Genomic DNA, 144,179 nt, shown 5'->3' on the forward strand with positions numbered 1-144,179 from the left:
GGAATTCTGAAGAGACAAGTTGAGCATCACTCTCCATCCAGCATCCAGTCACTAAAAGAGGTCGTTGTTGAAGAATGGAAAAAGATTGATGTTGCAAAATGTCGCCAACTTGTTCATTCCATGCCTAGAAGACTTGGTGCTGTCATTAAAAATCATGGAGGCCATACAAAGTACTAGATGTAGTAGTTTTTGCTGTGGGGTGTACTCATTTTTGCACCACCCTAATTTGAGTAAAACTAAAAAATGTGTAATCTAAGTTTATATTATTAACCTTACTTTCATGTTATAAGTTAAACAGATGTTATATTAAACTTTGTCTTTTCAACATTTTGGAAATTGTTTGTGTTCATTGAGATATTGTTTAAAATGTTATTTTTCAAAGGGGGTGTACTCATTTACGCTGAGCACTGTCCATCTGGAAGAATAAAAATCCTACTATAGTTGGAACATCAGAGCCAAAACATCCCTGTCTGTCAGGTTTCTATGTCAAACTGCAAAATGTGTATAGATTTTTCATGCACACTGACGTTAATCAGGCTGATATGCTCTGTTTCTCTTTAAAACGTTCTGCTGTTGTATTGATAGTCCTTTCTGCTGTGCCATGAGCTGCAACTCAAAATCAAAAGCTCTGACATTACATTAAAAATATTTGCTAATCTAGAAAATCCATAAGACTGGTACACAAAACAGACATTTCAATATGTTTGAAGGCTATATCAGAGGTTTTTAAAACTCAAACACTCCCCAGAAGACTGGTTAGTGTTGAATTGATACAGTAATACAGTGTGTGAGGATAGTGGAAAAAGGAAAATAACAATATACTGTACACTCGTCATTTAAATGTAGTGCAACTGAGTAACTCTTATTAGCATTTCAAAATACACAATCTGGTTTCATAGTTTGAGTCATATTTCAAATATTGTAAAACAAATTAATAATAATAATAATAATAATAATAATAATAAAAGGTCAAGTCAAGTTTATTTGTATAGCGCTTTTAACAACAGACACTGTCGCAAATCAGCTTTACAGAAAATTAAAGACTTTAAACATGAGCTAATTTTATCCCTAATTTATTCCCAATGAGCAAGCCTGTGGTGACAGTGGCAAGGAAAAAACTCCCTCAGACGACATGAGGAAGAAACCTTGAGAGGACCCAGACTCAAAAGGGAACCCATCCTCATTTGGGTGATAACAGACAACATGATTATAAATAATTCGCTTCTATAAATGTGTCCTATATAGTCACAAAGTATAACTGTGTAACCAGGAAATTCATTATAGTTTTAACATGAAGTCTGTTTTATTAAAGTTATAAACTGTTCATTGACTGTCCTCAGCCATAAATGCATTACTGTAAGTGTCCAGAGCCATCTTCCAAGTGCAACTTTTGACTGTCCATATGGGGTCATCCTCCACAGAAGCAATGAGATAAGACTCCAGCAAGACATAGGGCATCAGGATGGATCGGGCCGGTCTGAGGAACAGAAGAGGTCAGCACCACTGGTGTCTCAAGATTGACATGTAACTCAACAGAGAGGGACAGACAGGGAAGAAATGGGGGAACACAGGTTGTTAGGTATGCCCAATGTCACCTAAAGAGTAAGAACAGGATATGTTTTGCACTGAGTGCAAGCAGGGACTCCGGCAAAACTAACTATGACAGCATAACTTAAAGGGGAGAGCCATAAAGTAACACAGACATGAAGGAGCCCTGGGACATAAAGCAGCCAGCCACTACACCATCAACAAACCCAAGTGAGTGAGTGAGAGTGAGGGAGCGACAGCATCCATACATCCCAGTTTACCAGAACATTCTATGTCTGAGGATCCTCCAGAGCTACTCCTTTACCTAATAAAACTATTAACAAAAGGCTTGACTAAAAATATATGTTTCAGACTCGACTTAAACACTGACTATGTGTCTGAGTCTGAAAAGTGAGTTTCTCTCGCAATTGAATTTGTAAATCAAGCAACTCCACATGGAGTCACAACCCTGAGTTCAACAATCCCTGCTTTGCTATGAACAAATATTCACATCTTGCAGGAAGGTAAGTAAGTAACCTATGCAAACAAGAGAACACTGCATGGTGGCAACAATTAGGGAAAAAAATACTATCTCCAGAATACAAACTCAAAGTACTCAAAACATTCCAAAATACTCCTTTTCAATTTTTTTTTATTTGTTTATCTATTTGCTGTTATTGTTATTATTTAACCAGTATGTCCCCCCACTTCCCTCATCTTTGCAGTATCTCAGCTCCTGTGTGAATCCTTCATTTCTTTGTCCTGTGCTGAACGTGTGCATTGCTGCTGATACGTTTACCCGTGAGGCTTTAATAACATCACCAAGTCATTCACCTCCTATTACAGACACTCCACTGAGTCGTGTCTCTTTCATTCACATCCTTTCTGATCCTCTCTGTATCTCTGTTTTCAGTGTTTGTTTTCTTCTCTGTGTTCATTCTTTTGCTTATTCAAATCCAGTGTCTCACTATTTTTTCTTTTTCTGCTTCTCTATATCTATGATAGCGCCTTCTTATTCATGCCCCTGTCATTCTTCTTGCGTTTCTTTTCTATTTGTCTGTCACTCTCTTTGCATTGACATTTTTCTGGTCTTTATGTCTCTCTCTCTCCTTCACACCAATCTTTTTTCTTCATATGTTTTTCTTTGTCTTTGTGTCTTTCTCTTTCTCTGTCTTTCAGACATTGAGTCTGTCTAGATTTTGGCTTCTGACTCTCCTTTTCCTTAAATTCCTTCTCGCATTTTGGCTCTTTCTTTTCATATCTTCCATTACCTTACTCTCTCATTTACATTGCTTACATTTTCTCTCTTTGTTTCATTCTTTTGTTAATAGCTTCCTTTTCTTTACATTCTCTCTCTCTCTCTCTCTCTCTCTCTCTGGCCAACATATCAGTGATGACAGCTCATGAGGGAGTTCATGGGAGACTCTACATTTCATATCACACACACACACACACACACACACACACACACACACACACACACACACACACACACACACACACAGAAATAGGACATGACCTTGAGAAGCCAGCATTCATCTCTCTCTGTTTGTCCGGATTCAGCAGCAGAGATGTGACTTGGGGAAGTAAATAAGTGTGTGTGTGTGTGTGTGTGTGTGTGTGTGTGTGTGTGTGTGTGTGTGTGCATGCCTATGCATTGTCTGGGTGCTCATAAATCTAGTTCACTGTCTGTTCTAATTGCATACAGTACTCTGATCTCACATGTTTGTGTGCACCTGAAAATATAAGGGCAGAAAAGTGTCCATCAGACCGAAAAAAAAAAAACCCAGAGAGACCATAAAATGACGGCACCCACCTAGACACACACTGTTAGCCTGTATTTCTAGGCTTCAGGGTCAGTCGGTTTCCATGAAAGGATGTATTTTCGAGGGTCTGTCTGTAGCCTGCAGTACACAAAGTGCACAGTACACAAAGTTTCCATGAAAAAGTGGATGTTTCAGAAAAAAGTCCTCAATCAACTGAGCAAGCAAATGCTTCTGAGACTGTAGTCAGTGAAACCAGTCGATTCAAAATGGTTCATCATATCATCAAAATACCCATTCCTTGGGGTTCAAAAATTCAGAAATTGTAGATCAGCTTTTTATCCTTCTGTTTCTTCACATCTAAACTAAACCTGGGATTGCACTGTATGACAAGAGAAGTCTTGCTATCTGATTGTTGCTCACACTGAATTGCTCTCGACATGGCCGTGAAAATCACACCAGAAAGGAGCTCACATTGCATGATGCCTCAAAAAGCAAAAGTTAACTGGCACTCATCATTTCAGTTGAACATTGCTGGAAAAAAATGCAGTGCTCACTTTGACTAGTTTTATTCCCTGAAACTTCAAAAGGAATGGAGAGCTCAATGGATGAAGACAAGGAGGACTTTGTTAGATTTGTGCTGCTTCTATAACCTCGGTGTATTTTTTTTTTCTCACTGACCAATTTGACATGTTGGAGACAGACTTATGAAACAAGCCAGTCTCTTGCCCCGTGTAGTCTTCAGCACATAAAAATGGTTACTAAACAACCACACCACACTGATAATAGCACAAACTTTAACTGACCGTGCTATATTTCAGATACGTATGGTGGATTGCAACTGCTCACACTACATGACATCCAATTAGCTTTTCTGACATATCAGAAATTCAGTCACCTCCAACAGCTTGGTGAAACATATCATATACCCTGTCACACTGTCAGACTTTCACATTATTTACTATCTGATTAAAACATGATTTAGCCTGCAGAAGAGGGCTGATTGCACTTTCCTCCAAGTGTCCAAGTGTCTGGACTGTGACACAGCATGAGCAGCAAAGATGAGGTTGGCAGGCTGGACATGTCCTGGAGGCAGCATGTGATTCCTTCATGGTCCCTGGTTGGCAGCTGTCTTAAGATAGGGGAGAGCTGACTGGTGGGTGAGAGTTGGCAAAGACCAAATTAGGGAGAAATTCTTGGTGTGAAAAAATGTGATTTAGCCACAATTCATCAAATTGTCATAGACAGCAAAATCGTGTTTAAACTGTTCCAAGATCTTTGTACACCTGGCCTAAAAATGCAAATGTAACACCCCCCACCACCACCAATTTTTGTCAACTTTCAATTCCCACCCACTAGCCAGCTGTCTACAATCTATCTGCCTTCTTCCACGTAACAGAACTCACAGATGCCATGATTGGCTGGTGTGGCTGTGATTGACACAACAAGGAGCATATGCCATCTCTCCCACCAAGAGGGTGTGGACAATTGCTCCCTCATGTCCTGGCCATGGATGGCTGTGGCATCATTGGGATTTGAACTGGTGATCTCGTGATGATTGGTTAAAGCATATACGCAGAACCATGGCCTCACTTTCATTTATAAATGCCTTGAGACCTCAAGAATGGCACAGGAATTGTTTTAAGCATTAACAATAAATCTAATATAGTATTTTTTACAATTAAAGTGATTTATATAGGAAGTGATCTGAGTGAATGATCTTGACATCCGTAACGTCACAGAGGAAGTCTATCGGTCTCATCACCATTTCTGCTATACTAAAACACAGAGCTAACTGCAACTCCGATCTTCTATTTTGAGCTAATTTATCGCCATGCCACGTAGATGTGCCAGCAACACGACAGAAGGTGGATTTATGTTGCATTCATGGCCCAAGAATGTTCAAACTGCAAAGATTTGGACGCATTTTGTGAGAAGTTCACGGACACATTGGGCACCTACGAAGTGGTCTCTCCTCTGCTCTGCACATTTTACTGAAGACTTGTACGAGACCTCTGATCTGTTGAGAAGCGTTGGCGATAAGCCCGTATTGAAAGAAAGAGGGTGCAGTACCAACAATTAAATAAAACTACAAGAAAAGGAACACATTTATTTTATTTATTTTTTAAAAGGAAAGTAAGTTCAGTTGCACCAGTTCTCTCGGAGTGTGAGCTGAGGGTTGTTGGTAAAACCGGGGATGGAACGGGATGAGACATATCACTCAGGCAGTGACCTCCACGTGGTTGTTGCTAAAACCGGTGACATTTGGTTCCGTCCCGGGTTTTAGTAATTGCCTGAGCTGAGCAGTAATGGCAGAGTATTCAGTATGGAGAAAATGGAAAATGAGTAGAGTAGCTGTCTGATTTCTCCACTGGATATTGCTGCCATCTCGCCCTTATGTGGAAGAAGCGAATGAACAGAGAACTGAATGAACAACTGAAAGTCATATTGTTTCAAAACAATCGGCCACAAGGTTGGCCTTCAAGAAGCGAGAACACAGATGGGTAAGCTCCGACTCTCATTTGGATATAAAACAACAAAAACAACATGTTGTTTACCTGCATTTAGATTAATACATGTAACTTGTATTGTGTGTTTAAGTTACTGGTATAAGATTATTTAATTTGCTTCAGAGTGTGATTGTCTCAGTTCACCTGATTATTTAATTAGCCTTTTACGTTTTATCAGTGAAAATGCATGCATGTACATGTATGTTGCATATGTTATAACACCTATCCTGTTTTAATGAGAGTCAACCCACAATCAATGAAGTCAAATCAGTCTTAGTTGAGCAAGTCGGTAACGGTATTTCTTACTTTTACCATAAATTTTTTATTTATATGACTTTGGTCTATAGCTCAGGGATGAGAATGAAAAATATTTAAAAAGTCTGAAAAAAGCCGGGGGTTTGGGGGCCGTAGGCACCCAGTGGGGCCCAGGGGCAGAGCCCCAGTGGGGGCCCAGGGGGCAGGAGCTAATGATTTTTGGGTATTTTTTTTTTTTACCCCAAAACCATTAATTTTATCAGCAAAAAGTTGCAATTTATTTGGAAATAAATTCCCCTTCTTGGTGGACTACCAGGTGAAAATGATTAATATGGTACAAGAGACTTGTTTTTAATCAATTCACATTTGATGATTTCAAAAAATCAGTGCACCTTTTAATATAAATGAGCTCTACAGTATTATATTTTTGCATTTTTGCTATTCATGTCTTTGAATACTCTAATCCTTTAAAATGAAGTGCAAACCAGAAAAAAGTTCTATCATATAATTCTCTTAAGCTTTCTTCTGATGTTATCATGGTAGCAGGGGTCTTGCATATTAAGCAGGCAACATCACTTATCACTTCCCTTTCAACTGTTGTGTGTCCTAACTAGGTTTTATCTGGACAGGATGTTGTGTAATGTAATACATATACCATAAGGTCAATTTGAAGATCAAGATGGTGATTTTGTATTAAAGAACAGGCATGTACAATTGGCATTACATATTGGAAATTTTTTTTTAAATCAAAAACTATAAGTTCATCTCGGCCTAAAAAATTTGGGCAGACGCTCCTGCGCGGCACATGCCAGCAATCCCCCCGTCCCCCTATGAAATGAGCAATAAGTAGGAGAGTTATACACAGTATCATTTCTAACATTTTAACAGAAATATAGATATGATACTATGATTCTCCCCAACATGCTACATTAGATAAGCTAACCCCATTTATAAAAGATACACACTTGTATTTGATATTGATTTATTTTTATATATCATGGCATTGATTCGTGCGATATACATTATAAATATAATGAATCATTGAACAGGCAAAATCATTTTCGACCTACCTTTGTGTTTTTTGGTGTATATGTGAAGTTCGATAGTCCTTGCTCCTCTACTAGCATAATTTATCATGTCAGAACACAATGAGCAAAGTACTTTTCCTGGGACATCTATTTTCCGTATGTGATCACCGAGCTTCGTTGTGACAGTCTGCTTGTCGATCTCGACATTCAGTGTTCTTTCTAACCAAGCCCATCGAAAACAGTTCTTTATTCCTGCACCTTTATCAATCTCCCTCGCTCGATCCTCTTCTTTCTTATCTAGGACGTTTGCCATTGTCGATATGCTAAAATATCCCGCCTGAATACGTCTTTCCAATGTTACCAGTGCATATCGTCAAACAGTGTGTACGGTCAGTGAACGGCGATTGCAAGCCACGCGTGGAGAGCATGCACACTTGTGTTTATACACTGCACGTGATGGGATTTCCCGAAAATTCTACCGGAAATAAGTCGAACATTGTTACAAAAGTGAATGTTAATTACGACATGTCAAAAGACTTGAGTGTGTTAACCCAGAGCCCACCAAGAATCAAGACGTTATAAGGTGACCATAGATCGTTAACCATACCCCCCCCCCCGAAAATTTCTCAACAGATTTACATCGATCTCAAAAACAATCATTTTGGTCTGAAAAAGTCGGAAATCCGCTGGTCGGCGGAAAATTCTCATCCCTGATAGCTGTCAAAGGCCTCAGCCTTAAAACTGGTTCCAGCTGTGATGTCACGCACTCAGGGCTGGCTGGCTCAGCAGGGCAGCTTGAATGCCAACTTTGCGGTCAATTTTAACTCTCAAAAATATATTTTTAAAATTCCTATTTATGCAGCATACAAGAGTCAAGGATGGAGATACTATCCACTCAGAAATTTATTTAAAAATAAAGGTTCTGCATATCTCCTTTAAATACTTTTCTCTTGCACCACTTGAGTTACAGCTGCCCATGGTCACCACAAAAAACACCAAGGGAACATGGCCAATTATGTTTGGATTTCAGGACATGGATGTCCACCTTGTTTACGGATTTCAAACTCTTTCGCTTGAGGAAACTGGAATGTCTAATATTTTTACATTTTTACTTACAGACCATAGAATCTCTCCCAAATGCAAAAATTAGATGTTCCACCAATCAGATGACTTATATTAGAAAGAAGGGAAAATATTTGGCTTTTAAAAGCCTAATAACACCTTACTGAAGGAACACCTGCGTGCATTTTCTCCATAAAAGGGTGATTTTTAAATTGTCAAAAGAACTGAAAAAACAAACAAACTGATGGACATGCAAGCTTGCATTCCCTTGCTGCTGAAAGAGAAAAATATGAGTTCCTGATGGATTGCCCTGTGAAAGGGAATATTTTAAAGAGGCATGTCTGCTTGGCAACCTGATATGCTTTGCTAATTCCCCCCTCATTTGAACTGTATACAAAAGTGATTCCAGGATAAATAAATGGATAAAAGAATTCTGTCTGGCCAAGCATCAAAAGCACGAGGTCAACATCAAAACGTCCAACACAGCGGAACGTGATATGGACCCCAGCAGAGTTCAGCTCTCAGTGTGTATAAATCACACGCATATTCATCAGTCTGCAAAGCCCGTGAAGACCTCATGTGGATGTGTGAAAGCAGCTGGGGAAAATATGGAAAATACCTGCATCTGGAAGTTTGTTTTACTGTGATTGGGTTACCACTTGAAGATGACATCAGCACATCTGTATGCATGTCCTGATTTTGAATGACATGCGTCCATGCAGTCAAAGAGGTCAGAGCTTACTTTAGATTTTTTAATTTGTTTGGACAATTTAAAAAATAATTGTGCAACATCCTGAGTAGAGCTTATTTTCACTTCTTTGGCTTGACATACCAACTGGCAGGAAATAACCATCTTAATAATGCAATAAAATAACTTAAGCTGAGCTAGATTGCTAGCAAAGGTTTAACCTACACAAATATAACACAGAGTCTAATGTTAGCTACCTTGGCAGCCATTGTGGCTGCTGCTTTTAATTGTATAAGAGTTAGGTTAATGTTACCCAGCTTGGAAGTAAATTGGCTAGATGCATTATATACATTATATACTCCATCTATCAATAAATAGGGACTGTCCTCAGACCACTGCTAATAAAATGGCCAATGAGTGTATCTACAAGAAAGGAATGTCTAATAAACTGGCCACTTGGTGTCATTTATAAACATTGTGATGCCACATGGGGCGGCACGGTGGTGTAGTGGTTAGCGCTGTCACCTCACAGCAAGAAGGTCCTGGGTTCGAGCCCCGTGGCCGGTGAGGGCCTTTCTGTGCGGAGTTTGCATGTTCTCCCCGTGTCCGCGTGGGTTTCCTCCGGGTGCTCCGGTTTCCCCCACAGTCCAAAGACATGCAGGTTAGGTTAACTGGTGACTCTAAATTGACCGTAGGTGTGAATGTGAGTGTGAATGGTTGTCTGTGTCTATGTGTCAGCCCTGTGATGACCTGGCGACTTGTCCAGGGTGTACCCCGCCTTTCGCCCGTAGTCAGCTGGGATAGGCTCCAGCTCGCCTGCGACCCTGTAGAACAGGATAAAGCGGCTAGAGATAATGAGATGAGATGAGATGAGATGCCACATGCAGGACCAGTCAAAAGTTTGGACACTCTTACTCATTTATAGATTTTTTTTCTTTGTATTTTGGCTATTTTCTACAAAACAATCCCGAAGACATCAAAACTATAAAATAACACATGGAACATATATGGAATTATGAGGTAAACAAAAGTGTTAAACAAAACATTTCATGATTTAGATTCTTCAAAGTAGCCACCATTTACCATGATGATGCTTTGCACACTATTGGCATTATCTTAACCAGCTTCATGAGGTAGTCACCTGGAATGCTTTTCATTTAACAGGTGTGCCTCATCAAAATGTAATGAGTAGAATTTTTTTGCCTTCTTAAGGGTAGACTGCCTTTCAGATTTTTCAAGTTGAGGTCATAAAAAGAATTTTCCCCTACACCCAATTATTTTTGTTTAGTGGACTGAAAACTACTGAATTTGAATCACAGACTTCCAATTTTATTAGTTTATTTTTTTAAATAGAACAAATAATGAATTTAGGGCCACATGGTCCTAAATTCTCCGCTATTTTTTCCTGCTTCACCATGATCCAATTCAAGATACTATGTCATGCATCACATGGTGGGCTTTCCCCGTTCGCACAAGGCATTGTGGGATACAAATTTGAAACAGGAGAGAAAATTGGAGGACGTGAGTGTGCGAATGAAATGTGAAAGACTGACGACAGTAATGGAAAGTGAGAAGAAAAGATGTTAGTTTGCGAAGGAAAGGAAATGTAGGGCCAAACTAATAAATGTTGGCAGTCAGCGAGCACCTCTGTGTGATCAGCTGTTTGTTTAGCAACAGAATGATGTAACTGTCAGTGCACGGTCAAGGTAAACCTGTAGATGGCAGTAATGCAACACTGTGGATGCCAGCTGCCGTAAAACCCAAAAGAAGAAGAAGAAGAGGAAGAAGAAGGTTAACCTGCGCATGAGTACATGGACATCCTCTGTCTGCTTGACTGTGCAAAGCGAGCAATTTCATGCATATTATTTGCTCAGGAATCCCTCAAATTAAATAACTTCCCAGCCACAGAATGGCCTGAAATTTTGTGAGATATTACAGAAATAAACATATATCACAATGAACAAATTTCAGAGGGAACTAAATTTCACCAATTTTATGAAATCGAAAGGCTGTCTAGCTTTAAGGCATTTGAGATCAAACAGTGAATAGTAAATAATAAAAATACAGTAAAAATACGGTAAAATTCCACAACTGTAGTAATCCATATTATGTCAAGAACTGCTCAACTAAGTAAAGAGAAATGACATCCATCATTACTTTAAGACATGAAGTGTCTTTTAATTAATACAAATAAAGAAAAAACATTGAATTAAAGGTGTGTCCAAACTTTGACTGGTACTCTATCAAGCACAATTTATGCCATGTATAATTCTGAACATTCCAAATTTATTCAAAACCTACTCCCCAAAAGCTCCTGTTCAAATATTTATTTACTGCCTTTTTTATTCTCTGCAAAAAGAGATTTCTTATCTGAACTATTTAAACACCTTTTTAATTCATATTTTCAACATTATTGGATGATTAGTAGAAACCCAAAACATACGAGCTAGAGTGTATATATACGTATGTATGTGTGCATGTGTGTGTATATATATACATATATATATACACACACACACACACACACACACACACACACACACAGTGGTGCTTGAAAGTTTGTGAACCCTTTAGAATTCTCTATATTTCTGCATAAATATGACCTAAAACATCATCAGATTTTCACACAAGTACTAAAAGTAGATAAAGAGAACCCAGTTAAACAAATGAGACAAAAATATTATACTTGTTCATTTATTTATGGGGGCGGCACGGTGGTGTGGTGGTGAGCGCTGTCGCCTCACAGCAAGAAGGTCCGGGTTTGAGCCCCGTGGCCGGCGAGGGCCTTTCTGTGCGTAGTTTGCATGTTCTCCCCGTGTCCGCGTGGGTTTCCTCTGGGTGCTCCGGTTTCCCCCACAGTCCAAAGACATGCAGGTTAGGTTAACTGGTGATTCTAAATTGACCGTAGGTGTGAATGTGAGTGTGAATGGTTGTCTGTGTCTATATGTCAGCCCTGTGATGACCTGGCGACTTGTCCAGGGTGTACCCCGCCTTTCGCCCGTAGTCAGCTGGGATAGGCTCCAGCTTGCCTGCGACCCTGTAGAAGGATAAAGCGGCTAGAGATAATGAGATGAGATTTATTTATTGAGGAAAATGAGCCAATATTACATATCTGTGAGTGGCAAAAGTATGTGAACCTCTAGGATTAGCAGTTCATTTGAAGGAGAAATTAGAGTCAGGTGTTTTCAATCAATGGGATGACAATCAGGTGTGAGTGGGCCCCCTGTTTTATTTAAAGAACAGGGATCTATCAAAGTCTGATCCTCACAACACATGTTTGTGGAAGTGTATCATGGCATGAGCAAAGGAGATTTCTGAGGACCTCAGACCAAGCGTTGTTGATGCTCATCAGGCTGGAAAAGGTTACAAAACCATCTCTAAAGAGTTTGGACTCCACCAATCCACAGTCAGACAGATTGTGTACAAATGGAGGAAATTCAAGACCATTGTCAACCTCCCCAGGAGTGGTCGACCAACAAAGATCACTCCAAGAGCAAGGCGTGTAATAGTCGGTGAGGTCACAAAGGACCCCAGGGTAACTTCTAAGCAACTGAAGGCCTCTCTCACATTGGCTAATGTTCATGAGTGCACCATCAGGAGAACACTGAACAACAATGGTGTGCATGGCAGGGTTGCAAGGAGAAAGCCACTGCTCTCCAAAAAGAACATTAGCAAACTGCAGACAAGGAGCAAAGATCATGTGGACAAGCCAGAAAGCTATTGGAAAAATGTTTTGTGGGCGGATGAGACCAAAATAGAACTTTTTGGTTTAAATGAGAAGCGTTATCTTTGGAGAAAGAAAAACACTGCATTCCAGCATAAGAACCTTGTCCCATCTGTGAAATATGGTGGTGGTTGTATAATGGTTTGTGACGGTTTTGCTGTATCTGAGCCAGGACGGCTTGCCATCATTGATGGAACAATGAATTCTGAATTATACCAGCAAATTCTAAAGGAAAATGTCAGGACATCTGTCCATGAACTGAATCTCAAGAGAAGGTGGGTCATGCAGCAAGACAACGACCCTAAGCACACAAGTTGTTCTACCAAAGAATGGTTAATGAAGAATAAAGTTAATGCTTTGGAATGGCCAAGTCAAAGTCCTGACCTTAATCCAATCGAAATGTTGTGGAAGGACCTGAAGTGAGCAGTTCATGTGAGGAAACCCACCAACATCCCAGAGTTGAAGCTGTTCTGTATGGAGGAATGGGCTAAAATTCCTCCAAGCTGGTGTGCAGGACTGATTACCAGTTACCAGAAATGTTTAGTTGCAATTATTGCTGCACAAGGGAGTCACACCAGATACTGAAAGCAAAGGTTCACATACTTTTATCACTCAGAGATATGTAATATTGGATCATTTTCCTCAATAAATAAATGACCAAGTATAATAGTTTGGTCTCATGTGTTTAACTGGGTTCTCTTTATCTACGTTTAGGACTTGTGTGAAAATCTGATGATGTTTTAGGTCATATTTATGCAGAAATATAGAAAATTCTAAATGGTTCACAAACTATCAAGCACCACTGTGCGTGTATATATATATATATATATATATATATCATCTCATTATCTCTAGCCGCTTTATCCTGTTCTACAGGGTCGCAGGCAAGCTGGAGCCTATCCCAGCTGACTACGGGCGAAAGGCGGGGTACACCCTGGACAAGTCGCCAGGTCATCACAGGGCTGACACATAGACACAGACAACCATTCACATTCACACCTACGGTCAATTTAGAGTCACCAGTTAACCTAACCTGCATGTCTTTGGACTGTGGGAGAAACCAGAGCACCAGGAGGAAACCCACGTGGACACGGGGAGAACATGCAAACTCTGCACAGAAAGGCCCTTGCCGGCCATGGGGCTCGAACCCGGACCTTCTTGCTGTGAGGCGACAGCGCTAACCACTACACCTATATATATATATATATATATATATATATATATATATATATATATATATATATATATTAGGGCTGTTGAAGTTAACGCGATAATAACACGTTAACGCGTCTCAATTTATCGCGATTTTAAAAAATAGTGCCGTTAACGCAAATTCTAATTTGGCCCTGCGAGTCACCCGTAGTTCCTGTTGAGGCTTGTCGCGCGCTGCTTCAATAAGAGTAAGTGTGAGTGATGGAGAAAGGTCTGTTAAACGGGAAGTTTCATTTCAAAAGTAGAGTGTGATTGAGCATAGACATATAAACATAGACGCCGCCCTCTGCGTAGAATCACACGTCATCCTTGCCACCATATTGGATGTGGCAAAGTGGAGATTCTTCACCCGTCTCTGGTATAGCGTCTAGACAGTAGCCGAGAATAAAGATGCCTCATTCATGTGCTGCGTTTAACTGTACCAACAGGTTTACCATCCAAACGAGATCACATGGGATTACCTTTCACAGGTGAGACTGGAAAAATACTTTTCATTGTATTTGGTCATTATAACGTAATTTTACGAACAGATTTTCCTGACTTTGTGGCCAATATGAAGTCTCGCGCATAATAGCCGCTCGGTGAAACCTGTCTCCAAACAACGAAGTATTTCCTTCGTAACTACGCTGATAACACTTTGTGTTTTTGTCAAACATTGGAGCTTTGTATTCATTCTGAAGGTTTATTGTTATTAATATTGAATAAAAAGTAACTGGGATATATCATTGTTAATTATCATTCAAATTTTAGGTAAATTATTTTAATTTGCATCTTATACGGATTTTATAAGGGAAATACGGATTTTGGAGGTTGGTTATACAGGTTTGATTGGCCAAAGGTTGACATGTATGTTTATAACCATCACATTAAAAGTTATATGTGTTGTTTTGATGCCTGTTTGTTTCCCAAATATATACGTGTGTGTGTTAATGGGTGAATTAAAGGCATCGAGTTAAATATTATTGTAGAAAGGGGCTTTATGAAGTTCAGTCCATTTACTTGCATTGGTTTACGGGGAAGATTTGCCACATCCAATATGGCGGACACTCTGACGTATCCCAGCAACGGGCCACCAGCTCAATGCGGCGTCTATGTTTATAATGTCTATGGTGATTGAGTTGGTTTTGGTATGCACTTATACTTTTGCAAAGTGAGATTTCAGTATGCTGTAGCACTGTGATATGACACTAAATGTCTTTATTGAAGTCCAACTGCAATTTATTTTTGTTTGCACAGCACTGTGAAGTCCTATAGGCTGTGACTGAATACAACTCCAGCACAATTTAAGTTTTATTTCATTTTTATTTTCTTTTGTCACACGTCTGAACTGAGACACAGTAGTATGTGACTACATGTTTTATATTTGAGACTACAGCTCCCTAACCCATCACAAAATCCAATTTTGTGTTTTGTATGTTCAGTACTGCCTAGTATGTGAGTGAATAAACTCCCTTACCATTTTCTCTTGTCCCAGCAGTTTTTAACAAGTACTTTTAGCATAAAATGTGTTCACCATTTTAATTGTAACATTTCACTTTAAAAGCCTTATTCATTTACATAGATTTAAAAAAATGCGATTAATCGCGATTAACTATATGAAATTCTGAGATTAATCGCGATTAATTTTTTTAATCGTTTGACAGCCCTAATATATATATATATATATATATATATATATCATCTCATTATCTCTAGCCGCTTTATCCTTCTACAGGGTCGCAGGCAAGCTGGAGCCTATCTCAGCTGACTATGGGCGAAAGGCGGGGTACACCCTGGACAAGTCACCAGGTCATCACAGGGCTGACACATAGACACAGACAACCATTCACACTCACATTCACACCTACGGTCAATTTAGAGTCACCAGTTAACCTAACCTGCATGTCTTTGGACTGTGGGGGAAACCGGAGCACCCGGAGGAAACCCACGCGGACACGGGAAGAACATGCAAACTCCGCACAGAGGGGCCCTCGCCAGCCACGGGGCTCGAACCCAGGACCTTCTTGCTGTGAGGCGACAGCGCTAACCACTACACCATCGTGCCGCCATATATATATATATATATATATATATATATATATATATATATGTATATATATTACATTAGCACCCGCCCACCCGCCAAATGCGGGTAAAATTCGGCTTTGGCGGATGACTTTAGTCCCACTAGCCACTTTGGCGGGTGGTTTATTCTGTGGTATGACAATATATTTTAATTGTAGTTTTCTCTGAAGGCATCTGATTTAATAAACGCATTGCAATGTAATATTACGCGCCTACAACTCCCATGAGCACCTGCATAAACATTCTGACAACATGTTAGAATTGTTTAGAACGTTCGTTAATGGCTCAGATAAAATCAGTGATACGGTAACCTGCAGTTAATGAACGAAGCAACAAAGTTGCTGACGACTGACAAGCGCACTATGTAGCAGCATATAGCTGGAGTTTCAAACCCTGCTGCTCAGGGGAAAAGGGGCAGAGATGAACAGGGCCGGAGCGGCATTTTAAAATCACCGAGGTCCGTGATGCGCAAAGCGCGCGCCGAAAATGTTCACCATATTTAGAGTAGAGTGGGGGAAAAAGCCCCCCTTAAGGAAAATTCAGTTTTTCTGCAAGTTGAAATGAACCATGTGTTTAGTTTTAATCATAGTTTTTGACAACAGTGACATGAACAATAATGCCATCAAAAGTTTGCCTAAAGTTAATACTTAATTTTTTTTTTAACAAAAACAAACATTGTGCCAAGGGGGCCTTTTACCCCCCCAGTGGGGTAAAAGGCCCCCTGAGGTGGAGCAATAGGCCCCCTCACTCAAAAAAAGCTGTTTGGATAGCAAAAGTGTTTACTTAAGCCTATAATGTGAAAGAAACAAGAAAATATCCCTGAATTAATGAATAGATGCATTATTTTATTATATTTCACATTTTAATTTCAATTTTTTTAATTTCAATTATTTTTAATATTAAGTTCAAATTACTTGCTTTACTCAACCAGGTAAGCGAGATGTTATGAAAAACTATGTATCTGCTATTCAGAAATGTATGAAATACAGTAATTATGATAAAAGGAAACGATGCCCCCTGGGGGCCATTTACCCCACCATTAAGGGGGCATTTTACCCCACAGACTACACTTTTACAAAAAAGGGTCTTACTTTCAAAATGTGATTCAACTTTTTATACCTAATGTATTTTTTTTAACGTACTGACTTGTCTACTCATACCACATACACAGCTGTGATATCTGACGAAATAGCAGCTATCTAAATACAGTTTTACTGATATCTGAAAATTATATCACTTACCATGAAATTTGATTTCTCTCCGCTGCATTGCTGATATGCGATCCACAGTGGATATTTGTATATCCCCGTTGTCAAGCCAGTCCATCGCAACAATAGAAATGTAACTTTGTGCCATCTGGTGGTTATTTTGGGTAAAACAGGCCGGGGGCATATTACCCCACGGGGGCATATTACCCCACTCTACTCTACATGAGAGGGGTGAATTACACCTCACACAAGAGATCTATTCTTGAAATTACTTTTAATGGTGTTTGAACTGAATATCATCAGTTTTGAAAAAAAGAATCATGTATGTGGCAAGAGTGAGAACAGTTTAAGCTTGTTTAATGGTTTGATCTGGCCCAAGCAATGAGGACAAAAGATGCCCTCACCATGTAGCCTATGGAACTGAAATACATTAACAATCTGGCATCTGTTACACCTACACAGAAAAAAAAAAATTCTGGGAAAAAAATCAGTATACACCACCATGTTTTAGGCAAAGTTATCCAAGGCAAACATAAGTTGAAACTTTCCACTATATTGCTTTGGCTTATCGAATGATTTATTTTTAAAATCACAAACAAGGTAGACTACAACTGGGCTGCTGCACATGTAGTATGGAGTAAACCTGAAAAGTAAACCCGATCTGCTCAGAGAGTCATATGAGCTCCTCTTTAGCCTCTTTCAAGATATTGAATATAGGGTTTTGATGGTGCATCCTATATGGAAAGCCACTAGAGGCAAAACATGGCCACGATCCCATTACACCACAGGTTCCTGAATGTTAGTGCCTATGTTTAGTATAACCGAACTGGGACGTTACCCCTTTTCGACCCACAGAGAATGGATTCTGTTCTTGTTCAAAGAATCCTGAATGGAATTGGTTCAAGAACCTGTTCCCTGTTGGTCGAAAAGGCGTACTATAAGCTCTCTGAGGTGTGGGTGGAGCACAGAGGACGGCAGGACAACGCTTCAGGTACGAGAGAGGCTTTTATTGCCAGACTTTTCAGTGTAACAAAAAACCTTTATTCTCATATAAACACACACACGCTGTGTTCTTGTCCCGGGAAGAGCTCTCCTCTGCTCTCCCTCTGCCTCCTTAAATAGGGCGCGGTTACTGGGAAGACACACAAACACAGGTTAATTACCGTCAGGTGTAGTGATTCTGCCACTCACCTTCCCTGGCTCCGCCCTCCCGTCACAAACCGGTGCTTGACCACGCCCCCGCTGCCACATACCCCCACCGCCCGACTCAGGCCGGGCGCCCGTCTGGCCCGCAGCCGACTCCCCCCCCCCCTTGACGGGAGAGGAAGTCCACCATGACCATCTGCGCCCCCGGCCTGTGGACCACCTTGAAATTGAAGGGTTGGAGTGCCAGATACCAACGGGTGATCCGCGCGTTGGCATCTTTCATGCGGTGGAGCCACTGGAGGGGCGCGTGATCCGAACAGAGGGTGAAAGGGCGCCCCAGCAGGTAGTATCGGAGGGCGAGGACCGCCCACTTGATCACCAGGCATTCTTTCTCAATAGTGCTGTAGCGCCCCTCATGCACTGACAGCTTCCTGCTAATGTACAGGATGGGGCGGTCCTCCCCCTCCACCTCCTGGGACAACACCGCCCCCAGCCCTCTGTCCGACGCGTCGGTCTGCAACACAAAAGGGAGAGAGAAGTCAGGGGAGTGTAATAGTGGCCCCCCACACAGTGCAGCCTTTACCTCAGAGAAAGCCCGCTGGCACTGCTCCGTCCACTGGACTGGATCTGGCGCCCCCTTTTTAGTGAGGTCAGTCAGCGGGCTGGTGACGTCCGAATAATTAGGTATAAACCTACGATAGTAGCCAGCCAGCCCCAGGAACTGTCTCACCCCCTTTTTGGTCTTGGGCCTCGGGCAGGCCGCAATCGCTGCTGTCTTATTAATTTGGGGACGCACCTGCCCGTTGCCCAAGTGGAAGCCCAGATACCGTACTTCCACCCGCTCAATTGCACACTTCTTTGGGTTGGCAGTGAGACCCGCCCGCCTCAGCGACCTAAGGACGGCCCTCAGGTGTTGCAGGTGCCGCTGCCAGTCATTACTATAAATAATAATGTCATCAAGATATGCAGCCGCATAGGTGGCGTGGGGCCGGAGGACCCTGTCCATCAGCCGCTGAAACGTAGCGGGCGCCCCAAACAGCCCAAAAGGAAGTGTGACAAATTGGTGTAAGCTGAACGGTGTGGAAAAGGCCATTTTTTCCCGGGATAATGGAGTCAAGGGGATCTGCCAATATCCCTTCGTCAAATCCAGTGTCGAGTAAAAGCGAGCCGTGCCTAGTCGATCGAGCAGCTCGTCAATATGAGGCATTGGGTACGCATCGAATTTAGACACCGTGTTGACTTTTCTATAGTCCACACAGAACCGGACCGACCCATCGGCCTTGGGTACCAAGACCATCGGGCTGCTCCAGTCACTGTGGGACTCCTCGACGATGCCCATTTCGAGCATGGCCTGAAGTTCTTCCTGAACCACCTTTTTTTTGTGTTCGGGTAGCCTGTAAGGGCGGCTCCGCACTACCACCCCCGGGGGCGTCTCTATGTGGTGTTCTATGAGGTTAGTGCGACCGGGCAGGGGCGAGAACACATCCGAAAACTCGGCCTGCAACTGGGCGACCTCCGTGAGTTGGGTCGGGGAGAGGTGGTCTCCACAGGGGACCGGAGAGGTACGTGATGCCAATGACCCTTTTTGAACCTCCAGCCCCAGCTCCGCCTTCTCCGGAACTACCGACACCAATGCCACGGGGACCTCCTCGTTCCAGAGTTTAAGCAGATTGAGGTGGTAGATCTGTAGCACCCCCTCCCTGTCCATTCGCCTTACCTCATAGTCGACATCCCCGACTCACCGTGTGACCTCAAAGGGTCCTTGCCACTTGGCGATTAATTTGGCGCTCGACGTGGGCAACAGTACGAGTACCTTCTCTCCCGGAGTGAACTCTCTAAGGCGCGTGCCCTTGTTGTACAGGCGGGCTTGCCGTTCCTGGGCCTGCCGCAAATTCTCCTGAGTTAGGTGTGTGAGCGTGTGGAGTTTTGCGCACAGGTCCATAACGTACTGAATTTCGTTTTTACTTTGTGAAGGTCCCTCCTCCCAATTTTCACGCAGCACATCTAAAATGCCACGCGGCTTACGCCCGTATAACAATTAAAACGGGGAGAACCCCGTGGAGGCTTGGGGGACCTCTCGCACTGCAAACAACAAGGGTTTGAGCCATTTATCCCAGTTACGTGCGTCCTCACTTACGAATTTTTAAATTATATTCTTGAGGGTGCGATTGAGCCGTTTGACTAAACCGTCCGTTTGTGGGTGATACACGCTGGTGTGGATCGGCTTAATACCTTATAGCCCATACAGTTCGCTCAGTGTTCGTGACATAAACGAGGTGCCTTGGTCAGTCAGAATCTCTTTCAGGATTCCAACCCGGGAGATGATGTGGAAGAGGGCCTCCGTAATGCTGCGTGCTGAGATATTGCGAAGAGGCACCGCTTCCAGGTATCGTGTTGCATAGTCCACCAGAACCAATATAAAGCGGTACCCTCCTGTTGACCGATCTAATGGCCTGACGAGATCCATCCCAATTCTTTCGAACGGGGTCTCGATTAATGGTAGGGGGCGCAAAGGCGCTTTTGGAATGGCCGCTGGATTTACTAACTGGCATTCGCGGCACGCCGTACACCACTTACGGACATCGCCGCGAATCCCCGGCCAATAGAATAGGGCCATTATCCGGGCTAGTGTCTTATCCTGCCCTAGGTGTCCAGCCAGGGGATTAAAGTGAGCCGCCTGAAATACCAATTTCTGGCGGCTCTTTGGAATTAACAGTTGTGTGACTCGCTCTTTCGTCTGAGTGTCCTGCGTCACTCGGTATAATCTATCCTTCATAATAGAAAAATAGGGGAAGGACGGGGTGGCGTTCGGCTGGAGCGTTTGACCATCGATTACTCTCACTTGGTCAAACGCATGTCACAGAGTCTCGTCTCATGACTGTTCTAATGGGAAATCCGCGAGGGATTCCCCAACAGAAAGAGGAGGAGCCGGCGGCTCCTCACTCTGTCGCGGAGATGACGTAGACGGCTCTGTGACAGCAGCTCCAGCCAAAGCGACACCGGGACCTCCCCCTGTCAAATGGCAGGACCCACTCTTTACTAGGCGCGTCATTAAACCCCGAAATCCCGGCCAATCAGTCCCCAAAATTAAAGAGTGGGTAAGGCGAGGATTAACCGCTGCCTTCACTATAGATTTTTCCCCTCTGAAATATATGTGGACCGACACCAAAGGGTATCTGTGAACATCCCCGTGCACACACAACACCTTCACCCCCTGTGCTCCCCCCAATGCCTCGTCTTGCACCAGGCTTTGGCGGATCGAGGACTGATTGCAACCAGAATCCACCAACGCCTGATATGTAGCCCCTTGGACACTCACCGGTATGCGATACGCTCCGGCCCGATCGAGGGCAGCCTCTGGCGCGTCAGGGATCCGTACCACTGCGCCCACCTCCATTGCTGCGCACTGTTGTTGCAGGTGGCCCGGCTCCCCGCAGCGCCAGCAAACCGGCCCGGGCTTTCCCTCTGCACCTGTGCTCTGGGGCTCACTCACCTGAGGGGGGGGAGAGACAGACACAGAAGGGAGAAACGGGAGGGCACCACGGGTGCGGCGGGCCGGCTGGGGTGGAGCCGGCCCCCGCCTCCGTGGTGGGGGAATGGGGCGAGGACGGGACACAGAAGGGAGGGGAGAAAGAGAGAGAGAAGAGGAGAGAAGAGAAGACGTCGTCAGTTGTCCTGCCGCCGGGACAGCCGCCAAATGATCCTCCGCCAGTCCTACTGCCTGATCCAGCGACGCCGGGCGGTGGCACTGGACCCACTCCGCGGTTCCGGCTGGTAAGCATGCGATGAACTGCTCCAGCACCACCCGATCGATGATTCCCTCGGCGTCGCGATCGTTGGCCCTCAGCCACCGCCAGCAGGCGTCCCGGAGCTGCTGGCCGAACACGAACGGCTGGCCGGCTTCCTCCAACCGCAGCGCGCGGAAGCACTGGCACTGTTGTTCTGGTGTGCGCCCCACGTGCTGGAGGACGGCCCGGCGAAGGTCCGCGTAGGCCAGCCGGCGGTCGGCAGGGACCTGTAGCGCAGCCAGTTGCGCCTCTCCCGTCAGGAGGGGGAGGAGGCACGCCGCGCGCTGCTCCATCGGCCACCCCGAGGCTTCGGCGACCTGTTCGAATAATGTGAGGAACGCCTCAGGGTCATCCTGCGGGCCCATGTTGGTCACGGTGTGGGGAGATGGGCCCGTGGCTAGGGCGCTGGTGGACCCCGCCGACGCGAGGAGATGCTGGAACGCTTCGCAATCTTCCTGCTGGGCCAGCACCAGGGCTTCGAAGCGCCGCTCTTGCTCCTTTCGGAGCGTGACGAGTGCCTGGTGCTGGCTTTGCTGAGCCGTGGCGAGGGCGTGGACCAGGTCCGTGAACGGGGAGGATTCCATGGGGCTGCGGGGTTGGTGCTCCACCTTTTTTCCCGGGTTCCGGCACCACTGTAAGCTCTCTGAGGTGTGGGTGGAGCACAGAGGACGGCAGGACAACGCTTCAGGTACGAGAGAGGCTTTTATTGCCAGACTTTTCAGTGTAACAAAAAACCTTTATTCTCATATAAACACACACACGCTGTGTTCTTGTCCTGGGAAGAGCTCTCCTCTGCTCTCCCTCTGCCTCCTTAAATAGGGTGCGGTTACTGGGAAGACACACAAACACAGGTTAATTACCGTCAGGTGTAGTGATTCTGCCACTCACCTTCCCTGGCTCCACCATCCCGTCACAAACCGGCGCTTGACCACGCCCCCGCTGCCACACGTACCTACTCATTTGTAAGGTTTTTTTTTTGTAGGCTGTAGTCACAATGTCATCATGTTGTCAGAATCAGTGTAACACATCTCTCATAACCCAGGACGGAACAGTACCGTCGTGTGTGTGTGTGTGTGTGTGTGTGTGTGTGTGTGTGTGTGTGTGTGTGTGTATTATTTACCAGCTGGGGGGGGGGTATAGTGAAATACCGTGACCGAGGTCTTGAAAGTACTGACCGAGGCCTCTGGGCCGAGGTCACGATATTTCACAATACGGACCGACCTTAAGCTGGGAAATAATATATTTATTTTTTCATCTCATCTCATCTCATTATCTCTAGCCACTTTATCCTGTTCTACAGGGTCGCAGGCAAGCTGGAGCCTATCCCAGCTGACTACGAAGTTCGAAAATGTAAATTTAACAGCTTCATGAAAGTGCGCTGATGGTTACCATGGAAACCCCATTTCTCCTGCACTGCATTCCTCCCCCGAGTCGCACGTGCGCTCATTCGCTTTTGTGTTCTTAGTCTCAGAGCCGCGCGCACCAGAGACAGAATCAACGTTTGACATCATTAACAATGCACTTTTTACGGAGACATTTTAATGTTATTCTTTATTTTTTTATTCAGTTGAATATTTAGCGTACAAATGTATTTTCAGCTCTTAAAAATGACCGAGGTCTGGACCACGGGGGCCTCAGAGCTGGCTGCGGCCATGCAGATGAACAAGACACTAATAGGAAGATAAGACAGTTCAATGACAAATGGAAGTTCGGGTGAGATTGGCTAGTTCATAGCAAAACTGAAAATACCATGTACTGCGAAGACTGTAGAAAGTCTGGCAAAGACAGGCACCAGTAATTTTAAACTCGAAACTATAAAGGACCACGAAAAGTCAAATGCACACATCGGTACTATAACATCAAAACAGGCGAAGACGGCTGGTCACTACAGGACAGCATTGCTTTCAGTCCCTGGCTGTCATGAAGTCGGCTGAGTTGGAGAGGATGGAGCTGCTGTTTAGAAACGTTCACGCGATTGGAAAGAAGTTGATCCCGCCCCAGCTATCAACTGATGGCATGCTGGAAGCCTCAGGTCACAAACACCATTTTTCATGGATCATTCAGACTCATCTGATGATGAATGTAATGAGGACATTTAATGTCTCTCTCTACACATGTTCACGCACGCACGCATGCACACACACACACACACACACACAATAGATAATACATAATATACATAATAATACTTGATAATACACAATACTTGCATATCAAAACATCAAATGTTTTTCAATGATAAATGTTTTGAATTGGACTTTTAATATTAGAATCAGTTCAGTTGTACTGAATGTTATTTTTCATATTATATGATATTTCATATTGTAAGGGGCTTGAATTTGAGTTCAATAAACAGAATACTCCGTTTATATTTTTGTCTGAATTGGTTGCATGTTTTCATATAGGGAGCTACCTTAACAGCACTGAATACTTGAGTGCTACTGTAGAGATACATTATACGTACACTGCCATTCATAATTAAATCTAGATCTTCCAAACTTTAACGTATCATGGTGAATAAAAAACTTCGATTTCCTGGCAACAAAATTGTGGCTAGTGAAAAGGCTGAATGGCTAGTGACTCGGGAAAACCACTAGCCACAGTGGCTGGTGAGCAAAAAAGTTAATGTAAAGCCCTGATATATATATATATATATATATATATATATATATATATATATATATATATATATATATATATATATATAAAGACAGATTAACTTAAGGAAATTTAACCAAGTCTGCAACTCATTTTGCTCTTTTACTACTCACTACTGATTTCCATGAATTCGCCTACATCTCACTTATAATCTTTTAGCCTGCACTCCTCTATTTTGTCTTTTTTATCACTTCTTCTCAAGGCTGATGTCTGTATAATTTCCCAGTTAATTATCATTAATACTCTTTCAAATACTCCCTGTGCTTGGACTCTCCATTCTAGTTGTACTTGGTTCACAAGCTCGCTAGCTTCTATAACCTAGCTATTATATTATTTCAGCATGAAATTTGTGCAATGCTAAATTGGAGGCTATGCACTTATCTTAATTATCAGCTACCTCAACAAACTTTGAAAGAAACTTTCTTTTCAAAGAAACTCTAGCCTTCAGATCTTGCTTTCAGTTGTGAAAGTTGTACCTTTTAAACACCTCCCTGAATGACCAATTTCAACATAGCCACTTCCTCAGCAGGTGTGCTGTTTTCCAATTGTATCTTGCTGGATTGACTTCTAGAACTCCTGATGTGTCCAAGGTCACATGGTATCCTGGTGTGGGCATCTGAAAATTGGAAATAAAATATTGATAATGGTGGTATCACATAACAGCATTAATCAAAAAGGGATGAAAAAGGAAAATGTCGGGTTTACAAGATGGGTGAATTTTGTTATTTATTTATTTATTTATTTAAACGGGATCTTCATAGTGCCTATATGATGTAATTAATTTAGGTTTCCAAAAATTCATGCATCCATCTGTGAGCAGTGAAGTGCAGGATAGGTGTTGTAGTCCATGGTGGTGACATATGAAGGCCTCTGTGAATGCTGGGAAGTGGAGTCTAGAGTGTTAGCAGGTGCAGACATGACACCATCCATGAATCCATCCATCCAATAAGATGGCATGTTTGCAATAGTCAATTAATACTGTCATGCTCCACCCCGGACATCCACCCCAGAGATTACGGATCTCTCATGCCAGCGCCGATCCGGATCCAGGACAGGAATTCCTTCTCCCATGAACTTACTTCCTGGTTTTCACTGCTGCTTATTTAAAGGCCATTCTCAAACTCTGTTTTTGCCAGAATGTTTCATTTGCTACTGTAGCTGTTTCTGTGCTGCTCTTGCTTCTCATGGGGTTCCCCCCCCCCCCAGTTACTTATCTTGTTCATGGTTTTTGCACTAGTGTTTTTTCTGGTTCATGGTTTTTGCACTAAGGGTTTTTTCTGGTTCATGGTTTTTGCACTAAGGGTTTTTTCTTGTTCATGTTTTTTTACACTAGTGTTTTTGTCTTTGTCTGTCTCGTGTTTTTGTCAAGTTGTTTGTCTCTTTTTGCCCTGACTATTTTTGCCATTTGTTTATTGTCCTGTTTGTTTTGTCCTTTTTGCCATGCCCTTTCTTCTCTGGATTAAATCATCTTATTTATTGGATTACTGTCTGTGTTCTGCTTTTGGATCCTAATTCCACCACACCTCCACCGATCCAAACAGTACGTTCTGGCCAACATGGATCCAGCGGAACTCGCCCATTTGAGAACGGCCATCCAGTAGTAAGGAACTCTCCTCGGGACCCACCAACAAGACCTACAACAAATTACCCAGAACCTCACCACCCTGTCCAACGCACTCAACCTTCTCACCACGCAGATGCAGCGCTGTCAAGCTGTGCCTACCCCTGCTCAGCCGTCTCCTACTTCAGCTCCTGCCACCGCCTTTCTCCACGAACCGAGACTTCCAGCACCTCAGCCCTACAATTGAGAACCAGGTACTTGCAGATCGTTTTTGTCTCAATGTTCGTTGATTCTAGAACTGCAACCTCTGGCCTTCCCCACAGAACGCTCCCGGGTAGCATATACAATAACGGTCCTCACCGGCAAGGCCAGAGAGTGGGGAACTGCAGTCTGGGATGCCAATGCACCCTTTTGTTCCAGTTTCAAGGATTTCTCCAAGGAGATGAGGCAAACTTTCGACCGCTCTCTGTCCGGTCGGGAGGTGGCCAGAGAGCTCATGGAGCTGTGGCAGGGGTCCTGGTCTACCTTGGATTATGCCATCGAGTTCCAAACATTGGCGGCTTCGTGCGGTTGGAACGAGAATGCCCAGGTCGACGCGTTCCTGCACGGCTTGTCCGACGCCTTCAAAGACGAGTTGGTATCGCGAGCACTGCCATCAGACCTCTCCAGCCTCACGGACTTCACCAACCACATCGACACTCGGATCCAGCAACAGAGGAGAGAGAAGAACCGCCTCACATTCACCTCCTCACCACCTCCCGCTGCATCCGTCGAACCCATGCAGGTAGACTGGGTTCGGGTGTCAGCGGAGGAACAACATCACTGGTGGAGCACAGGGGCCTGCTTCTACTGTGGTCAGCTGGGACACATCTGCTGATCCTGCCCGCTAAAAGGACGAGCCCACCAGTGAATCAAGGGACCCTCGTGGGCAACTCTCGGAACCAGTCCCTCGCTAATCATCCATTACTTCCTGTCATCATTATCTGTGACAACCAGCATCACCACCTCCAGGCCCTCATTGACTCAGAGGTGGACAGGAACCTGATCTGCTCCCCCACCGCCAAGCGTCTGGGAATCCTGCTACTTGCTCTTGACATCCCTCTCACTGTCCTGACACTCAATGGCACCGGCTTGACAAGCATCACCCACCTTACTGCCCCCCTCACCTTAAGGATTTCCAGTAACCACTCAGAAACCATCCAGCTTCACGTCATGAACAACCCCCATGTACCCATCGTTCTAGGATTACCATGGTTAATGCAGCACAACCCCCACCTTAACTGGGCTGACAACACCATCCTAGGCTGGAGCCAGTCCTGCCTAGCTTCCTGTCTGAACTCCACTCTGCCTCCTGCCAAACCACCGCAGCCTTCAGCCAGCAAGTTCCCCGACCTCTCTCACATGCGTTTGGAATATCTGGATCTCAAACTTGTTTTCAGCAAGACCCGAGCAGTGTCCCTCCCTCCTCACAGACCCTATGACTGTGGTATCGACCTCCTACCCAGGACAGCGCCCCCAAAGGACGACTCTATTCTCTCTCTCCTGTCAAAAGACAAGCCATGGAGAAGTACATCTCCAAATCTTTGGCAGCTGAGCTCATCCGTCCTTCCTCTTCCCCAGCAGGGTGGGATTCTTCTTCATGGAAAAGAACTTGTCGCTCTGCCCCTGCATTGACTATTGGGGTCTCAACACCATCACGGTCAAGAACCGCTACCCACTACCACTCATGACCACAGCCTTTGAACTACTCCAGGGAGCCAAGTTATTCACCAAGCTAGATCTACACAATGCATACCATCTTGTCAGGATCAGGGAGGGGGATGAGTGGAAGATGGCCTTTAACAACACCACTGGTCACTACAAGTACCTTGTGGTCCCTTTCGGCCTGACCAACGCACCTGCGGTTTTCCAGGCACTCGTTAACGATGTCTTAAGGGACTTCCTAAACATCTTCATTTTCGTGTACCTGGATGACATCCTGATCTTCTCCCGCTCCCTGGAGGAACATCGAGGTCACGTCCGCCAGGTCCTCCAGCGCCTGCTAGAGAACAAGTTGTTCATCAAGGTGGAAAAGAGCGAATTTCACCAGAGCTCTGTCTCATTTCTGGGATTCATCTCCCCAGCAAGGATCCAGATGGACCCCCTCAAGCTCAAGGCAGTTGCCAATTGGCCCACCCCATCTTCAAGATGAGAGCTCCAGCGCTTCCTAGGACTTGCCAACTTCTACAGGCGCTTCATTTGCAACTTCAGCATGGTAGCCAGACCTCAACCAAGACCCAATTCAAGTGGGGGGAGGAAGCAGAGGAAAGCCTTTTCCATGCTCAAGCACAGGTTTACCACAGCACCCATTCTCACCATACCCGATCCTACCAAGCAGTTTATTGTCAAGGTCGACACTTCCGAGTCAGGGGTCGGAGCTATACTATCCCAGAGGGCCAGTGACGACAAGGTCCACCCATGCTCCTTCTCCCACCAGCTATCCCCAGCTGAACAGAATTACGACATCGGCGACCAAGAACTACTGGCTGTTAAACTAGCTTTGGAGGAGTGGAGGCACTGGCTCGAGGGGTCGGAGCTCCCCTTCCTAGTCTGGACTGACCATAAGAATCTAGAATACCTCAAGTCCACCGAATTCCCGTCAAGCCCGTTGGTCTCTCTTCTTCTCCTGCTTCAACTTCACGTTTTCCTACTGCCCAGGCTCCAAGAATGGCAAACCTGATGCCCTGTCCAGGATGTCCTCTTCCCACTAAGAGGAATCCAAGCCACCTGAGACCATCCTTCCTCCATGCTGCCTGGTGGGAGCCACCATTCTAGAGGTTGAGATGCTCGTGCAGAAAGCCCTGGAGCAGGACCCCGGTGAAGGTAATCCCAACAACACTCTTCCTAACCATCTGTTTGTTCCCTGTCCTGTGCGAACCCAGGTGCTGCAGTGGGGTCATGGCTCCAAGCTGGCCTGTCATCCGGGAGCCACCCAAACCCTGGCACTCATCCAGCAGCACTTTTGGTGGCCATCCATCAAAGAGGATGTCCAGGAATTCATGGCAGCTTGCGGCACATGCTCCTGGAACAAGACAGCCAATCGACCCCCCGCTGGCTTGCTAAGACCCCTCCCAACTCCACATCGACCATGGTCCCACATCAACCATGGTCTTACATCACCCTGGACTTCTTCACTGAACTCCCCAATTCAGGTGGCAACACATGCATCCTCACTGTCATTGACCGTTTCTCCAAGACTGTCCATTTCATTCCTCTGCCCAAGCTCCCCTCAGCCAAAGAAACCACAGAATTACTCATCCACCATGTCTTCCGCCTACATGGACTACCCACCGACATTGTTTCTGACCAGGGCCCTCAGTTCACTGCACAGTTCTGGAGGGCTTTCTGCAAACTCATCGGGGCCACCTGTAGTCTCACCTTAGGCTTCCACCCACAGACCAATGGCCAGGCAGAACGGGCGAACCAGGCTTTGGAGGTTGCACTCAGGTGCATGGCGTCCAGGGATGCCAGTTCTTGGAGTAAGTACCTACCTTGGATCGAGTACACTAATAACACTCTGCCTTCTTCTGCCACAGGTTTTTCACTCTTCCAGTGCTCCCTAGGTTACCAACCACCACTCTTCCCCAACCAAGAGGAGAAGGTCGCCGTATCCTCAGCCCAAACCTTCATACACTGCTGCAGGAGGATGTGGACATTGGCCCAGAGAAAACTCATTCACTCCGCCCAAGCATCCAAGAGGCAGGCCAACAAATGCCCCTCTAAGGCACTCACTTACCGGGTGGGGCAATGAGTCATGCTCTCCACACGCCATCTGCCACTCAGAACTGTCTCCTGCAAGCTGGCTCCCAGGTACCTAGGACCCTTCCTCATCAAAAAGGTAATCAACCCATGTTCCGTCAGACTGGCACTATCACTCACCATGCGACGCATCCACCCCATGTTCCATGTGTCACAGCTTAAACCTCTGGTCTCTATTATATTAAACATTTAGACAGTAATGTAAATGTAATTCACCTACCCATAACCTATAATTGAATGTTGGAGTTGCCAAAACAGATTAAAATCAAAGTGTGCTGTTGCTTTTCTGCTACCAGTGGCTCATATTAAAGTTCAGCTGAAACTTGCCCACTGTGAATGGACTGTGAATGTCACAGCTTAAACCTCTGGTCTCTAGTTCTTTGCTCCCACCTTCCAAACCCCCTCCTCCTCCCAGGCTCATCGATGGCAGCGAGGCCTACACAGTCAAGAAACTGCTGAAGGTGCGGCGGCAAGGTAGAGGACTCCAGTACCTGGTGGACTGGGAAGGTTACGGTCCTGAGGAGAGAAGTTGCATCCCTGCCAGGTTCATCTTGGACCCAACCCTCATCTCTGACTTCCACTGGCAACACCCTGACGCTCTTCCTAAAGCGCCTGGAGGCGCTCATTGAGGGGGGGGTACTGTCATGCGCCGCCCCGGACATCCACTCCGGAGATTACAGATCTCTCACACCAGCCCCGATCTGGATCCGGGACAGGAATTCCTTCTCCCCTGAACTTACTTCCTGGTTTTCACTGCTGCTTATTTAAAGGCCATTCTCAGACTCTGTTTTTGCCAGAACGTTTTGTTTGTTACTCTAGCCATTTCTGTGCCACTCTTGCTTCTCGTGGGTTTTTTTCTCTAGTTACTTATCTTGTTCATGGTTTTTGCACTAAGGGTTTTCTTGTTCATGGTTTTTTACACTAGCATTTTTGTCTTTGCCTGTCTCGTGTTTTTTGTCAAGTTGTTTCTCTCTTTTTGCCCTGACTATTTTTGCCATTTGTTTATAGTCCTGTTTGTTTACCTTTTTGCCACACCCTTTCTTCTCTGGATTAAATCATCTTATTTATTGGATTACTGTCTGTGTTCTGCTTTTGGATCCTAATTCCACCACACCTCCACCGATCCTAACAAATACAGTCATTAGTTGCCACTGTGGGGATGTTGACTCCCCAGGAAATGTAAAAAAACAGTGAGGCAGATGGTAAAGAATGCATGTTCAATGCACTCTGTTAGTCCAGACATATTTCAGCCATTTTTACAGTCACATCATTCAAGACTACATTGGAAAAGGTCTTTTTTTTTTTTAAGAATTTTTATTTGAATTCTGACCAATCCCTCTCATTCCCACAGTTATTTGTTAAACTCATCTGCTGAAAACAAAACACTGTCTCGTGTGTGGATTAAATGCTAAATTAATCTGCAATGACCCTGACCATGAAAAAATAGTTGTGAATGACAATTTACATCAGATGCATCCACTATGCTCACATGTTAATCATTGTTATCTTTCTTTGTCCTGTGAGCTTCATTTCTGTCCATCTGCATTTCATGAGAGTAAAAAGTCGGCAGCATGGTGGTGTAGTGGTTAGCACTGTCACCTCACCGTAAGAAGGTTCTGGATTCGAGCCCAGTGGCCGACAGGGGCCTTTCTGTGTAGAGTTTGTATGTTCTCCCCATATCTATGTGGGTTTCCTTTGGGTGCTCCGGTTTTCCCCACAGTCTAAAGCAGGGGTGTCCAAACTGATCCATAAAGGGCCGTGTGGCTGCAGGTTTTCATTCCAGCCATGCAGCAGCACACCTGATTTGGCTTATTCAATCAACTGACACACCCATCCTTTAATCAAGGGTGGGTGTGGCTGCAAGTATTTGACTGTGTGAAGACAGTTCAGTTGATTGAATGAGCCAAGTCAGGTGTGCTGCTGCATGGCTGGAATGAAAACCTGCAGCCACATGGCCCTTTATGGATCAGTTTGAACACCCCTGGTCTAAAGACACACAGTTAGGTTAACATGGGGCAGCCATAGCCTAAGGTTGGGCTGAAGTGCCCTTGAGCAAGTCACCTAACTCCAAACTGCTCCCTTGGTACTGTAGCATGGCTGCCCACTGCTCTGGGTAGGAGTGTGTGCTCATTGCTCGTGTGTGTGCATGTGTGTTCACATCCCCCAGATGGGCTAAATGCAGAGATAAAATTTTACTGTGTGCTTAAGTCTGTTAAGACGTCTGACAAATAAAGGCTTCTTGGCTTGGTTTCTTCTTCTTCTAAAAAAAACACCTGCTCCTGTGACTTTTTTGTTGGATCCTGCAAGATACCAGTTCTGATCCCAGTCGTTTCTAGTAAAGTGTTCCATATTTAAGTGTTTATTGGTTTTGAAATACTGTAATAGAATATTCAGATTTAGCATTTTACACATTTATTATATTGATTTATTTAAGTTTTTAACAGTGGCGCTTAAAGAAGCAAAGAGTTTCTTGATGTTTATCAGCATTTAGCTGAAGTCATAAAATAACCACATCTTGTTGCTTCAACTTTGGAAAAGAAAACTTTTTTTTTTAATTAATGGTTCACTGAAAATGATTAGCTGTGCTCATTTTAGTATTCAGCAAACCCACAACTATTTAAATCAGAAAGTAACCATTTTAAATTGAAGGAGAATTGGTGGGAATTCTAATCAGCAGTCACATTTCATTTTATTAATAAATTTTATACATGCTTCAGTGGAAAGTATGACTATTTAAGCCCATTGTTTTCATGGTTTGGTCTGAGGAACCCTGGGAGTGTGGGAAGGATAACCAGGGAATCTGTGATTATTTGTTTTTGTTCCAGTGGTGGACATCATAACTCATCATTATTAAAGTTATTACTTTTTTTAATTACCTGAGTTTTATCGTTATTAACTTATCTGGCCTGAGTTTCACAAAAGCATCACAGCACAAAGATCATCATTAAATAGTAGCGTGAGCAGCACAATGAACACTCTCTCTCCTACTTAAGATGCTCTTAGCGTTAACAGGCTTTTGGGAAACCCACCCCGACTTTTGTGAATTGAATTGTTTTAATCCATACCTTAGTATATCAAAACAAGTAACTTAAATCGAATTACCAATTTTTAATAATATATACTGTGAATGGAAAGTTCAGGAATAAAAAGCCTTATGGCTCCATAAGTAATAAAAAAAATACTTTCACTGTACATATTTAAATAAGCTTAATACTTGAATATGCTTGCAAAAATAAATCTGTAATGAGGGAGTATGCGGACTAAAAAAATAAATAAAAAAAATATTTGTTAGATTTTGAATGATTAATCCCTCTGCAGGATGTGTGTATATGTGTGTGTGAGGATGAAGCTTAGATCTGATCCCCTTACATCAGATTAATTATCAGTGGTATTTTTACCTGTTACATGTTTTGGATCAAAAGCAAAGGAAATACTTATTAAAATATGTTGTAACTGCCTTTGTGACTGCCTTGCTAGATGAGCAGATAAATCAATTAATTGAGGAATATCTTGTTTCTTCTTTGAAAGAAATGGGGCATAAAGAAAAATTCATGACTGGATGATTGATTTATTTGAATCCCATAGCACTGCTGCTTCAATGAAGGTTTAGTCAGAACTTTGCTTGACAGTTCAGAAGAGAGAACCAGACAGTCTCTGTAAAGTGATGAAATGGTGACGTTGATTGACAAATGAAGATAGAAAAGCACAATCTGTAGCCCATCTGTTTTGAAGTTTAATATATTATTCATTCTGAGATGCTTTTCTGCTCACCACAGGTGTAAATGGGGTTTATTTGAGTTATAGTAGCATTCTTGTCAGCTCAAACTAGTCTGATCATTCTCCACTCATCTCTTTTATCAACAATGTATTTGCGTCCACAGAACTGCTCCTCACTGGATGGGTATTTTTGCACCATTCTATGTAAATTCCAGACTGCTGTGCATGAAAATCCCAGGAGATTAGCAATACCCGTCAGGCACCCATCATGACGTGGTCAAAATCACTAAGGTCATATTTTTCCCAGTTCTGATGTTTGATGTGAACATTAACTTAGGCTACGTTTACATTACGTCGAATCAGCGGATCATCAGATTAATGTTCTTAAAACGATTCGCGTTTACACTAAAACCGTTAGCCGTGCACACAGCAACGCCAATACGCGGATATGCTCGGCTCCGCAGGCATCCTGCGCTCCAAATCACTCCGCCCTGAACAGTGAGTGCCCTCTGGAGGGTGCGCACTCCGGCCCTGCGCAGCTTACACAGCGCGCGAGTGAAGTGCACAAGCCATGATTCGGGACTGAGCCGCTGTGTGTGTGATCCCAGCGCACATCACTTACTACTTGCAAGTGGAAGGATGGCAAGCCTAAAGACAATCATAACTACACAATGGGCAGTATTTGCATCAGTATTTGCAGTATTTTCATACTTTTATACTCTTTAATGAAAGGTGATACAAGGCGGAAGTCCGCGCCGTTTTTCAGCAGTCGCGTCACATGACCAACGCCAGCGAATCAGGAAGGTGGATGTCACAGTGACGTTGTCCAATGAGACGCCAGCTAGAGCTCAGCACAGCGTATCCGCGTATTTTGAATGTTTACACAGCACCGGATCAGACACGATCTGGATTGAATACGTGGACGCTGGCGGATTCCCGTTTCCAGGCACTTCCAGGCGGTTTAATGTAAACGGACAGTGCATCCGCGAAGAAAACGAGACAGATACGGTCTAGTGTAAACGTAGCCTTAAGCTCTTGATCCTTTTTCAAGTTCTGTAACATTTGGTTGAAATTTAGTTTAACTCCATGTGTATTACATGATAATATAGCGGTAACAGCATAATTGATTGTGTTTATCCTATCCCTCCTTTACACCCTAATAACCATTTGACTGTATTTTAAAATGGTGGCAGGGTGGTCACCTCACGGCAAGAAGGTCCTGGGTTCAAGCCTCATGGCTGACCGGGGCCTTTCTGTGTGGAGTTTGCATGTTCTCCCTGTGTCTGTGTGGGTTTCCTCTGGGTGCTTCAGTTTCCTCCCACAGTCCAAAGATATGCAGATTAGGTCAACTGCCTACTCTAAATTGCCCATCCATCAGTGTTGAAAGAGTTGCAACCTCTACGCTCAGGTGCCACTGGCACTAGCATAGTAACTCCCAAATATGGATCCTGACATTGGGCTTGGCTAAGGCTGACCAAGTAAGTAAGGAAGTAAAAAAGTAATCTCCAAAAATCACCCTTCAACAGAATGGGTAAAAATAAAAGATGGTCATTACGCATAATTATTCAGATCTTTCACTCAGCAGTTGGAGAAACTAATTACCTATCCTCTCACAAAAATACAGTAATTGAGAAGCTTTTTTAAAATAATGTGCACTACTTTTAAATGCTAGCATTTTCCCTCCAATACATGTGAAAAATTATTGATAGCCTTAAAGAATGTTTAAATTAAAGGTCAACTAAGTTAAAAAAAATTAACTTTCATAATATGTTTATTCTTACCTAAAAACACAAAACCCGACTTGGAAGTAAAGCAAGAAAGTTGTTCTCAAAATCGTATATTTTTAGTGAAGTTACAAAATATCCCTTTCTGATTGGACAACAGGTGATGACGTATGTTTCAGAATACAATGCAGAAAGTACCTGAAGAAGTCCCTGCAGTTTTTGTGGAAATGATCGATAAGGATTGAAATAAAAGGGACACATTGTGTTGTGCATTGTTTTCCATTGTGTCACGAAAGGTGTTATTTCAACGCCCTGATTTGTAGGTTGACTATTTTCATTCCGTGACACAGGTGCACATGCTCTGCCTGTGCGTCAATGCCGACTGCCGTCGAATCAGTGTGCTGCAGAGAGATCCCCGAAGTGGTTGCAAAAATACAAGCCTACAATGAGCAACAGAATGCACAACTAGAGTGCATCACGTCTCACCCAGGCTTTCAAACAGTCTGCCTGGATAGATGGGTACTGGAGACAGCACACTACCAGTATGTGCAGCAGTATGGTGGGCAGTGTTCGAACTATGCCGATATTTTCGGGGGGGTCCCTTTTTTTCCCTTGGGGGTGTGTGTGTGCTTGCGCTTGTCTCAGAGCACGGATCTCCAAACACATGAGAAGCCTATCTTACGCACATATCACGCGGACTCCACACACGCATCGCGTCTGAAGTCATAACTCATCAGGGGAAATCGTGTCCGCATTGGCATGTTCAAAAAACAACCTCGCGTCAACAATGATACCACACACAAGAAAAAAAAAACAGTCAGGCTACTCAACACATCTGATCCACAGCAGCACCAAAGCATCACTGGAAATCATGTCAACAACCAATCTTCCACAACACTTCAGATATGCAAATGCTTCCCATTACACACGATTGCTATGTCAATAAACATCATTTTGCCAATATTTTAGAGACCCCCCAACATTTCCCAAATCATGTTTTCAAGGGATCTCATGTCTTTTTCAGGGGATCTCGGATCCCCCGAGTATCCCCGTAGTTCGAACGGTAATGGTGGGCATGCAAGGTAGGATCCATCTGAAAATGAGTGAGTTGTCCCCCTAGAATTCTGATTGGTAACAAAAGTGCTGAGATTTCATGTATTGCTGCAGCTAAAGTCATCACTACTATAGTAAAATAATAATAATAAAACCACACACAAAGTAAATTCACAAAGTACATTGAATTTACAGGAAATTCAGACATACTGCATATCGGCAGCTGGCTAGATGGTGCTGGAAGTACCTAGGCCGTCATGTTCGCAGTCCACTGCCATCCTGTGCAGTCACAAAGATCCGGGAGACATTCCCATCCACTGAATATACAGGTTTCCAGGATGTGGTGTAATGTGGCAAATAAAGACGTTTGAATGTATACTTGAATCAGATTTATTTGTTCTAATGCATTTGTTAACCCTATAACAAAGACAAACCAGCGGTCCAAAGACCTGGGAAAAGGATTCACACAGCAATCCTTCCCAATCCAGTGTGGATACATTATATGTCCATAATCAACACTAACACTTGCCTGAAATAACCTCAGCAATGATAACAAAAAAAAAAAGAATAATAATACTAATAAATATGTATGGTGTTGAAACAGAACTGAAAAAGTTTTCAAAGACCCAAAAAGGCACAAGATCATACATGACACACATTTGCCCATCAAAAGTTTCTCTGATGTGTACTGTACATACAGCACAATACAATCATTTTTTGGAAAATCGGCGATGGCATCGGATTATCTCCTCTTTGGGGGGGTACACATGGCCGCTGCTCAAAGGTGGTGGTGATGGCTGCCTCTCTGGTGGTGAAGTGTCAAAGTCTTGCTCTGATACATCAGCCATGAGTTCCTCAACATAGGCTACACACATTTAAAAAACGTGTCAAACATTCAAAAGAAGATTACTGCTTTTAGTTTTGGTGGGCTGTCTGTTTTGTAAGACTAGGTAAAGCGTTTTACAAATCAGTGCAAAGCCAATATGTGACAAATGTATGGGGGAAATCACAACTTACATAACGTGACATTTTCCACCTTTGACTTACAGTAGTTGCATGGTTCTTTGACTGGCTTAGCTGAAGCACTTCCTGGCTTGTACTTTGGTTTTCGAATACTATAGCGTAGGTCCCCTTTACTTGTCCTTGCCTGCTTTCTGTCACTGTTTGCGTTGTAGTGTAGTGCTGCCAAATGAATCCTGAGATAGAAATGATAGGAAAGAAACAATGATTTTGTTGATGCTGTTAATATTGATACTGAATGTGATGTTATCTATTATCAGCATGAAAACAGCAACATTCTGAGTTATCAAGATTAGCGAGAGGTATGAACTTACCTGCTGAGGATGCCATGATATCTGTACGACTTCATTTTTGGCGCAAATTTTTTGATGGTCTCATCTTTGGGGAAGCGATGAAAGCTTACCCCGTCTTTATATGTATTGCCACAACCTGCGATTATACACTGAGTAGGCATGGCTGGGGACTGTAGGCGAAAACTCTGGACTCAGTCTTTGTAAGTACAACCCCGATTCCAAAAAAGTTGGGACAAAGTACAAATTGTAAATAAAAATGGAGTGCAATGATGTGGAAGTTTCAAAATTCCATATTTTATTCAGAATAGAACATAGATGACATATCAAATGTTTAAACTGAGAAAATGTATCATTTAAAGAGAAAAATTAGGTGATTTTAAATTTCATGACAACACATCTCAAAAAAGTTGGGACAAGGCCATGTTTACCACTGTGAGACATCCCCTTTTCTCTTTACAACAGTCTGTAAACATCTGGGGACTGAGGAGACAAGTTGCTCAAGTTTAGGGATAGGAATGTTAACCCATTCTTGTCTAATGTAGGATTCTAGTTGCTCAACTGTCTTAGGTCTTTTTTGTTGTATCTTCCGTTTTATGATGCGCCAAATGTTTTCTATGGGGGAAGATCTGGACTGCAGGCTGGCCAGTTCAGTACCCGGACCCTTCTTCTACGCAGCCATGATGCTGTAATTGATGCAGTATGTGGTTTGGCATTGTCATGTTGGAAAATGCAAGGTCTTCCCTGAAAGAGACGTCGTCTGGATGGGAGCATATGTTGCTTTAGAACCTGGATATACCTTTCAGCATTGATGGTGTCTTTCCAGATGTGTAAGCTGCCCATGCCACATGCACTAATGCAACCCCATACCATCAGAGATGCAGGCTTCTGAACTGAGCGCTGATAACAACTTGGGTCGTCCTTCTCCTCTTTAGTCCGAATGACACGGCGTCCCTGATTTCCATAAAGAACTTCAAATTTTGATTCATCTGACCACAGAACAGTTTTCCACTTTGCCATAGTCCATTTTAAATGAGCCTTGGCCCTGAGAAGACGTCTGCGCTTCTGGATCATGTTTAGATACGGCTTCTTCTTTGAACTATAGAGTTTTAGCTGGCAACGGTGGATGGCACGGTGAATTGTGTTCACAGATAATGTTCTCTGGAAATATTCCTGAGCCCATTTTGTGATTTCCAATACAGAAGCATGCCTGTATGTGATGCAGTGCTGTCTAAGGGCCCGAAGATCACGGGCACCCAGTATGGTTTTCCGGCCTTGACCCTTACGCACAGAGATTCTTCCAGATTCTCTGAATCTTTTGATGATATTATGCACTGTAGATGATGATATGTTCAAACTCTTTGCAATTTTACACTGTCGAACTCCTTTCTGATATTGCTCCACTATTTGTCGGCGCAGAATTAGGGGGATTGGTGATCCTCTTCCCATCTTTACTTCTGAGAGCCGCTGACACTCCAAGATGCTCTTTTTATACCCAGTCAGGTTAATGACCTATTGCCAATTGACCTAATGAGTTGCAATTTGGTCCTCCAGCTGTTCCTTTTGTGTACCTTTAACTTTTCCAGCCTCTTATTGCCCCTGTCCCAACTTTTTTGAGATGTGTTGCTGTCATGAAATTTCAAATGAGCCAATATTTGGCATGAAATTTCAAAATGTCTCACTTTCAACATTTGATATGTTGTCTATGTTCTCATCTCATCTCATTATCTCTAGCCGCTTTATCCTTCTACAGGGTTGCAGGCAAGCTGGAGCCTATCCCAGCTGACTACGGGCGAAAGGCGGGGTACACCCTGGACAAGTCACCAGGTCATCACAGGGCTGACACATAGACAACCATTCACACTCACATTCACACCTACAGTCAATTTAGAGTCACCAGTTAACCTAACCTGCATGTCTTTGGACTGTGGGGGAAACCGGAGCACCCGGAGGAAACCCACGCGGACATGGGGAGAACATGCAAACTCCACACAGAAAGGCCCTCGCCGGCCCCGGGGCTCGAACCCAGGACCTTCTTGCTGTGAGGCGACAGCGCTAACCACTACACCACCGTGCCGCCTTGTCTATGTTCTATTGTGAATATAATATTAGTTTTTGAGATTTGTAAATTATTGCATTCCGTTTTTATTTACAATTTGTACTTTGTCCCACCTTTTTTGGAATCGGGGTTGTAACTAAATCAACTCAAATTACTTTCCGCACTTCAGTCCAGGTGCAACGACTATGCCACCGTGTTATTCTGAAACATACATCACGAGGTCGCGTGACCTATCTCGTGCTCGTAAGTTTATTTTTTGAAGGGTGGAGCTTTGGGTCCTGAAAAACAGATGAAATACCGCTTTCCAGCAATTAGTGCACATTCACAAAATCACACTCAGAAATGTAAGGTATCTCTCTGGATACATGAAAACACATTTGGATCACTGTGGAATTTTGTTTTTTTTAACTTAGTTGACCTTTAAATGCTTACATCCATTTATTCCGATTGCACTTATTGTTTTATCCTGATCAGAATTTCTGTGGAGCTTTTCCAAGAAAAACTGGGCACAAGGTGGGAACACACACACACACCTATTCACACCTTGAGGTAATTTAGAGAAGCCAGTTCACCAAGCAGTATGTTTTTAAGAGGTGGGAGGAAGCACAAAAAATGACTTTGTGGAGTTTCATGTATTCTCCCCGTGTCTATGTAGGCTTAGCTTCAGCTTCCACCCACAAACATGCCAGTAAATGGACTGGCTACTCTGAATTACCTTCAAGTGTGAATGAGCATGTGACTGTGTGTGATGCTACGCAATAGGCTGGTGTCCCATCCAAACTGTATTCCTGCATTGTTGTTGCCCAGTGTTCTCTGGATAGGCTCCAGATCCACCCCAACCCTTACCTGGATAAAGAAGTCACTGAAGATAAATGAAAGAGTTTAGATTTTCCATGGATGTAAATAAAATGCTTTGGAAATTCCCTTCAACTTAACATGAAATATTATGACAATCCAAAAAAAAAATTGTAAACCCAGATTTACCCATTTATTTCATTTGGATGGTTATCATATCTACTCCCCCCCACCCCCTGGTCTAATAAACCCTACTTCCTGTTCAAGGTGAGTGTGATCCTGTCAGATTGCATTATGAGGTATTTACAGGCACACGGTAGCAGCGAGGGTCAGAAATGGCTGAGCAGATCAGAGAGAGTGGCAGGTGGCTGAGCAGGTGGGGTAATCAGGAGGAAGTGAATCAAGGTGATGTCGGAGGACGCCTTTTCACATTAGCACCCATCAGAGACTCGATCTGCCTCATGCACTCTCACACTTACAAAAAGGGCATATCAAACCCGAAGAAAGACAGAGAGTGAGATTAATGTTGTGTAAAGGGGTAACAGGTTCATGTTGTTTGGAGAGTACATGAAAACAAGATACTGAGGATCCCTAGATGTCTTCTGGGATATCACTAAAATCATACACACACACACACACACACACACACACACACACACACACACACATCTGCTGATGTTGTGTTCTCCATGCTGTTCACGCATTGTCTGAGATATCAGACCTCCTACAGCCGTTCTCTTACACCCACAGAGTGCCACATATGTGAAGAAAAGAAATTAACTACATATCTTACATGTCTTTATATGAACTACATCCAGGACATTGAGTAACATATTTTCCAATATCCTCACAAGTGGCTCAATGATTCATATGGGGCACAAAGGTTAGTCCATATGTTCCAATCCCACAGAAGAGCAACTGTAGCACAAACTGCTTAAACAGTTAATGCTGACACCTGTCTGTTTTAGCCAGCATTAACTTTTTCAGCAGTTTGTGCTACAGTAGCTCTTCTGTGGGATTGGACCATATGGGCTAGACTTCGTGCCCCATGTGAATCAGTGAGCCTTCGACACCTATGACCCTGTTGCCGGTTCACCAGTTGTCCTTCCTTGGACCACTTTTGGTAGGTACTAACCACTGCATACCAGGAACACCCCACAAGGTGTGCCATTTTGGAGATGCTCAGACCCAGTCATTTAGCCATCACAATTTGGCCCTTGTCAAAGTCACCCAGATCTTTACTTTTGCCCATTTTTCCTGCTTCCAACAGATCAGCAGATCAAGAACTGACTGTTCTCTTGTTGCCTAATAAAACCCACCCCTTACCAGTTGCCATTGCAATGAGATGTTATTCACTCTTCAATGTTATTCAATATACACTATTATACACTATTCAACATTATTCACTTCACCTGTCAGTGGCCATAATGTTATATTATATATAAAAAACAATCCATCCCATCAGTCCTCCCTTGTATCTCTTTCTTCTAACCTGTCATTCCTCATCCATTCTTTCATACTTCTTTTCATCCTTCTCATTTTCATTGCCATTTCCTTACTTTCACTCTTCCTTGTATCACTTCTCTCTATATATAATTTCAGTCAAATCCTTCTATCCCTCCAACTGTCCTTGCCTCTAACCCTTCATCCCTCCCTTGAAATCTCTCACCATCCTTCCCTCTCTCCATCTGTCCCACCTTCTCTCCCCATGGACCCTCCCTCCATCGCTCCTTTCCTAGCTTCATTCATCATTTCCTGTCTCTCCCTTAATCCCAAATTTCTTATCTATGTTTTTTCATTAGTTCATGCCTCTTTCTCCTATCTTCCTTGCCTCTAATCCTCTATACCGTCATCCCTCACATCAACTCTCCTACCATCCTTTCCTCTCTCCGCCTCTCCCCTGAACCTTCCACCTCTCCCTCCATCCCTATCTTAATCTTTCCCCCATGCACCATGCACAACACTCTATCCATCCATCTTTGCTAAGCTTCCTACATCCTTCCTTCACTCTTCCTTTATGCCACCTTCCATCCTTAAAGCCCTTCTTCCCTTTCTTCCAACATCCCACAATTCCTCTCTTCAGCATTTTCCTCTCCCATCCCTATATTAATTCCTTCCTTGAACCACATCTTCATTTTCCATCCCTTCATTTCCTCCCTCCAACCACTGTTTCCTTTATCTATCCTCCCCCCCATTCTCTTTCCAGCATGCACTGCTTCGGTGTCTCTTCAATGCCATCACCCCATTTGGTGTTGGTTTTGGCTCCTGCATTTCCTCTGGTTTTTCTGCTACTCTGAAACCTGGAGCTTGGCCACCCTTCACACCTCCCCTATCTCCCCATCCCTCCCTCATGCTCTCTTTCCTTCTTAGCTCCATCTGCTCTGGTGCAGCCACCAGCCTGCCTGCTATTCCCAGAGCTCAAGGCTAAATATGCAAGACACACATTGACTTGTGAAGCCCTCTCATTCTCCACCAAACACTCTGAATTTGGATGCTTCCGTGAGGAAGTGTGTGATTGATGATGTCAATGAAGGTGTAATATGAGATGAGTGAGAGATGTTTTGGAGAGATGCAGATCATCCATGTTTGAAAAAAAATGTGGTGTACAAGCATAGCTGTAGTGATGCTATATCAGTCAACAGGGCCCTTTTTCATACTTATTCACAGTCTTCCTGTTTTTCTACAGATCCAGCCATCCTTCCATATATGGTATAGGATATGGTATATAATCAAACAATTTCTCTGCCAGCATGTCTCCAGGCTTACAGCAGAGCACCTGTGACCACACATGGATTGGCCTGTGTGTGTGTGTGTGTGTGTGTGTGTGTCCTACTTCCTTTTAAAATGGGTCAGCACCAACCAGCTTTAGCTATAATCTGTATGTCCTTTGCAAACTAATTATAAAACACTCATTACATTTCTATATTGAACCCCTCTGGCAGAGATCCTACATATCATCTAAACTCTATGTACTGTATGTGGTATCTCTAGCTATGATTAATTCATGTGGTTGTCTTCTATGTCACACCATGGTTCTAGAAAGATTATACTGTTTTGTACTTGACTCAACTTGATTTGTCCAATCTATACAACAACAACATGCGGAACTATAGTGAAATGAGCAAAGAAGGAAAGGATCAAAATGTAACACATTTGTAAGCTGTGTGTACCAGGTAAGACATACAGGTCTGCAGTATTAATGCAATAAAATGAAGCATGTCTGATTTGATGCAGCTTGTGATTAGCATCATAGAGTAACTGTCTCTAGTGGATATAAAGGTGCATATGGTTTTGTCAATTCATATTTCGAGGACTTTTGAAAAAGCCAGACAGGATCCCATTATCAGTTAATTAATTATGATTAACTGTGTTCATGAGGAGAACCAGACAATCTGTTACTGCAGGTCTCCAAGATGGACGTTGTGTTATTGGAAGAATTCTGGCAGCACATTGCTCCAAAAATATAGCAGTACTTGTGCCCCTTGACACAGGCAGCAGACAATAATGTAAAACTTGGAAAAAAAAAGCAGCCTTTCAGTTCACCTGTTGCATCTTCTGCTTTACCTTGGCTTCAGTGAAAGAAAGAAAGAGGGAAAGAAGGCAGGTTTCCATTAACCTGTGTAATGCGCAATTCGAAATTGCAAAATACAAAATGAGTAATGGAAACGTGAATTAAAAAAAAGCCTCTCAAATATTGCAAGAAAAGCTTATTCGATCACATGAGGTGGTTTTTCAGATGATTCAACAAAGTAATATTTCACAAAATTGAAATGGAACCACTTTTTTTTCCATTTAAGTCACATGGCATGACAAGAAGCTGAACAAAACCAATGAAAATCACCGTGCCAACACTTATAAGGTCTTGGAGAGCCATCACTATGTATAATTGGAATCACTAGCACAAGAGAAGAAAACACAGCTTTGATCACATCCCATCACTCAATGCACAACCATTTGTGAATGTGTTTTGTCATGTTTTTAAAAAACAGCTTCTACTTTATGCAAAACTGCAATGGAAACCCACCGAGCGAGAGAGAGAGAGAGAGAGAGAGAGAACATTAACATATTTGGAAACATATAATTTGATAGTTATTCAGTTGTGTCAATTTGTCATAATGATAGTTAGTCATCCCCAATCTCCTCCCTTGCAGTGCAGACTATTGGTGTAAGACTAATGTTGATAAAACCTCGTTATAACTTTTCAATAAAAATTCCTGTCATAGCATGTCTCATGTAAATGCGTATACATGTATGCTTTTCTCCAAAAGAAGAGCACCTGAGATATATCATCTCATATCAATCCTTTCATGACTCCCTCCCTCCCTCCCTCCCTTTGTTCTTCCAGTTGAACACGCTTCCCTCAATTCGTGGGTTTCAAGTGATGTCATATCTACCTCATTAGTTATTCAAAACTTTAGCTGGTGGTCAACCAAAGCTCAGTTGACAAAGCGTTTGTACGGAGAAGGTGCATTGCTCGCATGAAAAATGCCTTACACTTGCATTGTTTTAGGTTGTTCAACTCGATCAAACCATGAAACTGATAAAAGTTTCTTCAGGGTTGCCTGTGAACTAATAAAAAAGGGTGAACGAACACAGGATTTCACAAAAAGACAGAGAAAGGTGGCTTTGGAACCTCTCAGTGAAATTGAAGGGAGCAGAGTCGAAGCATGCTCGAGTTTGCAGTGATCACTTGGTGAAAGGTTTGTATATCCCTCTCAGCTATGTCCTTAGTGTTTTCCAAGTACTTTTCTTGCTATGTGCAGAGCCGGCCCGTGGCATAGGCAATATAGGCAAATGCTAAGGGCGCTGCGTCCATCCAGGGGCGCAGAAACGGGTGGAGAAAAATTATGACTTCCACTATTCTGAAAACGAGTCAGCATTATAATGTCTTAGCCTAATTTAATTGTACAGCAAAGCATGTAGTCAGGGTGCGATTTGTCAAAAAAAAAAGCGGGGTGGGGTGGGGTGTGGTGGTGGTTGTTAATCATGAAACAATAAGCGCTCAACAGTGGTTCGCCCTGTCTATAGTGTGTCTTCGGGCGCGCAAATGCGCATCCGCGGCTATTCTCTGTTTTGGCCATGTAATCATAGCCGGCGATTGCTCTAGGCGACCTAGGCAATTGCCTAGAGCGCAAAGTGTGCCCAGGGGCACCAAGGGCGACCAAAACCCCACCAAAAAGGAGGGATGGAGTTATTGAATGGAGATATTACCAAGTGCATCAGTGGTGTACAGTGTTTTCAACCACTGTGCTGCCGAACTCTAGTACCACGGAACACTAGTGTGCCGTGAGAGATCACCAAGTGTACCGTGGAAAATTACAGAATGACTGTATATTGTAAATATTGGCAACAGCGTTTTAGTTTCAGTCAACATTTTCTATTGGTGATGTGCCTTGAGATTTTTTCATTGAAAAAAGTGCGCCCTGGCTCAAAAAGGTTGAAAAACAAGTGTAACCTACGCACTAGTGGTCGGTGATTTCCTTATGCCTACTAAAAATGCACAATGATAGGTTATAAGGGGGGCGGGGGGAGCGGTGTTCATCGGGGAATGAGAATGGCTATCCACTGCAAAAAGTAGCCCAGACTACAAGTGCTTAAATGAAGAAATCCAAACTCTCGGGTGCGCAAGGGTGCAAACGAAGGCTACAGGAAGAAACAAATAGAGCCAAGTAGAGGTAAGTCTGATCTAATCTCTCATATCAACCATTATAGTGGCAAATTAATATTTTAGACGCCTGAATCAATGTCTGCCTAGCTAACTAGATGGAAACAGCAATAGACTTCAATAACAAAGTACCCATAATAGCACTTTTGTTTGAAAATGCAGCCCATTGATGTCCTAACAGGATGCTTAAGTTTGCACAATTTAGAATTGTAGAATTTTTTATTCATTTAATTTATTAATTCTTCAGAGATGACAACTTTTAATAGCAAAAAAGAAACTAAAAATTATTTCTTGTTTATTGCCCATGCACTACACTTTGAACAGGGTGTGGAAGAGTTTTTGCCCATTTTATGGAGATATGTATTGAATTTGTGTGGTAATTTTACTTTGTAACACTTTTTTATTCATTTAATTTGTTAATTCTTCAGAGATGACTTAACTTTTAATAGCAAAAAAGAAACTAAAAATAATTTCTTGTTTATTGCCCATGCACTACACTTTGAACAGGGTGCGGAAGAGTTTTTGCCCATTATATGGAGATATGTATTGAATTTGTGTGGTCATTTTACTTTGTGACACTTTATGTTAATAATGATAACAATAATAACAATAATGAAAAAGATAAAAATGACTTCTTGTTTATTGTCCATGCACTGTACATTGTTTAATAGTAATAGAATAGAGTGATTAGATTAAAGTGTTATTTAGATGTTATTAGAGGGTTTTTTTCCTGGGGGGGGGGGGGCGCCAAAACTCAATCTCGCCTAGGGCAGCCAAAGACCTAGAGCTGGCCCTGGCTATGTGCATATGCATGAAAGTCGTGACAAAATTCTTACCCAGCCATACAGTTACAATGCGCCGTGATCACTGCTCCATCTTGTTGAACTAAGATCCAGGTCTTTAAATGGGTTTCTGATGATTTTTGCCAATGATTTACCTGAGAGATAAGAGCCAACACAAGTGAGAATCAAGTGAACTATTTGTTTACACTTCAACTTGCAGTGCTTCGTTGTAAAGACGCAAACGAAAAGCTTAAAAAACATACTTACACAGGCAAAAACAATACAGGATTCATTTGGTAGCAACTTGATACCGAGGTCCTTTACCCAGCCACATACAAAAATGTTGTAAGCCTCCATACTCTTCCACGCTTTCATCTGTTTTGCAGTGTAGAAGGATGTCTGCAACACCAGATAGTTCGAGATGGTGGAGAACTTGACTGAAGGGTAGTTTTCAAGATCGTATGACAAATCCTTCTTTCCCAGACTGTAGGGGTCTATTCCATTGCACATAGCAATCTTCTGAATATATCTAAAGTGAGCAGTGGCTTCTAGATTATGAGCATACTCTGATAACTTGTTGCTAGTTGTTTGCACTATGGCAGCCATTTTAGTTTGCTTGACCACCAGCTGTTTTACCGGAAGTGAAATCGCTAAGAAAAGTCATGTGACTGAAACCCAAGAATACCTTGTTTCCCTCTTCCTCCTTCTGTAACACTTCAGCGCTCCTTACCTCCCTCCATCCTAACCAATTTCCACCCCTACCTCCATCCCACCATTTCTCTGTTTCCTTTTCTCTTTCTTTCATTCCATTCCAAATGCATTTTGAAGGATATTACAAAAACTCAGTACCTCATAATAAACAGAAACAGACATAATATCTGGCATGCACACACACACACACACACACACACACACACACACACACACACACACAAGAAAATTGTGCTGTCTAGTCTCACTCCAATCTCATGTTGGCTTCCAACATAACACGCACAAGCAAAGTACTAAGATGCTGTGTGTTCAGAAATGTCCAAGCAGAACATTAATCCTTGTTTGCGTGGGTTGGAAATATAACAACCAGCTTTTACAAAATGATACAAGAATGATGCAGAATGATGTTTTTGAAGAGCTCCTTCCATATTAATCTCACTCTTTGTATCTTTTGTAAGGCAAAAGGTATTATTCCATATTTCATCTTAGCAAAAGTGCTTAAGGGAACCTAGTGATGCAGCAGATAATGCTGACACCTCAATGCTCCAGGGTCTGGGGGATTAAACAGCTTACCTAACATCAGCTAGCATGCAAGGAAAACATGGGCAAACACATACAGTGTCTTGCAAAAGTATTCATCCCCCTTGGTGCTTGTCCTGTTTTGTTGCATTACAAACTGGAATTAAAGTGGATGGGGGGAGGGGGGGTTAGCACCATTTGATTTACACAACATGCCTTCCACTTTAAAAGTGCAAATTGTTGTTTTATTGTGACACAAACAATAATTAAGATGGAAAAAAACAGAAATCTGGAATGTGCATAGTTATTCATACCCTTTCATATGAAACCCCTAAATAAGAGCTGGTCTGACCAATTCACTTCATAAGTCACATAATTAATTGATTAAGATCCACCTGTGTGCAAGCAAAGTGTCACATGATCCATCACATGATGTCTGTATAATCCAAAAATCCATTTTAATTCCATCTTGTAATGCAACAAAACAGGACAAACACCAAGGGGGATGAATACTTTTGCAAGACACTGTAACATCAGATACTGCTCGAGACATAATATTGAAGTTAGCTAATGTAACTAGTTAGCTGGCTAACATTAGTTACTTACTACATTATTTACATTGCTGGATAGCATAGCTAATGATCTTAGACTACTATACTGTGTAATTATAAACAACATTTAATGCTAATCAGTACATTGAGCTAAGGAAGTGCAAAGATGTTTCAAGGTTACTATTACATTATTAAAATGTTACTGTACAGTAGTTTTACTTTTATTGAACCATGGATGGCTTTCACTTGCAAAAATAAGGACAGACTGAATGATATAACCAGTAAACTTTCAACTCAACATGCATCTGATACTCCAAGGTAACAGATTCTCTGGAAAATACAGCAAGTGAGCATGCAAACATGCAGCTAAATCAGTCTTGTGTGTATGTGTGTGGACTGTGTGAAATGATTCACTGGCTGAATGAACTAAAATCTTCACATCCCCTGAAGTGTTTTTCCTGTGAGGGCACTGAGTTAAGGATGATGATGGCTATGTGTCATAACGAAGCGCCAGACAAGACGCAGATGGAGTCAGTGGGCGTCTCGCGTTCGCTCATTTATTAATGTTTGCCCAGAAAAGAGACAGAGACAGAGAGAGGGGGTGATTCTTCTGTGTGTCATTTCATAGATACACTGAGGTGGTCTTCACTAACTGTAAGTGGGCAGGCGAGGGCAGTCAGGAGTGACTTTCATGAGTCAGTTACACTGTGTTCAGTAGAACGAATGAAGATGAACATGGTGAAGTCCAATGTCCCTGATTTGATTATAGACAAACAAAATCTATCAGAGAGCTAAAAATGGTGTTCAAATTATCCTGAAATTCCTGATGCAGTTCCCCAAGGGGCCACTGTCTGAGCTGACATAATACTATGTTAAGACTAAAACATTTACAACAGATATGTCACATGTAGTATCACATCAAACATTGCATCAAAACCTCATTCAGTTCGATTTTAACTATCATTTCTGTCCACACTGGCGTTACATTAGAGGCATTTCAAATTCCAGCTGACATGTGACTATTGGTGACTATTTTCATGCATGTGAGTGAAGTATAAATGCAGAACCTTGCCACCCTGTCCAACACACTCAACTTTCTCACCACGCAGATGCAGCGCTGTCAAGCCGTGCCTACCCCTGCTCAGCCGTCTCCTACTTCAGCTCCTGCCACCGCCTTTCTCCATGAACTGAGACTTCCAGCACCTCAGCCCTACAATGGAGAACCAGGTACTTGCAGATCGTTTTTGTCTCAATGTTCATTGATTCTAGAACTGCAACCTCTGGCCTTCCCCACAGAATGCTCCCGGGTAGCATATACAATAACGGTCCTCACCGGCAAGGCCAGAGAGTGGGGAACTGCAGTCTGGGATGCCAATGTACCCTTTTGTTCCAGTTTCAAGGATTTCTCCAAGGAGAAGAGGCAAACTTTCGACCGCTCTCTGTCCGACCAGGAGGCGGCCAGAGAGCTCATGGAGCTGCAGCAGGTGTCCCGGTCTACCTCGGATTACGCCATCGAGTTCCGGATGTTGGCGGCTTTGTGTGGTTGGAACGAGAACGCCCAGATCAACGCGTTCCTGCATGGCTTGTCTGACGCCTTCAAAGATGAGTTGGTATCATGGGAACTGCCATCGGACCTCTCCAGCCTCATGGACCTCGCCAACTGCATTGACACTCGGATCCAGCAACGGAGGAGAAAGAAGAACCACCCCAGATTCACCTCCTCTCCACCTCCCGCCGCGTCTGTCGAACCCATGCAGGTAGACCGGGTTCGGGTGTCAGCGGAGGAACGACATTGCTGGCGGAGCACAGGGGCCTGCTTCTACTGCGGTCAGCTGGGACACATCTGCCCAGCCTGCCCACTAAAAGGATGAGCCCACCAGTGAATCAAGGGGCCCTGGTGGGCAACGTTTGGAACCAGTCCCTCGCTAATTGTCCGTTACTTCCGGTCATCATTATCCGTGACAACCAGCATCACCATGTCCAGGCCCTCGTCGACTCAGGGGCGGACAGGAACATGATCTGCTCTGCCACCGCCAAGTGTCTGGGAATCCTGCTACTTGCTCTTGATGTCCCTCTCACTGTCCTGACACTCAATGGCACTGGCTTGACCAGCATCACCCACCTTACCGCCCTGCTCACCCTAAGGATTTCTGGTAACCACTCAGAAACCATCCAGCTTCACGTCATGAACAACCCCCACGTACCCATCGTTCTAGGATTACCATGGTTAACCTTCCTCTGGTGTTAGCTTTTTGTTGCTATCTCTTATGTTAATGGGTCGGTTTTGACCCATGTCTTAAATCAGCCATAAAATACCCTAAAAACAATTATTTATCATCCAATTTGTTTCTTACCTCTTGGTTACCTTGTTAGGCTCCCTTATCCATGAAAAGATTGGTTTTAATATTTTTGTTGTGGCCCCCTGGGCCTTTCTTTTAACAGCATACCCCTCGTTTTCAATATAAAAAAGTGGTCAAATGAACCTCAAGAGAATAATGTAAACAAATAAAAGGTTGTTCTGTTACCTGACTATTACTGAGGGGTATTAGATCACATCTCTTAAATGTTAAAAAAAAAAATTAATTTTAATATTATCAACTATAGTAACATCTATGGTGTTTCGAGTCAATTTCGACCAATATATATTTACTTCAAGAAAAGGGCAAAAAACAAGTCTTTTTTTTCTGTTGACTATCAATGGCCTCATTGCTGGATCTGTACACTCCAGCAAGGAGAAGAACACCAATGTAGGCATCCAGGCATGCCCAGATTTTTATGCCATATTTACCTGGCTTACTGGGCATATATTGCCGGAACGGGCATATTCCATAGAAAGGGAGAAAACGTTCATCTATTGTCACCTCTGGCCCTGGGTTGAACATCAGTGGAAGGAGTTGCACCTATCTCTCCCAGACATCCCTGATGGGAGCAAGCTTGTCAGATTTTGCTCTGGTGTCTCTGTTGTCAAATCTGAGGACTCTTGATATCATTCGAAAGGTCTGAAGTGACATTGTTGCCCGGAAAATATTCCTGCCTGTCGATGCATCCCAGAGACTATTAGTGGCCTCATTGCTGGATCTGTACACTCCAGCAAGGAGAAGAACACCAATGTAGGCATCCAGGCATTCCTCATCAATGTCATTCCACATGCTGCCATGGACTTTTTTCCTTCAAGGTTTGTCATAGCAATTATGACTTTTTTTAGTGACAATGGCATAAACAGATCAAAACATGACTTGATGTCACTTACTCTCGTCACAGCAAACCTTGTGATCCCAGGGGTCATTTTGATGACATTTGCAGCAGCTGTCCTGCCATGTACATCAGGAGGTACTGAGCTCCAACAGATGTTGCCACTTTTGGATCTGAATGTTTCAGCAGGAGCAGCTTCAGCACCGGTGACCTCCTCATCAGACTGATCAGATGTGTCTGTGTCTTCTGGTTGATACGCCACATCATCTTCCTCCTCAGAGACCTGCTCATCTCCATCGCTATACTGCTCTGTGTCCTCTGCCTCATTATCAGCAAAGATATGATCCAGAGCTTGGCTTACATTCAGTCCTCTTCTCATTGTTGCATGCTGTAAATTGGAGATGTGTACTCTGCAAGTCACCAACTCTAAACTCAATTGGCCTTACATGCTTGGACATGTCTGTCTTTGTTTGTTCTGTCAAACAGGCAAAGAGAAAAGCCCCTGACTGAAGCTCAAGTGGTTGGAGGAGGAGCTGGCTGTAGGCTGTTGGCTGATTGTGTGTTTATGATTTCAGTTTTGGCATTTATTATTGTTTTATAATCTTATATTTTAACTGGGTCGAAATTGATCCTAACAACACAAAGGTCACAATTTTCATCAGAGCATTTTATAATTTAGTAAAATTATTTTTTTCGATTTTATTTTGTTTAAATAGATGTTCCTGACAAAGTCAAAAAGTCTTGATGCAATAAACAAGTTTATGTAGTACTTTTATGCATGCTAAACCTAAAAACGGGTCGGTGCCGACCCGAACACTAGAGGAAGGTTAATGCAGCACAATCCCCACCTTAACTGGGCTGACAACACCATCCAAGGCTGGAGCCAATCCTGCCTAGCTTCCTGTCTGAACTCCGCTCTGCCTCCCACCAAACCACCACAGCCTTCAGCCAGCGAGTTCCCTGACCTCTCTCACGTACCTTTGGAATATCTGGATTTCAAACTTGTTTTCAGCAAGACCTGAGCAGTGTCCGTCCCTCCTCACAGACCCTATGACTGTGGTATTGACCATCTACCCAGAACAGCTCCACCCAAAGGACAACTCTACTCTCTCTCTCTCTCTCTCTCTCTCTCTCTCTCTCTCATCAAAAGGCAAGCCATGGAGAAGTACATCTCCGAATCTTTGGCAGCTGGGATCATCTGTCCTTCCTCTTCCCCAGCAGGGGTGGGATTCTTCTTCGTGGAAAAGGATAAGTCACTCTACCCCTGCATTAACTATCGGGGTCTCAACGGCATCACGGTCAAGAACTGCTACCCACTACCGCTCATGACCACAGCTTTTGAACTACTCCAGGGAGCCAAGTTATTCACCAAGCTAGATCTACGCAATGCATACCATCTCATCAGGATCCGGGAGGGGGACAAGTGGAAGACGGCCTTTAACACCACCACTGGTCACTATGAGTACCTCGTGGTCTCTTTCGGCCTGACCAACGCACCCGCAGTCTTCCAGGCACTCGTTAACAATGTCTTAAGGGACTTCCTCAACATCTTTGTTTTTGTGTACCTGGATGACATCCTGATCTTCTCCCGCTCCCTGGAGGAACATCGAGGTCATGTCCGGCAGGTCCTCCAGTGCCTGCTAGGGAACAAGTTGTTCATCAAGGCAGAAAAGAGCGAATTTCACTAGACTTCTGTCTTGTTTCTGGGATTCATCAACTCCCCGGCAAGGATCCAGATGGACCCCCTCAAGCTTGAGGCAGTTGCTGATTGGCCCACCCCATCTTCGAGATGAGAGCTCCAGCACTTCCTAGGATTTGCCAACTTCTACAGGCGCTTAATTTGCAACTTCAGCATGGTGGCCGGACCTCTTTCAGCCCTGACCTCAACCAAGACCCAATTCAAGTGGGGGGAGGAAGCAGAGAAAGCCTTTTCCATGCTCAAGTACAGGCTTACCACAGCACCCATTCTCACCATACCCAATCCTACCAAGCAATTTATTGTCGAGGTCGACGCTTCCGAGTCAGGGGTCGGAGCTATACTATCCCAGAGGGCCAGTGACAACAAGGTCCACCCATGCGCCGCCTTCTCCCACCGGCTATCCCCAGCCGAACAGAATTATAACATCGGCGACCGAGAACTACTGGCTGTTAAACTAGCCTTGGAGGAGTGGAGGCACTGGCTCGAGGGGTCAGAGCTCCCCTTCCTAGTCTGGACCGACCATAAGAATCTGGAATACCTCAAGTCCGCCAAACTCCTGAATTCCCGTCAAGCCCATTGGTCTCTCTTCTTCTTCCGGTTCAACTTCACATTTTCCTACCGCCCAGGCTCCAAGAACAGCAAACCCGATGGCCTGTCCAGGATGTTCTCTTCCCACCAAGAGGAATCCAAGCCGCCCAAGACCATCCTTCCTCCACGCTGCCTGGTGGGAGCCCCCATTCTAGAGGTTGAGATGCTCGTGCAGAAAGCTCTGGAGCAAGACCCCGGTGAAGGCAACCCTAACAACACTCCTCCTAACCATCTCTTTGTTCCCTGTCCTGTGCGAACCCAGGTGCTGCAGTGGGGTCATGGCTCCAAGCTGGCCTGTCATCCGGGAGCTGCTCGAACCCTGGCACTCATCCAGCAGCGCTTTTGGTGGCCATCCATCAAAGAGGACGTCCAGGAGTTCATGGCAGCCTGCGACACATGCTCCCGGAACAAGACAGCCAATCGACCGCCTGCCGGCTTGCTAAGACCCCTCCCGACTCCACATTGACCTTGGTCTCACATCACCCTGGACTTTGTCACTGCACTCCCCAATTCAGGTGGCAACACATGCATCCTCACTGTCATTGACCGTTTCTCCAAGACTGTCCATTTCTTTGCTCTGCCCAAGCTCCCCTCAGCCAAAGAAACCGCAGAATTACTCATCCACCACATCTTCCGCCTACATGGACTACCCACCGACATCATTTCTGACCAGGGCCCTCAGTTCACTGCACAGTTCTGGAGAGCCTTCTGCAAACTCATCGGGGGTATCTGTAGTCTCACCTCAGGCTTCCACCCACAGACCAACGGCCAGGCAGAACGGGCGAACCAGGCTTTGGAGGTTGCACTCAGATGCATGGCGTCCAGGGATGCCAGTTCTTGGAGTAAGTACCTACCCTGGATCGAGTACGCTCATAACACCCTGCCTTCATCTGCCATAGGTCTTTCACTCTTCCAGTGCTCCCTTGGTTACCAAGCACCACTCTTCCCCAACCAAGAAGAGAAGGTCACCGTACCCTCAGCCCAAACCTTCATACATCGCTGCAGGAGGATGTGGACATTGGCCCAGGGAAAACTCATTCGCTCCGCCCAAGCATCCAAGAGGCAGGCCGACAAATGCCGCTCTAAGGCACTCACTTACCGGGTGGGGCAACGAGTCATGCTCTCCACATGCCATCTGCCACTCAGAACTGTCTCCCGCAAGCTGGCTCCCAGGTACCTAGGACCCTTCCTCATCAAAAAGGTAATCAACCCATGTTCCGTCAGACTGGCACTACCACTCATCATGCAACGCATCCACCCCACGTTCCATGTGTCACAGCTTAAACCTCTGGTCTCTATTATATTAAACATTTAGACAGTAATGTAAATGTAATTTACCTACCCATAACCTATAATTGAATGTTGGAGTTGCCAAAACAGATTAAAATCAAAGTGTGCTGTTGCTTTTCTGCTACCAGTGGTTCATATTAAAGTTCAGCTGAAACTTGCCCACTGTGAATGGCCTGAAAGCTTGATGTGATGCTTGACTTGCCAATTGATACTTCCAGTGTGATTCCAGGATAAGCCTGACACTTCTATTAGTTCATGTTAGTTCAAATGTTTCATATGTATATTAGTTCACATGTTTAAAATCTTTATTTTTCTGTAAAGCTGCTTTGTGACAATGTCTACTGTTAAAAGCACTAAACAAATAAATTGAATTGAACTGAACTTATCAGATGTCACCCATAAAGCTATGGTGGGAATGCACATAAGACAAAAGCCATGTTTTCATTAACCTGCTTGATGTGCAAGTTGAAGTTTGCAAACTATAAAACGAGTAATGGAATCACGTGAATTTTGAAAAACTCAAATATCACTAAAAAACACTAAAATGGAAACACATTTTTCGCATGACATGACATGAAGAGAAAATGGAAATTCTACGTTTCCAAAAAAGTGTTCTGTAAGACCTATTGCCAGACGAAAAAACCTAGCCTTAAATCACAGCATCACTCAGTGGAAACACAGACCATTTGCAATTGTGTTTTGTTGAATATTTTAAAATGTTGCTTTTATTTTGTTAAAAAAATTGCAATGGAATCCCAGCTAGAGGCTTTATTTATAAACATTCTCATGGAACACAATTTGTTCTACATCATAGTGTGTTGTGGCATCGGACATAGTGCATTGTTTAAACAGTATGACTCTATAAACTAACTGGAGCAATATAGCCATGACATTCAGGCTAAAACATTAATGTTAATATGTGTCTTTTAGGTAAATATTATACATGTTTGTATAACAATACACTTATTTGAAATTGTTAACTATTGCTAATAGTTTTTGTAAAATCTCATGCGTTTAATTTTTTTGAAGTTGAGAGGTATGCCTGCTTCAGGTTAAATAGTTTATCTTTTGGTGCTCTTCTTCTTCTAAAATAAAAAGAAGAAGAAACCTTTATTTGTCACATGCACACTCAAGCACAGTGAAATTCGTCCTCTGCATTTAACCCATCTAAAGCAGTGAACACATGCACGCACACACACACGTGAGCAATGAGCACACACACATACCCAAAGCAGTGGGAAGCTATGCTACAGCATCTGGGGAGCAGTTGAAGGTTAAGTGCCTTGCTCAAGGGCACTTCAGCCCAAGGCTGCCCCATGTTAACCTAACCGCATGTCTTTAATTAGTTGCATTTCAATTTCTGATTTGTTGTTGTTTACCAGGCATTGCAGGCAAAGGTTTTTTGTTTGTTTTTTAAATTCTGTGACATTACAGGTCTAATGCATTGAGATCAACTTATATATATTCCTCTTTGAATTAGAATTGCTCCTTAGCTTGACTAATTATGGACACACTTCCTCCTGACAGCAATGTTACCTGAGTCCCCAGTCCAGCCTTGATGACAACTTGTTGATGTAAGGTAATGAGGACTTGAAGAATTAACAGTTGTGATGGTTGTTACAGTGACCAAAAAGCCACATAAAAATAAATAAATAAATAAATAAATAAATTAATTAATTAATTAATTAATTCATTTAAAAAAAAACACTTGGCAACACAAACACAAATGTGGGAAGCAATGTTTAACACCCTACACAGGATATCCAGAAATATAATTTTAAAAAAGCAAGGGAAGAAGGTAATTTGAACTTATGTTGAATGGAACTTGAGCTCAGATCCATAACATAACCAGTGAAATCAGGTTTAGATGAAATGCAAAAAGTTTAAGTTGTCCATGTTTATAAAGGTTGCAACCAATGGCGACTGCACCAACTTAGAGGAGTACACACCATCAGTGACCAGCTACATCAACAAGTGCATTGATGATGTTACTGTCTCTAAGATCATTAACACTCACCCCAACCAGAAGCCGTGGATTACTGCAGAGGTGCGCGCATTACTGAGGACCTGAGACACTGCCTTCAGAGCAGGTGACAGGGTGGCCCTAAGAGTAGCAAGGGCCAAACTGTCTTGGGCCATCACAGCAGCAAAGCACGCGCATGCCCAGAGAATCCACAGCTACTTTCATGACAGCAGTGACAAACGGCGCATGCAGCAGAATATCCAGGCCATCATGAACAATGATGCCTCCTTTCCAAATGCGCTGAACAGCTTCTACACGTAGAACAATACTAAAGACATCAAACTATGAAATAACATATGGAGCATATATAGAATTATATTGAAAACAAAAAAGTGTTAAAATGTTTCATATTTTCGAGTCTTCAAAGTTTACCTTGATGATGCTTTGTACTCTACTGGCATTATCTTAACCAGCTTCATGAGGTAGTCATCTAGAATGCTTTTCAATTAAAAGGTGCCCCGTCAAAAGTTAATTAGTGCAATTTCTTGCCTTCTTAATGTGTTTGAGATCAAACAGTAAATAGTAAATAATAATAATAATGCAGTACATAGCCCTATTCAACAACTGCAGAAATCCATATTACGACAAGATCCACTCAGCTAAGTAAAAAAGAAACTAGAAAAAGAAACCTTTATTTGTCACATGCACACTTCAGGCACAGTGAGATTCATCCTCTGCATTTAACCCATCTGAAGTAGTGAACATGTGCACACACACCCAGAGCAGTGGGCAGCCATACTACAGTGCCCAGGGAGCAGTTAGGGTTTAGGTACCTTGCTCAAGGGCACTTCAGCCCAAGGCTGCCCCATGTTAACCTAAGCACATGTCTTTGAACTGTGGGGGAAACCGGAGTACCCAGAGGAAACCCACGCAGACATGGGGAGAACACTCCACACAGAAAGGCCCCCACTGAACTCGAACCCAGAACCGTCTTGCTGTGAGGCAACAGTGCTAACCACTACACCACCATGCCTGCCAAACGACAGACCATCATTACTTTAAGGCATGAAGTGAAAGTCTCAACTCATCTTATTATCTCTAGCCGCTTTATCCTATTCTACAGGGTCGCAGGCAAGCTGGAGCCTATCCCAGCTGACTACGGGCGAAAGGTGGGGTACACCCTGGACAAGTCGCCAGGTCATCACAGGGCTGACACATAGACACAGACAACCATTCACACTCACATTCACACCTACGGTCAATTTAGAGTCACCAGTTAAACTAACCTGCATGTCTTTGGACTGTGGGGGAAACCGGAGGACACCCACGCGGACACGGGGAGAACATGCAAACTCCACACAGAAAGGCCCTCACCGGCCACGGGGCTCGAACCCGGACCTTCTTGCTGTGAGGCGACAGTGCTAACCACTACACCACTGTGCCGCCCTGGCATGAAGTGTATTTTAATTAATGAAAGTAATGAAAAAAAAAACCCATTGAATTAGAAGGTGTGTACAAACTTTTGACTGGTAGTGTGTGTGTGTGTGTGTGTGTGTGTGTGTGTGTGTGTGTGTGTGTAAACATAGATAAACATGTATACTGCCTGGGGATGTGCATTTATAGGAAAATAATCCACCAAAGGGTTGTGTGGATGTGACGTGACATGAAACGGAGTTGCTGTTACCAACTTGAAGTTGACTATTTTCCAATGTGTTTTATTCCTCTTATACCACTGTGATTTGCCATCAATTTCAATTTTTGATTTCTTAATTAAGAATTCAACAGCACTGTGATATCATGCTTAGTAAATTCTACAGTGATTTTATTAAAAAGCTTAATCCCACTTTGCTAGATTATTCCTCTCAATCTTTGCCATTTTGAAAATGTAAGGATTTTTAATTAGTAGGGAATATTCAGAGGTGAAACTTATTATATCTAGTAGCTACAATCAGAGAAGGTTTGTATGATGAAGTGAAAACAGTAAAAAGCATGACAGTAATTAACAGTGTTCTACTCGAATACTGTTCTACTTTCTTTATAAATTATGTAATTTAAACACCAACAAGAAAGGAAATGACCATTTATGACTCACTATATCTAAAGAAATTTAGTGTTTTCCTACCAAACACATTACTACCCATTTATGCATTTTTTTTTTCTAAAGCGCTATTTTGTTATGAAGCAGAAAGATCAAATTAATGACCTGTCTTGGGATCGCAGTTCTCTCTGAGCTTTAATTAATGTAATTAACTCCTAATAATGTGTCATGGCTGCATGGTTTGTGTAGTCATTACATATTTGTGCTTTTAACTTCCAACTTTTCACTTCCAACTTTTTTATTACTTCTTTTTTAATTATTTTTCATTCCACCATCCATTTTTACTTTCTTGCTCCATCCATCCATCCATCCTTAATGTCTTTCTTTCTTTCTTTCTTTCTATCCCACCATTAATCCTTCCTTCCATGCTTGCTTTCATTCTTTTTTCTATTTATCTTCCACTGGGTGGATGAGAATACACTGAAGAGTACCATTGGTATTCTTGTGTCCTGTCTTGCTTGGCTCTTTAGTGAGGTACTTAACCCTGAACTGCCCCAGGGGCACCTAAGAGGCTGACCCTGCACTCTGACCCTCACTTTTATGTGTGAGAAGAGACATTGGTTTATGTGTAAATAGAAATTTGTATGCAGAAACCCAATAAAAATATTCTTTTCTATTCTATAAATAAGAGAATTTAGAGACAGCCATAAGAGCAACAAGCACTTAAAGACCAACATGTCACCTCACAGGAAGCCATTGTATTCACATCAGCACATTTTACATTGCCCTTGGAAGAACTTTACACAGCAGAATAAAAAAAAATAATTGGAATTGCTTCTAGCATCCACCACCATTAATGATAACAAAAGTTCAGTGTTCCATGGTGCACAAACTCTTCAGACACAACTCTAATAACTCAACAGCTAAATATCTAAAACTGCAGCATAGTCATGATTAAAAATCCAAGATATTTTTAAACAAGTGGTTGGGTATAAAATGTACAGAAGACTTATTACTTGTTGGCTACCTTAAACCTTGTAGCTCCAGTGCAAACTAAAGAATAAAAGACAAACCTAAACCAGAGCATTGAGTGAATTTTATTATTCACCAAATCATTAGTTGAAATTGTCTTTAAAGGGGCTGGTTCACCTTTCCCAGAAGCCTCTACACCAAGTAGAAAGTTGCCATTTTTGCATCCATGGATATTTCACTGTTTGAAAAAACTTGCAAGAATCAGATGACAGCATAATCCATAGATCATAAATTGAAATGTGAAATTGAAACTATTTTGTCAAAGTAGTTATATTTTAAATTCTTCCAACCAATCCATTCCATTTTCATATGGTTATTCCATTGTAATAGACCAGAATTGGCCTTGGCTGTCTCGCGGTTGGCTATGAAGAAAAGTATCAGGCATACAGTGGGGCAAAAAAGTATTTAGTCAGCCACCAATTGTGCAAGTTCTCCCGCTTAAAAAGATGAGAGAGGCCTGTAATTTTCATCATAGGTATACTTCAACTATGAGAGACAGAATGGGGGGAAAGAATCCAGGAAATCACATTGTAGGATTTTTAATGAATTAATTGGTAAATTCCTCGGTAAAATAAGTATATGGTCACCTACAAACAAGCAAGATTTCTGGCTCTCACAGACCTGTAACAACTTCTTTAAGAGGCTCCTCTGTCCTCCAATCGTTACCTGTATTAATGGCACCTGTTTGAACTCGTTATCAGTATAAAAGACACCTGTCCACAACCTCAAACAGTCACACTCCAAAGTCCACTATGGCCAAGACCAAAGAGCTGTCAAAGGACACTAGAAACAAAATTGTAGACCTGCACCAGGCTGGGAAGACTGAATCTGCAATAGGTAAGCAGCTTGGTGTGAAGAAATCAACTGTGGGAGCAATTATTAGAAAATGGAAGACATACAAGACCACTGATAATCTCCCTCGATCTGGGGCTCCACGCAAGATCTCACCCCGTGGGGTCAAAATGATCACAAGAACGGTGAGCAAAAATCCCAGAACCACACGGGGGGACCTAGTGAATGACCTGCAGAGAGCTGGGACCAAAGTAACAAAGGCTACCATCAGTAACACACTACGCCGCCAGGGACTCAAATCCTGCAGTGCCAGACGTGTCCCCCCTGCTTAAGCCAGTACATGTCCAGGCCCATCTGAAGTTTGCTAGAGAGCATTTGGATGATCCAGAAGAGGATTGGGAGAACATCATATGGTCAGATGAAACCAAAATAGAACTTTTTGGTAAAAATTCAACTTGTCGTGTTTGGAGGAGAAAGAATGCTGAGTTGCATCCAAAGAACACCATACCTACTGTGAAGCATGGGGGTGGAAACATCATGCTTTGGGGCTGTTTTTCTGCAAAGGGACCAGGACGACTGATCCGTGTAAAGGAAAGAATGAATGGGGCCATGTATCGTGAGATTTTGAGTGAAAACCTCCTTCCATCAGCAAGGGCATTGAAAATGAAACGTGGCTGGGTCTTTCAGCATGACAATGATCCCAAACATACCGCCCGAGCAATGAAGGAGTGGCTTCGTAAGAAGCATTTCAAGGTCCTGGAGTGGTCTAGCCAGTCTCCAGATCTCAACCCCATAGAAAATCTTTGGAGGGAGTTGAAAGTCCGTGTTGCCCAACGACAGCCCCAAAACATCTAGAGGAGATCTGCATGGAGGAATGGGCCAAAATACCAGTAACAGTGTGTGAAAACTTTGTGAAGACTTACAGAAAACGTTTGACCTCTATCACTGCCAACAAAGGGTATATAACAAAGTATTGAGATGAACTTTTGTTATTGACCAAATACTTATTTTCCACCATAATTTGCAAATAAATTCTTTAAAAATCAGACAATGTGATTTTCTGGATTGTTTTCTCATTTTGTCTCTCATAGTTGAGGTATACCTATGATGAAAATTACAGGCCTCTCTCATCTTTTTAAGTGGGAGAACTTGCACAGTTGGTGACTGACTAAATACTTTTTTGCCCCACTGTATTCTATTCAAAACTTCATGAATATGACATGTATAACAAGTAGATGAAGAAAAATTTCAAGATGGATTTCGAAGGGATTACTAACAGTGAATTTGCAGAGGTTTTGCTGCACAGAATAGTGATTTCAAAACAAAAACAACAAACTAGATTCTGTGAAGGGTGAGTTAGCCTCTTGTTGTATTGGACCAGGTGGGTGGAGCACAGAAGCACGGCAGGCCAGAACTGTGTTTTCTACAAAGGCTTTATTTCTAGCTTTTCAGACTTTTTCTAATTCCCAGCCACGCACGCGCACGCACGCACACACACACACACACACACGTGTTCTGGTTGGGGAGAGCTCCCTTTCTCTGCTCTCCTCTCCTTTTAAAGGGCGTGGTCACTGGGGAAGACACACAAACACAGGTTAATTCCCATCAGGTGCAATGATTCCACCACTTACCTTCCCCAACTCCGCCCTCCATTCACAGACCGATGCTTGGCCACGCCCCCGCTGCCACATACCCCCACCGCCTGACTCAGGCCGGGGAGCCATCCGTTCTGTATCCGACTCCCCCCCCCCCCCTTGACGGGAGAGGAAATCCACCACGACTATCCCTGGCCTGTGAACCACCTTGAACTTAAACGGCTGGAGTGCAAGATACCAACAGGTGATCCGCGCGTTGGCATCCTTCATGCGGTGGAGCCACTGCAGGGGCACATGGTCCGAACAGAGGGTGAAAGGGTGCCCCAGCAGGTGGTAGCGGAGGGCAAGGACCACCCATTTGATGGCAAGGCACTCCTTTTCGATCGTGCTGTACCTGCCCTCATGGACCGACAGCTTCTGGCTGATGTACAGCACTGGGTGGTCCTCCCCCCCCACCTTCTGGGACAGAACAACCCCCAGCCCTCTGTCCGACGCGTCCGTCTGCAAAATAAAGGGGAGAGAAGAGTCAGGGGAGTGTAACAGTGGCCTCCCACACACAGTGCAGCCTTTACCTCTGAGAAAGCCTGCTGGCATTGCTCCGTCCACTGGACCGGATCTGGTGCTCCCTTTTTAGTGCCATCAGTCAGTGGGCTGGTGATGTCCGAATAATTAGGTATAAACCTACGATAGTAGCCAGCCAGCCCCAGGAGCTGTCTCACCCCCTTTTTGGTCTTGGGCCTCGGGCAGGCCACAATCGCTGCTGTCTTATTAATTTGGGGACGCACCTGCCCATTGCCCAAGTGGAAACCCAGATGCTGTACTTCCACCTGCCCAATCGCACACTTCTTCGGGTTGGTTGTGAGACCCGCTCACCTCAGCGTCCTAAGGACGGCCCTTAGGTGTTCCACGTGCCAAGGCCAATCATTACTATAAATAATAATGTCGTCCAAGTAGGTGGCTGCATAGGTGGCAAGGGGCCGGAGGACCCTATCCATAAGCCACTGGAACGTAGCGGGTGCCCCAAACAGCCCAAAAGGAAGTGTGTCGAACTGGTGTCAGCCAAACAGTGTGGAAAAGGCTGTTTTCTCTCAGGATAGCGGAGTCAAGGGGATCTGCCAATATCCCTTTGTCAAATCCAGTGTCAAATAAAAACGAGCCATGCCTAGTTGATCGAGCAACTCATCAGTATGAGGCATTGGGTACGCGTCAAACTTAGACACTGGGTTGACTTTCCTATAGTCCACGCAGAACCGGACTGACCTGTCGACCTTGGGAACCAAGACCACCGGGCTGCTCCAGTCGCTGTGGGACTCCTCAACGATGCCCATTTCGAGCATGGCCTCGAGCTCTTCCCGAACCACCATTTTTTTTGTGTTCAGGCAGTCTGTAAGGGTGGCTGTGCACTACTACCCCCGGGGGTGTCTCAATGTGGTGTTCTATGAGGTGGGTATGGCTGGGCAGCGGTGAGAATACGTCAGAAAATTCTGTTTGCAACTGGGCGACTTCCATGAGCTGGGTCGGGGAGAGGTGGTCTCCACAGGGGACTGGAGCGGTGGGCGATGTCAATTTCCCTTTTTGAACCTCCGGCCCCAGCTCTGCCTTCTCCGGAACCACCAACACCAATGCCATGGGGACCTCCTCGTTCCAAAGTTTTAGTAGGTTGAGGTGGTATATCTGTAACGCCCCACCCCTGTCTGTTCGCCTCACCTCATAGTCGACGTCCCTGACTTGCCGTGTGACCTCAAAGGGTCCTTGCCACCTGGCGATCAATTTAGAGCTCGACGTGGGCAACAACACGAGTACTTTATCTCCCCATGTGAATTCCCTAATTCCCTGTCATACAGACGGACTTGACGTTCTTGGGCCTGCCGCAAATTCTCCAAGGTTAGGTGCATGAGCGTGTGGAGTTTGGTGTGCAGGTCAATAACGTATTGAATTTTGTTTTTACTGGTTGAAGGTCCCTCCTCCCAGTTTTCCCGTAGCACATCCAGAATGCCACGTGGCTTACGCTCGTATAGTAATTTGAACAGGGAGAACCCCGTGGAGGCTTGTGGGACCTCTCGCACTGCAAATAACAGGGGCTCGAGCCATTTATCCCAGTTGCGTGCATCCTCGCTTATGAATTTTCTAATTATGTTTTTGAGGGTGCGATTAAACCTTTCGACTAAGCTATCCGTTTGTGGGTGATAAACGCTGGTGCAGATAGACTTAATTCCCAGTAACCCATACAGTTCGCACAGTGTACATGACATAAACGTAGTGTCTTGATCAGTCAGAATCTCTTTGGGGATTCCGACCCGGGAGATGACGCGGAAGAGTGCTTCAGCAATACTACGTGCTGAGATATTGCGAAGAGGCACTGCTTCTGGATATCGCATTGCATAGTCTACCAGAACTAAAATAAAGCGATATCCTCGTGTTGACTGATCTAATGGCCCAACGAGATCCATCCCAATTCTTTCGAACGGGGTCTCGATTAATGATAGAGGGCGCAAAAGCGCTTTTGGGATGGCCGCGGGATTTACTAACTGGCATTCGTGGCACGCCGTATACCACCTACGGACATCGCCGCGAATCCCTGGCCAATAGAACCGGGCCATTATTCGGGCTAGTGTCTTGTCCTGCCCCAAGTGTCCGGCCATGGGATTAAAGTGAGCCACCTGGAATATAAATTCCCGGTGGCTCTTTGGGATTAAAAGCTGGGTTATATGTTCCTTAGTCTGAGTGTCCTGTGTCACTCGGTATAATCTATCCTTAATAATGGAAAAATAGGGGAAGGACAGGGTGGCATTTGGCTGGAGCGTTTGACCATCGGTTACTCTCACTTGGTCAAACGCGTGCCGTAGAGTCTCGTCTCATGACTGCTCTAATGGGAAATCTGCAAGGGAATCCCTGAGAGAGGGAGGAGGAGCCTGCTGCTCCTCACTCTGATGTGGTGATGACTTAGACAGCTCTGTGACAGCTGCTCCCGCCAATGTCACTCCGGGACCTCCCCCTGCTGAACTATAGCAGGCCCCACTCTTCACTAAGTGCATCATTAATTCCCGCAATCCCAGCCAATCAGTCCCCAAAATTATCAAGTGGGTAAGGCGAGGATTAACCGCTGCCTGTACTCTAAATTTCTCCCCTTGAAACAGAATGTAGATCGACACTAAAGGGTAGTTGCGAACATCCCGGTGCGCACACAACACCTTCACCAACTGCGCTCTTCCCAATGCCTCGTCTTGCACCAGGCTTTGGTGGATTGAGGTCTGATTACAGCCGGAGTCCACCAAAGCCTGATACATATCCCCTTGGATACTCACTGGTATGCGATACACTCTCGCCCGATCGAGGGCAGTCTCTGGCGCGTCAAGGATCCGGACCACCGCACCCATCTCCATCACCGAGCACTGATGCTGGAGGTGCCCCGGCTCCCCGCAGCACCAGCATACCGGCCCAGGCTCTCTCTCTGCACCAGTGTTCCAGAGATCACTCACCTGAGGGGGGAAAGACACAGAAGTAGGAAACGGTAGGACACCGCGGGTGCGGCGGGCCGGCTGGGGTTGAGCCGGCCCCTGCCTCCATGGTGGGGGAATGGGGTGAGGACGAGGAACAGAAGGGAGGGAGGGAGAGAGAGGAGAGGGGAGACCCGCTGTCCTGCTGTCGGAATGGCCGCCATATGGTCCTCCGCCAGCTCGATGGCCTGATCCAGTGACGCCAGGTGATGGCACTGGACCCACTCCATGGTTCCTTCCAGAAGTCGGGTGACGAATTGCTCCAGCGCCACCAGATCGATGATTCCCTCGGCGTCACGGTTGTCAGCCCTCAGCCACTGCCGGCAGGCATCCCGGAGTTGCTGGCCAAATGCAAACGGCCAGCCGACCTCCTCCGGGGCAGCACGCAGAAGCGCTGCCGCTGCTGCTCCAGGGTGTGACCCACGCGCTGGAGGATGGCCCTGCGGAGGTCCGTGTAGACCAGCCGGCTGTCTGCAGGGAGCTGTAGCACGACCAGCTGCGCCTCGCCTGTTAACAGGGGGAGGAGGCACGCCACGCGCTGTTCCACCGGCCAACCCCACGCCTCAGCTGCCTGCTCGAAAAAAGCGAGGAAGGCTTCGGGTTCCTTCCGGAAGTCGGGCGACGAATTGCTCCAGCGCCACCAGATCGATGATTCCCTCGGCGTCACGGTTGTTGGCCCTCAGCCACTGCCGGCAGGCATCCCGGAGTTGCTGGCCAAACGCAAACGGCCAGCCGACCTCCTCTGGGGCAGCGCGCAGAAGCGCTGCCGCTGCTGCTCCAGGGCGCGACCCACGTGCTGGAGGACGGCCCTGCGGAGGTCCATGTAGACCAGCCGGCTGTCTGCAGGGAGCTGTAGCGCGACCAGCTGCGCCTCGCCTGTTAACAGGGGGAGGAGGCACGCCACGCGCTGTTCCACTGGCCAACCCCACGCCTCAGCTGCCTGCTCGAAAAGAGCGAGGAAGGCTTCGGGGTCATTCTGCGGACCCATATTCGTTAGGGTGAGGTAGGGAGGGTCTGCAGCAGTGTTGATCGGGGCCCCCGCCGATGCGAGCAGGTGCCGGAATGCCTGGTGATCTTCCTATTGCGCCAGCACCAGGGCTTCAAAGCGTTGTTCTTGCTCCTTCCAGAGGGCGATCAACGCCTGGTGCTGGCTCTGTTGGGCCATGGCGAGCGCATGGACCAGGTCCTTGAAGGGGGAGGACTCCATGTGGCTGTTCCCTTCTGCACTCTCCCGGGTTTCGGCACCACTGTTGTATTGGACCAGGTGGGTGGAGCACAGAAGCAAGGCAGGCCAGAACTGTGTTTTCAACAAAGGATTTATTTCTAGCTTTTCAGCCTTTTTCTAATTCCCAGCCACACACACAAGTGTTCTGGTTGGGGAGAGCTCCCTTTCTCTGCTCTCCTCTCCTTTTAAAGGGCGTGGTCACTGGGGAAGACACACAAACACAGGTTAATTCCCATCAGGTGCAATGATTCCACCACTTACCTTCCCTGACTCTGCCCTCCATTCACAGACCAACGCGTGGCCACGCCCCCGCTGCCACACCTCTTTAAAGCCTTGTCTCAAGCAGTATGTGTAGTATGTTTTTTTCATAAATCTTCTCCTTTACAATGTTCTGATTTTAAATGTTACAACAATGAAATACATTTTTTTCCAATAATACCACATATTTCTCAACTTCATCTTGCTTAATATCAATATAAGCAATACTGTTGAAAATAGAGCCCTAAAGTCCCTCTTTATGCTCAGGATCCTCTTCATGACATTTGTATAGAGTGTAAATAATAACTAATCTATTTTTGGCTCTTAAACCCAAGTAATTTTATAAATATAATAAATAAATTTCTTCAATATGTTGTGATTCTTGGATCAAAATAACGTATTTTTAACCTGAAAAAAAAAACACATGTCTGACCCTACAGTTTCTAAATAGCATGCTGTTCTTCCACTTTCCTGACATTTCCAACTCACAAAGATTAAATAAGATCAAAAGCCTGAAAATAAAATTGATTATTGATAATAAGGAAATGATAAAAGCTTGTGGAATTTCTTCCTTTTTTTTCTCCCTTCATGTGATGGAATTTGGTGGCATTGTCACTTCTCCTCCTCCCCTCACATGACCTTCTGACCTTTCCACTATCATGTCGTCACACTATAGGCGCACAATGACCTTTGACTCTAACTCATGCTTCTACGCAGTGGGAAAGCACAGACATACCCACACACAACCACACACAGACACATGGGAAAGAGAGGGCGTGGGATAAAATCTGTCAGTATAGATGCACCTCTGCAACCAAGTCTGTTGAATTTCAAAACTGGAGTCACCTCTTTGTTTGCAGCACAATGGATTTAAAAGCCAAATTCTAAGAGAGGCAGTGCAGTTGCTTAAATTCTTTTCTCTCCAGTGTTAAAGGGTCAGAGAAGAGTGTTGAGCAGGCAGTGTGTGAGAACCTCAAGGCCTGATCATCACACAGTGGATCACAGCAGGCCTATGCACTCATTAAGGTGCCACACACAATCTTGTACAGCAAGAAGAAAGTAGAGCCTTGAGTATGGCACGTGTTTGCCATGGCATTGTTTCAAGAACTTTATGTAACATCACAAAATTTATTTTCATCCAGAGTTGCATTCATTTTTCACCGAGATCTTGTCCTGATGACTGGAGAGTTGAACCACTCCATAAAGTCTTCACCATTACATCCCAAAGATTTTCAGTGAGTAAAGATCAGGACTCTATGGTGGCTAATTAATGTGTGAAAATGATTCCCTGAACCACTCTTTCACAATTTGAGCCCTAATTATATGCCTGTGCTATCAGGGAAGAAAAAAATCCATTGATAGGATAACCTGATCATCCAGTACACTCAGGTAGACAGCTGACTTCATTTTATTGCCACATAACCTTGATGAACCTAGACCTGACCAACTGAAGCAACCTCAAATCATAATACTGCCTCCAGAAGCTTGTACAGTGGGCTATTATGCATGATGGGTGCATCGCTTCATGCAGTTCCCTTATTACCCTGATGCACCCATTGCTCTGTGATAGAGTAAATCTTGACTCATCAGACCACATGACCTCTTTCCATGGCTCCAGAGTCCAATCTTTATGTTCCCTAGCAAATTGAAGCCTCACAAACAAGTGATTTCCTTCTGGCCACACAGCTGTTTACTCCCAATCCTGTGAGTTCTCATCGCATTGTGCATGTGGAAATGCTTACTTTCACTATTAAACATAGCTATGAGTTCTACTGTTAATTTTGTTTTATGATTTGACTTCACCAAATGTTTAAGTGATCACCGATGATGATCAGTCAATATTTTTTCCAACCACATTCCTTTCGTGAAGTTGACAGTTCACCACTGTCCTTCTAGGTTTTAATAATGTGTTGGACAGTTCTTGACCCTATTCCAGTAATTTCAGTAAGCTCCTTAGTTGTTTTCTTTGCTTTATGCAGGCCAATAATTTGACCCATCTGAAACACAGTAACATCTTTTCCACACACAACCACTGGATACGTCTTCTGAAGTTTTTTTTTTTAAATGAGAAGCTACTCACTGAAAAGTTAGGGTTAAAAGAAGTTTCACCAGCTGAAACAATCACTGCAGTAATTATCCAATCAACGGCTCTTAAGTATTTGCTTATTTAAATCAAAATGGCGACTTTTTTTTTTTTTTGTCTGGACGGTGAATTTGGTTGCGTAATTATATCAAGCTGCCGACCCACTGACATCACCAAACTGTTGTATTCTTAGTTTGTTATACTTTTCCAGGTTTGTACCACAATTTTTTTTGATTATTTGTTTTAGGAGGTTTCTCACTTCAGTCTGCTCTTCAGGAGATGAAATGCATGCTCAGTTGGGTTAAGGTCTGGTGATTGATTTGGCCAGTCTAAAACCTTCCACTTTTTTTCTCCTGATGAAGTCCTTTGTTGTGTTGGCAGTGTATTTTGGATCATTTTCTTTCTGCATGATAAAGTTCCTCCCAAATAGATTGGATGCTATGAAACTTTAGGAATTGGGGCAATGAGGAACTAGGAGGCAGGTTTCAAGAGCAGGTGCATTTTTATTTTTTTGTTACTTTTCACTTTTTGGTGACTTTAGCTGGTACTCGCACACACTCACACACAGACAGCATGCTGGGTGACAACTCTCTCCCTCTGGTTACTGGCTACTAAAAGACACAAAAGGCACACATTCGGAGCCAGCCAGTAATCAATCACAGGTTTTACTCATCACATGTTACCTGCTGGTTCACCTGACTCCTCGCTGTTCACAGCTGATGTTCGACCACGCCCCCACTGCCACATACCCCCACCACCCGACTCAGGCTGGGAAGCTGTCTGGCCTGCAGCTGACTCTCCCCCCTAGCAGGAGAGGTAATCCACCACCACCTTCAATGCCTCTGGCCTGTGGACTCACGCACTGTGGTGACAGAGGATTCTGTGCATAAGATGCTGAAACATCGCTGGGTCCCCAAACAACCCGCATGGAAGGGTGACAAATTGGTGTTACCCAAAAGGAGTGGAGAAGGCCATTTTCTCACAGAATAATGGTGTCAAAGGGATCTGCCAATATTCCTTAGTTAAATCCAGTGTTGAATAAAAGCAAGCCATGCCTAACTGATTGAGCAGCTCATCAGCACAAGGCAAATTTAGACACCATGTTGACTTTTCTGTAGTCTACACAGAACCAGACCATCCTGCCGGTCAGTCTTGGGAACTATGCAACTCCTCAATTACCCCCATGTTGAGCATTGCCTTGAGTTCATCCCGAACCACATTTGTTTGTGTTTGGGGAGCCAATACATGCGACTGCACACCTCCACCCCAGGGGAGTCTCTATGTGGTGCTCTATGAGGTCAGTGTGACCAGGAAGTGGTGAAAACACATCACAGAATTCCTCCTGCAACTTGATAACTTGTGCTGTCTGTGATGCTAAGAGGTGGTCTTCACAACTGACTGGGGTGAATTGGGCTGCACTTTTAGGACTTGCCTCCGATCCTAGCTCCACTCTTTGTTAGGACTAGGACTGTTTTGGCCTCTAGATGCCGCTGTTATTTCCTTTTCGTGTCATGTTTGTTTTGGCCTCTAGAGGCCACCACTGTTCCTGTGTTTTGTGTTTGTGTTAATTGCCTGTTTAGTCCTGATTATCTTCACCTGTGTTCAATTTAGTTTGTGTATTTATACCCCCTGAGTTCAGTCCTCTTGTCACGGAGTCTTTGTGCTGTTATGTTTATCTCCAGTTTCCTCTGTATCGTGTTCTTTATTTTGCATTTTGCTTTTCTTTTGGACGTAGTAGTTACTGTGTTTTTTGGATCTTCTGAGCTTTGGTATTTTTGCCTTTTTTTTCTGTTTTTTTGGCTTTTGTTTTGTACTTTTGGATTTTTTATTTTTTCCCTTATATCTTCTGAGCGTTTTTTATCTTTACTTTTTGGATATTTTTGTACATATTGTAAATAAACCTTTTTGATACTTTTTCTACTTCCGCCTCATGCCGCTGCATTTGAGTCATCCCCCTGGTGGCCTAGTGGGGGTTTGTTGGATTATCACACCAACGAACCAGTTTCGAATCCCAGCAAAACCCTAACAGAAAGACTCCGTCATGACCGACTCAGCAGAGGCTGCTTCAACTGTCTACCCGGCCAACCTTCAGGGAATTATGGCAGCTTTGACACGCTTCGGAGCGACCATGGATGCTCATGGACGTACGCGCACCAGCCAACGTGAGGTCCTTGCTCGCCACGAGGAACTGCTTCAGCAAATTGGGAAAACCCTGGCACAGCTGACATCTCTGCCTGCATCTCCTGATCCAGCTCCCACTCCTGCTCCTGTGCCTCCTGCCATGCTGCCTTCTTCACCTCGCGAACCCAGCCTTCCTGCACCACAGAGGTACGACGGCAAGCACAGTGAGTGCCGAGAGTTCCTTACCCAGTGTCAACTCACCTTTGAGCTTCAGCCTACCACCTACACTACGGATCACCGCAAGATTGCCTTTGTGATCACCTTATTAGCTGGTAAGGCGCGAGCCTGGGCCACTGCTATCTGGCAAAGATAGGGACCTGAGTGCCTTGATTTCCAGCTGTTTTCTGAAGAGATGCTTCGGGTCTTCGATCAGGCGGACATCAGTACCGACGCAGCCCGAAAGCTCATGTCCATCCGGCAAGGAGGAAGCGTCGCAGATTACGCCATCTCGTTCCGGACGCTTGCAGCAGTAAGTGGATGGAACGAGACTGCCCTGGTGTCAGCCTTCCACCATGGTCTGTCTGACCCCATCAAGGACGGTCTGGCCTCTATTGGATGCCCAAGTGACCTCGAAACCCTCATCTCACATGCTATTTGTCTGGACAACAGGATGAGAGAACGCCACCAAGCCTTGAGCCCTCCCAGCCTCCCTACCTCTACCTGGAGACCGTCTACCTCCTTCAGTAACTGTCCAGAACCCATGCAAGTGGGTCGTACTCGCCTCTCCGCATCTGAGAGGGAGCGCAGAAGGAGGGACAAGTGCTGCATCTACTGTGGCAAGCTTGGTCACTTCCAAGCATCATGTCCCAAACTCTTGGGAAAAGGACCGCCCCGTCCAGCCGAGGGAGGGTTGTGATGGGGCCTACCCTCTCTCCCGGACACCCTGGCCAAGGAATCTACATCCCGGTCTCCATCTCCTGGGGTGAGTCTGTCCACTCTTGTCAAGCTTTGTTAGACTCAGGGGCGGCTGGGAACTTTATGGATATTCACTTCGCCCAAAGCATCAATATTCCGACTGCACCTCTTGAAGTCCCACTGTCTGTGTCTGCCCTCAATGGCCAAGCGTTAGGTGATGGAAGAGTCACCCAAGTTACTTCTCCAGTCTTCCTCCAGTCTCAAGGTCACAAGGAAGAAATATCCCTGCATCTGATTCCTTCACCTGAGTTCCCAGTTATTCTAGGCCTTCCTTGGCTTACTCGCCACAACCCTCGCATAGACTGGGTAACAAGCCAGGTTGTGGAATGGGGCCCTGCATGCCATGCCTCTTGTCTGCTCTCTAGCTCTCCTGTGTCTCCTGCCGAGCCCCCTGATCTCACCGAGTTATCTCAAGTTCCCACAGAGTACTGGGATCTCAAGGAGGTATTCAGCAAGAGCAGGGCCGCCGTTCTTCCTCTGCACCGGGCCTACGACTGTGCCATCGACTTGCTCCCTGGGACTACCCCTCCTCGTGGCAGACTGTTTTCCCTCTCTCAGCCAGAACGCAAGGCCATGGAGGAATACCTCAAAGACGCCCTGGTCTCTGGGTTCATTCGACCCTCCACCTCACCTGCTGGTGCCGGCTTCTTCTTTGTTGGCAAGAAGGATGGGGGGCTCCGACCATGTATTGACTACAGGGGCCTGAACAAGATCACTGTGCGCAACCGATATCCCCTTCCGCTGATGTCCACTGCTTTCGACCTGCTCCAAGGCGCCACCGTCTTCACCAAGTTGGACCTACGGAATGCATACCACCTCATCCGTATCCAACAGGGAGATGAGTGGAAGACTGCCTTTAACACCCCGTCTGGGCATTACGAATACCAGGTGATGCCCTTCGGACTCACCAACGCACCAGCTGTTTTTCAGGCCCTAATCAACGATGTCTTAAGGGACATGATTAACCTGTATGTTTTTGTATACCTCGATGACATCCTTATCTTTTCCAAGACCGTGCAGGAGCACCGCCACCATGTCCGCCAGGTTCTCCAGAGGCTGCTACAGAACAATCTGTTCGCCAAGGCCCAGAAATGCGAATTTCATGTTCCCAAGGTCTCCTTTCTGGGATTTATTGTACGGACAGGCCAACTCCAAATGGACCCTGCCAAGACCCTGGCCGTCCGGGACTGGCCTACTCCCAAGTCCGTTAAGGAGGTTCAGCGGTTCTTAGGATTCGCTAACTTCTACCGCAAGTTCATCAGGAACTTCAGTTCTGTAGCAGCACCCATGTCAGACCTTACCAAAGGGACAGGTGGATCTTATGTTTGGTCTCCTCAGGCAGAAAAGGCGTTCAAAGACCTCAAGGACCGCTTTTGCACGGCACCCATTCTGGTCCTCCCGGGCACCTCCCAACCATTCATCGTGGAGGTGGACGCCTCGGACAGTGGTGTCGGCGCGGTGCTCTCTCAACGTTCGGAAGGAAAGCTGCACCCCTGCGCTTACTTCTCCCACCGCCTGAGTCCTGCGGAGTCCCAGTACGATGTGGGGGATCGAGAACTGCTAGCGGTCAAACTGGCCCTTGAGGAGTGGAGGCACTGGCTGGAGGGAGCGCAACATCCATTCCTGGTTTGGACTGACCACAAGAACCTGGAGTACCTCCAGCAAGCCAAGAGACTGAACCCTCGACAGGCTAGGTGGGCCCTGTTTTTCAGTCAGTTTGACTTCACCCTCTCGTACTGCCCCGGCTCCAAGAACACCAAATCTGACGCACTGTCCAGGCTGTTCTCTGCCACTAACAGGGAGAATGAAGTCGGGCCTATTATCCCTGTGTCCCGGATTGTGGCCCCTGTCCGCTGGGGTATTGAGGAGGCTGTCCGACGAGCTCAACGCCAGGACCCCGGTCCTGGGACGGGGCCACCGGGCCTCTTGTACGTCCCACATCAAGCCCGGGCCAAGGTTCTCCAGTGGGGTCACTCTTCCCCTCTCACCGCCCACCCGGGAGCTCGGAGGACCCTGGACTTCCTGAAAAGACGCTTCTGGTGGCCTAACATGGAGAAGGAAGTAAGGTCATTTGTCCTGTCCTGTGAGGTTTGCACCAGAACCAAGAACCCACGACAGCGTCCCCAGGGTCTCCTGCATCCTCTGACCATTCCCTGGCGTCCCTGGTCCCACGTGGCAGTCGACTTCATCACGGGTCTCCCTGAGTCACAAGGTAACACGGTCATTTTGGTCATAGTTGACAGATTCTCCAAGGCCTGCCACTTCATACCACTGTGCAAACTCCCCTCTGCTCTTGAAACAGCGAAACTCATGTTTAATCATGTCTTCCGAGTCTTTGGTCTTCCACAGGACATCGTCTCAGACCAAGGGCCCCAGTTCTCCTCCCAAGTGTGGCACGGGTTCTGCAAGGTCATCGGAGCCACTGCCAGCCTCTCCTCTGGGTTTCACCCACAGTCCAATGGTCAGACGGAGAGGCTCAACCAGGACCTGGAAACCACCCTGCGAGGCCTGGCTATGGATAACCCGACATCGTGGAGCACCTGGCTGCTATGGGCAGAGTACGCCCACAACACCCTGCAGTCATCGGCCACCAAGCTGTCGCCATTCCAGTGCCAATTCGGGTTCCAGCCACCTCTGTTCCCGGACCAGGAAGAGGACACGGGGGTGCCCTCAGTCAACCAATATGTGAGACGGTGTCGCAAGACCTGGAGCAAGGTCAGGAAGACCCTCATACAGACCTCCAGAACCAACCAGACTCAGGCCAACCGCCATAGAAGACCTGCACATGCTTTCCGCCCTGGGCAGCGGGTTTGGCTGTCCACTAAGGACCTTCTGCTGCGGGTGGAGAACCGCAAGCTTGCTCCTCGCTACATTGGCCCCTTCAAGGTGGTGCGCAGGGTGAACCCTGTCTCCTACCGGCTCCAGTTGCCCCGGACTCTGAGGATCAACCCCACTTTCCATGTTTCCCTGTTGCAGCCCGTACTGACGTCTACGTATGCCCCTGCCCCTAGGAACCCCCCACCCCCCCGCATCTTCCAGGGTCAGACTGTGTTCACTGTGCATCGCCTGCTTGACTCCCGCTGGGTCTGCGGTGGGTTGCAGTATCTGGTGGACTGGGAGGGCTATGGTCCTGAGGAGCACTGCTGGGTTCCTGCTCGGGATGTCCTAGATAAAGAACTGTGTCGGGACTTCCATTCGGCCCATCCGGATCACCCTGGGAACGTCAGGAGACGCTCCTGGGGGGGGGGGGGGGTCCTGTTAGGACTAGGACTGCTTTGGCCTCTAGAGGCCGCTGTTATTTCCTTTTCGTGTCATGTTTGTTTTGGCCTCTAGAGGCCGCCACTGTTCCTGTGTTTTGTGTTTGTGTTAATTGCCTGTTTAGTCCTGATTATCTTCACCTGTGTTCAATTTAGTTTGTGTATTTATACCCCCTGAGTTCAGTCCTCTTGTCACGGAGTCTTTGTGCTGTTATGTTTATCTCCAGTTTCCTCTGTACTGTGTTCTTTATTTTGCATTTTGCTTTTCTTTTGGACGTAGTAGTTACTGTGTTTTTTGGATCTTCTGAGCTTTGGTATTTTTGCCTTTTCTTTTCTGTTTTTTTGGCTTTTGTTTTGTACTTTTGGATTTTTTATTTTTTCCCTTATATCTTCTGAGTGTTTTTTATCTTTACTTTTTGGATATTTTTGTACATATTGTAAATAAACCTTTTTGATACTTTTTCTACTTCCGCCTCATGCCTCTGCATTTGAGTCATTCCCCTGGTGGCCTAGTGGGGGTTTGTTGGATTATCACACCAATGAACCAGGTTCGAATCCCAGCGAAACCCTAACACTCTTGGGAACTACCATCACCAGAGCACTGCTTCCAGGTATCATGTTGCATAATCCACTATGACTAACACAAAGTGATACCCTCATGCAGATCGGTCTAATGGCATGATGAGATCCAAGCCAATTATTTCAAAGGGGATCTCAAGTAATGGTAATGGGTGCAATGGTGCTTTTGGAGTGGCCACTGGGTTTACCAGCTGGCATTTGTTACAAACTGCACACCAGTTGTTGACATAGGCATGAATCCCTGGCCAATAGAAGTGGGTCATGAGGTGATTTAGTGTCTTATCCTGACCTAAATGCCCAGCCATAGGATTATGATGAGCCACATGGAATAAAAGTTCCCTACAGCTCTTTGGCACAAACAACTGTGCCGACTCTCTTTTAGTTTGAGTGCCATGCATCACTTGATCTAGCTTATCCTTAATAATGAAGAAATATGGGTCGGACAGCACAATGTTAGACTGGAGGTTTTGACCACTGATTACTCTCACTTGGTCAAAAGTGTGTCACAGAGTCTTGTCTCATGTCTGCTCCAGCAGGAAATCCCTGAGGGGGTTCCTCAGAGAGAGAAGAGGGGCAGTGTCCTCCCCACTCTCCATGTCTTCATGACATGGAGCTACCGCAGACGGCCCTGGGACCACCTCACCAGCCAACATTGCAACAGAATTCCCCATGACGTACTACTGAAGGAACCATCCACTACTAGCTGTTTTATTAATTTTCTAAACCCTGGCCAATCTATCCCCAGGATTAGTGGATGGGACAGACTCTCCTCCTCAGCAAACATCACTGCAGTTACCCAGACATGCAGATTTCTCCTGTACAACAGCCAAAGGATCCACCCCTTCCTCACCACCTACTCTACTCAGCTCCTAGTCCAAGCACTGATCCTCTCCTGCTTGGACTACTGCAACTCTCTCCTTGCTGGCCTTCCAGCTTCTGCCATCAGACCCCTGCAGCTCAACCAGAATGCTGCAGCCCACCTAGTCTACAACCTCCCTTGTTCCTCCCACATTATCCCTCTGCTTGTCACCCTTCATTGGCTACCTGTTGCAGCTTGCATCAAATTTAAGACATTGGTGCTAGCTTACCAGGCTGTCAAGGGGTTAAGGCCAGCATACCTCCAGAAACTGAGCCACACTTACATGCCAGCCAGATCCCTATGCTTTGCTATTACTAGTTGCCTGGCCCCTCCGCCTCGCTCAAGACTGCTGTCTGTCCTGGCACCCCATTGGTGGAATGATCTTCTCATTGAGGTCAGATCTGCGGACTACCTTCAAGTGCAGACTGAAGATTTGCCTCTTCAGGCTGCACCTCTCCCCTGCTTCCCTATCCATGGTGTCATTGCATATTGGTCTTGACCAACTCAGGCTGTGTATTGTCTAGCCTAAGGTTAGCTATTGATGGGGTTTTTTTTCTCCATTTAGTTGTACTTTGTCAGATCATTTGTATGGTTGAATTGTTTTCCTTGGCTGTTTGCTGAGTGTTTTTACTTCAACAGAATATTACACGAAGTGTTATTCTGTCACTTGTTCAGTTGGCATTAGAACTTTCTTGTCGAGAAGTTCAGCACTTCTTGTCTCTGACTTTTGCACTTGTATGTTGCTCTGGGGCGGCACGGTGGTGTAGTGGTTAGCACTGTCACCTTACAGCAAGAAGATCCAGGTTCGAGCCCCGTGGCCGGCAAGGGCCTTTCTGTGCGGAGTTTGCATGTTCTCCCCGTGTCCGTGTGGGTTTCCTCCGGGTGTTCCGGTTTCCCCCACAGTCCAAAGACATGCAGGTTAGGTTAACTGGTGACTCTAAATTGGCCGTAGGTGTGAATGTGAGTGTGAATGGTTGTCTGTGTCTATGTGTCAGCCCTGTGATGACCTGGCGACTTGTCCAGGGTGTACCCCACCTTTCGCCTGTAGTCAGCTGGGATAGGCTCCAGCTTGCCTACGACCCTGTAGAACAGGATAAAGCAGCTAGAGATAATGAGATGAGATGTTGCTCTGGATAAGAGAGTCTGCTAAATGCATTAATGTAATGTAATGTAATGTAATGTGAGGCTTGGGCAAACCGCCGCCACCAGACTATGTTTTTTTCACAGGAAATAAATAGTGATGGGCATAAGTGGACATGTGAACATCCCTATGCACACATCACATTCACCAACCGTGTATTTTCCAGTGCACCACATTGAATCAGGCTTTGATGCATGGAGGTATGTTTACAACCAGAATCCACCACAGCCTGATGTGTAGCCTCTTGAATACTTACAGAGACATGGTACATTTCTGCTTGACCAGGGGAAGCCTGTGGCATGTCAAGAATGCAAATCAGAATACCTGCTTCCTTGCAGAAATGCTAATCCCGGGAAATCCCAGCCTTCCTGCTGCGTCGAGTGACCTTCCCAAGTTTTCTCCCGATTTTGGTGGGCATGGATGATTCCACCTGTGGTGAGGGGGGGGGGTTAGCAGCAGCACAGACACAGAAGGAGAAGGGGTTGAGGAGACATGGAGAGAGGCATAGGTTTGGGGAGCAGGTTTTGGGGGTTGTTTGTCCCTGTTTCTGCAGGGCTGTGGTAGGGAAGGAGTGAAGAGAGAGGAAGAGAGAAACAGAGAAAGAAAGAAAAGCTATGGGAGCACCTCCTCCCAGAAATGCCGTACTCCCATCTGAAGTAGTGAAAACGCATGTATGCACACACACCGTGTGTGCGCGCGCGCACGTGTGCGCATACGCGTTTTCACTGCTTCAGATGGGAGTGCTTCAGAAGCAATGAAAACACATGCACACACCATGTGTGTGTGTGTGTACACATGCACATTGTCACTGCTTCAGATGGGTTGAATACAGAGAAAGAACTTCACTGTGCTGTAATATATATGTGACAAATAAAGGCTTCTAATTCTAAAAATCTAATCAGAAATTTTCTATAAGCATGTGATTATTACTGGCAACAAAATCCACAAATCAACCGACTTCACTTTTACGAAGTTTAAATCTTACTCGGCTCGATAACGTATACGCAGTACTGACACAGATACTAGTAAACAATGCTGTTGCCAGAGCAACATGATTCTTGCCATCTAAAAAGATAGCTTTTCTCAGTGAATAAAAACAAACAAAAGCATGTCACATAAAATTATCAATAACCGGGATTATTTTTACACTTAAATGCTTGACATGCGGTTAGGTTAACATGGGGCAGCCTTAAGGCCTCTGCATGCTCTTGCGACAAGGCTTTTGCAGATAGCTTTTCGCAGACAGTTGTAATTTATTGTTGAGCGGGGAGTATAGGCATGCGCGATGTTATTCACCGGCACAACGCAAGGGGGCGCGAAGTCGCTAGGAGTAGTTGGTGGGTGTGGTTAGTGGAGTGTTTATCCTCCGGTTACTTATAATGACTAGAACTTTTTTTTTTTATAATGACTAGAACTGGAGTCGTATAGATGTAAAATGCCGGTCGTGAAAACAAAACAAACCGGGAAAGTAGGGAAGCGGAAGTGCGTGTACAGCGGATGTAGAGTGGACCAATCAGAGCCCTCTTGTCTGCGACGCTGTCTGCGAGGCTTCTGCAGTGGTCACAATTTTTGGGAGGTGTGCGCAGAGCGTCTGCAAAGGTGGGGGGGCTACGCAGACACTATCTGCGACACCATCTGCGAGGACTGGGTTGTCAGCATAAATTGGCCTTTAGCCTGAGGTGCCCTTGAACGAGGCACCTAACCCCCAACTGCTCCCTGGGTGCTGTTAGCATGGCTGCTCACTGCTCTGGGTATGTGTGTGTGTGTGTGTGTGTGTGTGTGCGCTCATTGCTCGTGTGTGTGTGCATGTGTGTTCTCACTGTTTCAGATGAGTTAAATACAGAGAGGAATTTCACAAGTGTACGTGTGATAAATAAAGTTGTTGTTGTTGTTGTTCTTGTTCTTCTTGACCTGAGACATCTTTAGGGTTGTTCACAAGAATTGAGAAGCAATGTGTCCACAAGCTCCAATAGCCTTGGTGAGTCATGTTTGGAGTCAGTGACATCATGATTTGTACTCAGAGCAATTTATTTGAACCTCAGAGAGAGTAAGATGGCAGCACTCAGGGACACTGTTTTTCTTTTAAAATATAATCTGTACACAGTATACAGGTACAAATATGAACAAGTGAACACTCAAACATGTCTTATATAGATATCTTTCAGTATAAAGGAGTTTATTTTTTGGGTTTTGTTTGGCTTTAAAATGTAATGTGTTATCAATAGAAATGTTCCTGGAACACCCCAGAGTTTACTAGAGAACAAATCTAATCAAAGAGCATCATGAAGGCTAAGAAACTATCAAAATAAATCTGGGACAAAGCACCATTTGCTTTATAATGCAACTGAGACACATCATCTGTGATGCGTCCTGGAGTCATGAGGTATTTTGGGTTTTTCAACATCAGATACCTTTGCCCAGGCAAACCAGCCAGGGGTGATCAGACCCTGATCAGGGCAGTCAGCTCCAAAGAATCACTTGCCTTGTGATTTCTGACACCGGGACCATGTCTAGCCTGAGTGTGGTCACTGCAATTACAGTGGTGCTTGAAAGTTTGTGAACCCTTTAGAATTTTCTATATTTCTGCATAAATATGACCTGAAACATCATCAGATTTTCACACAAGTCCTAAAAGTAGATTAAGAGAACCCAGTTAAACAAATGAGACAAAAAATATTATACTTGGTTAATTATTTATTGAGGAAAATGATCCAATATTACATATCTGTGAGTGGCAAAAGTATGTGAACCTCTCGGATTAGCAGTTAATTTGAAGGTGAAATTAGAGTCAGGTGTTTTCAATCAATGGGATGACAATCAGGTGTGAGTGGGCACCCTGTTTTATTTAAAGAACAGCAATCTATCAAAGTCTGATCTTCACAACACATGTTTGTAGAAGTGTATCATGGCACGAACAAAGGAGATATCTGAGGACCTCAGACCAAGTGTTGTTGATGCTCATCAGGCTGGAAAAGGTTACAAAACCATCTCTAAAGAGTTTGAACTCCACCAATCCACAGTCAGACAGATTGTGTACAAATGAAGGAAATACAAGACCATTGTTACCCTCCCCAGGAGTGGTCGACCAACAAAGATCACTCCAAGAGCAAGGCATGTAATAGTCTGCGAGGTCATGAAGGACCCCAGGGTAACTTCTAAGCAACTGAAGGCCTCTCTCACATTGGCTAATGTTAATGTTCATGAGTCTACCATCAGAAGAACACTGAACAACAATGGTGTGCATGGCAGGGTTGCAAGGAGAAAGCCACTGCTCTCCAAAAAGAACATTGCTGCTTGTCTGCAGTTTGCTAAAGATCATGTGGACAAGCCAGAAGGCTATTGGAAAAATGTTTTGTGGACGGATGAGACCAAAATAGAACTTTTTGGTTTAAATGAGAAGCATCAGTGGCGTGCACAGATAGACACGAGGTGGTGCTCAAGCACCTGCCCCTCTTCCCTCTGTCCAAAAAAGTGCCCTTTTGAATTTTTTTTTTTACAGTTTACTGAGGCCAATGTCGACATGATCTTTTAGATAAGCCATGGCATTAAAAGCGTGTGTGAAAATAATGTCCCGATGTGTGCCCCCTCCGCACACACCTCTGTCTCTCTTGCTCTGTCACGTGAACAAGCGTGCAGTGCATTCAATGTGAGGTTGCAGCAGCATAGCGTCCTGGAAGCCACGGCCTTGTCGTAGCGCAGACAACACATCGGGCAGTCAGTCAGCTCTTACCCTGCCCCACCAGCCAGGTAACACATGAATCGAGTGAAAATGTATTGTTTGCCCTCTAAGCCCAAGCTGTAATTATTTTGTCCTGAAGTAGCCCGTCACATACAGAAACAACTGCACATAAGTATTATATTTTTTGCTAGACCATTTTCAGATTTAGGAAAACAAAAATTTATTTTTCTATTTTGTTCAACTAGAGATTCCTGGCAAAGTCAAAAAGCCTTGATGTAATAAATTAACATTAAGTGGTTGTTTTACACCTTTAAAAACTAAAACGGGTCAGTGGCGACCTGAACACAAGAGGAGGGTTAAATCTCAGACTTTTATAATAAGGTGTTCCACATGCGCAAAAAAGTGCCCTTTTTTCCCCCCAGAGCACTTGCCCCCCAAAATGTCTGTGCACGCCACTGAGAAGCATTATGTTTGGAGAAAGGAAAACACTGCATTCCAGCATAAGAACCTTATCCCATCTGTGAAACATGCTGGTGGTAGTGTCATGGTTTGTGCCTGTTTTGCTGTATCTGGGCCAGGACAGCTTGCCATCATTGATGGAACAATGAATTCTGAATTATACCACCGAATTCTAAAGGAAAATGTCAGGACATCTGTCCATGAACTGAATCTCAAGAGCAGGTGGGTCATGCAGCAAGACAATGACCTGAAGAATGGTTTAAGAAGAATAAAGTTAATGGTTTGGAATGGCCAAGTCAAAGTCCTGACCTTAATCCAATCGAAATGTTGTGGAAGGACCTGAAGCGAACAGTTCATGTGAGGAAACCCACCAACATCCCAGAGTTGAAGCTGTTCTGTACGGAGGAATGGGCTAAAATTCCTCCAAGCCGGTGTGCAGGACTGATCAACAGTTACCGCAAATGTTTAGTTGCAGTTATTGCTGCACAAGGGGGTCACACCAGATACTGAAAGCAAAGGTTCACATACTTTTGCCAGTCACAGATATGTAATATTGGATCATTTTCCTCAATAAATAAATGACCAAGTATAATATTTTTGTCTCATTTATTTAACTGGGTTCTCTTTATCTACTTTTAGGACTTGTGTGAAAATCTGATGATGTTTTAGGTCATATTTATGCAGAAATTCAGAAAATTCTAAAGGGTTCACAAATTTTCAAGCACCACTGTATGTCTGGGAATTTGAGCAGTCTCCCTAGGTTGACCTTAAGCTGCCAGTTCCATACCATACCAAGAAGTCCAGCTGGTTCAGTTGACTGCTGTTGAGGCTTCTCTCCCACCCCAACAGCAACAGCAATGACCTCTCTTGATGAAAGCTGTTGCTTGCTGCGAGTAATCCCTGTACAGATGGCATCTGCTATTGCCCTTACCACCTGGTGTCTAATTTATCCAAGCATGCATAGAACAATTCTAAATTTGTGTGTAAGAACCATCAGTAAATATAAATATTGGCATTTATTGCAAATGCATATGCACAGCTGTATGCAATGAGTACTGATTTTGAATGACCACTGCCATTTGCATAAAGAAATGCCCCCAAGTTGGCATATATAGTAAAGACCTCTTTACAAAGCCTGGGAGCCTGTTTATGGCACTGCTTGTTGTCTAAAGTTTTAAGAAGATAAACATCACAGACAATGAAGTAGCAACTCTGTTGCATGTAAAGTAAAACAAAAAATTGTTTATTTGTTAGCCTAGTTTTATGAGTGGGTTATCATTATTGTTGTAAATGAGACCCCTGGTATGGCATCATCAATATCACTTTTGCCAGGTCCTTCATGCAAGAGCTCAGTATATGTTCCAGAGATCATCTTCTCTTATGCTCCAAAGAGTCTCCAGAGGCCATAAACCCCACTAGCACACTGTGCCCCAGCAGTGATTTGCCCTGGTTGCTGGCCTCCTACACCCTTCCTGCATTTCCTCCAAGTTCTCACTTCAGTACCTACCAATGAGTCTCTGGTGTCAGTGGAGTGACTGCATCCCCTCTCTTGTTAGGGTAACCATTAAATCCATTATTATATCATAGAAAGAATTTGGCATAATCATGACTCTTTCTAGAGGAGGCTGTCCACCGAAAGTGACTGACCAGGTAAGGATGGCATTACCCAAAGAAGCTTGGACACATTATTCAAATATTATTTAGATATTCATCTCATTATCTCTAGCCGCTTTATCCTGTTCTACAGGGTTGCAGGCAAGCTGGAGCCTATCCCAGCTAACTACGGGCGAAAGGCGGGGTACACCCTGGACAAGTCGCCAGGTCATCACAGGGCTGACACATAGACACAGACAACCATTCACACTCACATTCACACCTACGGTCAATTTAGAGTCACCAGTTAACCTAACCTGCATGTCTTTGGACTGTGGGGGAAACCGGAGCACCCGGAGGAAACCCACGCGGACATGGGGAGGACATGCAAACTCCGCACAGAAAGGCCCTCGCCGGCCATGGGGCTCGAACCCAGGACCTTCTTGCTGTGAGGCGACAGCGCTAACCACTACACCACCGTGCCGCCCTTTAGATATTCAAATATTAGATATTGTGTAAAAATCCCATTTCAATTCCAAGTTGTAACACTAGAAAATGTGGCAAACTTCAAGGGGAGTGAAGACTTATGCAAGGTACTGTACTTTTCTGTGCTGAATGCACTCGTGGTATAGGACAAACATCACTTGATTGTTTGCATCTTTGAAATATTTTTCTGGAAGGTCAGAGAAGAAAGAATGGCGAGAGAAATTGATGTAAGGGAACACAGACAAAAGTACATTTATACACAGTCAACAGTTCTAGGATGTTTAGAGCAGAAAGTTCCACACTCTTGAATTAGTCAGCTTTAGGCTTTGACACAGCACAGAGACGAGGAAGGAGTATTTAACTACTCAATGTTTAGAGCCTATTCAGTTTGTTCTTTCACTTCTGATGAAAGCTCAAAAGTGACATGATTCAATTTGGCTCAAATGGTGCAAAGTATTTGAGAGAGAACAAAAAAAGAACATGAGACTAAAGATAGAAGAGAGACAGAGAGAGAGACTGACTTTTAATCAGCCTATTAGTGGAACAAGCATCTCGGTGACTGAGGGATGCTGGAGAAACACATCAGAGGAATGAAAAGAAAGTAAAACAAACACCACTTGTAGCCTATTCTCTCTCTCTCTCTCTCTCTCTCTCTCTCTCTCTCTCACACACACACTTTCTTTACTCGGCTGTTCTACATTTTTAGAAAATGCTTAAAGCTTAAGAATTGAAGTCAGATCCAAAAATCTAATTTCAGTTGAAGTAACCACATGTATAAACATTCCTACCATAAAAAAATTAATACAATATTGCTAATTTATTAATATTAATATTACATTGATTGTAAAATACTACTAATGACTTATAAAGCACTGAATAGTCTCAGACCACAGTATCCAAGCAAACATTTGGTCTTTTATGATCTTCCATGCCTGGTTAAATCAACATTTGAAGGCTCTTTGTTGGTACATAGAATAATCAAAACTAGCTGGGGACAGAGTTTTTCCTTCCAAAGCCCCACAGTTACGGAAAAGCCTTCCATTGAGTATTTGGGACTCAGACACAGTCTTAACCTTTAGATCTAGGCTGAAAAGCTATTTGGTTAGTCAGGCCTTTTGTTAATAGCTTTTCTATTAGGTAAATCTAGAGGATTTATGGGCATAGAGAGTTTGGCATTCTGGTTAAACTGGGAAATTTAGATGTCATCCCCCACCCCACCCTCACATGTTCACCCAGTGTTTTTTTTTTTTTAATGCTAGAATGTCTGGCTGATGTCCCATGGTGCCCTCATACCTATGTTACCTTCTGGCTCTCCCTATTAGTTATGCTGTCATCATTACTACTACTACCGGAGTCCCTGCTTTGACTCTGCTAACTATAGACCAATATCAAATTCACTCCATGCTCTCTGTAAATCATCTTAAACAATTACAAGAGTATACCAAATAATATGCCCCACCACCACTACCACCACCATCATCCACACAGCTTGTGCTCAAATCCCAATCACTAAAGTGATAATTTCACTTTCATATTATAGATTTAAAACTAATGAAATCAAAAATTACCCTGATGCCCATGCCCATGATCCTTTGAACACACATAGCACTGTCTGACTCTATAATATACAGCTGTGGATAAGTAATGACTCATAATCACACCATCCAGTATCACCCAGAAGAGGATGGGTTCCTTTTTAAGTCTGGTTCTTCTCAAGGTTTATTCCTTAAGTCATCTCAGGGAGTTTTTCTTTGCTATTGTCACCTCTGGCTTGATGATTAGGAACAAATTTAAATGTATATCCAGATTTCTGTAAAGCTTCTTTATGACAATATCCATTGTTAAAAGTACTTTATAAATAATTTGAACTGAGTAGAATTTAATTGAATTATTGATACATTTACATATTTTTCAGATAATTCATATTTCTAGAAAAGAAAACTCGATAACAGGACACATTGGGTGTTTCTTAGTGTCAAAGAAGGATCCTTAAAGCAGATACGCAGAACCTTTAATTTTAAATAAATTTGAGTGGATAGCATCTCCATCCTTGACTCTTGTATGCTGCATAAATGGGAATAAAAAATATATATATTTTTGAGAGTTAAAATCAACTGCAAAGTTGGTATTCGAGCTGCCCTGCTGACCCAGCCAGCCCTGAGTGCGTGACGTCACAGCGGTATCTGGTTTTAAGGCCGAGGCCTTTGGCAGCTATAGACCAAAGTCATATAAATAAAAATTTATGGTGAAAGTAGGGGTGGGCACAAATATCAATACGGCAATATATCACGATACTTTGTCTTCCGATTCAATATCGATACTCAAAATTTGAATATCGATATTTTTTTCAAATAATAAATCATGTTTCAGACGGGTTGTAAATCCAGTACGACTTCCGCACATCCGCTCCGCAAGGTGTCGCTGTGCCGCTACTGCAAGGCACTCTTCGTCTTCTCTTTTTTCCCCGGCGGTTGCAGTGAGGAAAAAAAACAAGCAAGCATGACTGTTAACGTAAACCTAGAGACGCCGCCGAACTTTAAGGCAGATGTTTGGAGGTACTTTGGATTCCAAAGGAAAGGAGAAAAAAAACAGTGAGCTGGACAAAGAGTATGCACTTTGCAAAACCTGTTTCGGTCCAAGTAAATATTTAGGTAACACAACAAACTTGCGAACTTACTTAGCACGACACCACCCCGACATATTAGCTCAGCCGGAGCCACCAAAACCCAACCCGAAGCAAACTACACTGGTGCCAAAGTCCTCCCATCTACTTCAGTGATGTGTGACTTACTGTAACTGTGATCTTAAGTTTGTCATTTAAGGCCAAAGGCAAGAAGCTGCACTTTATTTTGAATTTTCAATTTTAGTGTGTGTGAGACATTGCATTTTATTTTGAGTATTTACTCTAAGTTCAGAAGAAACATGATTCACTGAGGTTTCAATTGAGTGCTAAAAGCTGTGCCATTAAAAACAGTGCAAGTTCACACAGGAGCTCTTCTCTACATGCTGCTAATGCTGACCCCAGCCTTGCTTGAGCAGAACTCTATATTCATGTAGATGATGAACTTAGCATGATAAATGTCAGCACATCTTTGTTAAATTTCTAGGATTATTTTAGCATGTTTAAGTAGGTTAATAACTTATTGAGGGACTAACTCTAAAAGTAGAACATTATGATGTTCTGGATCAAGTACTATATTATAATTTGCCAAATAATTAGAGTGGAAGCCATATTGTTAAATTAAGCCAAATTTAGAGTGGTTAATGTGATAACTACAAATGTAGTACAATGCCTTTCAAAACAGGAATATATTGGCAATGTACTAGCCACCTATTTAACAGTTATTCCACAAATTCAAGCCATACATGAACTGATAGCTGACGAGGCACGTAGCACCGAGTTGGTTATAAGCCATGTACAATGAGATTGAGTGGAATAACTGTTTTATTCTAGATTAGATTTAGATTAGATAGAACTTAATTGATCCCTTTGGGCAGGTTCCCTCAGGGAAATTAAGATTCCAGCAGCATCATTACAGGATAAACAGAGAATAGAAAATAGAGAAAAAAACTTCTAGATAAATTAAATTAAGTATTTACATATACAAATATAAAAAGAATAAGATATGGGGAAGAGAGGAAGGGGTGAAGAAGAAAGGAAAAAAAGGGTGCAGTAAGGAGAGATATTGCACTTTATATTGCACATTATATTGCACATTGTCCAGTACTGCTTATTGTTAGGCTAGGCTACTGTTCCTTCCCGTCCTCTGTCCTCCTGTTACCCCTCCTCCTCCTCCTCCTCTATTCTATCCACATTCACTGGATTATGAGAAACAGAGCAATTTTATTTTGTTGTTTTTTTTCAAATTCAATAAATAAAAGCTTTGTACAAAATGTCAGACAAAATAATTTCCGCTTAGGATGTAAACAAACCGGCAAAATGACAGTAGCAATTTGTGAAAAATGGAAAAATGATATAACAATAATTCTTAAAATAAATAAATAAATAAATATAAAATGTTCATCTCATCTCATCTCATTATCTCTAGCCGCTTTATCCTTCTACAGGGTCGCAGGCAAGCTGGAGCCTATCCCAGCTGACTACGGGCGAAAGGTGGGGTACACCCTGGACAAGTCGCCAGGTCATCACAGGGCTGACACATAGACACAGACAACCATTCACACTCACATTCACACCTACGGTCAATTTAGAGTCACCAGTTAACCTAACCTGCATGTATTTGGACTGTGGGGGAAACCGGAGCACCCGGAGGAAACCCGCACGGACTGCGCTATTTCTGTTTCTTTTAAATACTTGATAAAGTGATATATCTGACTTGATGTGCACCACCATTTTGTTTTTCTCTACTCATGGTATATAAGCTGATATCCTAGTTGTAGAGTAGCCAATCAGAGCATGTGATTGCTCATATCCAGTGATTGTGGATAGAATAATAGATGTTTGATTGCTATCTGCTGTTCCTTATCATCATTATCCTATTCTATTTATTTTACATTATTTATTGCTTTTATGTTAGAGCAATATTGCAGTTGACAGCAAAAACAAACAAGTAAGCAAACAAACAAACAAACAAACCCTGCACAATCTGCTTCTTCAGTTCATATTTTTATGCTTCAAAGTGAGCCCCTTCCAAAGGCTACTCCATTGACATTGCATGTTTAATAAAGTGCTAGGATTGCAATATGCAATTACTTTTATAATTGGATAATCTACTGACAATTTTTTGGATAAGTGAATAAACATTTTTTCAGTTCCTTGTTTATTCCTTGTTTAACTTGCAATAATTAATTAAAATGATAATATAAATATATTATATTACAGTTGAGTGCAATAGTTTGCCTTACTTTCAAATTATTAGGTTTTACAGATGTTTAGTACTAAAAGTGTATGTTAGGATATTTGGGTATTTGAGGACTTTTATTACATTTGCCTCTATGAACTGTGCTAGCTCTCCTTCTGTTCATTTTTATGTCATTATTTTTATTTCATGGTGGTGTAGTGGTTAGCGCTGTCGCCTCACAGCAAGAAGGTCCGGGTTCGAGCCCCATGGCCGGCGAGGGCTTTTCTGTGTGGAGTTTGCATGTTCTCCCCATGTCCGTGTGGGTGTGCTCCGGTTTCCCCCACAGTCCAAAGACATGCAGGTTAGGTTAACTGGTGACTCTAAATTGACCGTAGGTGTGAATGTGAGTGTGAATGGTTGTCTGTGTCTATGTGTCAGCCCTGTGATGACCTGGCGACTTGTCCAGGGTGTACCCCGCCTTTCGCCCGTAGTCAGCTGGAATAGGCTCCAGCTTGCCTGCGACCCTGTAGAACAGGATAAAGTGGCTACAGATAATGAGATGAGATGAGATTTTTATTTCACTTCTTTGAAGTATTGTTGTGTTGTATCTTTGCACCATTTTATACTTTTCTCCAGCTTTCTCCAGGTCAATAGTTGTTCTGTTTTAGTGTTTGCAATAACTGTTTTCCTGGTATATTAAATAACAAGATGTAGAAAAGTCATTAGACACCATAATAAGATACATTCTAATTTTTGTTTGTTTGTATTTTAGCTTGGTAATAAAGACTAATGACAAAAGGAACTAAAAATTTTAAGATTCCAATGGATCATGTTTATCTTTCTATCTCTTCATATAAATGTCTCTAAATGAGTAGCCTACACATACAGTGGTGCTTGAAAGTTTGTGAACCCTTTAGAATTCTCTATATTTCTGCATAAATATGACCTAAAACATCATCAGATTTTCACACAAGTCCTAAAAGTAGATAAAGAGAACCCAGTTAAACAAATGAGACAAAAATATAATACTTGGCCATTTATTTATTGAGGAAAATGATTCAATGTTACATATCTGTGAGTGGCAAAAGTATGTGAACCTTTGCTTTCAGTATCTGGTGTGACCCCTTTGTGCAGCAATAACTGCAACTAAATGTTTCCAATAACTGTTAATCAGTCCTACACACCGGCTTGGAGGAATTTTAGCCCATTCCTTTGTACAGAACAGCTCCAACTCTGGGATGTTGATGGGTTTCCTCACATGAACTGCTTGCTTCAGGTCCTTCCACAACATTTCAATTGGATTAAGGTCAGGACTTTGACTTGGCCATTCCAAAACATTAACTTTATTATTCTTTAACCATTCTTTGGTAGAACTACTTGTGTGCTTAGGGTTCTTGTCTTGCTGCATGACCTACCTTCTCTCGAGATTCAGTTCATGGACAGATGTCCTGACATTTTCCTTTAGAATTAGCTGGTATAATTCAGAATTCATTGTTCCATCAATGATGGCAAGCCGTCCTGGCCCAGATGCAGCAAAACAGACTCAAACCATGATGCTACCACCAGCATGTTTCACAGATAATGGGATAAGGTTCTTATGCTGGAATGCAGTGTGTTCCTTTCTCCAAACATAATGCTTCTCATTTAAACCAAAAAGTTCTATTTTGGTCTCATCCATCCACAAAACATTTTTCCAATAGCCTTCTGGCTTGTCCACATGATCTTTAGCAAACTGCAGACGAGCAGCAATGTTCTTTTTGGAGAGCAGTGGCTTTCTCCTTGCAACCCTGCCATGCACACCATTGTTGTTCAGTGTTCTCCTGATGGTGGACTCATGAACATTAACATTAGCCAATGTGAGAGAGGCCTTCAGTTGCTTAGAAGTTACCCTGGGGTCCTTTGTGACCTTGCCGACTATTACACGCCTTGCTCTTGGAGTGATTTTTGTTGGTTGAGCACTCCTGGGGAGAGTAACAATGGTCTTGAATTTCCTCCATTTGTACACAATCTGTCTGACTGGATTGGTGGAGTCCAAACTCTTTAGAGATGGTTTTGTAACCTTTTCCAGCCTGATGAACATCAACAACACTTGGTCTGAGGTCTTCAGCAATCTCCTTTGTTCGTGCCATGATACACTTCCACAAGCATGTGTTGTGAAGATCAGATTTTGATAGATCCCTGTTCTTTAAATAAAACAGGGTGCCCACTCACATCTGATTGTCATCCCATTGATTGAAAACACCTGACTCTAATTTCACTTTCAAATGAACTGCTAATCCTCGAGGTTCACATACTTTTGCCACTCACAGATATGTAATATTGGCCCATTTTCCTCAATAAATAAATGGCCAAGTATAATATTTTTATCTCATTTGTTTAACTGGGTTCTCTTTATCTACTTTTAGGACTTGTGTGAAAATCTGATGATGTTTCAGGTCATATTTATGCAGAAATATAGAAAATTCTAAAGGGTTCACAAACTTTCAAGCACCACTGTACACATTATATTAAAGTTAAACTTAACAGGCCTCATGAAACTCTTATGATAGTTTTTCACATATGGAGTCCCAAGTGGTGCAAGCAAACCCTAAGCATTAACCCTAACACCAAGTGATTGCGTGTTTGAATCCTGCCAATGCTACAGCCAGCTTTGGCTGGGAACCAAGGGAGCCAAATTGGCTGTGATCTCTAGGTGGGATGGATGGCATACTCCCCCCCTGTCAATCACAGCATATCTAACAAATTATGGATATCTGTAAGCTCATTTACACACATTAGCAATTAGTGATAACCCATAAGGGAACTCAAAAATGGCTCTGCTGAAATAATTCATTCTGGAACTGAGGCTGCACATATATTGTATTCTTCCTTATAGCTTTGAGGTGCATTTCCTGATGAAAGTGTCTCTTTGAATTTTATGAAGACTTGAAAGATATACCTTACTAAAGTTGTTTACATTTTTACACATTAGGGTGCATCAGTTGCCTTCACTTTCATAAAATCTGATGCATTTTTGTTTGGGTGTTCCTTTTCACCAATAAAGACATCCTGTAAAATTTTTTGGCCATATTCAGAAGTCTAATGGTGGCACCATGAGGTTCATTTTTTGCCAAAAAACGCTTATTTTATGTTTTCGTGTAAGGTTTGAATCACAATGTTGGATTCCATTTATTGATTTCTTGTGACCAAGAGATCATGTTAAGAACCTTTGCAAGGGATTGAGAAGCATTAATGTGATTCATAATACATTTGTATTGTTTAAGTAGTTGAACAATGATTCAATGAACAGCTAAAACTCAAACTGTGCTTGATAATATATTTAGAATATGTACTAAAAATGTGTATCTAAGATATTTGGTATACTCTATCAGGTGCCATAATGTTTCATGAAAAGTGATTGAAATTTTGTCATAAAAGTCATAAAATAGCAGCTTTTTCCATAACTTTGAGCTCCTGGTGCCACCATTAAACTTTTGAATTTTGTCAAAATATTTCATCCAGAGTGTTTTCTTACCAAAAGGAACATAAAAACAAAAATGCACCATGATCAGAGGAACTTTTCATTTTTAGGGGGCAACTGATGCACCCTATTACACATGCTTCCCAAACTATCCCTTGAGAGGTTGCTTAAAGGATAACTTCTTCCATTTGACATTACAAGGCACTGCCCATGGCAATGGTGCTGATTTGGCTGATAGTGATGACTCAAGAATGCATCATTCCCCCATGCAGCGACTGCTTGACTGCATTATGAGAGAAAGTGGTGTTCTTTATGAATAAAACACTGCAGGAATGTGTTGAAATATTGCATTTATCTGGCAGGAACTTATAAATGAAATTCAAAATTGACAAACTGAATTATCCAACCACAAATATATTTTTTGCTGAATGGGTGCACAAACCTGTCTATGCAGATTTTAGTATCACACCTCAGCTCATACTCATCTCCAACTACCTCCATAAAACTCCCTACTACATAAAATCACACAGCTGCCAACAGCTGGATTTCAGTGCTGAGAGATTAACTATGTCGGGTTTTTCTGGAAAGACTCAGGCCTACAAGAGCTAGAAGTGTTAGAATTTGCTGCTGTGGGAGGTGAACCTTCTTAATGTGTACTACTTTAGACATGGTGTCCAGATGGCAAAAGTTTTGCCAGATGAAATAATTAACATATACGATATGCCTCTGCGGACAGTACTGTCTTTGATTTAGCGCAACTACAAATTGAATTGCTGCCATAATTTGGCCTGACTCATTGCCATGATAATTCCCTATATATTGACTCCTACTTATTTGGCCCTTAATTCCTTGCTGATACCATTTTGGGAAATATAATTTGAAAAGCAATTAAAAGTTCAGTAAAGCACAACCCCTTCCCTTCCGAATTCGGAGTCCTACGACCTCAATGCCAGCAAGGGGGCAATTCCTGGAATCACTGATGGAAGGGTGAACACAGGCTGAAAGCCAGGTGGTCCAAATGCCCTGGCGATTCCTGTGGCCAATGCAGACACATACCTTCATCCTCCTGGGAACCATCATTGGAGGTGCAGCCCTCTGTTGGCCCTGGTCGTCTTGCTCCCTTACTTGCTACCTGGATCCCCACCAGGGAGCGAAGTGGTGCGGACGATGACTGCGCACCCTCATCACCTCTGTCAACAACAAATCCTTTGTGCAGGCTATGTCCTCCCCCCCCATTTGTATCTTAGACCTGGGAAGGCAAAGAAGACAACAAAGAGGAGGATCTCATCATCGTCGAATATCGACGGACAGCCATAAGCAAGTAAAAGTACAACATTTATCCATAGGAATGTACAATTTTATTCTTTACATGAAAATACTCCCATTTAAGTTATATTGTTCTTAACATTATTAGGCAACTACAACTGTTGAATTATAAGTGTGCATATACCTTACCAGCTTGAGTAGCTTGAGGCAAGTAACTAGGCAACTACAACTGTTGATTTCAGAGGCAAGTGGTCCGAACAGTAGTGGCCACTAGTGGTGTGAGCTGACAACATTGATAAGTGTTGTCAGCATTTCAGACCAACCTTATGAAAGTATCTCTTACAGAAGTTACACTTAGCTAAGAACATTTTGAGAAATACGTCCTAACATAAAGGTACAGCTTAAGATATAACTTACAAATGACAAAACATTAATAAGGCTTCGGGAAATGCACCTCTGGTCTTTTTTTTTCCTATTCCTTGTCCAAGAAGTTTGATAAACCTATGACTGTAGCCTCATCTGTGATTTTTTTTTCAGGCTGAATGACCTAGGATTGTGATGGAGTAAACAATGCCACAGTGCAAGGATTATATTGATTTTAAAGGAAGGTTTGGACAGCTCAACCTTGATGAAGTTCTGTGGCCCTTTAGCTAGTACAACAGAATATAAACTGCCAACCATTAATGCCTGTATTGTGTTGCTCGTGGTTTCACGAAATGAAGCACTATGCCCAGATCTATGCTGCCCATTCACTGAATGCAGACGCACTGATATTGCATCACTTGTGGCACACTCTGGCTTTGGAATAAACACTCTAATATTGAGTCCTCTGTGGGGAAGTGGATCAATACCACACTCCTAGCAGGGAAAAAAACTAGGCCAAGATATGGGGTGACTCTCCTCCAACCTTTCAAACACATAGTGTCAAGTACTTTTTGCCAGACTTATATAGATCAGTGCTGTGAAATTTGCCCCATATGCCAAAGTTGTGCTTTGGACATGGGTCAAAAAAAAAAAAAACCAAGCCTTGGAAAGAAGAGTGCATATTTTAAAATTCATCTCATCTCATCTCATTATCTCTAGCCTCTTTATCCTTCTACAGGGTCGCAGGCAAGCTGGAGCCTATCCCAGCTGACTACGGGCGAAAGGCGGGGTACACCCTGGACAAGTCGCCAGGTCATCACAGGGCTGACACATAGACACAGACAACCATTCACACTCACATTCACACCTACGGTCAATTTAGAGTCACCAGTTAACCTAACCTGCATGTCTTTGGACTGTGGGGGAAACCGGAGCACCCAGAGGAAACCCACGCAGACACGGGGAGAACATGCAAACTCCGCACAGAAAGGCCCTCGCTGGCCACAGGGCTCGAACCCAGGACCTTCTTGTTGTGAGGCGACAGCGCTAACCACTACACCACCGTGCCGCCTATTTTAAAATTAAAATTGTGAAATCAAAGTCAAATGGACTGGCCAGGAGTCACATTTACATCACAGCAACATAGTAGCAGAGGTTCTGTCTACCTCAGCAAACCTTAGGCAGGCAGCCCTAGGCCCCATTCATCCATGGTATGGGTCCTAAACACCAAAAACATTGTCCTAAACATATGAGTAACTCCACAGAAAATGGGTGCCACAAAGTAAGCTCAAAGTAAGTGCTGGTGGTTGGGTGATTTACTGTTGAAGACAATGGGTCTGATGGCACAGGTATACAAAACTTCAGTTTCAACACTGGCCTTCAGCATTCTCGGGCCACATCAATATTAAACCCCGACAAGGTTATCACTCTGACCCATGGAGTTTGCAGCAGAGTTTGCAGCAGTTATCTTGGTTTTGCTAAAGCAAAGTCTTTCAGAAGTGGATTGCCAGCTTGTGGCTGTATCTCAAATACCAAAGGAAGAGACAAGCCCTCATTTCAGTGAGAAAGGCACAGGCTCTAGCATATCCTTCGGAATGAAATAGGTCCAATTGGGAGTAGTGCCCCGTCACTGCCCTCTAGTCCTCTGCAAGGCCCTTGAAACACACTATCTATAAAAGAAACCATCAACTTGAGCCCTGTGCCTGTAAGGCCTACAAAGGCACAGATTGATCAATTTCTCTATTTGCGGTTCAAAAGCAGTGCCAAAAGGTACATATAACAATTTATTTTTTTATTTATGAGCCATCAATTGTTACTGAAACACAACTGGCAAAGAAGATCAGCATAAGCAAATGGTTCTGCTCAAAGAGCAACCGGGTAGATGCAACACCATCAAAGCCATTTCCAAAGGAAAAAAATATTATAGTGTCTTTTATCATGCATTTAATTTTACTGAGCAGTATTAATGGGACTGTATAATAAATGAAAATGTAAATAGCTGATTAAACTGAGGACGATCAGTTACCTCATTTCATCAATTACCAGTTACACATCATTTGACATGGAGGTTCTGTGTACAGTTTTTTACATGGTACATTACAGTGTCTTGCAAAAGTATTCATCCCCCTTGGTGTTTGTACTGTTTTGTCACATTACAAGCTGGAATTAAAAAGGATTTGGGGGGGGGTTAGCACTATTTGATTTACACAACATGCCTACCACTTTAAAGGTGCAAATTGTTGTTTTATTGTGACACAAACAATAATTAAGATGAAAAAATAAAAACAGAAATCTGGAGTGTGCATGGGTATTCACCCACCAAAGTCAATACTTTGTAGAGCCACCTTTTGCCGCAATTACAGCTGCAAGTCTCTTGGGGTATGTCTCTATTAGCTTAGCACATCTAGCTGCTGGGATTTTTGCCCATTCCTCAAGGCAAAACTGCTCCAACTCCTTCAGTTAGATGGGTTGCATTGGTGTACAGCAATCTTCAAGTTATGCTACAGATTCTCAGTTGGATTGAGGTCTGGGATTTGATTAGCTATTCCAAGACATATAAATATTTCCCTTTAAACCATTCCAGTGTAGCTTTAGCAGTATGTTTAGGGTTATTGTCCTGCTGGAACTTGAACCTTCATCCCAGTCTCAAACCTCTGGCTGCTCAAACAGGTTTTCCTCCAGAATTGCCCTGTATTTAGTGCCATCCATCTTTCCTTCAATCCTGACTACCTTTCCTGTTCCTGCAGATGAAAAACATCCCCACAGCATAATGCTGCCATCACCATGCTTCATTATAGGAACAGTGTTCTCAGAGTGTTGGGTTTGCACCACACATGGCATTTCCCATGATGGCCAAAAAGATAAATTTTAGTCTCATTTGACCAGAGAATCTTCTTCCATGGGTTTAGAGAGTCTGCCACATGCTGTTGGGCAAACTCCAAATGTGTTTTCTTAAGCAATGACTTTTTTCTGACCACTCTTCCATAAAGCCCCACTCTGTGGAGTGTATGGCTTAAAGTGGTCCTATGGACAGATACTCCCATCTCCGTTTTCGATCTTTGCAGCTCCTTCAGTGTTATCTTTGGTGTCTTTGTTGCATCTCTGATTAATGCCCTCCTTGCCTGGTCTGTGAGTTTTGGTGGGCGGCCTTCTTTTGTCAGGTTTGTAGTGGTGACATATTATTTCCATTTTGCTATAATGGATTTAATGGTGCTCCCTGGGATAGTCAAGTTTTGGGATTTTTTTTATAACCCAACCCTGATCTATACTTCTTCATGACTTTGTCTCTGACCTGTTTGGAGTGCTCCTTAGTTTTAATGTTGCTTGCTTAGTAGTGTTACAGAGTCAGGGTCCTTCCACAACAGGTTAATTTATGCAGACATCATGTGACAGATCATGTGACACTTTGATCGCACACAGGTGGATCTTAATTAACTAATTATGTGAGTTATGAAGTGAATTGGTTGGACCAGCTCTTATTTAGGGGTTTCATATGAAAGGGGGTGAATACCTATGCACACTCCAGATTTCTGTTTTTTCATCTTAATTATTGTTTGTGTCACAATAAAACAACAATTTGCACCTTTAAAGTGGTAGGCATGTTATGTAAATCAAATGGTACTAACCCCGCAAAAAATCCATTTTAATTACATCTTGTGATGCAACAAACAGAACAAACACCAAGGGGGATGAATACGTTTACAAGACACTGTATGCTTGATTACACAATAAATAAGTATGGATGGTTGTCTGTAATGTAAAAGACATTGTTGTATCTGCTGTTGATTTGGATATGTCAAGTCAACTCAAGTTTATTTGTATAGCGCTTTTAACAATAAACATTGTTGCAAAGCAGCTTTACAGAATTTGAATGACTTAAAACATGAGCTAATTTTATTCCTAATCTATCCCCAGTGAGCAAGCCTGTGGCAACAGTGGCAAGGAAAAACTCCCTCAGCCGACATGAGGAAGAAACCTCTAGAGGAAACAGACTCAAAAAGGAACCCATCCTCATTTGGGCAACAACAGACAACATGACTATAACATTAACAGTTTTAACATGAAGTCAGTTTCTTTGATGTTATAACTCTTCATTAATGGAAACTTGAGTTCAAAACTGTTTATGACAACTGCAGTCCTAAAGTTAGCAAGTCAACTGTAGTCCTCAGCCATAAAAGCATTACTGTAAGTGTCCAGAGCGTCTTCCAAGTGTGACTTTCAACTGTCCATATGGGGCCATCCTCCACAGGAGCGATGTGATGATGAGACTCCAACCAGACATGGGGCATCAGGATGGATCAGGCAGGTCCGAGGAACAGAAGAGGTCAGTATCTCGATTTCAGGATATGTGTGCAACTCTCACAGAAACCTTGGTTTTTTGGTGTAGAATTTTAGATTAGATTAGATTAGATAAAACTTTATTGATCCCTTTGGGAGGGTTCCCTCAGGGAAATTAAGATTCCAGCAGCATCATTACAGATAAACAGAGAAAAGAAATAGAGGAAAACTTCTAGATAAATTAAAATAAATTAAGTATTTACATATACAAATATAAAAAGAATAAGATATGGGGAAGAGAGGAAGGGGGAGGAGAAAAAAAAAGATGAGGGGCGGCAGGAGAGATATTGCACTTTATATTGCACTTTATATTGCACATTGTCTGGTATTGCTTATTGTTAGGCTAGGCTACTGCTCCTTCCCGTCCTCTGTCCTCCTGTTACCCCTCCTCCCCCCCAGAGAAATTTCAAACTTTAATTGCAATTCCAATTTAATTTAAACGTGAAAGACGTAAGAAATATGCTAACATGGGAATTAGAGTGACTAAAAATAATTTTATGGGAATACTGATTTACCCTTCTTCACATAACACACCTGCAACAGATCTACAACATTACAACAGGTTGCTACTAATCTATTAGCACTGTAAGATTTAATTGCTGTCAGTGACGATATAAATACAGTATTCCAGCTGTCTGGTTCATGGTTAGAAATAAAACCATTAAAGGTGTTTAAGCTATGATTAACAGTAATTTGCTAAAAAGACAGCTATTTGGAGAAGCAGAATATAAAGGACCAGCAATGTCAAAGGAAAAGTTCTTTGCAGTTAGCATGAAAAATATTTGTACAGTTTAAGCCTTAAAGTAAACCCAATTATGCGACCTCAAAGCAATGCCGCAGCAAATTAGCGGCTCCAACCTTTTCTTAGCACACCATAATGGGTATCAAGTCACAAAACAAAGAGGCTGCTTCGGCAGAAAGTGCTGTACTAGAGTGTGTGTATATATATATACTCTGTGTGTGTGTGTGTGTGTGTGTGTGTGTGTGTGTGTGTGTGTGTGTGTGATAGAGGGGGAGAGAGTGAAACACATTCAGTTGGGAATTCACACAGAGGAAGAGGAACATTTTGAGAGATATTCACAGATGTAGATGTATCACAGCCCAGAAGATAAAGAGGAACTTGCCAAGGTGTGGTGTTTTTGCGAATGAACAAACACCTTTCAGTGTGTTTAGCTTTGGGCTGTGGTTTGACTGAAGAGGCGGTGAGATTACTGACGTGGGAATAGTTTAAACGGCTGTAGCAGATGTTGCACATGACGCAGCACATATGGCGCAGACAGGGGAAATGAGGGGAAGGCATATGAAATATGTACAGGAGCAGTATGATGTGCCATTAAACAGTAGAAAGCAAAAAAATGATTGAGGAGATGTATCAACAAAGTGGCCAGATAGGATCAGACTGCAGCATGCTCCTTCAGAGAAGGAGCGTTGTTGCTGCTGCTGCTGTTGTTTTGAACTTGTGTTTTCCATCTGACAAATGCATACAGCTGCCCCAGTGTGGTTTGAAATTAATATTTGACTGACATCATTTTTTTCCATGTGTTATCCAAAACCCAGCAGGTTTTTCTAGTGGAGCTGATGTGAATTTCATAGCATCTGATCCAGATGTCATCTGGGAAATCTTGGCATCTGGAATCAAGGCTATAATCAGTATAACCCACTAAAACAGATTGCTAATATGAAATATGGAAAGCATCATAATTAGTTTTTAATGAGGAAGTAGCCAATAAAGAATAAGTAGCCAGACAGGTTGAACTGCACTACTCACATCTGCAAAGTGAAAGACTGTAGGATTAGTTCAGCCAAATGTTCAGCAGTTGTGATGTGGTGAGTGGTTAAGTCTAGGTAATTAACATGCATTGTATGGAAAAAAGATGAACTACAGTCTCTTGGTATACACTTAGAAGGTGGATCTATAGGTGTACCTAATAAAGTCCCCAATATGTGTAACTAAACTATAAATATTGTTCTGCATAATCTAGTAACACAGAATGATCATGTAAAAATTCATAAATATGCTAAATCCCTGTTTCTTCAGTTCATTTTACTTCAGGTACAAATGGCCAACATTTCTCCTAAAAGTGAAGCATGCAACTTTTTTTTTTTTTTTTGCACCAGGAACCTTTAAGTGCTTGGCTCTATAATGGACAAGAAAAATATTTTACTTCTACTGTATTGCACCAGTGATGTTCAAATCAGTTCGAAGTTAAAGTAACATGGAAAAACAATGGTGTTACAGGGGTGAGGTGTTTATGGATATGAAGCAAAAATGTAATTTTATTGGCTGTGTAATTCCCTCTCTCTTTTTATACACTGCCACCTGTGCGTGCGTGCGTGCGCACACACACACACACACACACACACACACACACACACCCACACACACACCATCTGGAAAGCCCCTGAGTATTGAAGCTCCATACACACACTATATATGGGTCTTATATGTTTGTTTGTTTGTTTTTCCAATTACAGGCCCAAGCTTTTCTTAATTAATAGCATGTCTCCTGCTCTTCCTTTCTCTTTCTTTTTCTCCATACAGGATTTTGTTGCTTTGCCATATTTTACTTGGCCGTAGATATTGCCAAATCGGGCAAACAGCAATGTGGAGACATGATGCCCATGAGAGCATCAACTAGCCAGCAAGTGTGTTCTCATACAGACAAACATAATTTTACGTACTCAGAGAAAGGAATAACAGGATGACACATTAAAGCTAATGACACTGTATCAATACAGAAATCTATTAGAAACTCATTAAGTGGACATCCAAGAATTATGCTTAATGATGCCTGACAATTTTGGATAGACTGTCAAATAGATCATATATCTGCTGTGGCCAGGGAAAACCAACCAATGTCGCTAAGGCTGAATTCTGACAAGCAGACCAAAAATTTGGTGGTTGACCAAAATTGTGTTTTTTTCTGCTTCTACACTGACATCGCTACTTTAAAAAACATACTTCACCAAAACAACTTTTAAAATGTTTTATTTACTTTATAACATTGCACATGCTACTTGCTTGCAGAAATCATGTTAAGTTAATAAGGAGTCAGTTTAACAAACATGGCAATATAAATGGCATGTTTTATTTGTTAATTTGCAAGCTAAGGGTGAATTTCTAATGCAGTGAACATTATGCTTTGATCACATTTTTGGATATGTCCCAAAGAGAAATGGACAACAGGTTCAATTTATAAATGTTATCAATACAAGCTGTCAAATTATTTGTGATGCACAAACACACCATTGCTGACACTGAAGAAATGCCAGAGGAACCCTGTGCCCACTGTAGACTCACATTCTTGCTCTTGGCTCATAGAAGTGAAACTTGATGTGGTCTTCTGCTGTTGTAGCCCATCTGCTTCAAGGTCTGACGCTTTGTGCATTCTGAGATGCTTTTCTGCTCCCCTTACTCTATTTTGACTGAGCATTCAGCACATCATTGAAGAGTCCATTTGTATAAAATGATTACGGCGCTGGGCGGCACGGTGGTGTAGTGGTTAGCGCTGTTGCCTCACAGCAAGAAAGTCCGGGTTCAAGCCCCGTGGCCGTCGAGGGCCTTTCTGTGCGGAGTTTGCATGTTCTCCCCGTGTCCGTGTGGGTTTCCTCCGAGTGCTCCGGTTTCCCCCACAGTCCAAAGACATGCAGGTTAGGTTAACTGGTGACTCTAAATTGACCGTAGGTGTGAATGTGAGTGTGAATGGTTGTCTGTGTCTATGTGTCAGCCCTGTGATGACCTGGCGACTTGTCCAGGGTGTACCCCGCCTTTCGCCCGTAGTCAGCTGGGATAGGCTCCAGCTTGCCTGCGACCCTGTAGAACAGGATAAAGCGGCTAGAGATAATGAGATGAGATGAGATTACGGCGCTCCATTCCAATACAATTTCTTAATTCAAGTGAAATTAATGATTCTAATGGCTAACTAAATGTTAATCTCACACACACGCAGCTGCCCATGAAGCCCATTAGGATAACGTGTCCTTGAATAGGACACAAAGGAAAAATCAAGAAAACACCAGAAAGATGAGAATAACGGTGGTGGTAAAAGAACAGCGACTGTACCGGCTGAAGGTCGCGCGGGTCTCTGCTGCGGCGCGCGAGCAACGGGGCATTACTACCGCACCGGACGGAGAGCGAGGCGGGGGCGGGGCAAAATGACTGGCCGTAGATTCGATCAAAAGTTCGATCTAAATTGACCATGGCTGCAAAATATTGGCCAAAAATACGCAAACACTATGAAATATGAAAGTAAGATGAAAAAGAAACATTCTATTGCCTTATACTGCAAGACTAAAACAAAATAAAACCGTCAAAACTCACCTTTTCAGTGATCACGTCCGAACAGATCACTCGCGTAACAGAAAGACCGCAAATGGAAGCAAGATCAACTTCTAACTGTTGGAGTGGAAAATTCCATTCTACACATGCAAATTGTTAATGTGTGTCCTTCCCCGCACACAAACAACACGCTACGGTAAAAAATAGACCACAACTCATTTTATAGCTCAGAAATTCATACAAGACCAGCTACCATCGTAACACATTCTGTAAGAAACATATTCTATACCTAACTCTTAACTTTTGTTTTAAAAAACAAAATTGCAGATTTATAACTAAATTTTTATATGGCGTAGTGATTTTAAGTTACTACTTTTGGTGAGGTAGTGACCTTGACCCTGAGGCTTTCCGTTTAGATCAAAACATACGATCGTATTGGTTTTGGGTATGCGGAAAATGGAGTTACGATGGTGATAAAATATTTTGCATGATGTTTTATTATGGTTATGATTATTCTGTGAGCGCACCAATCCTTAGGTGTATAAAGTTACAACTTAAAATACAATTAGTGATAACTGTAGACTTTTCAGTGGACTACAACCTTTTTAAGGGAATGCGATGTAGTCAACCATTTATCATGTCCCAGATCAAGCCGCCATTTTTCCACAAATTTGCAGAATTTTTGCCAAATTCTGAATAGAGTATTTACATCAAAAATGTAGTTTTATCTGTATTATTTCTTTCATCATTTTATTTCAAAGTCAAACCAACATCACCATTCAAAACCATATAGTTTATTGACTGTGAGTATATTTAGTGGGGCACCCCCACAGTACCCAGTTTCTGAGACAGACCCATCCTGTTTTGTTGCATTACAAAATGGAATTAAAATGGATCTTTTGGTACCATTTGATTTACACAACATGCCTATCACTTTAAAGGTGAAAATTGTTGTTTTATTGTGACGCAAACAATAATTAAGATGAAAAAAAAAAACAGAAATCTGGAGTGTACATATATGTAGGTATTCACCTCCCCCAAAGTCAATACTTTGTAGAGCCACCTTTTGCTACAATTACAGCTGCAAGTCTCTTGGGGTATGTCTCCATTAGCTTAGCACATCTAGCCACTGGGATTTTTGCCCATTCCTCAAAGCAAAACTGCTCCAGCTCATTCAAGTTAGGTGGGTTGCGTTGGTGTTCAGTAATCTTCAAGTTATGCCACAGATTCTCAATTAGATTGAGGTCTGGGCTTTGATTAGGCCATTCCAAGATATTTAAATGTTTCTCTTTAAACCATTCCAGTGTAGATTTAGCAGTATGTTTAGGATCATTGTCCTGCTGGATTTAATGGTGCTGCGTGGGATATTCAAAGTTTGGGATATTTTTTTACCAAGTGCTCCTTGGTTCTTATGTTGCTTGCTTAGTAGTGTTGCAGAGTCAGGGCCCTTCCAGAACTGGTTGATTTATATAGACATCATATGACAGATCATGTGACACTTTGATTGCACACAGGTGGAGCTTAATCAACTAATTATGTGACTTATGAAGTGAATTGTTTGGACCAGCTCTTATTTAGGGGTTTCATATGAAAGGGGATGAATACTTATGCACATTCCAGATTTCTGTTTTTGTTTTTTTTTTTTTTTTGGGGGGGGTCCATCTTAATTATTGTTTGTGTCACAATAAAGCAACAATTTGCACCTTTAAAGTGGTAGGCATGTTGTGTAAATCAAATAGTGCTAACCCCCCCAAAAATCAACTTTAATTCCATCTTGTAATGCAACAAAACAGGACAAACACCAAGGGGGATGAATACTTTTGCAAGACACTGTATGTTGCTATTTGTAAAAACAATCTAATAACAATATATGGAGAAAAAAGATTACAGTAACACAGTACCACAATCTCTCGATCAATAATGATAACTGATGACACAGTGTTGCATAAAACCTCCAATATCATCTTACTGTACGCATCTTGACATAAGCCTTTCAAAACTCCTCCAGCAGTGTTTTATAAAATACTAATGCAGTGTTTATGAAGGTGTCATGAAGGTACCTTTCAAATAAAATGTTATTGGGGAAGCTAACCCACTGAAAGTAAAAAGCTGACCTAGTGAGCACAGTTTATAACTGAATTCAGATGATGTGGGACATGTTTATTAGATGCTCCAGAAGGCTTAAAGCATATTATTATCTACCAGTAATATTTATAGAATTAATGTTAAGACTTATCAATATATCCATGCTGAAATGAAACAGCAGTACTTTATTAGTCTGGCTAACGCAACTTCAAAGCTCTGCGAGCATTGGTCTGGCATAGATATTAAGCCCAACTGTTTCCCAAAGTGCGTGGTTGACCCGCCTCCCTGAAATGCCTCAGTTTGCTACTGGTCGAAGCCAGAAAAGGCTGTGACGAAGCTTAAACCAATCACATCACTCTTTCCTCTGACGTATGTGACGCGACGGAAACTGGGGGCTAACTGGTAGATTAAACTCTTACCGAAGCCGGTCGGGAGCAAGGCAAAAACGTCCTTCCTTTCAATAAATACCTACAGGGCTGCTCTTTGCTCCGTTTTCAATGAGAACTTCCCATTGAATGCTTTCAATACAGCATCTCCCGCTGTGTCAAAGGCTTGCCGCTGCTCCATGTTCATAATGTTTCTAGTGAATGAAGCACTTCCGGCATAGATTCTGTAAACAATCTATGGCTTCCGGTCGCAGTTCTACTATGTCACTGCCTTGAACACGCCTCTACCCAGGGCCATTGGAAATGCTCAAAGTTGATTGGCTCCCGATTTTTCGGGAGATTGGAAGAGCTGGAGATAGCTTGCCTTGCCAGACTAATGGCCCTTTTCCACTACCCTTTTTCAGCTCACTTCAGCTCGCTTCAGCTCACTTCAGCCCGACACGGCTCGCGTTTCGACTACCAAAAACCAGCACGACTCAGCTCGTTTCAGCCCTGCTTAGCCCCTAAAACTCGCACCGTTTTGGAGTGGGGCTGAAGCGAGCCAAACCGTGCCGACTGAGGCTGGAGGCGTGAGCAGACACTCCCCTGTGCACTGATTGGTGAGGAGGCGTGTCCTCACATGCCCACACACGCCCCGCGAGCGCGCTGGGATCTGTAAACACCGTAAACCCGGAAGAATAATAATTACGAATTACGAGAATTTCTGAAGCCTTATGCGCCTCGCCTCATCTATACGCTCTTGCCAGTATCTGTCCGCGTTGTCGGTGACAACAAGCCACAGCACCGAGACCAGCAACACTAACGACACCATGTTCTCCATGTTTATTGTTTACTATTCGGGTCGTGAGACTACCGCTTAAAAGATCACTGAATCAGTGACATACAGAGCATCGTGGACGAGTTCGCGGAGCGCAAGGCTCGTCGTATGCCCTTCAAATAATGCGCGCAGTAGGCTATTGATGTTTTATTATGAGCCATGTACAGTATGTCGCCTAATGTTTTTTTGTTTCTGAGTTACATGTTCGTTTGAAGGACTTAATGTACAAAATAACATAGTTGCACCCCGTAGTGTTGAAATTGGTAAACACAGTGCATTCAGTGAGGTTTGCACCGCCCTCCTTTTATTTCTGACTCTTCCTGTCACCACTCTGAGCGCTCATTCGTATGCCCTTCAAATAATGCGCGCAGTAGGCTATTGATGTTTTATTATGAGCCATGTATACAGTATCCTAATGTTTTTTGTTTCTGAGTTACATGTTCGTTTGAAGGACTTGATGTACTAAATAACATAGTTGCACCCGGTAGTGTTGAAATTGGTAAACACCGCAGTTGCGGACATTTTGTAGCCTAAAATGATGTTATGATAAGCTTTAATAAAGGGCCCGGTCATTTGCCCCGCCCCCGGCCCGGCTCTGACTTGTTCCGCCACTGTCACTGATGTCACTGTTTGCGCTGCTTAACGACATCACCTGACGTCCACCCACTTTCACTAACTCCACCCAATGTGTCCACCCACTTCCAGCCAGCACGGTTCAGCGCGGTTGTAGTCGAAATGCAACTCCAACAGCCCCGCTCAGCCCGACTCAGCTCGACTCGGCACGGCACGGCTCAGCCGCGTTTGTAGTGGAAAAGCGGCATAAGTTCTCAACAGCTCCCCGTGTTGCGTCACACTTAGGATGGGCGGGCCCAGGCTAGTACTTTATTATTTACAAAATACACACCTTCAAACATAGTAGTCATTTGGTGTCTAAATTAAGGTTTCTTTTTTTTTATTTTAGTCATGATGAAAAATTAATCTACTGTATATTCAATCAAATGGAATTAAATAAATTTAGTTAGAAGGATATGTTTGGCTTGCAAACTGCTTCTTATAAAACAAAGTCATAATCATCAAAGTGTCTATCTTCTTCAGCACATGACTCAGCACATAGTTTACACACCTCATCTCATCCATTCTGATTCAGCTTTGTGGGTTTTTTTTCCACAGGCAATCTTCCAGCTACTACATTTGTCTCCTTTTACTTTTTTGGTTTTAGAACTACCTTTTACTTTGTTTTGCCTTTTTCCATCAACTCTGCATGCATACAATGCCACTGGCTGGTCAGTGGTATGATGGCAGCCAACAGATATTTATTTTTATGTTTTATTTAAAACCCTTTGGTGACTGACCCCTTGAAAATGGTTCCTCCAGGAACCATGACATTTCAGTTGTCAAGATAACGGAAAAACTAAAATACAAATACAAGAGCATTTTGTTTTGTGCACAAGCGCATTGTGACGTATCTTTCTGTTTTTGTATTTTAGTTTTTCCGTTGTCTTGACAACTGAAACCTCATCGTTCCTGGAGGAACCATTTTCAAGGGGTCAGTCACCAAAGGGTTAATATCATAGATTCAAGTTCAGAGTTGGCAGTATCATAAGGGTGGATCGTTATACAGATGTGAGTTTTTGTGGAGTTTAACATGTCACTTGCTTGGGCAATGGTGCCTCTGTGTTAAGAGTCTGGGTTAGTGATTGGAGGGTTAGGTAGCGAAAGCCCCAGCATTGTCTTGCTGCCATTGTCAGGCCCTTAACACTTATCAGCTCAAGCTACTCACATAGAAGTGGGAAAAAGATATATCAAGGAAAAATGTCATTTGCTCACTTTAATGACATGTTTAGGAGTTTTACAGTTATTGGAGTTTTTGTGCAACCAAATTATTGTAAGTTTTTCCTCTGTAAAACATTTGTTTGTTTTTCACTTCCACTCAATTTTGTAGGTTTCCATGTCACATTAAAGGCTTCAAAAGATCTGACATGATTTATCTTGGTTTAATTTTTTTTTACATGACAAAAAACTCAACAGGTGCAGTGAAAAAAAAAACCATGCAGTTTTCTCTAGAACAGCTTTTATCCAGCCTCATTATGTGATCAGTTAATTTCATGCTATGCCTCTCTTTCACTTCTGTTTTCTCTCTCTCTCTCTCTCTCTCTCTCTCTCTCTGTGTTTTGTTTCTTTCAATTAAAAGGTAAGACCAGAGTTGTGCACTTTTCAGATTTTATATATATATATATATATATATATATATATATATATATATATAAACTTACAGTAAAGCCCATAAAATTTGACAGAATTTAATTTAATTCAGTTTTATAACAAAACACTAATTTCCATTTGCATAGTTTCCATTTGGTGAGGTAACACGTCACTCAGGGACTCCTCTCCTTATCTGTGATCTTCTTTCCCACCCTCCCTTACATGCCATAATGAACCATAATGGCTTCCAGCCTCACCCCTGTTGTTAAAGTAGTAGAACAATGACTCACTCTCCTTTTCCGCTCTGCAGGGTATGGATGGGAACGGAGATTCAGCATTCCAGCATATTCTATGACAATTGCTTCGCACCTGTTAACAAGCATGGGGTTGCAAGAAGGGCAAGGAAGCTCATAGGTTCTGCTGTCAATCAGAACAAATGATATAACAGCCTCTGATCTGGTGACTGTTTTTGGATAGAGGAGAAAAGGATGTGCAGTAAGATCGAAAAGGGTACAAAATTCTATTTACTTCTTTGCTCTATATGTACATATTGTGGGATTTTGTAATGTTACTATGCATAATAATTTTTTTTATTGCATATAATCATTTTATTGAAAAGAATAAGAAGCCATTCTTGACATATTGAACATGGTCTCTTTAATTACGCTTTCCCATAAATCATGGTCAACATTCACAGCTGAGGTCCAGTTTGGGGGCTCTATAACTTTAGCTTGAAAAGAAGCATTTTTTGTTTGTTTGTAAGAAAATAGTGAATTAATGGGCATGCCATAGAATAACATATGCTGTAAACAAGGATGACAGCAAAATATATCGAACACTGTGACCTCAAGTGATGTAACCTTTTGGACAGGTAGTAGTTAAGATAATACAATAACCACTACTCACCCCATTAACCACAGCGACTAGCACTGATTGAAAGGCTTGGAAAATTGTTAAAGTCTATGAATGAGTCAAAATACATTTCACTGTAAGCTCCCAGGACAAAAAAATGTTGCATGTGTCATATGTAATATGCAGTTACACATCCCATCACCCCAGTGCCAATTCCAAATCTACCAGCTAAGGATTCCACTGGAGTCTTGAAAATGTCTGTCAGATTGAGCCCATTATTCCACTGACTGGGTGAGTAATTCATCTACAGTTAATGGTGCTTATTTTAGTGTTTCAGCAGCTGTTCCAAATAATCCCACAAGTTTAACTCATTTTGTCCTGCACATAAACTATATGACATGAACACATCCTAAAGTGCTTTATTCCTCTTATACAAAAGCAGTTTGCCAGCTATTACATTCCAGGCATTTTTATTCAGAGCAATTTAGATAATTTGTACCTAATCTGAATGTCTTTGAAGTGGGAGGAAACCCACATAGGCAATGTGCAAACTCCACACAGAAAGGCCCTTATCTGCCATGAGGTTCAAACCCAGAAGCTTCTTGCGGTGAGACAACGACACTAACCACTGCACCACCATGCTGCCTTGCATTGTTCTTCATGTCAGATAATACAATGAAGAACCTCTCAAGGTAGACCTGCGATTAAAGAAAATTACTACGTTCTACATCTGGACTTTTACAGAAAATGAGGTTGCACAAACAGAAATATTCTTATAAGTGATAGTGATGTAAAAAGAATATTTTTTTTTCTGGCATAATTTGTTTGTTTTGTCATTTCCATTAGTCTATTTGTAGCTGTACAATGAGTTTTGCATAATTTTATTACATCCAGTTACAAGTGTCGTAGCAGCAGTCACGCTCTGACATTTTAATTAAAATGTTCTGACACCTACTCCCACAAAACCAATTCCAATACACTGACTTTATTGCCTTTGTAACCTTATTAGCAAGATGAATAATATTATTGAAATGATGAGCCCCTGCTCCTCCCCCTCAATCCTTATGGATTAGAAATGTTGTTCACTATATTGCCCTGGAATGTACACAATGTACCCTGGTTGGTTTCTCTTAGAAGTTTCATTAAAAAAAATGGCAAACTTTTCTCACCTGCATGAAGAAACAGTATTTTACTCTAATCCTTGATGAATATTTCCTGGCTGAGACCGTCCACATACAGTATGTTTTTGTGAGTAATGAATCACTGGTACTTTTCAGAATTCCAGTACATCCATCCATCCATTACCTATTCTTGACTTGCAAGTGATGTCAAAGCAAAATAGAAACCCAGATGTTGGCCATGTTGGTGGATATACAAATGCGGGGTCAAGCAACATTCCATACAAAACAGTCACACATGCCCAACTCTAGCCTGGGCCCACCCATCCTAAGCGTGACGCAACACGAGGGCCTGTTGCAAGCTTAGTCTGGCCAGGAAAGCTATCTACAGCTCTTCCAAGCTCCCGAAAAATCGGGAGCCAATCAACTTTGAGCATTTCCAACGGCCCTGGGTAGAGGCGTGTTCAAGGCAGTGATGTAGTAGAACTGCGACCGGAAGCCATAGATTGTTTACAGAATCTATGCCGGAAGCGCTTCATTCACTAGAAACATTACGAACATGGAGCAAGTTCTCATTGAAAACGGAGCAAAGAGCAGCCCTGGAGGTATTTATTGAAAGGAAGGACGTTTTCGCCTTGCTCCCGACCGGCTTCGGTAAGAGTTTAATCTACCAGTTAGCCCCCAGTTTCCGTCGCGTCACATACGTCAGAGGAAAGAGTGATGTGATTGGTTTAAGCTTCGTCACAGCCTTTTCTGGCTTCGACCAGTAGCAAACTGAGGCATTTCAGGGAGGCGGGTCAACCACGCACTTTGGGAAACGGTTGGGCTTAAAATCTTTGCCAGACCAAATGCTCGCAGAGCTTTGAAGTCGCGTTAGCCAGACTAGCCCAACTCTCTTTGTTTTCCACTGCTTTAAGTGTTCTTTTAGCTATGCCATATCTTTGCACTGTACAGTGGTGCTTGAAAGTTTGAGAACCCTTTAGAATTTTCTATATTTCTGCATAAATATGATCAAAAACATCATCAGATTTTCACACAAGTCCTAAAAGTAGATAAAGAGAACCCAGTTAAACAAATGATACAAAAATATTATACTTGGTCATTTATTTATTGAGAAAAATGATCCAATATTACATATCTGTGAGTGGCAAAAGTATGTGAACCTTTGCTTTCAGTATCTGGTGTGACCCTCTTGTGCAGCAATAACTGCAACTCAACGTTCCCGGTAACTGTCGATCAGTCCTGCACACCGGCTTGGAGGAATTTTAGCCCATTCCTCTGTACAGAACAGCTTCAACTCTGGGATGTTGGTGGGTTTCCTCACATGAACTGCTCGCTTCAGGTCCTTCCACAACATTTAGATTGGATTAGGGTCAGGACTTTGACTTGGCCATTCCAAAACATTACCTTTATTCTTCTTTAACCATTCTTTGGTAGAATGACTTGTGTGCTTTGGGTCATTGTCTTGCTGCATGACTCATCTTCTCTTGAGATTCAGTTCATGGACAGATGTCCTGACATTTTCCTTTAGAATTCGCTGGTATAATTCAGAATTTATTGTTCCATCAATGATGGCAAGCCATCCTGGCCCAGATGCAGCAAAACAGGCCCAACCATGATACTACCACCACCATGTTTCACAGATGGGATAAGGTTCTTATGCTGGAATGCAGTGTTTTCCTTTCTCCAAATATAATGCTTCTCATTTAAACCAAAAATTTTTATTTTGATCTCATCCATCCACAAAACATTTTTCTAATAGCCTTCTGGCTTGTCCACATGATCTTTAGCAGACTGCAGATGAGCAACAATGTTCTTTTGGAGAGCAGTGGCTTTCTCCTTGCAACCCTGCCATGCACACCATTGTTGTTCAGTGTTCTCCTGATGATGGACTCATGAACATTAACCTTAGCCAATGTGAGAGAGGCCTTCAGTTGCTTAGAAGTTACCCTGGGGTCCTTTGTGACCTCGCCGACTATTACACACCTTGCTCTTGGAGTGATCTTTGTTGGTTGACCACTCCTGGGGAGGGTAACAGTGGTCTTTAATCTCCTCCATTTGTACACAATCTGTCTGACTGTGGATTGGTGGAGTCCAAACTCTTTAGAGATGGTTTTGTAACCTTTTCCAGCCTGATGAGCATCAACAACGCTTTCTCTGAGGTCCTCAGAAATCTCCTTTGTTCATGCCATGATACACTTCCACAAACATGTGTTGTGAAGATCAGACTTTGATAGATCCCTGTTCTTTAAATAAAACAGGGTGCCCACTCACTAGGGCTGCTCGATATTGGAAAAAATCAATATCACGATTTTTTCAGTAAATATCGATATCGCGATTTTTAAAACGATATTTATACACCTTTTTTTAAAGCCCTGATCATCAACACCTGAGGCACCGGGCCACATTTTTATAGTACAGGCCTCATAGGCTACCTGTCAACCCTTCCCGTTGTACCCTGAAACGCCTTTTACTTAAACTATTTACTGTGCAAGCGCGTACTTTGCATAGGTCCTATCGCCTGCACAAGGCTCACGTTCTCCTCACTCAACATTTCCGATCACAGAGGCTGGAGCCAGCGCTGGTATTACCAGTGATTACTGCGTAACGTCCACACTGGCTCGTAGCCAGCCAAGGATAAAATCTCTCTCTCACACACACACACACTACAACGTAAGCTTGTGTGTTGTTAAGACACCAACATTAAAACACGCACACACACGGACTGGCCATTGGGAGTAGCGGGAGTTTGTGGGTCGGCGGAGAAAAAAAAAAAAAGTTGCGCGCTGGCCTTTAATATGATAAGCAATGTTAACAGTTTCTTTAAGAAACTGTTAACATTGCTTATCATATTAAAGGCCAGCGCGCAACTGTAATAAACAATGTTAACAGTTTCTTAAAGAAACTGTTAACATTGCTTATCATATTAATGGCCAGCACGCAACTGTAATAAGCAATGTTAACAGTTTCTTAAAGAAACTGTTAACATTGCTTATCATATTAAAGGCCAGCACGCAACTGTAATAAGCAATGTTAACAGTTTCTTAAAGAAACTGTTAACATTGCTTATCATATTAAAGGCCAGCGCGCAACTGTTTTGTTTTTTTCTCCGCCGGCCCACACTGAACCACCGGGAAAACTCCCGCTACTCCCGATGGCCAGTCCGTGTGTGAACACGCACAATATAGAGACAAGTCCTTAAGAATTAACATACATGAAAATAGCTCAGCGGCATGTAAACATTCCCTGAAAGTGTAGGTGGCACTGCGGCTAGATGCTACGTGAAATGGCACAAGGCAAACACCATGCGTCGCTCAGTCAACAGACAAAATCCACGAACCCAGTAGTCCTCCTACTACTGTGGGTTAGTGTTCTGTGGCCAAAAACACCCTATGCACAGTCATTCCAAAACATCCCCACTAGTTGCAGGTTATGTCTCAAATACAGATATGCGTTGTGGATTAAGCGATCTATTTTCAAGCATCAGGCTTCTCTTCCTTCATCTTCCAAATGTGGACTCCGCTATCTTTTTGGCATGTCAGCATTGAAATACCATTTGCAGAGATATTTCACTCGCCATTAAGAAAAGTAAAAGCAACACATGATTAGGGCTATATGATTAGCAGGGGGACACCGTTTTAAGCGCACGGAATTTTAAAAACAATGTAATTACATCTGAGTCCGTCTACATCGCGCAATAAACCCGTCCTTAGCAGAACCTACTTCAAAGCATGATGCTAGCTGCAGATGCACAAGTCAAAATCAAATGAACCCAAGTAAACATGCCGCGGCGGGCAACATTAATAACCAAACTGCCTTACCTTAAAACGCTGCCTTGACCACAGGACGACCCGCAATTATTCCACTTAAATCCACACGGTTTAACACATCTAACACAGCTAGCAAGCTGGATATGTGCTAATATTGTTGTGCTTGTTTTCTTCCGTAGATGCCATTTTTACATTACCCAGTCCCACATCCAAAAATATGACGTAAATATGTTAATTGTATTATTATAACTATTAGCAAGCAAATCAAACAACATATTAACAAATCAATATATCAAATCACCCGACACGTATGAAAACAGAAGAATTGATTTTTTACTGTTGCGGAGATATCGCGGGAGTAGAATGGATGACGTATGCAAGGCTACGGTGTGCCTTAGGGGACAGAAGGGTTCGTTTTACCTTACTGTCACGTCAATGTTATTGTTGTTTTATTGCCATTGTAGAAATATTGTGCACGTCCCTTTCGACAAATGACAAAAAATCGTTTCATATCGATATTATGAATTTTGATATCGTTTGACACCAATATCGATATCGCGATAAAAATACGATATATTGCACAGCTCTACCACTCACACCTGATTGTCATCCCATTGATTGAAAACACCGGACTCTAATTTCACCTTCAAATTAACGGCTAATCCTAGAGGTTCACATACTTTTGCCACTCACAGATATGTAATATTGGATCTTTTTCCTCAATAAATAAATGACCAAGTATAATATTTTTGTCTCATTTGTTTAACTGGGTTCTCTTTATCTACTTTTAGGACTTGTGTGAAAATCTGATGATGTTTTGGGTCATATTTATGTAGAAATATAGAAAATTCTAAAGGGTTCACAAACTTTCAAGCACCACTGTATATGGTTGTGGTCATAACAGTATTCGTGACCATGGCATGTTCCGATTTTTTAGAATTCCGTCCGTGATTCAGAAAGAGGGTGAGGAAACTCTGAGGCTTTGTATGGAGAGGAGATGAGCACAGCTGAACAACATCGGCAGGGCTGATCTAACAGAGGCTAAAACCAAAATAGCTCGTGTTTGCAGTAATCATTTTATCTCAGGTGAGATTCAAAAGTTTTCTCAATAATATCATGGAAGAATTTTATTTCATGTTGCTAGAATTTTGCTATAAAATGAGCATTCTCTTGTCGTAGTTCACTCGGTCATTGTTATAATTTTAACATGTGTATTACCATTTCACATCTAGGAATGCCAGCAAAATTATATGATAGAAACAATCCAGACTGGACACCCACTCAGAAAATGGGCTGTGTTTCTTCGGCAGCCAAACCAGATAGAACGCGATATCTGGGTACTCGATGGTCAGTAGAAGTGTCTTATCTTCAGAAAAGTCTGACTTTTTAAAATAATATGGGTAAAAACCACATATCTATCTTCTCTTTGTATCAAATATTTGCTGGACCATTCAAATCGTGGTAATACTGAGAAAATTCAGCATTGTTTACAGACACACTTTCAGCGGCTGCTATCCTAGTTGCTTTGTATATCCACCATCATGGCGTACCCTCATGATGTAGAACATTTTGATCACGTGGTTGCAAGTCATCTATAGTGCTTATCCATCAGGGTCACAGGGGAAGCTGGAGCCAATTTCAGCTGACTTCAGGCGAGAGGCATGGTGAGAGCATGCAAACTCTGCACAGAAAGGCTCCAATCAGCTGCGACTTTCAAGCTCAGAACCTTCTTGCTGTGAGGCAACAGTGCTACCAACTCCACCACCATTCTGCCCCATTCTTGTACATATTCCAGTAAATTACTGGTTTAACTAGAATATTGAATATGGCATGCCAAGAAGTTTATATCATTTGGTACTTTTTCCCCCACAGCCATTCTTGCCTGCTCACACATTTTAATTACTGATCAGGGTCACTGTGGATCTTATTCCAGGAACATAGGAAGCAGTTCGAGGCAGCATGGAGACCTTGTATTCATCCATATATGGGCAGCATTTCCAAGGAGCCTCAACATTTATATCAGACATTCAATGAGCATTTAGATAACCTGACAGTTGACAGTTGTTTTTAGTCTCTTTTGTCATTCTTTGTTCCATGGCAAAACAATAAAAAGAAAGAAAACAAAAATTTTAACATTGCCAGAACTTTGTCATCAGCTGTTTGGTTTCAATAGTCCTAAACGGATCACCAGTGAGTATGATACATAATGTTTTCTAAGACCACTGATCTCAACTCACAATGAAAGGATGTTTTTTATGATGAGATTTTTGTCCCCGACAGCAAAATGAGGTCAAAAAATTGTACAGTGTAAAGCCCACTTTATTTCTTTTGGCATGGGCTGAGGAACACAGCATGTAAACTCAAAGCCTCTCTGACATTTATGTTACAAAGAGAAGATCCTTTTACAGCATACAATTTGGAAATAAATTTGCGTTTTGAATTGTTGTGAACTGCAGAGTATAATATGCCTCATATACCTTGGGTGGGTCCCATCACCAAACACACATACACAAAGCATTCAGAGCTCTTTAATGAGAGGCTCCAAAATTACTGCTTCTTCCTCTCATTCCTTCTGGGAATCATCAGAAGTGTGCTCAGGAGTCTGGAGCTCATTTTGAGCGCTCTTTCCCTGGTAAGAGCTCACTACAATGAGTGTCATCTGCCACTAAGAAAAACATGGATAGGAAACAGGATTGGGGGGGTGTTAAATGGTAGAGATACAACATAGCGATACAAGCCCAAAAGATTTCAATGCAGATGTTTATAAGCAAAAACAAAACTGATGTGCATGAAGAGAAAGGAAGGTAATGAGGTTTAATGTCTCATTTGAGTATGCTAGGATTTCTTTTTACACACTATGTGACAGTTATTAGAAAAAAAAAGAAAAGAAATCCTTGAGTAAAATAGAAAAAGAAAGGTTAGGGATTTATTATTTTAATTTGACTACAAACACTTGGGCTTTAATTGAATTTGTGCTGAATACTAGAGTGCTGTAGTGCTTTAATTAAATTTGATCATAATGTACTTCATTTTAAAAAATCCTGTGGTTGTGAAATTAGGCAGAAAATCTGTGCTATTCACAGAAACCTGTGAAACTTAAATGAACCTCTCAGACAGTTATGGAATGGGAAATGTAATGGATGAGAAGAACTAAATGAGGGAGAGATGGCATAGATGACAGAAGGAGAGAGCAAGACTCAAGTGTTAAATTGCCTAGAAAACTGGCAGAAACAATCCTTTATATACATGATCCATATGTAGTCTTAATTTGCATAGCTCTACATAGAATGCTAATACTAAATGTAAACACAGATTAAATTTTTAAAGGAAAAACAATGATATTTAAATATAGCTGCAAGCAGCAATGTGGGGGTCTAGCAGAAATGGCAGCGTCTGCAATGGTCTTCAGATGCAACACTGACTGCATGTTACATGACAAACAACCAAAGATTCACAGAGATGTGAACTTATCTCCTGCCTGGGGGCTTTTGAGTAAATGCTTTAAAAAATTGACACTGTGACAATTAGTACCTTTTGTGAGGATTGGTCTGAAGATCAGCTGTTACCAGTTTCATAAGAAAATGTGTGACCTGTGTGACCTATAAAATATGGTCTTATAACAATGTTAAAAAAATGAAATGCAGGCCAGCTATCAGAGAATGTAGGTGTTTTCATCTGTAAGTGTACAAGGAAAAGAACAATAGAATCAGAGAATATAGCAAATGTAATCATTTATTTAAATTAATGACATTTTTAACACAATGTTAGCTTTTTAACATTGAAACAGTGCAAATGTACCAATGAAAATAAAAAGAAAATTAAATAAATAAAATCTTTTTTTCCCTTTTTTTTTTTAAATCACTCAATCATTTTTTTAAAACACAGAATAAATGGAAAATAAATGCTGGGAACAACAAAAAAAAAATCTTTTTTTTCCTTTTTTTGTGTAAATCACCCTAAATCAAGTTTTGTTTTGTTTTTTTACACAGAATAAATGGAAAATAAATGCTGGGAACAATAATAATAATAATAATAATAATAATAATAATATTAATAAATCTTGCACACCCATGCCCAAAATACACAAATGCACTCTGTCAAATACTTGATGTCCATGTTAAAATGCAAACATATTTAAACTTGCAAACAAGTTAAATGGCTTAAAACTGTAGATAAGCCTAAGCAGGGTTAGTCAATGGTGTACGTCGATGAGCCTTACCAGGCCCAGAGGTATTTGAGTGTTAGCAAGCCCAACCAATACTGTCGTCCAGGGATGAGTTTTAGCAACTCCAGACAGCAATGGAGCTGGGTAAATCACACAGGTGGATAAGCCTTAGCAGCCCTAGCCAGTAGTCCAGTGGTGAATAGGCCCAGACTATGACATAGCTGTGTAAGTGTAAGCAGGCCCAGTCAATAGTCCAGGGATGAGTCTTAGCAACTCCAGCCACCAATGGAACTGGGTAAATCACACAGGTGGATAAGCCTTAGCAGCCCTAGCCAATGGTGTATGTCAATGAGCCATAACAGGTCCAGGCTGTGACAGAGGTGTGTGAGTGTTAGCAGGCCCAGCCAATCATGCAGGTGGATAAGCCTTAGCAGGCCCAGCCAACAGTCCAGTGGTGAATAGGCCCAGGTTGTGACAGAGCTGGGTAAGTGTAAGCAGGCCCAGTCAATCATCCAGGTGGATAAACCTTAGAAGGCCCAGCAAATAGTCCAGGTGGATGAGTTTTAGTAATCCCGGCCAGTAACAGAGGTAGCCAAGTCTTGAAGGCCCAGTCTATCACGCAGGTGGAACCTTAGCAGGCATAGTCAATGGTGGAGGTGAATGAGCCTCAGGAGGCCTGGCCAGTGGTGAACTTCACAGGCTTGGTGAAGGTAGAACAGTCTTAACATGGCTATTCAATAAAGCAGGGGAATGAGTCTCAGCCGACCCAAGTGTGGGTAAGTCAATGGTAGTGGTATAAAGTATATCGTCAGCAGAGTCCACATTAAAGAAAAGAAAAAAAATCACAAATAGAATTTTATATAATTTCACATGATAAAAAATATATGTAAAATAAAATATTAAAATTAAAATTCATAAATAAATAAAAAATAACTTTTGGTACATTTGCACTGTTTCAATGTTTTAATTTTAAATTATCCCCATAGTCCTCCCCTCCTGCAAGGAGCCGTCCAAAGTTATGCTCTCCCCTTGCCCCCAACCCCACCTAAACCCCATGGTGGACGGAAGATTATTTATGATTGAATATCTTGGAAAATATATCACAGAAATGAAATAAGTATTGCTTCATGAAAACTCTAATATGTTGGCAGAATTTCAACAATAACATCATCAGTGCCTTTAATGTAGACATGGTCAATTAATGTGCCTCTTTCAGTTGTAGCAGTTTGCACTTTTTGCGTATACCCATGTTGTTCCATTAATTTGAGAATAGTAGACGATACAAACACATTCTCACTGAAGACCACCTGCGCATCAATGCCAGCAAGACAAAGGAGGTGGTGATCGATTTCAGAAGGACGGTTCCTCAAATTGCACCAGTGAGCATCCAGGGTTTGGACATTGAGATCGTGGAGGAGTACAAATACCTGGTGTTCACCTCAACAACAAACTGGACTGGACTAACAACACAGATGTCCTGTACAAGAAGGGCCAAAGTCGTCTCCACCTCTTGAGAAGACTGAGGTCTTTTGGTGTGTGCAGGACACTGCTTAGGACTTTTTATGACTCTGTGGTAGCATCAGCGATTTTCTACGCTGTGGTCTGCGGAAGTTCAGAGAGAGACAGGAAGAAACTTAATAAACTGGTCAGAAGGGCTGGCTCAGTCTTGGACTGTCCTCTGGACTCCATTGAGGTGGTGGGTGAGAGGAGGATGTTAGCCAAGCTGACCTCAATCATGGATAACCCCTCTCACCCCCTACATGAGGCTGTGGGGGCTTCAAGCAGCTCATTTAGTAGTAGACTGCTACACCCACGGTGTAAGAAGGAGAGATACCACAGGTCATTCATACCTACTGCTGTCAGACTGTATAACACCCACAACTTGTAACGTAGCACCAATAACCTGTTTGTCGTTATATTTGCACTACTTCACCACTACTACCTCTGCCATCTCTCATCGATGCAATTATTATGTGCAATTAATAAAGGCCCTAAACTATTTTTATGCATATATATATATATAATTTATGTATATATACAGAGTCTACCTGTAATGTGCAATTTTTCCGAGCCTCTCAATAAGGCAGTTTTTCTATACTTTTTCATGGTAGATAATGCAAATAGCCCTCTGTATTTAATCCTTCATTTGTCTAATTTTTATTTCAGTTTTATTTGTTATCTGTTTGACATTTTCTTGCTACTGAAACACGTGAATTTCCCTGATGTGGGATGAATAAAGTGAATCTAATCTAATCTAATCTAATCTAATCTAATCTAATCTAATCTAATCTAATCTAATCTAATCTAAGTCTTCCATGATGAGTTTATTCCCTGGATGTTTCTCAAGTTCACTGATAACCTGCAGAAGCTATTCTCAGAACATGCCAATTTGATAAGACTTTGGCCTGTACAACAGGGCAGCAGTCACATTTGCATGAGGGATTGCAAAATACAAACATTCCAAATTACATCCTCTTGGAATCAAAACCTCCATGTCCATTTCATCAGTATAATACACACCAACTCCACCTCTTTGCTGTTGTTTCAGTTCTGCAAACAGTGGCGTGCTGTCATCGTAACAGTTTGATCTTGGGTTGTGGTTGAAGAGAAATCCTGGAAGTTCCAGTCCATCTTCAATGACATCACTGAGCCATGTCTCAGTCAAACAAATGCAATCAGCTTTCATCAGAGTTTTATGGGCCTGAATATCTCGAATATGAGCATTGAGGCTCTGTACATTGTGAAGCGCTAGTGTAAATGTACTGTTCACAACAGGCAAAGCTGAAATTTCAAATTTAAACTGAGGCATGCTTTCCATGGCCATTTGTATTTTTTCATTGCAAAATATGGCAGACTCTTTAAAGTTTTCAATGATGAGGCCACTAAGAGTTTTAACATGACTCAAAGCAACATATGCTTGTCCTGCTGCAAAGATCTTATCAAGTGACACAACTGCCTTTTCAAGTGTACAACCTTGTGTCTTATGGATTGTTGATGCCCAGCCAAGCGAAAGTGGATATTGTCTGCGCGTCCCACCAGTATTTGTGACTTGATCATCTTGTGCTTCAATTATTGTTGAACATTCAGAAAATTTGTGATTTGTTTTTGATCTCTGAATCTTGCCAACATTTGGGTCATCAAACTCCACATGAATAGCTATAGGGAAGTCATCCTCATGACCTTTATTGATGTGAACAGCTGTACCAAATGCTCCATTTACAAGTCCATCAGAAACATCTATATTTTTTCTCAACATCACCCTTGCTCCAATACCCAAAGAGACACAATTTGACAAACATGAATTGACAACTTTTGTGTGATAGCCAACTTTACATTGCATTCTGCCAGTTTTGGGATTTCTGACAAAATCTTGAGCATGTATGCTGATTGCATCTGGGCAGGGTCTCCTGCAGTCTCTCCAGGTTATATTGATCAACCTCTGCATTAGGGTGCATCAGTTGCCCTCACTTTCATAAAATCTGATGCATTTTTGTTTGGGTGTTCCTTTTTACCAATAAAGACATCCTGTAAAAATTTTTGACCATATTCAGAAGTCTAATGGTGGCACCATGAGGTTCATTTTTTGCCAAAAAACTCTTATTTTATGTTTTCGCGGAAGGTTTGAATCACAATGTTGGACTCCATTTATTGATTTCTTGTGACCCAGAGATCATGTTAAGAACCTTTGCAAGGGATTCAGAAGCATTAATGTGATTCATAATACATTTGTATTGTTTAAAAGTAGTTGAACAATGATTCAATGAACAGCTAAAACTCAAACTGTGCTTGATAATATATTTAGAATATGTACTAAAATGTGTATCTAAGATATTTGGTATACTCTATCAGGTGCCATAATGTTTCATGAAAAGTGATTGAAATTGTCATAAAAGTCATAAAATAGCAGCTTTTTCCATAACTTTGAGCTCCTGGTGCCACCATTAAACTTTAGAATTTTGTCAAAATATTTCACCCAGTGTGTTTTCTTACCAAAAGGAACATAAAAACAAAAATGCATCATGATCGGAGGAACTTTTCATTTTTAGGGGGCAACTGATGCACCCTACTCTGCATTTGTAGCAAATATATGCATGTCCTGACATTCTTCACCAGTTTCACACTGCTTCAGCATGAGAGCATCACTGCTATTTAGAGGTTCATGCTTTTTATGAACTCTTAGGCGGTTCAACATTTTAGCAAATGTTTTGTCTTGCTGTCTGACAACTTTAGTCAATTCTGCAATTTCAAAGTTGTTCTCCCACAAGTTGGGCCCTTTGTTTGCAGCAAAAAGAGAGGTGCCTTTCACAGGCTGGAGCTGATATGGATCACCTACAGCAACAATGGAGACATTTGCAAACAGGGAGTAATCTCCAGTTTGTTTGATTTGGCGCAGTCTGCCATGAATGTACCATAAGCCAAAAGGCGGTGGTCAACCATGGACACTTCATCAGTGACTAAAATTTGTAAATTGTCCATTTTGGTTCATAAGGAATTTACTTTCTCGTCACTGAGGGGTTGATATGGGAGTCTGCTATTGGCACCAATTGAGAATGTATTGTGAATGGTTCTAGCACCAATGTTATATGCAGCCACGCCTGTTGATGCTGTAAGAAGTACAGTCAAGTCATCAGGATTTTCAGTTATCTGAGATAACAGTCTAGAGGCTTCATAATGTATTGCTTTGACTAAATGGCTTTTCCCTGTTCCTGCTCCACCAGTGACAAACAATCAAAATGGTTCAGGATTTTGTCCAGACAGTTTCTGCAAACACCACTGACGAATGTGGTAGAATATTGCACTCTGCTCTTCATTTAATGACCTCAGTAAATGCAGTGCATCTTGTCTAGGCATTGAGACATGATTTGTTTCAACAGTACATGCAGTTTGTGGTTTTATTGCCAGATCTGGAATCAGCTCTTCACCATCATTGTCATCATCCACAATGTTGTCTTTCATCACTTCCAAACAATCAAGATGCTCTCTTTCAGTTTCAGGACATATCTGGGCCCAAGCATCCTCAAAATCAATGTTGTCTTCCAGCAACTGTTTAGCTTTTTCAATTTCATCATTTTCCTTTTCAAATAAAGCTTTGTTAGCATCAACAATAGGATGCACTCTTTCAACATCAGTGCCACATTTCACTGCACCATTCTTATAGAATTCCTAATATTTATTGAATGGAGCTGGTTTGAGTTGGGCGTTGTCATAATGGGGTAAGAACAACTGCAAAAATTTGTGACCTGTGAAAATTTGCTTTCACTTTTGATAAAATTCAATATGGCGGAAAATAGCGCCCCCTAGAGGTCAAAGGCCACCATATAATGGTTTCATTAGTCTTAACTGAATAATCCATCCATGTACCAAATTTGGTTTCAACACGTGAAAGCGTTACTGAGCTATAACACATTTTCACTAATTATAGCGCCCCCCAGAGGTCAAAGGTCACCATATTTAATGAGTGCCCTCAGAATGGGGTCAAGAATCTATGTACCAAGTTTGAACTTGGAATGTCAAACCGTTCCTGAGATATGACCTCACTTCCTGTTTGGTGGCTTTGCCGACGTTTTCGTTTGGCTATGGCAGGCAAACGCTTTGGAATTTCTAAACAGCTACAGTGGTGCTTGAAAGTTTGTGAACCTTTGAGAATTTTCTATATTTCTGAATAAATATGACCTAAAACATCATCAGATTTTCACACAAGTCCTAAAAGTAGATAAAGAGAACCCAGTTGAACAAATGAGACAAAAATATTACACTTGGTCATTTATTTATTGAGGAAAATGATCTAATATTACATATCTGTGAGTGGCAAAAGTATGTGAACCTCTAGGATTAGCAGTTAATTTGAAGGTGAAATTAGAGTCAGGTGTTTTCAATCAATGGGATGACAATCAGGTGTGAGTGGGCACCCTGTTTTATTTAAAGAACAGGGATCTATCAAAGTCTGATCTTCACAACACATGTTTGTGGAAGTGTATCATGGCACGAACAAAGGAGATTTCTGAGGACCTCAGAGAAAGCGTTGTTGATGCTCATCAGGCTGGAAAAGGTTACAAAACCATCTCTAAAGAGTTTGGACTTCACCAATCCACAGTCATACAGATTGTGTACAAATGGAAGAAATTCAAAACCACTGTTACCCTCCCCAGGAGAGGTCGACCAACAAAGATCACTCCAAGAGCAAAGCGTGTCATAGTTGGCGAGGTCACAAAGGACCCCAGGGTAACTTCTAAGCAACTGAAGGCCTCTCTCACATTGGCTAATGTTAATGTTCATGAGTCCACCATCAGGAGAACACTGAACAACGATGGTGTGCATGGCAGGGTTGCAAGGAGAAAGCCACTGCTCTCCAAAAAGAGCATTGCTGCTCATCTGCAGTTTGCTAAAGATCACATGGACAAGCCAGATGGCTATTGGAAAAATGTTTTGTGGACGGATGAGACCAAAATAGAACTTTTTGGTTGAAATGAGAAGCGTTATGTTTGGAGAAAGGAAAACACTCCATTCCAGCATAAGAACCTTATCCTATCTGTGAAACATGGTGGTGGTATTATCAAGGTTCAGGTCTGTTTTGCTGCATCTGGGCCAGGACGGCTTGCCATCATTGATGGAACAATGAATTCTGAATTAGACCAGCAAATTCTAAAGGAAAATGTCAGGACATCTGTCCATGAACTGAATCTCAAGAGAAGGTGGGTCATGCAGCAAGACAACAACCCTAAGCACACAAGTTGTTCTACCAAAGAATGGTTAAAGAAGAATAAAGTGAATGTTTTGGAATGGCCAAGTCAAAGTCCTGACCTTAATCCAATCGAAATGTTGTGGAAGGACCCGAAGCAAGCAGTTCATGTGAGGAAACCCACCAACATCCCAGAGTTGAAGCTGTTCTGTACAGAGGAATGGGTTAAAATTCCTCCAAGCCGGTGTGCAGGACTGATCAACAGTTACCGGAAACGTTTAGTTGCAGTTATTGCTGCACAAGGGGGCCACATCAGATACTGAAAGCAAAGGTTCACATACTTTTGCCATTCACAGATATGTAATATTGGATCATTTTCCTCAATAAATAAATGACCAAGTATAATATTTTTGTCTCATTTGTTTAACTGGGTTCTCTTTATCTACTTTTAGGACTTGTGTGAAAATCTGATGATGTTTTAGGTCATATTTATTCAGAAATATAGAAAATTCTAAAGGGTTCGCAAACTTTCAAGCACCACTGTATAAGTAAATTTTGTGGGGAATGGCCTGAAGACCATGTGTTCCAATTTTCATGACAAGCGGGCTAAATTTGTGACCGCTGAAAATTTTATTTCACTTTCAACAAAATCCAAAATGGCGGAAAATCCAATATGGCAGAAAATGATGTCATGGGGTGTGTTGAACTCGGCTTGACCCAAGGATTCCAATGGTACCTGATTTTTGAAAATCAGGCATACGGGTCAAAAGTTACACTCATGGACGCAACTCCAAATTTGATCCATTGGTGGCGCTAGACCGCTTGACTTCCATACATGAAACTTGATCAAATTAATCAGGGTGCCATCCCCAATGTGTGTGCAAAATTTCACAACTTTTTACCATACGGTTCTATAGGTTGCCAAAGACTTCCATTACGGAAGAAAGTTGAACAATAATATCAGAATACACAGAAACACAACAATGGGGTTCTGCAGCTTCACTGCTAGACCCACAATAGAAACACAATGGGGTTCTGCAGCTTTGCTGCTAGACCCCCAATAAGTACCACTGAAAGACGTGAAAAAATTAGGGATATTAAGGTAAACAGTGGGTAACAATGAGAATAAATTAATGATGTAACCCTTTATGGCACAAAGTTTGATGTTATACATCCAACAATTTTTCATCAAAATAATCTTCCTCAGATCAACTATGACCACTGAGTAGGAGTATATACACACACACACACACACACACACGGTGTATTCCAAAAGTATTCATCCCCCTTGGTGTTTGTCCTGTTTGTTGCATTACAAGATGGAATTAAAATGGATTTTTGGAGGGTTAGGACCATTTGATTTACACAATATGCAGACTGCTTTAAAGGTGCAAATTGCTTTATTGTGACACAAACAATAATTATGATGAAAAACCAGAAATTCTGGACTGTGTATACCGTAGGTATTCACTCCCTTTCATATGAAACCCCGAAATAAGAGCTGGTCCAAACAATTTACTTCATAAGTCACATAATTAGTTGATTAAAATCCACCTGTGTGCAATCAAAGTGTCACATGATCGGTCACATAATGTCGATATAAATCAACCTGTTCTGGAAGGACCCTGACTCTGCAACATTACTAAACAAACAACATGAATTCCAAGGAGCACTCCAAATATGTCAGATACAAGTTTGGGGAGAAATATAGATCAGGGTTGGGTCATAAAAAATATCCCAAACTTTGAATATCCCATGGAAGACCATTAAATCCATTATAGCAAAATGGAAAGAATATGGCACCACTACAAACTTGAAAAGAGAAGGCTGTCCACCAAAACTCACAGACCGGGCAAGGAGAGCATTAATCAGAGATGCACCAAAGACACCAAAGATAACACTGAAGGAGCTGCAAAGATCCACAGTGGAGATGGGAGTATCTGTCCATAGGACACAGGACATAGCCGTATACTCCACAAAGTGGGGCTTTATGGAAGAGTGGCCAGAAAAAAGTCACTGCTTAAGAAAACACGTTTGGAGTTTACCAACAGCATGTGACAGACTCCCCAAACACAAGAAAAACATTCTCTGGTCAAATGAGACTAAAATTGAACTTTTTGGCCATCATGGGAAATGCCATGTGTGCTGCAAACCCAACACCCTGAGAACACCGTTCCTACATTGAAGCATGGTGGTGGCAGCATCATTCTGTGGGGATATTTTTCATCTGCAGGGACAGGAAAGCTGGTCAGGACTGAAGGAAAGTTGGATGGTACTAAATACAGGGCAATTCTGGAGGAAAACCTGTTTCAGTCGGCCAGAGGTTTGAGACTGGGACAAAGGTTCACGTTCCAGCAGGATAATGACTCTAAACATACTGCTAAAACTGCACTGGAGTGGTTTAAAGCTAAACATTTAAATGTCTTGGAATGGCCTAATCAAAGCCCAGACCTCAATCCAATTGAGAATCTGTGGCATAACTTGAAGATTGCTGTACACCAGCGCAATCTATCTAACTTGAAGGAGTTGGAGCAGTTTTGCCTTGAGGGCAAAAATCCCAGTGGCTAGATGTGCTAAGCTAATACAGACATACCCCAAGAGACTTGCAGCTGTAATTGCGGCAAAAGGTGGCTCTACAAAGTATTGACTTTTTTTGAGGTGGGGGGTGAATACCTATGCACACTCCAGATTTCTGTTTTTTCATCGTAATTATTGTTTGTGTCACAATAAAACAACAATTTGCAACTTTAAAGTTGTAGGCATGTTGTATAAATCAAATGGTGTTAACCCACAAAAAAAATCCATCTTAATTCCAGCTTGTAATATGACAAAACAGGATGAATACATCACCAAGGGGGATGAATACTTTTGAATAATTTTACAAGACACTAATAATATATATATATATATATATATATATATATATATATATATATATATATATATAAAATATGTGTGTGTGTATCAAACACAGTGGTGCTCGAAAGTTTGTGAACCCTTTAGAATTTTCTATATTTCTGCATAAATATGACCTAAAGCATCATCGTATTTCCACACAAGTCCTAAAAGTAGATAAAGAGAAGCCAGTTAAACAAATGAGACAAAAATATTATACTTGGTCATTTATTTATTGAGGAAAATGATCTAATATTACATATCTGTAAGTGACAAAAGTATGTCAACCTTTGCTTTCAGTATCTGGTGTGACCCCCTTGTGCAGCAATAACTGCAACTAATCATTTCCGGTAACTGTTGATCAGTCCTGCACACCGGCTTGGGGGAATTTTAGCCTATTCCTCCATACAGAACAGCTTCAACTCTGGGATATTGGTGGATTTCCTCAAATGAACTGCTCGTGTCAGGTCCTTCCACAACATTTCGATTGGATTGAGGTCAGGACTTTGACTTGGCCATTCCAAAACATTAACTTTATTCTTCTTTAACCATTCTTCAGGTCATTGTCTTGCTGCATGACCCACCTGCTCTTGAGATTCAGTTCATGGACAGATGTCCTGACATTTTCCTTTAGAATTCGCTGGTATAATTCAGAATTCATTGTTCCATCAATGATGACAAGCTGTCCTGGCCCAGATACAGCAAAACAGGCACAAACCATGACACTACCACCAGCATGTTTCACAGATGGGATAAGGTTCTTATGCTGGAATGCAGTGTTTTCCGTTCTCCAAACATAACGCTTCTCATTTATACCAAAAAGTTCTATTTTGGTCTCATCCATCCACAAAACATTTTTCCAACAGTCTTCTGGCTTGTCCACGTGATCTTTAGCAAACTGCAGATGAGCAGCAATGTTCTTTTTGGAGAGCAGTGGCTTTCTCCTTGCAACCCTGCCATGCACACCATTGTTGTTCAGTGTTCTCCTGATTGTGGACTCATGAACATTAACATTAGCCAATGCGAGAGAGGTCTTCAGTTGCTTAGAAGTTACCCTGGGGTCATTTGTGACCTCGCCGACTATTACACGCCTTGCTCTTGGAGTGATCTTTGTTAGTCGACCACTCCTGGGGAGGGTAACAATGGTCTTGAATTTCCTCCATTTGTACACAATCTGTCTGACTGTGGATTGGTGGAGTCCAAACTCTTTAGAGATGGTTTTGTAACCTTTTCCAGCCTGATGAGCATCAACAACGCTTTTTCTGAGGTCCTCAGAAATCTCCTTTGTTCGTGCCATGATACTCTTCCACAAACATGTGTTGTGAAGATCAGACGTTGATAGATCCCTGTTCTTTAAATAAAACAGGGTGCCCACTCACACCTGATTGTCATCCCATTGATTGAAAACACCTGACTCTAATTTCACCTTCAAATTAACTGCTAATCCTAGAGGTTCACATACTTTTGCCACTCACAGATATGTAATATTGGATCATTTTCCTCAAAAAATAAATGACCAAGTATAATATTTTTGTCTCATTTGTTTAACTGGGTTCTCTTTATCTACTTTTAGGACTAGTGTGAAAATCTGATGATGTTTTAGGTCATATTTATGCAGAAATATATAAAATTCTAAAGGGTTCACAAACTTTCAAGCACCACTGTATCCCCCAATTTTATCGGGTGTTTTACCCCATATTCCCCATGCCATATTTATAAGCATTATAGCTTTTTATATTGCAGTAGAGGATGTTTGAAAGTCTGTCTCATGTCAAAACATGAGGTGACATCAAAAGTTTTATGTAGTCAATGACTATGATGACTATATCTGTACATGATAAAGTGAGGAAAGAAGAACCTCAAATCATCATATTATTAATTTTATTATCATACAGGTAATTAGTTTGGTTTTATATCTTTATTCATTTTCCTTGAAGCACCATGTTTGACCCAAATTGAGGTTTGTTTGGTTTTTTTTGCTGCTAATAATATACTTTGACATTTCCAGAAAATGTGCCAACAGCTAGCCGCTATGTTCGGGGATCAGGTCGTCGAGGCCCCTGCCTTCGACTGCCGCCCAATCCACACTGCACCGGCCCCCTACGGCTACCTCTGTGGGTGGTGAACCCACAGGAGGTCGGGCCCACATCCCCGCTTCGGGCTGAGCCCAGCCGGGCCCTGTGGGCAAAGGCCCTGCCACCAGGTGCTCGCATACGAGCCCCAACCCCGGGCCTGGCTATGGTCATGAGCTTTGGCTAATGACTGAAAGAACAAGATCGCGGATACAAGCAGCCGAAATGAGTTTCCTTTGCAGGGTGGCTGTGCGCTCCCTTAGAGATAGGGTGAGAAGCACAGTCACTCGAGAGGAGCTTGAAGTCGAGCTGCTGCTCCTCCACATCCAGAGGAATCAGCTGAGGTGGCTAGGGCATCTCTTTCGGATGCCTCCTTGACGCCTCACTGGGAAGGTGTTCCAGGCATGTCCCCCTGGGAGGAGGCCCTGGGGAAGACCCAGGACATGCTGGAGGGACTATGTCTCTCGGCTGGCCTGGGAACGCCTTGGTGTTCTTCCCGAGGAGCTGGCTGAGGTGTCTGGGGAGAGGGAAGTTTGGGCTTCCATGCTCAGACTGCTGCCTCCATGACCTGGCCCCAGATAAGCGGATAAAGACGAGACAGTTCCAGAAAATATTTTTCACCAAAATTATGCGGAAATTGGATTTTTTTTCTTAGATTTATTCTAAATAAAACAGATTTATGCAGTACTGCTATATGTGTGTGTTTGTAATGATTCCTACTTTCATTCTGTTTGTTATTTCACTTCAGCTGGTGACACAAAATTATTGGCTTTCATGTGCATTAGCTTTTTTTGTGTCTGCACAACACCAGAACTCAACGGGAAACCACTACTGTAATTCTTCCTGAGAAACTTTGATGGCTGCCATGAGGCAGAATACTAAAGGAAGGGAAGAATTCCATAACTCTCTGTCTTCCTTTTCATGACCAGTGACCAGCCAGTACAAGTGGACATCTTGGAACAGGACTGAAGTAATAGGTCTTGTCTTTTTTCCTCCTCTTCTTCTTCCTCCACCTCCTCTTCATCTTTTTCTTCTTCTTCTTTGTCTTCCGCTTCTTCTTCTTCTTCTTCTTCAAGACTTCAGATGTCTCACCACTGGTGTGTCATCTCTTTTACAAATCCTTGGTGTTCTTGCTGGTTTAAAGGCAAATAGCCTCACATGCCCCTTTGTCCTTGTTCCAGTCCAGTAAGAAATTGAATAAAATCAGTCCTGACTTTGTTCCAGTAGAACCAGAGAAATGAGTTGGTCAACCCCTCCCAAATGACAGCTGGTCAGAGGATTTGTATAACCATTTTCTTTGGCTCTGTCCAATCTCTCAACTTGTATTACTGGATGTGGTTCAGTGTATTGCATTATACTGCACTATTTGCCTGAAAGTCTACTTGCTGTTTTCCCCCTTGTGAAATGATCCACAAAGAGATCTTCTCAGGTTAGCATCTGACATTATTTTGGTGCCTAGTTTGGTGCCGCAACTCTTTCCACAACCCTTAGGAAATGGGTATTTTTATACTTAAGGGTTCTTAGCTTTTTAATGGAGTCCTACTTCTGAAAGATAGAGTAACATTCCATTGATAGGTTCTATATAGAACCCTTAGAGATTCCTGAAGAATTCAAAAAGTAAAAGGTTTTTGTTGGTATGTGCACCAACAAGCATAGGTATACAGCTCTTTCTATAGAGATGTCAAAGTTTTGGAGTAATCTCAAAATGTGGTTGATCCTGGAGTACCCCTGACTTGCACATTTTTTCTTTGCTCTAACACATCCACTTCAACTCAAAAAGCATTGTTAATTAGCTGATTAGCTGAATGAAGTGTATCTACTTAGCACTTTAAGGATCTAGGCGATCACCTCTTTCCTTCTTTTATGGAAATAAAATCTATATATAATTGCTAATTGTCTTTGACCATGCAATGCAACAAGCATGGTTTTTAAAGCATTACTGTCAAATCTGACCAATCAAAGCTACTGTGATTTTACAGAATGAATAATAAAGCAGACTCAAAATGACCTACAAATCTAGCTATTTTGTGAGAGAATAAATAGTCATGTCAATTGTTAAAGCATATGGGATAGTTTAAACGAGAATAATCTGCTAAAAATAGTTGTGGTTAAAATTCCTTCCATAACTCAACACCATTGGCAATGATGTTATGCTGTTCTGGCACGCATTCTGTCATGTCCCTTGAATGATGATTCACTACTGCCATACCACTCAAATTATTCTTGCTACATACAAAGCAAAGAAAATACTACATGTCATTCCAATTGATTTCTGCTGTTCGTGAAAGTCTGTCAGATTTGAGAAACGTGCTGCCTTCTGACATGAAAGACTTGACGTAATACCCTGTAGATTATCAGAATGTTTATGAATTGCCCATTAAAATCATGGTAGTAAATCAGAAAAGTTACATGTATGGTATGAATACAATTAGAAAAAAAATGTGGGACTGGGATTTTAAGGTATAATGTTATTGTGGCGGTTCCCCTTGTAGATTGTTAGTAACCTGATAACATAACAGCTTACTCTCAGAAGGCTGATGTTTGTTAAGTGTATAAAATTATTAATGCATGTTTTATATACTGTCACATTGCCATCTACAATATGAACTTAATATTGCAGAGAACATGCTTCTAGTTTGAGTGCCATGATGGCATAGCAGGTAACACTGCCACCTCACAGCTCCAAGGTCACCAGTTCAATCCTAGGTTTGGGTTACTGTTTGTATGGAGTTTTACTTTTTCCAAGTGTCTAGGTTCTCCTGTTTCCTCCCTTCGTAAAAACATCCTGGTAGGTACACTGGCTATGTGAAATTGCCCTGAGGTGTGAATAAGTGTACAAATGTGTATTTATATGATGCCCTGTGATTGACAGGCATCCCATCCAGGATGTTTTCCCAGTGTTCCTGGGATAGGCACTGCAACCCTGACCATAAGAAAGCAGTTACTGAAGATGAGTGATTGAGTGATAAAAGAATCAAAAGTGAATAAGGTGAATTACAGTTGATTGCTAATTTTTATGCTGTCTATCAATTGTATTTTAAAGGCTTTTATGCTGAGACTGGAATCATTTAACATTTATTAAAAACACAAGCAAGGCACCTGATAACTTTGCATATGAACAACTATATAGATTTTTTTTTTTTTTATTGCCTGCGCTATATTGTGTAGCTTGGCATTTAATCCTAATTAAATCCATTTTGGTTCCAAGTTGTAGCACTATAAAATGTGGAAAGTCCAAGGGGGTGAATACTTATGCAAGCCACTGTGGTTAAATTGTGCAAAAACACAGAGTATCGGTAATTTCTATCCTGATGTGACAGGATAGAAATTACCATTTTGGGACTATATATCCTACCTCTTGAGGTAAACTGTATGGCCCCACGGAAACAGCCAAACACGAGAAGGTTGAACTAATCAGCATAACTATGGAACTGGGTCACACCAAGTTGGCGATGCACGGAAAACATTGTGACTCTGCATCGATCTTGAGAGAGTTTTGAGTCGTAGGTATGTAATTTGTGGTTGATATTTGCAAATAGATCCATGAAACAAAAGAATAATATATCTTTTCTGTTACTGCTTGTGTTATCGTTTCTTTCTCTGTAAGATCAAAACATTAGGTGTAGAACTCCATACTCGCTACTGTGGAGTCGAGCCTATGCATTCTAAGTCTAAGCTAGCTAAGTGCTAGCTAGAATGATTTTGTTATCTGCCCAGAAAAATGACATGGCATCTAACCTTGCTCTATCTTGCAGTTGTGCTCACTAGGCAGGCTTTCCTTTTCTTTTCTGCTGGCTTTTAGCTGTGTAAAATGTAAATAAAAACAAAATCTGATGATAAGCAAATCATGGAAACCCTATATTTCATTGAAAATAGTACAAAGGCAACATATCAAACGTTGAAACTGAAATATGTTTGTTTGTTTGTTTTTGAAAAATAAAAGCTCATTCTGAATTTAGTGCCAGCAACATGTTTCAAAAAAGTTGGGCCAAAGCCAACAAAGGACTGGAAAGGTTGCGTATTTTTTTTTAACTAATTGGGTTAATTGGCAAAAGGTCAAGAGCATGATTAGGTGTAAAAAGAGCATCACAGAGAGGCTGAGTCTCTCAGAAGTAAAGATAGGGAGGGGTTCACTGCTCTGTGAAAGACTGCATGAGCAAACAGTGCAACAATTTATGAATAATGTTTTTCCACGAGGGGTGGCATGGTGGTGTAGTGGTTAGCACTGTCACCTCACAGCAAGAAGGTTCTGAGGCCAGTGGCCAGTGGGGGCCTTTCTATGTAGAGTTTGCATGTTAGCCCCATGTCTGCGTGGGTTTCCTCTGGGTGCTCTGGTTTCCCCACAGTCCAAAGACATGCAGGTTAGGTTAATTGGTGGCTCTAAATTGACTGTAGGTGTGAATGTGAGTGTGAATGGTTGTTTGTCTCTATGTGTCAGCCCTGTCTGGTGACTTGTTTAGGGTGTACCCCGCCTCTCACCCATAGTCAGCTGGGATAGGTTCCAGCTTGCCCGCGACCCTGCACAGGATAAGTGGTAATGGATGGATGGATGTTCCTCAATGTAAAATTGCAAAAAAATTGGGGGATCACATCATCTATGGTATATAATTTCATTAAAAGAGTCAGAGAATCTGGAGAAATCTCAGCACACAAGGGACAAGACCAAAAAAACAACATTGCATGTCCGTGATCTTCAGGCCCCCAGGTGACAGTGCATTAAAAACACACACGATTCTGTTGTGGAAATCATTGCATGGGCTCAGGAACACTTCCAAAAAAACAGTCTGTGAACACAGTTCCTTGCTACATCCACAAATGCAAGTTAAAGCCACACATAAACAAAATCCAGAAACGGCGGCTTCATAAAAGCTCATTTATGATGGACTGAGGCAAAGTGGAAAATTGTCCTGTAGTCTGACGAATCGAAATTTGAAATTCTTTTTGGAAATCATGGACAATGTGTACTCCATTCTAAAGTGGAAAGATGACCATCTGGCTTATTATCAGTGCACAGTTCAAAAGCCAGCATCTGTGATGGTATGAGGGTGTATTCGCGCACATGGTGAGCAAACAGTTGGTTAGCACTGTTGCCTCACAGCAAGAAGGTTCTGGGTTCAAGCCCAGGAGCCAATGGGGGCCTTTCTGTGTGGAGTTTGTATGTTCTCCCCGTGTCTGTGTAGGTTGTCTCCGGGTGCTCCAGTTTCTCCCACAGTCCAAAGACATACAGTTAGGTTAACTGGCTACTTTAAATTGTCCATAGGTGTGTGTGTGAATGATTGAGAGGAGAAAACCTCTATAATAATCCAGTAGAAGGCAATGGGAAACCACTACTGTAAATCTTCCCTATAGACTTTGATGGCTGAAGCTGTCACTGCAGTGATATGCCAGATAGATAGATAGATAGTGCACATGGCATGGGTAGCTTGCACATCTGGGAAGGCATCATTAATGCTCAATGATATATACAGGTTTTGGTGCAACATGTTGCCATCCAGATTAGGGAAGGCCTAATTTATTTCAGTAAACTGCATTCTCCACATAATACAACTGCATGGAACCAAAAAGTGTGGGTGCTAAACTGGCCTGCCTGCAGTCCAGACCTGTCTCCCACTGAAAACATTTTGTGCATTATGAAGTGCAAAACATGACAAAGGAGACCTCGAACTGTTGAGCAACTAAAATTGGATATCAGGCAAGAATGGGACATTTCACTTTCAAAACTACAGAAATTGGTCTCCTCAGTTGCCAAACATTTACAGTGTCGTTAAATGTAGAGGTGATGCAACACATTAGTAAACATGCCCCCATCACAACTATTTTTGAAACATGTAGCTGGCATCAATTTCAAAATTAACACATATTTTTTAAAAAAATCCCACAATAAGATTTCAGTTTCAACATTTGATCTGTTGTCTTTGTACTATTTTCAATGACGTAGGATTTTCATGATTTGCAAATCATCACATTCTGTTTTTATTTACATTTTACACAACTTCCCAACTTTTTTTGGAATTGGGGTTGTACATCCATCCATCCATCCATCCATCCATCCATCCATCCATCCATCCATTATCTGTAACCACTTATCCTGTGCAGGATTGCGGGCAAGCTGGAGCCTATCCCAGCTGACTATGGGCGAGAGGCAGGGTACACCCTTGACAAACAAGGTCATCGCAGGGCTGACACAGAGACAAACAACCATTCACACTCACATTCTTACCTTCTAACTGTGAGGCAACAGTGCTAACCACTACACCACCGTGCCACCCTGGGGTTGTACATTAAATGTTTAAAAATGTTTAAATATTTAAAACATTAAACATCAAAAATTCCTTTCACTTCATTTACAAAATGTTTCCCAAGGAGACCATCTGACAGCGATGCAGGTGGATGCCCCACTGGTGTCCTGGATTGTGGATTATTTGACTGGCAGACCACAGTATGTGCACTTGCAGTGCTGTGTGTCGGACAGAGTGATCAGCAACACCGGGGCTCCGCAAGGGACTGTCCTTTCTCCTTTCCTTTTCACCCTCTACACCACTGATTTCAACTACTGCATGGAGACCTGCCACCTCCAGAAATTTTCTGATGACTCTGCAGTGGTTGGACATATTACCGGTGGTGATGAGAGTGAGTGGACAACTTTGTCACGTGGAGCTGGAAGAACCACCTACAGCTCAACGTGAAGAAGACAAAAAAACTGGTGGTCGATCTGAAGAGAATCAGGGCTCCGGTGAACCGTTAACATCCAAGGGGTCAGTGTGGACGTGGTGGAGGAATATAAGTACCTGGGGGTGTACGTGGATAATAAACTGGACTGGTCCAAAAACGTGGACACTGTATACAAAAAGGGCCAGAGCTGTATCTATTTTCTGAGACAGCTGTAGTCCTTCAACATCTGCCGAATGATGCTGTGGATGTTCTAAGAGTCTGTGGTGGCCAGTACCATCCTGTACACTGTCATCTGCTGGGGCAGCAACTTGAAGGTGAAGGACACTAACAGACTCAATAAGATCATCAGGAAGGCTGGCCATGTTGTAGGCATGGAACTGGACTCTCTGACAGTGGTGTTGGAGAAGAGGAAACTGTCCAAAATAAAAACAATCTTCAACTGTCCTTCCCACCCTCTACATGAGGAGCTGATCAGCCACGGGAGCACATTCAGTAAACAGCTGATTCTTCGACGTTGCACAACTGAGAGACACAGGAAATCATTCCTACCTGTTGCAGTCAAGCTGTACAATGCCACTGTATAACTGTTGTACATTGTCTTACCATGTATACTGTATCCTTAACTCAGGTGCAATATATGTATATAGGAATCATTGTATATAAAATCACTTCATTTTGCTTTTACTTAAGTTACTGAACTTATTTAAATTTATTTTTATTTATTCTTTTTTCAGACGATTTTATCTTCTATTTTTAGACATGTTTACTACTTCTTTGATTCAGGAGCTTGGTAGCAAATTTGAATTTCCCTCTGGGGATTAATAAAGTGATTCTGATTCTGAACAGCAAATGAAAATATAGTTAAATTGATACAGATTTCCAGGGTCAAACTTGAGAAGGGGAAGAATGTAAGGTTAGAAAATGATCTGCCTCGACAAAGAAGCAAATATTTGCTCATAGATGTCTTTCATTTAATTCAAATGATGGTCTTATCTTGGTATTTTCAGCTGTATTTTCTGACCAAAAGCGAATTATGGAACATATTGCCTTACAGATTGGTAAATCCAAATCTCATCTCAAACCAAATGTGGCTCTTTTTGCTATAACAGTCTTATTCAAGCTTAGTGAGTTGACTGGATCATTAGATGACATCAATAACCAGCCATATTGTCCATTATGTAAACATACACATGTATACCCAGGCTTTAAAGTTCATCTGAACACCAACTGTGATATAAGATGAACAATCCTGTGAAATTCCCATCTAGTCACTAGTCCCATCGTAATATAACTATCATATATATATGCATCATGTATATCTCACTTAATATTTATATTAATATGGATATAATATAATTGTATAAAATATGATCTAATATTATAGAAACATTATTTTATATTTATAGGATACATGTAAGTTTAATGATTGAATAATTGTTGATATGGATATTCTTTGAATTTAATCAAAGTAGTGTTAACTATAGAAAGAAAGAAAGAAAGAAAGAAAGAAAGAAAGAAAGAAAGAAAGAAATTAAATTCTGATCATGTTAAAGTATTGAAGAGGCATTCATAAATGTTGGTATATATATATATATATATATATATATATATATATATATATATATATATATATGGATGGTTAATGTTTGTAACATAGATGTTAACACTTATTTTATTTATAGTATAGATTTATGGATAATGATTTAATGCAATATACCATAGCCTAAATTCTTAACTACGGAAATAAACTATAATTAATTAATTGATTGATTAAAACTATACAAGAAGACAGAGTCATCTATATCCCCTGCCTGATATACCAACTATATACCAAGTTTCAAGATATTATTTGTCACATTTTTCAAGTTCTGCTGCAGGAAACCAACCCGACCTCTTACACTGACCTCAGCAGCCCATGGCATAAGCCCACCGGACCTTTGCTCCAGGTGAGCTAAAAATTTAAATTTTTCACATTTTTCTTAGTATCAAAAGGCACATATACATTACTTAATCAACACATATACCAACTTTCAAGACCATACCACTCATAGTTTTCAAGTTCTGCTCCGGAAACAAAACCTACCCCTAAGACTAACCTGAGAGACTAAGTCTGAAATTGTTTTCATGGAAACAAAAAAAATTAAAATTTCTCAAATTGCTTAGTATGAAAAGGCACATCGACATCACCTTGTTAACATGTATACCAAGTTTCAAATTTGTATCTTGAATAATTTTGGATATATGCTCTGGAAATGAACATTGCTCTTAGAAACTAAGTCAAAATCTATTTTTTATGTAAAAATTTGAAAAATACTTTTTTCCAAAAATCCAAAATAGCAAAAATAGCATGTGGCTTGATATGTATATAAAGTTTCAAGAACATATCTTCAGTAGTTTTAAAGATATGTCCCGGAAACGAAAACGCCAGACGGACAGCCAGACTGACAGACGGATGGAACCCGTTTCTATATCCCCCACCAAACTTCGTTTGGGAAGGGGATAATAAACAAATATAATAATAATAATAATAATAATAATAATAATCCTGATGCATACTGAAATAATGTTAAAGAAGAAAAATATTTCCTGAGTAATCTAAGCTTAACCTTGCTTGATCAAACATGACCCAGACCAAAGAACTGCAATAAAACATTAAATCCTTTTGCTATTTTAAAACTTTCTTCTTGGTTTCCCTTTTTTGAAGGATATTGAAAGTTCAGTGCTCTTGATTTATCTATGCTACACTGACAGTATTGAACGTTATGCAAGGAAGAAACTGAGCTGCTGTACCACTTGTGACAGTGGCTGACTTTCAAGTCAGTGTAAGAATGATCCACCTGATAAACCTGACATGCTGTGCCTCCTATTATCTGCATCCTATTAGAAATAAAAAATGTTCCTCCTAGAAATTTCTACAAGGTTCCCCCGTGTGGTAGGTTTATCTGATAACATTTACACTTTAACATTTGCACTGCACTGCCCATTTGCACACACATTCACATTGCTCACTTTACACTTGACATTTCTTGTTAATATCCTGGTAAAACCTAAACTCTTCAGACTGAACTGCAGTCTCCTGTATTTTTGCATTAAGATGATCATTTGCATATAAATGCACAATGTCACTTTGCATCGGTCTTTGTCTTGTCATTTATGTTGTTTATTGTACTTGGATAGCTAGATGTTCAGATAGCTAAATGTCTACTTAGATAGCTATAGATAGAGTTATGTTTATACCTTGTTTTATAATCTTTTTTGTTATATTTCTTTATAAATGCACCATGGGGAGCCTGAGGGAAACGGTTTTTCAATGAACTGAATACTTGTATATGGACGTATTGGCAATAAAGCTCATTCAAATCTTGAAAGCTTGATAAAAGGCTCAGAGAGTAGAAGTATGGAATGTATATAAGAAATTGGCAACTCATAAAATATATGAAATATGTCTTAAATCGGCGGCACGGTGGTGTAGTGGTTAGCGCTGTCGCCTCACAGCAAGAAGGTCCTGGGTTCGAGCCCCGGGGCCGGCGAGGGCCTTTCTGTGCGGAGTTTGCATGTTCTCCCCGTGTCCGCGTGGGTTTCCTCCGGGTGCTCCGGTTTCCCCCACAGTCCAAAGACATGCAGGTTAGGTTAACTGGTGACTCTAAATTGACCGTAGGTGTGAATGTGAGTGTGAATGGTTGTCTGTGTCTATGTGTCAGCCCTGTGATGACCTGGCGACTTGTCCAGGGTGTACCCCGCCTTTCGCCCATAGTCAGCTGGGATAGGCTCCAGCTTGCCTGCGACCCTGTAGAAGGATAAAGCGGCTAGAGATAATGAGATGAGATGTCTAAAATCATACCTGTGTGAGTGCGATGATGGTAGAGTAGATTGCGGTCATCCAGCTCCAGATATAATCTCAGGTTACTCTCTGTGTGTAGTTTTGCATGTTATCCCCATGTTTGTGTGGGTTTCATCCATATTGTCCAGTTTCCTACAACCTTCCAAAAACATGGCAATAGGTGGAGTAGCTATTATAAATGGCCCCTGTATGAATGTGTGTATAGATGGTGCCTTGTGTTTAATTGGTGTTCCATCCAAGGAATATGCCCACTTCACATCTCCTGTTCCCAGCTGAAAACGGGCGAAAGGCGGGGTACACCCTGGACAAGTCGCCAGGTCATCGCAGGATTAGTAATTATTCTATAAAATGGTGAAGTCTTGTGGAAATTTACTTTATAGGAATTCAACTTAATGCTCATGATTTTAACAAAATCACCAACATTAGTGAAAAGAGCTGGACCTATTAGCTATTTTGCTGTTTTAATGTGGTTTATTTGTAATATTTCTTGGTATTCCATATCAATGACACAATTTAAATAAAGATGATCTTACATACACATGAGGGTTGCGATGTGAACCCTTTTTAAATGCTTTATCTAGTCTACACACATGCCCACACATTGAATAGTGGCCACAGGTAGGATATAGTCTTGAACACACAACAAAGTAATTGTGCCATTTCCTTTTTCTCTGTCTATGTATTTATTTTGCCTGTTTTGGGGGTTTTGCTGGTTTTGATGGCAGTTGCTGCAAAATGGCAGTAACCATGTCTCTGCTTGCACTCAGTGGGGTGATTTGAGTGTGACGATGGCTGTATTTTAGTTTGTCTAGTTAATAAGAAGCCTTTGCTCTCAGCAGAGTTTATATTGGCACAAAAAAAAAAAGCTACTGCTGAGAAGCAATGTGAGGCATCAATGCTCATAATGATACTGCTTTGTTGGATGTTAATACATCTGACAATTTACTTTGCTTTTCTTTAAGTTAAATGGGTTTCACCATTTAGTTCAGAGCTGTATAGTCCTTCTTTTGTTATTTGGGCAATATTACTGTTCTGTAATGAGTTTGTATGCCACGTGTAATCAGGGTGGCATACTTTACAGAGGGCAGAGGTCTGGGGCCTCCAGAAGTTGGGGTCCCATACAAATAGAAATTAGTTGTATTTGTTGAAATAACTAATTTGGAAATATAAAACAGCAAAATGGCTGTGATTTGTAATCATTTTTCTGTACTATTAAAGCAGCTCTGCACAGGCCATGCTGTAATGGATGATTTCATAGAGTAATACTTATATAACTATGTAAAAAAAAAAAAAAACATATTCTTAGGATAAATTTCTGGTGTGGAAAACAAATAGAATACAGTTTATCTATGTGCCACAGAGAGAAAGAAAATGATAAAAGTTTGTTGATATACTGCCAAGGGTACACAATACATAGTTTTCACTGACGTCACGGCATTCCAGGGAACACCCTCCAGCCGCCATCTTGTGCGGCAAACAAAACGGACCATCGCCATTACCGGCTACGTTATCTCGGATGAATTTATGAAGTTATATAGTCAGCTTTCTAAAATAAAGATCAATGTCGGCAAAATCAAGCAACAGAAGTATATAGATACATTAGACGACATCTCACGACAACGGTATGCAGCCAAACTGGCCTTGATTGGGGGAATTGACCCCTATGAAGTGGACAAAGATGCATTTTCAAGTGACTATGCAGGGCTGCCAAAGCCTGAAACTGCCAAAGCCGGCTCCAAAGCCTGAAGCTGACTTCATCAAACTTTAAAGGCTGTCTGATATATACAACTTGGATGCAAACAGCGCGCCTTTTGGCGGATGCCGCCTTTTTCACAGCTGAATTGCGCAGATCCGTTTTTTTTTTTAGGGGGGGGGGGCGTTGGAGTGTCTGATTATAATTTCAAAGTAAATTCTGTATTAAAATTACTAAATAAGCAAATCCGTTACAGTCCATGAAACAGAAAGTATAAGGATGAGAAAAAAACAGTTTAAATCGGAAAGCTGCGCACAGACTTTGTACTCGCGTGTTACAATGTGTGCTCAGTGACCCGTACGGTAAGCTTGACCCACAAGATGGCCACCATTAGGGAATCCCCAACTCTGTGACGTCATGTGAAAACTATCTATTAGAACATGAAGAATTCTTTGGATGATTAACATGTTAACTCTCTAAAGGGTTATATAACTTGTTTCCCCAGACAGAAAAATCAAAAAAAGGCTTTAGATTTGTGACATAAGTCCAAAAAATGTGCCAGTATCTATGCACAGAGTTACTTGCATGTGGAGTTGGATTACGCCGACACGTCAGGCATTTTTCAGGGTTCCTCATTCATATTATGCCTCTAAAGTTATGTGATTTTTTTTCTTGTATAAAAAAATAAAAGTGCCCAAAACTGGGGTTTTCAATAGTGTCTAGACTACTGCAAAGGACTTGCCTTTTAGTCCAAAAATATTGGCGAATTTAAAAAATGACTAAAATGATGAAACATGAATAAGATGACAAGCAGTGGAATAAACATTTAATTGGAGTCTAGTATATTGCTAAAATATAGTATTGTTACCTAAATAGTCCCAATGTAATTACTGCATTTATCACTGCAAATTTGATTATTCATTCATTATTTGGCAGTTTATAAAACTGCACTTCATCCAACATCCTGTTATTTTCCATTTCTTTTCTTTTTTTGTCTAATGTGTTCTGAGAGTTAATTGTGCTTTCAACTTAATGCAACTCCATTATCCTAAATTGATAGGATATACCCATTTGTCATGCTTTTAATTCATTATTTTGAGATGTCAGTTTAAACTGTGACAACATTTTTGTTAATTCGATGTGTT

This window comes from Neoarius graeffei, chromosome 15 (assembly GCF_027579695.1).
Source record: "Neoarius graeffei isolate fNeoGra1 chromosome 15, fNeoGra1.pri, whole genome shotgun sequence".
Lineage (NCBI taxonomy): Eukaryota > Metazoa > Chordata > Actinopteri > Siluriformes > Ariidae > Neoarius > Neoarius graeffei.